Source organism: Mustela lutreola, chromosome 10 (assembly GCF_030435805.1).
Source record: "Mustela lutreola isolate mMusLut2 chromosome 10, mMusLut2.pri, whole genome shotgun sequence".
Taxonomy (NCBI): Eukaryota; Metazoa; Chordata; class Mammalia; order Carnivora; family Mustelidae; genus Mustela; species Mustela lutreola.
Window position 1 is genome coordinate 78,191,973 of NC_081299.1, and position 120,027 is coordinate 78,311,999.

General features: G+C 36.9%; 1 protein-coding gene across 4 annotated transcripts; it reads left to right on the top strand.

Annotated features, from left to right (window-relative positions):
• The first annotated feature begins 7,895 nt into the window (after positions 1-7,895).
• Positions 7,896-115,400, top strand: BTBD8 (BTB domain containing 8). Of its 4 annotated transcripts, XM_059136322.1 has the most exons (18): positions 7,896-8,212; positions 14,514-14,711; positions 33,625-33,860; positions 40,241-40,358; positions 66,087-66,176; positions 75,505-75,585; positions 76,825-76,921; positions 84,435-84,523; positions 84,963-85,065; positions 98,491-98,673; positions 99,344-99,481; positions 100,345-100,474; positions 102,894-102,955; positions 107,668-108,379; positions 108,638-108,722; positions 109,106-109,245; positions 110,928-113,255; positions 114,533-115,400. In XM_059136322.1, the coding sequence occupies exons 1-18, from the start codon at positions 8,064-8,066 to the stop codon at positions 115,000-115,002; spliced, it is 5,409 nt and encodes a 1,802-aa protein (XP_058992305.1). In that variant the 5' UTR covers positions 7,896-8,063; the 3' UTR covers positions 115,003-115,400. The 4 variants fall into 4 exon arrangements, with proteins under 4 accessions (XP_058992305.1, XP_058992306.1, XP_058992307.1 ...); XM_059136323.1 differs by lacking the exon at positions 14,514-14,711; XM_059136324.1 differs by lacking the exons at positions 7,896-8,212; positions 14,514-14,711; positions 40,241-40,358 and having other exon boundaries at positions 33,728-33,860.
• The last annotated feature ends 4,627 nt before the right edge of the window (positions 115,401-120,027 follow it).

Below are 120,027 nucleotides of genomic sequence, written 5' to 3' on the forward strand. Positions count from 1 at the left end.
TATAATACTAGGAATACCACTGAAATGATTATAAGTGATATGGCTGCCACTTAAAATTTTTTTCTAGATATATAAATGATTATTTAGAATGAGAAAAGAAATTACAAAAGACTACAATTTCTGGAAAGCTGATAATATTACAAACCTAAGTTATAAATTCTGAAAAATTCTACTTTGAGTCCCATTAAAGGGGAAATTTGTGTTTATAATTGCATATTCTGCATTATTAAGAATACTCCTTTCACTCTGACTACACACCAATGAGAACTGAAGCTTCTAATCTTATACCTTCTAACTACCTATATACTTCTAGCACCCTTTGTTGTAAGACATCTTCACATGTGATGTGATGTGACGTTGGGCCCTATCCCTTTATGTCACTCTGCAAGATGAATCAGCTAAGTATTCCTGGAAGCCATTCCTGCAAATAGGAAGCAATAACTTATGTAGATGTGGAAATGATTGCGAACCAATAAATATGCCTTGCTAACTCAAACTACTGTATCCTCAACTTATTTTCATTGTGGTCATATCCCAAAAATTGCCTATAGACACTCAGTGCCACAATATATGAGGGGACATTTGATTAAGAAGAAAGTCTTGGGGCACCTGGGTGGCTCAGTGGGTTAAAGCCTCTGCCTTTGGCTCAGGTCATGATTCCAGGGTCCTGGGATTGAGCCCTGCATAGGGCTATCTGCTCAGCAGGGAGCCTGCTTCCCTTCCTTTCTCTCTGCCTGCCTCTCTGCCTACTTGTGATCTCTCTCTGTCAAATAAATAAATAAAATGTTTAAAAAAAGAAGAAGAAAGTCTTGATCAAATGTGGTAAAATTTCCTACCTTTGCAAAATTAAAAAAAAACATACCCCAGAAGTACAAAAAGGAAACACATTTCTAGGGATTCCACTGGAGCCTTCTTGTACAAGGTGGAGGAGGTCCCTAAAGCTTAGGTTTCATTAGTTAGCTTCCTGGTATTCTGAGAAGAAAGGAAGAAGAGGTGAGGGGGAGGTGAGCAGAGGACGAAAACTTAAGGAAAGTGACAAAAAAATATTAAATATTGTTCTGAGATCATTTGCATGCATTTCTCACCTGAGAAAGGAGGTGGGTAAGTGACATTTTATAATCCTCACTGTCTTAGTTCAGGGTGCTATTACAAAAATACTATGGACTGGGTTATTTCTTATAGTTCTGGAAGCTGGGAAGTCTAAGATCAATGCACTAGCAAATTTGGTGTCTCATAAGAGCTTGCTTCCTAGTATGTAAATAGCTGTCTTCTCACTATATCATCTCATGGTGGAAAAGACAAGGAAATTCTCTGGGGTCTCTTTCATAAGGGAACTAACCCATTCATGGGGGTTCCATCCTCATGACCTGATCACCTCCCAAAGGCCCCACCTCCATATTCCATCACACTAGGTATTAGATTCTCACATATGAATTTTGGGAGGTCACAAATAGTCATTCTATTGTATCCACCCAACTTGATGTTTCTTTTTTTAAAATTTTGTTTTTATTTATTTAACACAGAGAGAGAGCACAAGCAGGGGGAGTGGCAGGCAGAAGGAGAGGGAGAAGCAGAGAGAGGGAGAAGCGGGTTCCCCACTGTACAAGGAGCCTGATGTGGGGCTCAATCCCAGGACGGTGGGATCATGACCTAAGCCCAAGGAAGATGCTTAACTGACTGAGTTACCTAGGTCCACCCTTCCCCCAACTTGATATTTCCATGATATTAATTCATAAAACCTTAAATTGAATATAATCTAATTGTTAGTTGTAATATTCATATTATGATGAAACTCTAATAACTTCCATAAGAATGTATAGGTAAGTAATTCTATTAATGTTAGGAACCAAGAGTTTTTCAGTGCAAGAAAAAAAGAACAGAGTTTAAAAACAAAGAATCTAAAAATCTCATAATATTAAATTTGAATCAGATATAGTATAAATTCAGCAATCTTTTTTCTTATAAAAACATGTATTGCTTAGGAACAACCCAGCACCCATTATGCTTAGAAAAATAACTCAATCAGAGAAAGACAACTATCATATCATCTCCCTGATATGAGGAAGTGGAGATGCAACGTGGGGGATTTGGGGGGTAGGCAAGGAATAAATGAAACAAGATAGGATTGGGAGAGAGACAAACCATAAAAGACTCTTAATCTCACAAGACAAACTGAGGGTTGCTGGGGGTAGGGGGGTAGGGAGAGGGTGGTGGGGATATGGACATTGGGGAAGGTATGTGCTATGGTGAGTGCTGTGAAGTGTAAACCTGGGTATTCACAGACCTGTATCACTGCGGCTAATACATTATATGTTAATTAAAAAAAAAGAAGAAGAAAGAAAGAACCCAGACCAATATTAATGAGCATAGTTAACACCCAGATTGTGAGCTCTATCTACCAGTACACACTAAAAGGAACTATAGCTATTTGGGAGAATAGCTGGGGTGGAAAATAAACAATGTATCTAGTATCTGGTTGTGCCAGAAAGCAAGGAAGATACCACAGATTAGAGAACGTGTCAAAGGGACACAAGAGCCAATACAAAGGAACTCCCATTGGTCAGATAAGGCAATTTGAGCATCAAAAAGAATAAATGCAATTGTCTTTGCATAAATAAAAATCAGTGAGTTCATGAACAAAAATGATAAACTGAACACATTGGAATTAATGAGGTTATCAACTCCTAACTTGGAAAAATGATAATTTAAATAAGAGAATTAAGTATTTATCCTGCCTTTGCAGTGTGAAACGTCTTTCTGGATATCCAGTATTTCTAACTGATGAAGGATGGTTCTTCTTTAAGGAACATTTAGAGCAAATTTCCAGCAAATGAATGATGCAATTATAAAATCATTTTGCACTCCCTAGTTGGCCCAAGCAAGAATTATCAACAGATAAAACTATTAGATGAAAATGTATGATTCATATTAGCAACATTGAGAGGAGGATAACCAAACATTATGTACCTCCTGATATGATACAAAATGAATTACCACTTGTGGGAAGCAGGATAATGCCTGTGCCCATCCTCCCAAAAGATGTCCATATCCTAATCCCAGAATTTGGGAATATGTTAGGTCACATGCCAAAGGGCAAAAGGGAATTAAGGTTGCACATGGAATTAAGTTCGCTAATTAGCTGACCTTAAAAGAGGGAGATTATCCTGGATTATCCAATTGTACAGAATGTAACCACAAGAGGCCTTAAAAGAGCAAAGACGAGGCACAAGAAGAGGTCAGAATGACGCAATGTAAGAAGGACTCAACCTGCTGTCTTGGAAGATGGCAGAAAGGAATTCAAGAGCCAAGGAATATGGGTAGCCTCTAGAATCCGCATAAAAGAAGGAAACATGGGGAATGCAGTCCTGCCCAAACCTTGATCTTAGCCCAGTCAGATCCATTTGGGGGTTCTAATCTACAAAACTGAAGGGAAAAAATTTGTTGTTTTTGAGCCACTAAATTTGTGGTAATGTGTTAAAGTAACAATAGAAAACTAATATTCCACCTAATATTCCATTTATTAAATATTTTTTTGTTAAGGAATTGAACTTCAATCTAATCAAGCCTCTGAAATCAACTTTTGCAGGAAATGTATGGTATAAATGAACATAGAAAGTGATACTATAAGGACACAAACAGTAAAATTTAAAATGTGGGATATTCTACAGCTCAGCTGGCCAGGCTTCTGCAACATCAATGGCATGAAGATAAAAATGGGAGAGGGAACTGCTCTAGATTAGAAGAGACTCAGGAGACTTAAGAACCAAATGCAACCTCTGAATCATTTGAAAATGGATTCAAACAAACCAACTATAAAGGATATTTTTAGGACAGTTGTGAAAATTTTACAATGGGTTACATAGTAAATAAATTATTGTTAATTTGTAAGGAATAATGTTAGAAGTTAGAAATCAGGGTGCCTGGGTGGCTCAGTTGGTTAAGCCGCTGCCTTCGGCTCAGGTCATGATCTCAGGGTCCTGGGATCAAGTCCCGCATTGGGCTCTCTGCTCAGCAGGGAGCCTGATTCCTTCTCTCTCTCTCTCTGCCTGCCTCTCTGCCTACTTGTGATCTCTCTCTGTTGAATAAATAAATAAAATCTTAAAAAAAAAAAAGAAGTTAGAAATCATCCAATTTTTTTTAGAGATGCATACTGAAGTATGTAGGAATAAAATTAAATAATGTCTGTGCTTTTACTTTCAAAATTTTTAGAAGGAAAGAAGGAAGGGAAGAAGGAAGGAAAGAAGAAAACATGAGAAAGGACCAAAAGAAGAGAAGGCACATATGCCCATTTTTGTAATGGGTATATTGGGGTTTATTGTATCTCTCTCTTTACTTATTTGTATATTTGAAATGTTTCAAATGAAAACATTTTTAAAAAAAGATTTTATTTATTTACTTGACAGAGAGAGAGAGATCACAAGTGGGCAGAGAGGCAGGCAGAGAGACAGGGGGAAGCAGGCTCCCCGCTGAGCAGAGAGCCCAATGCGGGGCTTGATCCTAGGACCCTGAGACCACGACCTGACCTGAATGCAGAGGGTTAACCCGCTGAGCCACCCAGGTGCCCCTCAAATGAAAACATTTTTAAAGAAGAAAAAATAATGCATCCAAAAAGTCACTTTTCTTTCATAAAATGGTAGTTCTTAGAAGAGGGTTTTATTTTTTTCTGGTTTTTTTTTTGTTTGTTTGTTTTTTGTTTTGCCTTCCTAAATTGATTTTCACACACACATGAGAACCATAGTTAAGGCCAACCCAACCCAAAATTATAGATTTTGCTGTCTACCTTCAAAGTTCCTGTTAGGGTACGGAGTCGACAACCCCTCAATTAGACAGAGAACACTCTCAATAATGCCAGTCACACAGCGAGGTTTATTTTCAGCTAGCTGCGGTCCAAGTATCCACCTGGCGCAGCAGGTTTCAACAAGGACCCCAAGTCCTGAAAGCCAAGGGTTTATATAGCACTTTCAAGGCACTTCTTCATAGCTACATACATATCTTGCACCCCACTTTGACAGTTTAACTTTGTTTAACCTTTTGCCACCCCGGCGTCACCCTGGAGCCATCCTGGCGGTTAAGTGAGATTTAGGTTTAGAAGAAATTTAACTTTATTTACATTTCCTTCTGCCTCATCCTCCTTCAGTTTTATGGTGCTACCTCAGGCCTTGAGGAACTGAGCCATTTGTCTCTGGAAACTGGGCCATTGAAGAGATAGCCCTTTTTGTTGTAAATCACTGGGACATTTGCAAACCAAGGGAGATTCCTGTCTTGCAGGATTGTGATCTCTGCATGTTAACTATTTGTTTTTCTTTAACCTTTTGTCCCTGTGGCACCACCACCTAACCGCCCTGGTGGTATATGATTAAGTTGTTTTTCCAGGTTTTAGCTACTTTCTCTTATCTCAAGTTACGTGTACAGTGTGGCCTGGTTAGGGACGCTCAGTAAAATGGCTTCCCAGCCTTCAGGATGGCCATTCTTATGCTAACCCACTCTTACAGTGCAAGGTGCCGGCTTTTGCTTTGCCAAGATGGCTGTACTTATGTCAGGGCTAGACTCGAGGTGGGTACAGCCTTGTTTTTCTTGGCCTCCACACCTGGAGCTCGTTTCTGGGACTTGTTTTTAAGTCCCTGGGGGAAGGGGAGCAGGGACAGCTTAAGGGTTAAACAACAAAGTTATTGTTTAAACTCAACGGAAACCTCTGGCTAAAATAAAAATATAAAATAGGTCCTTACAGTTCCCATTGTTGGTTCCTTAGGGTTCTCTTTTTTTCCTAAGGGTCTTTCAGGAAAAAAATCTGATCTCTTCACTCGCATTAAGGTATAACTGACTCCACAGCCTGAATTAATTAAAATAAAAATAGTGCTTTAGGTAAAAATTTTCTAATGGTTAAATGTGAAGTATCATTGACCAGATTTTTTTAAAATTTATTTTTAAGTATTTTGATTTTTAAAAGGGCACTTTTTCTTTAATTACTTCACATAGTCAATTGCCTAAGGTGTTTTAAGAGAATTAAATTATATGAACCAGAAACCATTCTGTCATCCATTCCCAACCAGTGAGTTAATAATAAACGCAATTGTGGATGGTAAAAATGCCTGTTACCTCAGCTGATAAAGGGGCATGGTAGAACTCTTGCAGGACTTTGAAGGGGAAGAGTTGGTTGCTAGTCAGCCTAAGTTTTAATACTTAGACCACCACTACACTGACTGTGGCCTTTGCCAAATCACCTATTTTCTCATACCTCAACTTCCTCACCTGCAGATTAGGCTCATATTAGTGCCTAGCTAAATGGTGGTTGTGAAGATTGAGTTAATGCATTTAAAGCAGGAGAGCAGTTCTTTCACCTAATAAAAGCACTCAATAAATATTAGGTATTATTATTTTTGACACTCCTATTTTCTACAGGAATAATTAAGAATCAGTTATCCAGTTATATTTTTCATTATTGATGTGTCTGAATATTTGAGAGGGGCATTATTTGGAGAAACAGCTACTTTCTGGCCAATCTTAAGGTACAAGGTCCATCTATTTTCCAAGTACTTAGTATTTAGAAGAGACTCAGGGGACATAAGAACCAAATGTAACCTCTGACTCGTCTAAAAACCGATTCAAATCAAATCAAATCAACCACAAAGGATACTTTGTGCGAAGCTTCTGAATGAAGCATAACTATTGAGCTTTCTTCCTTCCGAGGAGAGAAGTTAAAAAATACCAAAAGATTTTTAAATGATATCTAGTCCAGCTATTTCCTTCAGGCTGAAATGTTCGAAATTCGATAGCTCACCAATCCATTCACTTCCCCATTCAATTAAAGGCTCTATCCCATTCAGCCTTACCTCCTCCCTTCCTCATCATAAATATTACGTCTTTGTATGCAAAGCGTTAGAATACCAGCGGATAGTTCCTTCGTTCCTTCTTTCTTTCTTTCTTTTTTTTTTTTTTTAAACAACAGAGATTTACTCCTTCCCAGTTCTGGAGGCCAGAGGTACAAAACTAATTTCCATAGGCCAAAATCTAGGTGTGGACAGGGCTATCCTCCCTCTGGAGGCTCTAGCGGAAGATTTATTCTTTGTCTGTTTCAGTTTCTGGTGACTTCCGGCATTCTTCTGCTTGTGGTCACATTGCCTTTTCCCTTCTAGGTATAATCTCTTTCTGCTGCTTTCTTATAAGAACACTTGTGATTGCGGGGAACCTGCTTCCCACCCCCCCCCCCCCGCCTGCCTCTCTGCCTACTTGTGATCTGTCTTTCTGCCAAATAAATAAATAAAATCTTAAAAGAAAGAAAAAAAGAAAAAAAAAAAAAAAGGAACACTTGTGATTGCATTCAGGGGCTATAATCTAGGATAATATCCCTATCCCAAGGTCACAAGCTGTTATTTCTCGGTTGAAGTTCAAGAGCGGTTATAGGAGACACTCCCTGGATTAGAAAGCGACCGGGGGCTTTTAGACTGTACACACCCTTTTCAGGGGACTCAGGAGTGTTCTCACTCTTGCTGATTTTACTTAGTTCTTTCCCCGCTCCTCACATCCCCAGTTTTTCTTGCCTAAAGCAACAAAATAAGGGAGCGTGACTCGCCACCGTAAAGGGTCCTGTGAACCTATTTTTTCGTGGGGGGCGGGGGGAGCGCTGACATCCCAGGAAGACATAACGTGGAAAGGTTCGCAGGTTGATCTGAACTTGGTTCGCAATAAAACTATTAAATTGAGTGATTGGCACCACCTCCAACGCAAAGAGACCCAGGAAAAATAACCGGAGAGATTGGATACTCCCTAGACGTGGTTTGCTCCCAGGCAATGGGGGCGGGGTGCCTCCCGGCCTAAGTAAACAGAACTACTACGCCTGCGCACACCCTTCTGGGGTCACGTGTCGGCGCGAGCCTCCCAGATCGCCCCGCAGAGCTGCCCTGCTGCCGTAAGGGACCGTGTGCAACCGGGGAGGCGTCAACCTTTCTCTGAGGGGCGGATTCGGGTCGGACCTGAGCGTTGGGTCGGCAACGCCCCCTTCTTCCACAGCCGGCGATTGAGATCCCACACTGGGCCTGCGGGGTGCCGCGGTACCTTTGTAGGACATGGCCGGCTGTGGGGAGGGTAGCGCGGCGCCCATGGTACTTCTGGGGTCCCCTGGAGTTTGCAGTAAGGGGTTGCAAAGAAAGGGGCCCTGTGAGCGGCGCCGGCTGAAGGCGGTGGTGTCGGAGCAGCTCAGCCAGGATCTGCTCAGGTAGGAGGAGGCGGGAACTCTGGCTGCTTCAGTTCTTAAGGCATCTACCTCCGCCCCAGAAGCTGTGGCCCCTTCTCGGCCACTCCATCCCCCGCTCCTCCTTCTCCTCGCCTCAGGCTTTTGTGGGACGTCCACCAGTCTCCTCACTACAGAGCTGTTACCTCACCCTAAAAAACCCAATCCCGAGCACCTCGGAGATAACGTACCAGATTAAAAACGGAAACCAAAATTAGTATCATAGTTATATGCAGCCCCCAGTTTATGACAGAATAAGACGACTAGGCTTAGTTCTGTTTCTTTTGTTTGTTTGTTTGTTTTTTTGACAGAGAGAGATCACAAGTAGGCAGAGAGAAAGGGGAAGCAGGCTCACTGCTGAGCAGAGCCGGATGCGGGGCATAGATCCCAGGACCCTGGGATCATGACCTGAGCCGAAGGCAGAGGCTTTAACCCACTGAGCCACCCAGGCGCCCCTAGGCTTAGTTTTTGAAAGACACCTCACTAAGGTTGGAATGGATCCAGGCAGGTTTCATGGTACTGAAGAGTACACTTTAAAAAAAGAAGCTTAGTTTAAGAAAAACGGTAGGTATAAAAATGAATATTTACTTAGATTAAGGAAAAAATAGATTAGTGGAGTCTTGGAGGTCTTTTCTTCAGAATTTTCTTTAAACAGTTTACCAGAAATATTTACGTAGAAATATTTCCTGACTGCAAACTGGTTTCCCCTCTTCACCTAGAACACTCTACAGCTCCCAGCAACTTCCCCCTCCCATGAGGACACAAGCAAGTGGAGGAATGTTCTGAAGCTTAACTCAGGCTCTAGTGAATCCGGTTAATGACATCTCAGTCTATAAAGAAAATAAAGCCTAGAAGTATTCCCTAGCCAATTGCCATTTCCACCAAAACTGATTTTGTAAGCTTTATTGTGCATCAGAATCACCTGGAGGGCTTGTTAAAACTTAGATTTACTGGGTCCAAGACCATAATACTCATTCAGTTGGTCAGGAAGAGAGCCTTTGCATTTCTAACAAGGTCCCAGGTGATGCTGCTGCTGCTGCTGCTAGCTGCTGAGTCACACTTTGAGAACTACTAAACTACAGTAAACATAATTACCACTAATAACCAACAGTTGTGCAGCATTCTGCTTTTTTTTTTTTTTAAGTGCTTTCTATCCCCTACACTTAAGCTCCAGCAGCTATAAACTGTGCTTTCTATGTAGTAAAAAAAATTCCCTTTAATTTGGACTCATCTGCCAGAGATGCTGCTTTGTCTCCACCAGTGAGGGATTAATGAAAAATATGGAGAAATAAAACTGAAGTTGTTCTGTTTCTAGGGTGAATCTGTAAGAATGAGGCACTCCTTCTTTTCAGTGACTTTATTCTTTGGGTTGAATTGTAAGTGTTACGGTGTCAGGAATTTAAGGAAGATAAGATGTCTGATTTATATAAAGAAAATGAAATTCAGGTATAGTAGGTGAACTCATCTGAGCAGCAATTAAGGATAGGATCCTGAACTCCCAGGTTCCTATTACAAGCAAAAAAAAAGAAAGAAAAAGATGTAGCAGTTCTTTTTATTTTTTAACAAGAAAACTTCATATGTGTACCCAGCACCCTAATTCTTGTACCAAATTAATCTTTTTCAAACACAGAAATAAAATGGATTTATTCTGCAAATATTAATGAAGTATCTGGCTCCCACCATGTACCTAGATTTGTACTAGGTCCTGAAGAATCAAAGATTAATAAGACGTATCTTCGGTGTTGTGCTTACACTCCAGTAAGAGAGATAATAGTCAAACAAAAGTTATGGGGACTGGGGTGAGTTTAGGGAACATTTTTAGGGTGGTGTTTGATCTCTTGAGGATTGATTCCTAATTGATTAGGTAAAGATTAGGAAGGGAAAAGTCAGAGGATATCTCAACAAAGGAAATTGCTTTTATAAAAACACAGAGATTTGAAAGAGTTTGATATATTTTGGGAAAGCAAGTTGCATTAGATTCTTAAACATCAAGGAACAGAGACACCTCTGGGTGACCTGAGATAATAGAGTAGATGGAGAAGTGAGTAAAAAAACTGTTTCAGTGGTCAAAAAGCCAGATCTGTTGTAGAATTGGAAAGTTGCTTGGGATATAACAGCAATTATACAATAAGACCTCATTGAGAAGTACACCATTATTCAGGACAGTTGTAATAAAAATACCTAAACTTATTGCTCTTCTACTATTAGCTAGATGCTGGGTTGACTACCCTGTGAAGTAAGTCTTGGTATTATTTCCATTTAACAGATAAGGAAACTGAGTATTAGGCATGAAGTGATAAGAGTCCAAATAAAAACCTTGACATTCTGACTCCAAAAACGTTAAAATAACTTGCCCAAGGTCATACAACCAGAATATGAGCCTACTCAGTCTGTTTTCTCTGCAAAAGTTATACAAAGTGATCTTCTGGTAATTTATTTCCTTTATCTTTGCTTCTATCCTTACCCTTTCTTTTTCTTACTCTAGTTTGGATTTGTGCTGAAACTCTAATACAGTGTCATCACTTGGTTCCTGTTTATTATAGACCATCTCTGCTAGAGTTTACTTGTTTAACTACCACATTGGCTGATGGCTAACCTTGGCTCATTCCATTATTCATTCAGATGTCGTTAAGAGCATCAGAGTCATGTGCTACAAAGACAAGCCATATATGAATGATAAATGAATTTGGTAGCTTTTTGGGAGGGGATTGTGGGTATGGCCTGCAACCGAAGTGATAGCAGATGAGTGTGAATGGGTAAACTAAGACTAGATCGTGGAGGCCTTCTTTCTTTAGTGAAGGGTTTGGAATATATTGTGGAGGCAGTGGAGAGCCATTGGTGTTTTTAAAATAGAAAATTAACATTTAGTTCTTGAGTTGAGGGAAGAGAAATTAGAAACAAGGAAATTAGCTAGGAGATTTTGTAATAGTCAAGGGATACGTAAGGCAGTGGTGATGGAAAAAGGGGAAGGGATTCACATGTGCAAGTTGATGGGGTCGGTAACCAATTATATGTGGAGGTACAGGGGAAAGGAAACAAGCCAAGTCTTGGGGCATTTGAAAGGGAGGAGCATGGTGAATGTTGAGGAAGCCATATGCAGGAGACAATTGGAAATATGTCTGGAATTGAAAATGAAGGTTGGAATAGCAGATAGACAGTAAAGGTTGGTGGTATCATCAGCACCCAGTTGTTCAAGCCAAAAAAGAGAGGTTATTCCCTTCCATTCACCTACATTCAGTCACCACCTCCTGCCAATTTTATTACCAAAGTATATTTTAATTCTATTCCATAGTCTAAATCACTATTGATCTCTCCTGGCTCAAGCCAGCCTCAAGCCATCATTCATCTGTGTTGTGCATTAATTTTCTCATTCTCATTCTCATTTCCCTCTAATTCCTTGTCTACACAACTAATAGGTGATATTTTGGAAAATGAATTTGTCCATGTTTCTAATCATTTGGTGATTCGCCTTCAACTGTAAGATGGAATTAAACTCTTTGCCTCTTATTGGTCTTTATCCTAGCAGCTTCATCTGTCACTTCTTAGCTCCTCAATACTCTCTGCTGACCAGTCTGTAGCTTCATATTCACACATACCTTAGCAAGGAACGTGGAGCCAGGAACTAACTAACTATGACCTTGCCTTGCTGCCCTGACCAACTCTTATTTGATCTTTGAAATCTCATTTGGTTTTCTGGTCCTCTGTAAGGTCTTTTATGCCTGTCTCTGAAAAAATTTTACTTATATGTGTTATTGACTATTTTACAGTCTTTAATTTTCAGGCCTGTCTTCCATACTATTCAGTAAAATCCTTGAGTGCACATGTTTTAGTCATCAATCTGTACCCAGTGCTTGGTACCTTGAACATGCTTAATACATTTTTAGTGATAATCAGCAGTCCAAAATGCATTAGATTAGTGCAGCAGTGGGCTGAGAAATGAGATAGAAGCTGGACCTAGACATGAGTTGAGCTTTGATTCAACCTGCCCTTCTTCTAGACTTTACTATTAGATGAGCCAATAAACCCCCTTTAATATTTAAGCCAGTCTGAGTCGGATAATTCTGTTACTTATAACATACAAGATATTCTTGTAACTGATGTAAGTAGTATTATAAAATAAAAGACACTATATTTTCATGTTCACAATTTTTTAAACACATTAAATTTTTTTTATTTAACAAATACTCATGAGCATGTATTAAGAACCAGGCAGATTCCCTAGTGATGTTATATGGTTACCAGCTGCATTGCTTTCTTATTCACTTGGGGAAGAATGGAGGATGGAGAAAAGGTAGATGGGAGGAAGGAATAAATTGATGTGCAGTTTGACTTTTTATTAATGTTTGAGAAACCAGTACATTATTGCATAACTCTATTTTTTTCAAAAGATTATTTATTTATTTATTTGACAGGCAGAGAGGCAGGTAGAGAGAGAGAGAGAGGAGGTAGCAGGCTCCCCACTGAGCAGGGAGTCTGATGCAGGGCTCCATCCCAGGACCCTGAGATCATGACCTGAGCTGAAGGCAGAGGCTTTAACCCACTGAGCCACCCAGGTGCCCCCATTTTTACACAACTTTAAAAACTACTTAATAAAAATAATTTATTGATTAAAATATTGACTAAAATGGGGGCGCCTGGGTGGCTCAGTGAGGAGCCTCTGCCTTCTGCTTGGGTCATGGTCCCGGGGTCCTGGGATTGAGCCCCGCTTTGGGTTCTCTGCTCAGCGGGGAGCCTGCTTCCGCCTCTTTCTCTGCCTGCCTCTCTGCCTACTTGCAATCTGTCAAATAAATAAATAAAATCTTAAAAAAAAAATAAATAAAATATTGACTAAAATATTTCTGTTTGCTTATTGTTTCCAAGGTTCTGAAAGTTTTGTGCTCTGAAGCATTTGTTTTTTTAGTGTAAAATACAACAAAATTGAACAAGCAGATACTGAGCTCTGTATACTGCATATACAGTTTTTGCCTTTGGGAATTTATTGTCTAGTAGAGAGAAATACTTCAAAAAATAATGATGCAGTGACAGAAGGGCTGTATAGAGGTATGCACTAGTTGTGTTGGGATCAGAGAGGAAGGAGCCGTTAACTTGGTCTTGGAGGAGTAAGAGTGTCAGTGGCAACATTCTAAGCTTTCACTGTAATGGATATCTTTATCCATTAGTTCTACCTCCTATAGTGTACTGGTGTGATTGCCAGGTATACCCTGTGATACGGAAGTCCTCTGAGAATACATATCTTGCCCAGGATAATGATACAGTGATATGAAGTATTATTTAGTATTTAGAGAGTAGAAATCTATAGTTACCACAGTGACAAAAGATTATGACAGTTTGTATTATGATGCTGATTTCTGTTCTTCCATCACTTTACATGTAATCAGTGGGCTTTACCATAACCATGTGCATTAGTAAAGGGATTTGAATGGGTTACCCCATGAGCCCATCATTTTAATAATAGATTATAGCGTGATTTGTTCTATTTGTGTGAGGAAAAACCTGGAAAAGGGCTTAAATGTCACATTCTTGACGGCCAAGCCTGCATTTCAGACTTGATATTTAACAATAGTCAGAACAAAATGTACCAGTTTCTAATCTGTATTGTCTATTATACTCAGCTTGCTTGTGTTGTTGACATTTTACTTTTTTTGCTTCTTTAGTAAGATTTTTAAAAACTTACTCTTTTCAGCAGTCAGTAACCATATTTGTGTTCTTTTTCTGAAATAAAGCTAAAGTAGGTACATTTTAAAGGAAAATCAATATAAAAAGCAGAATATAAATTTTTTTATGATCAGAAGGAATTAAAAAAATTTTTTTGAAAAAATAGTCTTACTCTTATGAGTGGAGTTACCTTTGTTTTCACAATAAATTTTATTTATTTTTTTTAAAGATCTTTTTTATTTATTTGACGGACAGAGATCACTACGCAGAGAGGCAGGCTGGTGGGGGGGCGGTAAGCAGGCTCCCCGCTGAGCAGAGAGCCTGCTGTGGGGCTTGATTGCAGGACCCTGAGACCATGACCTGAGATGAAGGCAGAAGCTTAACCCACAGAGCCATCCAGGTGCCCCATTCACTATAAATTTTAGAAAATTAGATTCTAAGCCAGTATTAAGCAGTGTTCTTTGGAATGAACTGAGAACAAACTCATTTTCATATTAAGCTATTTTAATTTTGTGACTTACCTTTGTATTTTTAGTGTGTGCTATTTTGAAAAATTATCTTATAGAAATGGGTATATTATATATTTCTGAGTATCACTAATTAAATTCTGGTTCCTTTTTATTCATTACAGGCTCCTAAGGGAAGAAATCCATACAGATGTTACTTTCTCTGTAGGTAATACTTTGTTCAAAGCACACAAGGCAGTCCTTTTAGCAAGGGTTCCTGACTTCTATTTTCATACTGTTGGACAGACATCTGATAATTTAACAAATCATGAGTCTATTGCTGTGGAGAACTTTGAAGCTTCAGAATTTAGAACATTTTTACAGTAAGTGCTTTATCTTTTTTCTCTCATATTTAATTCTAATATATAACTCTTTATCTTTTCAACACATATGTATGTTTTTATTTCCTGTACTTTCATATCTGTTTTATAACCTAAAAAAATCCATTCATTTACATTCCAAATTATCTTTGTAATAGTAGAGGCTAAGTATGAGTATCAGAGTATTAAGGGCTCAGTATTGGGAAAGACTAAGTACTAGTTTGAGATTGAGCATGAAAGAGGAGAAATAGTGTATTCTCTAGTAATTTGAATGAATTGCTCTGTGCCAAGGTTTTTTGACAGTGGCACTATTGACATATTGGATTGTATAATTCTTTGTTGTGGGATCTGTGCTATGCTGTGCATTTTAGGATGTTTAGCAACATCCCTCTCCTCTAGCCCTTAGATGCCAGTATTCTTCCTGAGTTTCCCCACCCCCAAGTTGTGACAATCAATATGGCCACCAGATGTTGCCAAATGTCCTCTTGGGAGTAGAATTTAAAGATTTTATTTATTTATTTGACAGAGAGAGATCACAAGTAGGCAGAGAGGCAGGCAGAGAGAGAGAGGAGGAAGCAGGCTCCCTGCCAAACAGAGTCCGATGTGGGACTCGATCCCAGGACCCTGATATCATGACCTGAGCCAAAGGCAGAGGCTTAACCCACTGAGCCACCCAGGCGCCCCTGTGTGATTTAGTTTATTTTTCTTCTTTTTATGCTCTGACATGCTTGAATAATCTGACTTCTTTATTATTTCAGAGTTTCTTCAATAAAACTCATATATGCATAAATGGAAAATTATCTAACCTTGACTTACCCTGTGTATAAGAATAGTATGACATAATTTAAACAGATATTTTAAGTGCTATTCAAAAAATAATTCTCATTCCCCAGTATAGATCATCAGCTCATCATTGAGTTCTGACTATCAATTTTAAAATGTATACTTTTTTTTCCTAGTTTGTTGTGTAGTGACATTGTTCTAAGGACCAGGGTCTATAGTCAAGCCATGCCTACCACTTCTAACTGTGTGAATGTTGACTCATCACTTACTGTTAGCTTCCTTATCTGAAAAGTGGATATAATAACAGTGCTATTGTATCTCACAGTGTTATTGTGTGGGTTATGTGAGATGCTTATAAAGCACTTAGGACAGTGGGTTGGCATACAGTAAACACAGAATACATTTTATTTTATTTTACTTATTTATTTATTAAAGATTTTATTTATTTATTTGACAGAGAGAGAGATCACAAGCAGGCACCCACTGAGCAGTGAGCCCGATGCGAGGCTCCATCCCAGGACCCTAAGATCATGACCTGAGTCGAAAGCAGAGGCTTAACCCACTAGGCCACCCAGGAGCCCTGGAATACATTTTATTAAGTGTTATTTATAGTAGTAGGCCTATGGTAGGCTCTGTGAAATGATATATTTCTTGAGTGTATGTTTATTTTTATTTTATTTTCTTCTTTTTTAAAAATATTTTATTCTCAAGTAATGTCTACATCCGATGTGGGGCTCAAACAATCCCGAGATCAAGAATTGCATTCTCTGTTGAGCCAGCCAGGCACCCCTTGAGCGAATGCTTAGATGAAGATCCATAGGATATGTCAGATTTTTATATATCAGAGAAAGGAAGAAACTATATCAATGTTTTCTTTTATTTATTGTCATGAAAAGTAATAGAAAAAAAATTAAGAGATAGCATGGTAGAGTGGAGGAGGCACTGGATTTGGCAACCCGGCAGAGATCTGCCTTTGGGCTGTGTATTATCTTGTTTTATGATTTCTGTGAGCCTCAGTTTTCTCATATTTAGAACAAGGAGGTTGGAGTAGATGGCTTTGTGCTTCATAGCACTTCACAGCCTCTATTTTAAGCACTTAATCACATTTTGTTTTATATTAAGTTAGTCATGTATGTCTGTGGTTATGTAAGCTCTTTGAAATGAGATCATCTCATTGATGTGAATGTCCTCAGTGGTATCTCTTGTAGTGTCTTGCATAGAGAAAGTGCTTGTGACATACCCCTTCTTTTTTCTAGCAGAGTGTATTGAAATTTCATCTATATAAAGTATAAGAAGATTATAATGTAAAATATGGAGATTAATTTTTTCAGTGCAACTTCTGAAAAATAAATTTTTAAATTTTACTTATGAAATTCAGTTCTTTATTGCACATCTTTTTCTTTAGATAACCAAAAATTTTTTTGGAAATATTGTTATATTGCTACTTATTACAGAGTCCTTTGGTATTATGCACTTGAGTTAAAGTGGGAAATACAGTCTGTGAAAAATTGTTTTATATATAGCAGCATCATATATGATTCAAATGATTGGCAATGGGAAATAGTTCTTGCTTCATGACCTTGTGATTAAAATTCAAAAATTCAACTTAACATCATAAAAATCTGATTTTCTAAGAAGACATACCCTGTCGTAGTTGTCAGAGTGTATGTGTGTGTGTGTGTGTGTGTAAAGAAAAGAGGAAAGACCTTTTTTCTTTAAATCTTCAATTATTTATTCCACAGTCTTTTTTTTTTTTAAAGGAATCACCTTTAAATTTACAACTTAACATCAATTACTGGGGGATGCTAAGATAACTTGTCAGTAAGGTATAAACACATAGAACAGCACAGAGCAAAAGATTGTGTTTCCTCTGCAGCTTTTTCAGTTAATTGTTATTTTCTCTCACATTTCTTATACTAGCAGGGTTGGAAGTGGGTGGGATAGGTGTCTTGTTGTATTCACTGTATTTAAGTATATTTTCTTATTTTCTGTATCATTGATACTCTGGCATCTGGAGCCTCACTGACTGGGCAGAGACTGCTCCTCCTAGGGTTGGGTAATTCATGTGAGCATACCAGGTAATCCTAAATCCATTCTAACACCTTGTCTTTCTGATTCTTATACTCTACAAGGCAGTATTCCTTGCCCTAATCTTCCCAGGGCCAAGTACTAGGCAACTAAAGACCATCCTCTTAGCCCAGAGCATCCCCCACCTACTCCCAGCCCCAATTATTAAAACTGTCTATTATTAAGCTTCTTCAGCTGTTTACTTTGCCCCACTCACTCCTTTCCACAGAAAACATAATAAAGGCTTCTGCGTTGTGCTTAGCTCTCCCTCCTTCTTCTTCCAGATCAATCCTATTGCTTCCCCATGTGGCCATTCCTGATGTGGTGTACCTCTTTCCCCTTGGGGACTGTAAATTACAAACTGTTTTTTCAATGGCAATCATTTCTTAATCACTTGGCCTCAGCATACCTGAATAAAACTAATTCCCAGGTGCATTTTAAAACATTTAAAAACCAATTGCTGCCTTCAGATCTTTTTCCTCCATCTTCCTAAACTTCTTTGAATCTCATCTTGCCAGTCTATATCAGTAGCCAGTCATCTATAGCCCCTTAAGTCAGTCCTCCTCATTTTTTCTTTCTTTCTTACTTTTTAAAAAATATGTTAATTAAGTGATTTTTAATTTTAATTCTAGTATAGTTAATATACAGTATTGTATTAGTTTCAGGTGTACAATACACAGTGGTCATCATGATAAGTGTACTCTTAATCCCTTTCATCTGTGTCACCCATCCCCCCCACCTCCCCTCTGGTAGCCATCTGTTTGTTCTTTATAGTTAAGAGCCTGCTTTTTAGTTTCTCTTTTCTTCTTTGTTCATTTGTTTTGTTTCTTAAATCCCACAAATTAGTGAAATCATATGGTATTTGTCTTTCTCTGACTTACTTCCCTTAACATTATATCCTCTTGATCCACTCATGTTGTTGGAATTGGCAAGATTTCATTCTTTTTTATGACTCAGTAATATTTTTTGTGTATATGTACTACACCTTCTTTATCCATTCATCTCTTGATGGACACTTGGGTTGCTTCCATATGGTGGTTATTGTTAAAGGTTTTATTTATTTGACTCAGAGATAGAGAGTACAAGTAGGCAGAGCAGCAGGCAGAGGGAGAGGGAGAGGAAGAAGCAGGCTCTCCGCTGAGCAGGTAGCCCAATATGGGACTCGATCCCAGGACCCTGGGATCATGACCTGAGCTGAAGGCAACTGCTCAACTGAGCCACCCAGCCACCCCCATAACTTGATTATTGTAAATAATGCTGCAGTCAACATAGGGGTACATATAGTAATTTTTTTTCCAATAAGTGTTTTTGTATTCTTTGGATAAATACCCAGTAGTGGAATTACTGGATCATATAGTAATTCTATTTTTAACTTTTTGAGGAACCTCCATGCTGTTGTCTACAGTGACTGCACCAGTTTGCATTCCTACCAATAGTGTGTGAGAGTTCCACTTTCTCCACATCCTTGCCAGTGCTTGTTTCTTATCTTCTAGCCATTCTGAGAGGTGTGGGGTGATACCTCATCGTGGGTTTGATTTGCATTTCTCTGATAATGAGTGCGTTTGAACATCTTTTTATGTTTCTGTTGCCATCTGTCTGTATTGTTTGGAAAAATTCCTACTCAGGTCTTCTGCCCATTTTTTATTTTATTTTTTTTAAATTTTTTAAAAGATTTTTATTTATTTGTTAGAGAGAGAGATACAGAGCGCAAGCACAGGCAGACAGAGTGGCAGGCTAGAGGCAGAGGGAGAAGCAGGCTCCTTGCCGAGCAAGGAGCCCAATGTGGGACTCGATCCCAGGATGCTGGGATCATGACCTGAGCCGAAGGCAGCCGCTTAACCAACTGAGCCACCCAGGCGTCCCTCTTCTGCCCATTTTTAAATGAGATTATTTGGGGGTTTTTTGGTGTGGAGTTATATAAGTTCTTTATATATTTTGGATACTGACCCTTTATTGGTTATGTCATTTATAAATATCTTCTTCCATTCACTGGATTGTCTTAGTTTCACTGACTGCTTCCTTGACTGTGCAGAAGCTTTTTATTTTGATATAGTCCCAGTAGTTTATTATTGCTTTTATTTCCCTTGCTTCAGGAGACATATCTAGAAAAATGTTGATATGGTTGATGTCAGAGGTCTTACTGCCTGTACTCTTCTTTTCAAGGATTTTAATGGTTTCAGGTCTCTCATTTAAGTCCTTAACTCATGTCGAGTTTATTTATATGCATAGTGTGAGAAGGTGGTTGAGTTTCATTATTTTGCTTGTAATTTTCCCAGCACCATTTGTTGAAAAGAATTTTCCCCATTGGATATTCTTGCCTCCTTTATCGGAGATTGGTTTACCATATAATCGTGGGTTTATTTCTGGGTTCTCTATCCTGTGTCACTAATCTATACCTATATTTTTATGCCAGTACCATACTGTTTTGATTACTGTAGTTTTGTAGTGTATCTTGAAATCTGGGATTGTGGTATTTCCAGCTTTGTTTCTTTTTCAAGATTGTTTTGGCTATTCAGTGTCTTTTGTGGTTCCATACAAATTTTAAGGTTGTTTGTTCTAGTTCTGTGAAAAATGCTATTGGTATTTTGATAGGGATTGCATTACGTAGATTGTTTTGGGTGTTATAGACATTTTTTTTTTTAAAGATTTTATTTATTTATTTGTCAGAAAGAGAGAGAGTGAGAGCGAGCACAGGCAGACAGAGTGGAAAGCAGAGGCAGAAGCAGGCTCCCTGCAGAGCAAGGAGCCCGATGTGGGACTCGATCCCAGGACGCCGGGATCATGACCTGAGCCGAAGGCAGCTGCTTAACCAACTGAGCCACCCAGGCGTCCCTATTATAGACATTTTTTAAAAAGATTATTTATTTATTTATTTTAGAGAGGGCATGAGCAGGGGGAGGGGCAAAGAGAGAGGGGGAGGAAGAGGGAAAGAATACCAAGCAGACTCTGCGCTGAGTGTGGACCCCGATTCTGGGCTTGATCTCCCAACCCTGGGATCATGACCTGAGCTAAAATGAAGAGTTGGTTGCTTAACTGACTGAGCGAACCCAGGAGCCCCTAGCAGTATAGACATTTTAACAATAATTGTTCTTCCAATCCATGAGCATGGAATATATTTCCATTTCATTGTGTCATCTTCAGTTTCTCTCATCAATGTTTTATAGTTCTCAGAGTACAGGTCTTTCACCTCCTTGTTTAGTTTTATTCCTAAGTATCTTATTATTTTTGATGTGATTTTAAATGGGATTGTTTTTTAGTTTCTCTTTGTGTTGCTTCTTTATTAGTGTATAGAAATGCAATGGATTTTTTTATGTTGATTTTGAATCCTGCGACTTTAGTGAATTGATTTATTGGTTCTAGTAGTTTTTTGATGGAGTGTTTAGAATTTTCTGTATATAGTATCATGTCATCTGTCAATAGTGAAAGTTTTACTTCTTTACCAATTTGGAAGACTATCATTTCTTCTTTCTCTATGAATACTGTGGCTAAGACTTCTAATACTGTGTTGAATAAAAGTGGTAAGAGTAGACATCCTTGTCTTGTTTCTGATCTTAGTGGAAAGGCTCTCAGTTTTTTCCCACTGAGGAGGATGTTAGCTCTGGGTTTTTTGTATATGGCCTTTATTTTGTTGAGGTATGTTCCCTCTAAATCTACATTATTGAGGATTTTTTTTTTTTCGTGAGTGGATATTGTACTTTGTCAAGCACTTTTTCTGTATCTTTTGGGATGATCATATGGTTTTTATTATTTCTCTTGTTGATGTGGTGTATCACATTGATTGTGTTGTGGATATTGAATCCTGGAAATAAATCCTACTTGATCATGGTGAGTGATTTTTTTTAATGGATTGTTGGATTTGATTTGCTAATACTTTGCTAAGGATTTTTGCATCTATATTCATCAGACGTATTGACCTGTAGTTTTCTTTTCTTTTTTTTAAGGTATCTGGTATTACTATCAGGGTAATGCTGGGCTTATGGAATAATTTGGAAGCTGTCTTTCCTTTTTTTTTGAGAAGAATAGTTTTTTTTTTTTTTTTTTTTTTTTGACAGAGAGAGAGAGAGAGAGAAAGCAAGCACAAGCAGTGCAAGTAGGAAAGGGAGAAGCAGACTCCCTGCTGAGGGAGCCCAGGACACTGAGATCAGGATCTGAGCCAAAGGCAGACACTTAATGGACTGAGCCACTTAGGTGCTGGAGAAGAATAGGTATTAACTCTTCTTTAAATGTTTGTTGGAATTCACCTGTGAAGCTGTCTGGTCTTAGACTTTTGTTTGTTGGGAGTTTTTTTTTTTTTTTTTTTTTTTTAATTACTGATTTAATTTCATTGCTGGTGATTGGCCTGTTCAAATTTTCTATTTCTCCTGATTCAGTTTTGGGTGGTTATATATTTCTAGGAATTCATATATGTCTTCTAGGTTATCTGGTTTATTGGCATATGATTTTTCATAATATTCTCTTATAATCCTTTGTGTTTCTGTGGTGTTATTATTTCTCCTCTTTCTTTGTTTATGTTTATGTTCTCGCGCTCTCTCCTTTTTTAGGAGTTTAGATTAAAGTTTATTAATTTTGTTGAGCTTTTCAAAGTATCATCTCCTGGTTTCATTGATACATTCTATTGTTTTTTGGTTTCTATTTCACTTATTTCTGCTCTAATCTTTATTTCTTTCCTTCTGGCTTTGTTTTGTTTTGTTTTTCTAGCTCCCTTTGGTGTTACATTAAGTTGTTTATTTGAAATTTTTACTGTTTTTGAAGTAGGCCTAAATTGCTGCAGTGTTGACCCTTAGGGCTTTTTTGCTACATCCCAAAGATTTTGAACCATTGTTGTTTTCATTTTCTTTGTCTCCATGTATTTGTTTTCCCTCTTTGATTTCTGGGTTAACCCATTCATTGTTTTGTAACATGTTATTTAACCTCCATGTATGTGTGTTCTTTTCAGATTTTTTTCTTATGGTTGATTGTTAGTTTCATAGCATTGTGATTAGAAAAGATTTATGGCATGGCTTTGATCTTTTTAAGTTTGTTGAGATTTGTTATGTGACCTAACATGTGATCTGTACTGGAGAGTGCTGTGTTTGCATTTGAAGAGAATTTGTAGGGGTGCCTCAGTGGGTTAAAGCCTTTGCCTTCAGCTCAGGCTCTAGGATCAAGGTCCTGAGATTGGGCCCCACGTCGAGCTCTCTGCTTGGTGGGGAGCCTGCTTCCTCCTCTCTCTCTCTCTCTCTGCCTACTTGTGATCTCTGTTAAAAAAAAAAAAAATCTTTGAAGAAAATTTGGATTCTCCAGTTTTAGGATGGAATGTTCTGATTATATCCGTTAGATCCATCTGGTTCCATGTTTCTTTGTGGATTCTGTTTGGATCATCTGCCCATTGATGTTAAGTGGAGTATTGAAGTTCTTTGTTATTATCGTATTACTATTGGTTACTTCCTTTATGTTTATTATTAACTGTGTTATATATTTGGGTGCTCCCATTTTGGGTGCATAAATATGTGCAATTATTTTATATCTGCTTGTTGGATTGTTCCCTTTATGATTACATAGTGTCCTTCTCTGTCTCTTTGTTTTGAAGTCTATTTTGTCCAATATAAGTATTGCTCCTGTGGCTTTCTTTTCACTACCATTTGCATGATGATTGCTTTTCCCTTAATTTCAATCTGCATGTGTCTTTAGTGTGAAATGAGTCTCTTGTAGGCAGCATATAGATGGTTCCTGCTTTTTTTTTTTTTTTTTTTTTTTTTAATATTTTTTTTTTTTTTTTTTAAGATTTTATTTATTTATTTGACACAGAGAGAACACAAGTAGGCAGAGAGGCAGGCAGAGAGAGAGAGAGGAGGAAGCAGGCTCCCTGCTGAGCAGAGAGCCCGATACGGGACTCGATCCCAGGACCCTGAGATCATGACCTGAGCCGAAGGCAGCGGCTTAACCACTGAGCCACCCAGGTGCCCCGGTTCCTGCTTTTTTATCTATTCTGTCACCCTGTGTCTTCTGATTGGAGCATTTAATGCATTTTCATTCTATGTAACTATTGAAAGGTATGGACTTATTGCCATTTTGCTACTTCTAATGGTTGTTTTTGTAGTTCTTCTCTTCCTTTCTTACTCTCTTCTCTTACAGTTTACTGGCTTTCTTTAGCGATATACTTGAATTCCTTTCTCTTTATTTTTTGATATCTATTACTGGTTTTAGTTTGTGATTATCATTAGGTTTATGTATGTTATCTTACACAGATAGCAGTCCATATTACATTGATGGTTCCTTAAGTTTGAAAACATTCTTAACTCCTCTCCCCCCAGCCCTGCCACATTTTAGGTATATGGTGCCATATTTTACATCCTTCTATTTTAGGAATCATTGACTGATTTTAGTAGATAAACTTAATTTTACTGCTTTTGTATTCTGGATTTTTTTTTTTTAACAGCTATTTGTGGTCATTTCTTTCCACTGAAGGAGTTCCCTTTAAAATTCTGGTTTAGTGGTGATGAATTCCTTTAACATTTGTTTGTCTGGGAACTCTTGATCTCTTCTTCATTTGTCAATGATAGCCTTGGTAGATAGAGTATTCTTGGCTGCAGATTTTTTTCCTTTCAGCACGTTGAATATATCATGCCATTTTCTTCTGGTTTGCAAAGTTTCTGCTGAAAAGTTTCTAGCCTTACTGGGTTTTCCCTTGTATGTTACTGTTTTCTTTTCTATTTCTGCTTTTAAAATTCTTTATAACCACTTTTCACCATTTTAATAACTGTGTGTCTTGGTGTGGACCTCCATGGGTTGATTTTATTGGGTACTGTCTTTGCCTCCTGGATCTTTATTTCTGTTTCCTTCCCTAGATTCAGTAAGTTTTCAGGCATTATTTTTCAGATAAATTTTCTGCTCCCTTTTCTGTCTCTTCTTTTTGGATCCCTGTAATGCAAATGTTATTATATTTGGTGTTGTCACAGCAAATGTTACTATATTTGGTGGTGTTGCAGGGTTCCTGTAGTCTGTTTTGATTCTTTTATTACTATTTTTCTCTCTCCTTTTTAGCTGGATTGCTTTCCATTACTCTGGCCTCCAAGTCGCTCATCCATTTTTTTGCTTCCTCTAGTCTGCTATTTATTCTCTCTAGTGTATTTTTAATTTCAGTTACTGAGTTCTTCTGTGATTGGTTCTTTTCCATATTTACTCTGTCTTTGTTAAGTGTCTCACTGAGGTTCTCCACTCTTTCCTCAAGTCCAGTGAGTATCTTCATGACAATTACTGTAAATTCTCTATCAGACATATTAATCTCCATTTTGTTTAGGTGTCCTGCTGTGATTTTGTCCGGTTCTTTCATGTGTACATACTCTCCTGTCTCCTCATTTTATCTAACTCTCTGTATCTGTTTCTATGTGTTAGGAAAGTCAGCTTCTCTTCTCCTCATGAAAGTAGTGGTCTTATAAAGAAGAGGTTTTATAATGCTCTATTGTGCTGTGTCTCCTGTTCACCAGAGCCTGGCTCTTCAGAGATATCTTTTATATGTGGTGAATGTACCCTAGTGTTGTTGCTGAACCACATTTACCTTCAGTCTAGTTGTCTGCAATGGCTCTCTTTGCTTGTTGTGAGCAGGATTTGGTCCCTTTGTTGTTAGTGGGCCTGTCTGGGGCTTCCTTGGGCTTAACTGAGTCAGACCAGCCATTTGCCAGAGATGCAATTGCATGGAACCACAGGGGTTTCCCCCGTGTTGTCTCCTGAGAAGCTTTCATTGGTGGGTGGGCCTGGAGTGAAACCGGATGTCTGTCCCCAGCCCACTGCTAGGGCTGCATTTAGGATTTGTGTGTGTTGTTAATTTCCCGTCTCCTAGGGCAGGAGTCACATTGAAGTGTTGATGGCTTCTGTCAGTGGCTTGCACACTGCCAGAATTATGGCACTGCTTTGGATGGGCTTCAGCCAAGAATGTATTCAATGGGGCAGGTCTGCATCAGATTAAGGGATGGGTGTGAGTAGGTCTGTGTCAGTCAGTTGTGGGTCGGGTTCTGCAGCCCCTAGGGAAAAGTCCTGCCAAGGCTGTGATGCAGAGGCATTTCTGCAGGAGAATAAGGGTGTGGAGCATGCTTTAGCGTATACATGGAGAGTGTACATGCTCTGCTTATTCCCGCAGGTGCCTTTGTATCTAGGCATTAGTGTTGGGAAGGGAAATGGTCCTGAGCAGCTGTTTGTTCTTGGAGAAGTTCCCTAATATCCCTGCTTCTCCAGCACACACTCTTGAGATTAGTAAATAAATCCCCTTCCCATATACCTTAGATACACAAGCTCCTGCTTTTATGCTGTATTTCTCCTGGCTGTTTGTTGTGCTCGCTCTTTAAAGAAGGGGGCTTCTGGCTATCCCAGAGCTCTGCCTACTGATTTTTTAAGGTTCCAGATGTTAAGCCCCACTGATTGTTAAGTACATATGGAAACCAAAGCCAAATGTAATGGGGATCATCTTTCCCATGTGGCTACCCCATGGCCAGTGTCTGATCCTCTTCACACTCATGGCGTCCCTCTCTCCCACAGTCCCGAGGGCTGTTGGCTCCTAACAGCATCTTTGCCCTTCCTGCCCTTTTTGATGGGCCTCTTCTGTACATCTAGCTGTGGAGAGTCTGTTCTACCAGTCTTCACTTTGTTTCCTAGGTTATTACACAGATGTGGGTGTTATCTAATTGTATCCATGGGAGGCATGTGCTCAGTTGCTCTTGAATGAACTCTTGGTAATTAAAATTGCAATGTAGGTCATGTTTCCAATACCATGGCCTCTTGGTTCCTTTAATTCTTGTCTTCCAGTAATCTTGTTCTCTATGCTACCTCACTACCATGTCAAATCCTAAATCGTGTCATTATCAATAACGGCAATCCTCCATAATCTTGATCCCAGACATTTCAACTTCTAACTTGTACTTCCCATTTCTCTACCTCACTCTTTTAAAACTCCCAAATCTAATAACTTACTGATACTCATCAGGACCTGCAATGACTCTTACCACAGTTTTATTGTCTTTGATCCTCTTATGTCCTTATTTCTATCCTTACTTAGTTTAAATATTTTTATCTGTCATTATATCACTTCCTTTACATACAGCTTCTTTTCCCTTGTCCCCTCTGAATTTATCTTATATGCACAGCAAAGCCCCAACCTTAAATCCATTCCCGCATTCACACAATTAAATGGCAGGAGAAAAACACGTGTTATTTGATCTCACTTTATTTTATTTTTTTTTTAATTTTTAATTTTTTAAATATCTTTTTAGTGTAACAGAATTCATTGTTTATGCACCACACCCAGTGCTCCATGCAATAAATACATGCCCTCCATAATACTCACCACCAGGCTCACCTAACCTCCCAACCGCTGCCCCTTCAGAACCCTCAGATTGTTTTTCAGAGTCCATAGTCTCTCATGGTTCATCTCCCCCTCCAATTTCCCTCAACTCCCTTCTCTTCTCCATCTCCCCATGTCCTCTGTGTTATTTCTTGTGTTCCACAAATAAGTGAAACCATATGATAATTGACCCTCTCTGCTTGACTTACTTCACTCAGCATAATCTCTTCCAGTCCCATCCATGTTGATAAAAAAGTTGGGTATTCATCCTTTCTGATGGAGGCATAATACTCCATACTGTATATGGACCACATCTTCCTTATCCATTCATCCGTTGAAGGGCATCTTGGTTCTTTCCACAGTTTGGTGACTGTGGCCATTGCTGCTATGAACATTGGGGTACAGATGGCCCTTCTTTTAACTACATCTGTATCTTTAGGATAAATACCCAGTAGTGCAATTGCAGGGTCATGGGGAAGCTCTGCTTTTAATTTCTTAAGGAATCTCCACACTGTTCTCCAAATTGGCTGCACGAACTTGCATTCCCACCAACAGTGTAAGAGGGTTCCCTGTCTCCATATTCTCTCCAGCACTTGTTGTTAACTGTCTTGCTGATCTTGGCCATTCTAACAGGTGTAAGGTGGTATCTCAATGTGGTTTTGATTTGAATCTCCCTGATGGCTAGTGATGATGAACATTTTTTCATGTGTCTGATAGCCATTTGTATGTCTTCATTGGAGAAGTGTCTGTTCATATCTTCTGCCCATTTTTTGACATGATTATCTGTTCTGTGTGTGTTGAGTTTGAGAAGTTCTTTATAGATCCTGGATATCAGCCTTTTGTCTGTACTGTCATTTGCAGATATCTTCTCCCATTCTGTGGGTCGCCTCTTTGTTTTATTGACTATTTCCTTTGCTGTGCAGAAGCTTTTAATCTTGATGAAGTCCCAAAGGTTCATTTTCACTTTTGTTTCCTTTGCCTTTGGAGACTTATCTTGAAAGAAGTTGTTGTGGCTATCGAAGAGGTAACTGCCTATGTTCTCTCTCTGTGATTCTGATGGATTCCTGTCTCCTGTTTTCGTGGCCAAATATTTCATTGTATGATGGATAGAGAATCATCATGGCCATCCTCAGGTTTGATGATTTGTTAGGTGTCTAAGACTTAGCATATAGTCATATTCTGGGCTGTGATTTACTACAAAAAAAAAAATAAATAAAGAGAAAAGGCATGTGAAGTGAAGTCCATAGGAAACTAGGCGCAAACTTCCAAGGGTCTTTTCCAGTGGAGTCACACAGGACATGCTTCATTCTCCTAGTAATGAGTTATGACAACACTTTTGAAATGTTGCCAACCAGGGGAGCTCAGGTTGGGGGAACCAGGTGGTGGATATTAGAGAGAACACGGATTACATGGAGCACTGGGTGTGGTGCAAAAATAATGAATACTGTTATGCTGAAAATAGAAAATAAATAAATAAATAAATAAATAAATAAAGTTATTCTGTAAACTCAAAAAAATAGAAAAAGAAAATAATAAAAAGCTCAGTGCCCAGGGTTTTTACCAGGTGCTTGTCATGTAGGCACCATGTGTCTATTGTGCATCCATATTCCAGACCCCTGGAAGGAAAGCAGGTGTTAAGCATAAACCATATTATTTGTATAACTCTTTGTATAAATAGTTTAGGTACAATGAGCCATACTTGTCATTTATAGAATGTCAGGAACACTTCCGAAATCATTTTCCCAGATACCAGCCAAGGGCCAACCTTATAATTAAGTCTTTTAAAAGATAGTAGTCAGGGCTGCTATGTTAAATCTTCTGTGCATATGGATATACCATATTTTGTTTATCCATTCATCAGCTGATAGACATTTGGGTTGTTGACTTTTTGGCAGTTATGGATCATTCTACTGTGAACATTGATGTACTGATTTTTATGGGAACATATGTTTTCCTTTTCCTTGTCTTATATACCTAGAAATGAAATTTCTGGGTCATGTGGTAAACTTTTGAGGAAATGTCAGACTCTTTCTAAAAAGGGTGTACCATTTTACATTCCTACAAGCATGTATGAGGATTCCAGTTGCTCTACATTCTTGACAACACTTGTTATTATCTGTCATTTTGATTATAGTCACCATAGTGGGTGTGAATTGATATCTCATTGTGATTTTGATTTGTATTTCTCTGATGGCTATTGATGTTGAATATCTTTTTATGTGCATATTGGCTATTATATATCTTCTTTGGTAAACTCTATTCACATTCTTTGCCCATTTTAAGTTGGGTCATTTGTCTTTATATTATTAAATTGTTTATATTTTTAAATTCTTTATATATTTGATATTCTGTACATAGTCTCTATATATGAATTTTATTCTGGGGCACTTAGGAGGCTCAGTGGGTTAAGAGTCTGCCTTTGGCTCAGGTCATGATCACAGGGTCCTGGGATTGAGCCCTGCATTAGGCTCCCTGCTCCATGGGGAGTCTGCTTCTCTCTCTACCCTGACCCTGCTCATGTTCTCTCTTGTGTATCTGCATGCGCTTTCTGTCTCTCTCTCAAATAAATAAAATCATTTTTAAAAAAGAATTTTGTGGGCACCTGGGTGGCTCAGGTCATGATTTCAGAGTCCTGGGATCGAGTCCCGCATCGGACTCTCTGCTTGGCAGGGTGCCTGTTTCCTCCTCTCTCTCTCTGCCTGCCTCTCTGCCTACTTGTGCTTTCTTTCTGTCAAATAAATAAATAAAATCTTAAAAAAAAAGAATTTTGTTCTATGTAAAATGATTTTAAAATTCTTTATATGTTCTAGATATAAGTTTTTTTATCAGGTATGTAATTTGCAAGCAGTTTCTCCCATTCTGTGAGTTGTCTTTTAACTTTATTCATAGTGTCTTTGAAAGTACAAAAGTTTATAATTTCTATGATTTTAACTTTCTTTCTTTCTTTTTTTTTTTTTTTGTTACTTGTACTTTTGGTGTTATGTGTAAAAAACCATTGCCTAATCCAAGGTAATGAAGATTTATATTCATGTATACTTTTTTAGTTCTTACATTTAGATCTTTCACCTATACTGAATTAATTTTTGTATGTATTATGAGGCTAGTATCCAGCTTTGTTCTTTTGTATTTGGATATCCAGTTGTCTCAGCATCGTCTTTTGAAGAGACTGTTCTTTTCCTGTTGGATTGTCTGGACACCTGTAAAGGAAAAACATTACTGTGTGTTTACTTTTAATACTCTACTCATAGAATAACTCACTTCTGTCCCTTCTGGTTACCAAATGTGTGGGAGTTTTCCTCCATACCAAGTAATTCTCTGAGGTTCTTCAGATACCAGCTGGGTGTTCTACCCATTTAATTCAATTCTGACACTACCTGGAGATATTATTAGATCCCACAGGTTAAGGGTTCAGTCCCATAAGACTGCCCCAAACCCTTTTCAGATGCCAGTTGCAAGTCCAGGGTATTCCCTGTGCTTTTGCCCAAAAGCTGTGAGTTGAATGTTCCCATGACTCCTTTCTCAGGTTCAGTTAATTTGTTAGAACACAGATTTCACAGAACTCAGGAAAAGATTTTACTTACTAGATTGCTGATTTACTTACAAGGGTGTAACTTAAGGACAGACAGCCAGATTGTGGGGGAGGGTGCCCCGGTTGGTCAGTTGATTGGGCAACTGCCTTCAACTCAGGTCATGATCCTGGAGTCCTGGAATCAAGTACTATGTCAGGCTCCCCGCTCAGTGGGTCATCTGCTTCTCCCTCTTACCTCAGCCCTCGCACACTCTCTTTCTCTTATTCTCTCTCTCTCTCTCTCTCAAATAAATAAAATCTTAAAAACAAAAACAAAAACAGCCAGATGGAAGAGATGGAAAGGGTGAGTATGTGGAGAGGGGTGTGGAGCTCCCACGCACTTTCTGGGTACACCACTCTCCCAGCTCCTCCATGTGTTCCCCAACCAGAGGTTCACTGAATCCCATCCTTTAGTGTTTTTATGGAGGCTTTATTACATAGGCATGGTGGATGAAATCATTGGCCATTGATAATTAATTCAAACTCTTGCCAACCAGCCCCTGTCCTTGGGAACTTTCCAGATGTCATCTAGCTCATTAATGTAAACTCTGCTGTGGTTCAAAGGGCTTGTTATGGATAAGAAAAGCCATCCATTCCGCTTCTAGCCCTCTGGTGCTATTTCAGGAACTGGGAACAAAGCTAAGTATTCTAGCAAAAATGTCTCTATAACTCTTGCATGGGAAATTACAAGGGTTTTAGGAGATATGTGCCATGAACAATGGACAAAGACCAAATATATATTTCATGTTATAAACCACAGTATCACAACACTGTTGTCCAATGCCTGTTTATGTAGTTGTAGACACTTAGTTCTCTTCCACTAATCTATGTTTATCCCCGTGCCAGTACCACATAGTACAGATGACTGTAGATTTGTAGGAAGCTTAGAATTTGGGAAGTGTGAATCCTCCATCTTTGTTCTTTGTCAAGGTTGTTTTGACTACTCTGGGTGCCTTGCATTTTAGTTTGAATTTGAGGACTGACTTTTTGGTTTCTGCAGCAAAGTAGTTGAGTTTTGATAGATACTGCATTGAATCAAATCTGTAGAGCAATTCAGAGAGTATTGCTATCTTAACCCTCTTAAATCATCTAAGATGTGTTTGCCTTTATAAAATTGCTTTCAGCTTTGTTTTTTATAGCTTTGAATATACAAGTCTTAAGCTTTTTAAAAAAAATTATTTATTTATTTGATTGACAGAGATCACAAGTAGGCAGATAGGCCAGGGGTGGGGGGCGCGGGAGAGCAGGCTCCCTGCTGAACAGAGAGCCCGATGGAGGGCTCGATTCCAGGACCCTGGGATCACGACTTGAGCCAAACGCAGAGGCTTTAACCCACTGAGCCACCCAGGTGCCCCAAGTCTTACACTTTTTGTGAAATATATTCTTAAGTATTTTATTTTTTGATGTTATTGTAAATAGTACTATTTTCTAATCTTGTTTTAGACTGCTGATTTCTAGTATTTAGAAATACAGTTGATTTTTGCATATTGATCCTGTATCCTGCAACCTTGTAGAACTTGTGTAACAAATAGGTTTTGGGTTGGATTTCCAGGGATTTCTATATACGAGTTTGTTACTTATAAATAGAGATAGCTTCGCTTATTCCTTTCCAGTCCAGATGCCTTTTATTTCTGTTTCTTGCCTAATCCCCGGCTAGAGCCTCCAGTTAAACGTTGAATAAAAGTAATGAGAATAGGCAGGCATCCTTTCTGATCTTAAAAGGAAAGTTTTCTATCTTGTACCATTAAATATGATGTAAGCTGTGGGTTTTTCATAGATGTTCTTTATCAGGTTGAGGGCATTCCTTCTATTCCAAGTTTGTTGAGTGTTTCTTCCTGACAGGTTGTTGGATTTTGTTAAATTCTTTTTCTGCATCTATTGAGGTGATCGTATATTTTTTCTCCTGTTGATATGCTGACTTAGTCCTGCTAAGAGAACTAAACTGACAAGGTTTTATGATGTCTTTGGGCTGCTCTAAAAAAAAAATACTACAGACTGGGTGGCTTATAAACAACATTTATTTCTCACAGTTCTGAGGGTGGAAGTCCAAGACCAGAGTGCCAGCATGGTAGGTTTTGATGAAGACCCTGTTCAGGGCTGTAGATGCTGACTTCTCACTGTGTCCTCACATGGTGGAAGGAGGTGAGAGATCTTTTTGGAGTCTCTTTTATAAGGGCACTAATCCCATTTGTGAGGGCTTCACCTAAGTTACCTCTCAAAGGCCTCACCTCCTACCAAATATCACATTGGGCATTAGGTTTCAACATACAAATTTTGAGGTTCTACAGACATGCAGACAATAGCATGTGATGTATAACATTGATTTTCGTTTGTTTAGCTACCCTTGAATTCCTGAGATAAAACCCAGTTGGTCATGGTTTATAATTCTTTTTACATGTTGCTAGATTCAGTTTGCTGTTACTTTGCTAAGGAGTTTTTTCATCTATATTAATAAGGAATATTAGTCCATGGTTTTCTTTTCTTTTGGTGTCTTTATTTGCTTTTGTATCAGAATAATAATGGCCTCAGAATGAGTTAGGAAGTGTTCCTGCTTTCTGTTTTTTGGAAAAGTTTGTGAAGGATTGGTGTTATTTCTTTAAGCATTTGGAAGGTTCACCAGTGAAGCCTCCTGGTCCTGGATTTATTTTGGGGGAAGTTTTTGACTGCTAATTCAGATAGTTCTGCTCAGATAGTCTTTCTCCTTAAGTCAGGTTTGGTAGTGTGTGTCTTTCTAGGAATTGTCCATTTTATCTAGGTTATCTAGTTTGATGGCCTTGTATATATTCCTTTCTAACATTAAAATATTTCATAGATTACTTTTAAAATGCTCTGCTATTTGAGATATTTTTCCAGTTACTTCATATACAAATGGTTTTAAAATTATGTAGTTGAGGTGTGCCTGGGTGACTCAGTGGGTTAATCCTCTGCCTTCGGCTCAGGTCATGATCTCAGGGTCCTGGGATCGAGCCCTCCATCGGGCTCTCTGTTCAGCAGAGAGCCTGCTTCCCCCTCTTTCTCTGCCTCCCTCTCTGCCTACTTGTGATCTTTCTCTCTGTGTCAAATAAGTAAATAAAATCTTAAAAAAATAAAATTATGTAGTTGTATTATATGGAAGCGGAGCTTGGGAAACTAGCTTTGAAGAATCACCACCATTATTTTCATTAATATTTTACCTTTTCTTTTAGGATTGTATATTCATCAAATAGAAACCTAAAAAACTTTGAAGAAGAAATTCTTAGGAAAAAGATAGTAGAGAGGAGAGTACCAGAAAAGAAACATGACTTCAGTTGTGAAAAGTATACTGATAATGATGGAAGATCATCTGTAGAGTTCTTAGATAAAAAGTCATCTCCTTGTTCTCTTCTGAAGCATGCAGTTCCTGAGGATATCAGTGATGGAGAGGACAATTTAATTTCCACTGGTAAGGCAGTTTTTTGGTGGATTTTTATAAAATTTTAATGCCATGAAAGTAACTATATTCTGATACAATTGGAGAAGAACATACTTCAAAAATCAATTCTACTGATTTCTTTTTTATAGGTTAACGAAATAAAAGTAAATGAAAGTAAATGTAATAAAACTAAGTGAAAGTAAGTTTTTTATGGGTAAGTGAAAGTAATACTATAGCCAACTCCTAGTTTTCCCAAATAATTGGAGATAGGGTTATTATGAATAAATTCACAATTCTCCTCTTAAGCCTCCACATGTCATCATCATCCTTATTCTAGTCCACACCAATAAAAACTTTAGCAGACTATAGATTCAGTTCTGTTATAACACAATATATGTATTACTTAAAAACAACATGCAGTAGAAAGACAACTATCATATGATCTCCCTGATATGAGGAAGTGGTGATGCAACATGGGGGGTTAAGGGGATAGGAGAAGAATAAATGAAACAAGATGGGATTGGGAGGGAGACAAACCATAAGTGACTCTTAATCTCACAAAACAAACTGAGGGTTGCTGGGGGGAGAGGGGTTGGGAGAAAGGGGGTGGGGTTATGGACATTGGGGAGGGTATGTGCTATGGTGAGTGCAGTGAAGTATGTAAACCTGGTGATTCACAGACCTGTACCCCTGGGGATAAAAATATATGTTTATAAAAAATTAAAAAATTAAAAAAAAACCAACATGCAGCATAAAAACCACCATTATTTTTTGTCATGACACAAAAAAATTACTGACAATTTTGTTGTGATACATTTTAAAAATAAGAATCTAATAAAAATGGTCTGATTTTACCCATTGAGTTGCTAAGAAATACATAAATACTACAATAAATATGGTAGTTGACCTTGAAAAGAACTCGAATTTGCTTGTTGAAGATAGTGTCAGAAGGGTTGCAGCAGCTGGTGCAACCACTCTGGAAAACAGCATGGAGGTTCCTCAAAAAGTTGAAAATAGAGCTATCCTATGACCCAGCAATCACACTACTGGGTATTTACCCTAAAGATACAAATGGAGTGATCTGAAGGGGCACATGCACCTGAATGCTTATAGCAGCAGTGTCCACAATAGCCAAACTATGGAAAGAACCTAGATGTCCATGAACAGGTGAATGGATAAGGAAGAGGTGGTATATATATATGATGGAATACTATGCAGCCATCAAAAGAAATGAAATTTTGCCATTTGCGACGACACGGATGGAATTAGAGGGTATTATGCTTAGCGAAATAAGTCAATCAGAGAAAGACAATTATCATATGATCTCCCTGATATGAGGAAGTTGAGATGCAACATGTGCTGTTTGGCAGGTAGGAAAAGAATAAATGAAACGAGATGGGATTGGGAGGGAGACAAACCATAAGAGACTCTTAATTTCACAAAATAAACTGAGGGTTGCTGGAGATGTGGGGAAGGGAGACGGTGGTGGGGTTATGGACATTGGGGAAGGTCTGTGCTATGGTGAGTGCTGTGAAGTGTATAAACCTGGCGATTCACAGACCTGTACCCCTGGGGCTAATAATACATTATATGTATTATGTATTTTAAAAAAAAGAAGGGTTGCAGCTTGTGAACTGTTGTGAATTGGCAGAAGGAGGATGTTAAGGACACAGGAATAAATATAGATATAAGTATAGATGATATAGATAGAGATACAGTAGTAGTAGATATTCTAGCAGGAGACTCAAGATCTCTGGTTTATTTATTATTTATAGAGCATCATAGTACAAGTTCCCAACCCACAGTCCCCACAAAGTTCTGTGGTGAGGGCCTGAAGTTACCCTGCATGTGAAGTGGTAATGCACCAATAAGAGAGGAATACTGAAATTAGGAGATTTTCATAGGCTACTGGCAGATCTGATAGAAATAGAGAGAGGGAAATAGGGTGGGAGGGAGGGGGTCTTTACGTTGGAATGTAAATAAATCTTCCTTGGTAAAGGGAGAGGAAGGTAGCTTCAACACCCTGGAGTACAGAGAAATGGTTTTGAGGGGAAGAAAATCTGTAAGTCTTTCTGGAACCTCACAGTATTTCTAGCCTCCAAGCATGTGTGTTCTTTTTCATTCTTAATCCAAGTTTTCCAATTCTCTGCCCAGAAACTATGCTCTGCCTCATACAGAAACACAAAAATTTTCATAGAAAATGGTCTCTTAACAGTTGGTTATGTAAAATGAGATGGAAATTTATAACACCAGATATGGAGGATTTAGGTTATAACATGCAGTTAACCGAGGTATCTGGTAGATGTTTAAGATGTTTGTGTATGTTTTATTTATTCTTACATGGCTCCATTCAGCTGGGTGTAGTTTTTTGCAGCAACCTATTGTTTCTTGTGAATAAGCTGCAAGGAAGTGAAATGCACATAAGCAGATGAAAATTTCACATCATGTTCAGATTGTTCCCTAAAATATCAATTGTGTTAGATCAAACTGATATTTTCAAAACAAGCATTGTAGCACAATTGAATGTATATGAAAGTATCTGTTAACTAAAAGATTTTATTACTGATATTTAGTACAACAATAATAATAATAACCAAACTGATTTAAACTGATTTAATAACTAAACTGATTTAGAATCCTTGTTGTATGTGTGTTAACATCTAACTATGGTGAGTGTGTCTCTTCTAGGCTTTGAGGTAGATACAGTCATATAGTCTATCTCATTTAACTCAGACAACTCTGAGAAATAAGTGGCTGTAGGCTGAGTTTTTTTTTTTTAAGATTTTATTTATTTATTTGACAGAGAACACAAGTAGCAGAGAGGCAGGCAGAGAGAGAGAGAAGCAGGGTCTGCACTGAGCAGACAGCCCGATGCGGTGCTCCATCCCAGGGTCCTGGGATCATGAGGCCGAAGGCAGAGGCTTTAACCCGCTGAGCCACCCAGGTGCCCCTGTAGGCTGATTTTTATAGATGAGAACTCTAAGGAGGGTATAAGGGACTTTCTCAAGGCCACACAGATATAGCAGTTGGCCAAGCTGATATTTAGTATTCATTTTTCCTGTCTCTTGTCTAGAGTTCTGCCACAGCCCCACAGCAGCCCATTAAAAGTGGCCAAACACGTTGCAGATGTAAGTGAAAAGACCTCATTTACCCCTCAACTCCTTGTTTTTTAACTACTTTCTCCTTTCCCCTATGGAAGACCCACATGTTTACCAATTTAAGCAGACACTTACTGTCCGGATTTTACTACCTTCTTTTCAAGCTTTCCTACTGTCAATGTCACCTTCCTTGAAATTCCCCTGTGTTCTATGGCCCTCTGTTCTCTTGATTTTCCTTCCTGGCCATTCCTCTGTCTCCTTCACTGGCACATTATCTTTCTACCCCTTAATTAATTGGTTTTCTCCTCTTTTTCTGAGTTTCGGATCCAACCACTGACTAGACATATCTGTCTAAATATACCTTTAATATCTCAAAATTTAATCTATCCCAGACTGACTTAATCATCTGCTTCCCATCCTAATCTGTTCTTAAGTGCTCTGTGATGTGAATTTTATCTCTTATTCTACTCAGTTATTCTTTTATCCTTTATTATATTCATGACCATATCTATTGATTTGTCTCGTTAGCATTTTGTTAAGTTCATTTATTTATTTAAATAATCTCTATACCTAACATTTGGCTTGAACTCAAACCTGAAGATCAAGAGTCTCATGCTTCTTGCACTGAGCTAGCCAGGTGCTCCTTTCTTAAATATTTTAAATACTTCTCTGCTTTTTTAAAGATTGTATTTATTTGTTTGACAGAGAGAGTGAGTGTGTGTGAGAGGGAACACAAGCAGGGAGGGTGGAAGAGGGAGAAGCAGGCTCCCCACTGAGTAGGGAGCCTGATGTGGGTCTCGATCCCAGGACCCTGGGATCATGACGTGAGCCAAAGGCAGTTGCTTAACAACTAAGCCAATACTTTTCTCCTTTATCCTCCTGCCATTTCTTGATTTCAGGTCTTTGCAATTTTTCTTGAGCATTTGCCCCCCAGCTAGTTGCCAGGCCTCTCATTGTACCACTCTCCATTTATACTGTGTAGAACAATATTTGTTAACTGCAGATGTGATCATAGCACTCCCCTTATTAAAATTCTTTCTTTATTTCCCATAGCCTTAATATAAATTCCAGGTTCTTCCCCTTGACATAAGGGAATTGTGTACTGGCTCTTACCTGGAATTCTGCTGCTGATTTTCTTCACAACCCTCTCCCACCCCTTGAGCTCTAGTCTTACTGAATTATTTGGTATTTCCCTCAAAGAACTGTATTTTCTCGCCTCTATGCTCTTGCACTTCTTATTTGTTCCTAGAATGCCATTCTAATTATTACATATATATTTTTTAAAGACTTTATTTTTATGTAATCTCTACACCCAGCATGAGGCTTGAAATCACAACCCCAAGATCAAGAGTCACATGCTCTGCTAACTGAGCCAGCCAGGTGCCCCTAATTATCACATTTTTAAATGGAATATTGACTTTGCATTAGGTTTTGAATGCTTAAGAGTGAACAAAACAGATAAGTGTTGGTGTCCTGCAGTCTAGGAGGAGATACAGTCAGATGGATTAGCCCAGAGTGTGATGAGGACACAGATAAGGTACATTTTACTTGGACCTAGTTAGCATTCAGACAAAGCCATATGAAGGGAGTGATGTCAGGGGGAAAAAAAGCAGGAGTTAAACGGCAAAAATAATTTAAGGCAGAAGTATTCCAGACAAAGAAGACTAGAGGCAGAGAAAGCTCAGGCAAATAGCAAATTTTGAAGGCTGGAAATAGTTTGTTGTGGGACTGGGGTGGAACAGGGGACAAGAATGGTCAAAGTGAGAGATGACCCTGGATATATAAGCAGAAGCCAGATCATTGAAAGCCTTGTATAAAGGATGACCTTATTTCTTATTGTCCAAATTGGGATACTTTTGAAAGAGTGAAAAGTGCAGAGTTATTATTGTGGCCAATAATTATTCTGGGGCAATAGGCATTAACTGGGAGCGTCCCAGGCAAACCATCTTGAGACATGTGGTCATCTTATAAGCCATTTTGGAGAGTTTAGAGGGTACTATTTGGCAGGCTTATGGAGTATGAGCAGAACAAGATTAGGGTAGAGTGGAACGATGACTTCAACCTGAGGACCATTGAGGTTGGAGTTTCTCTAATTTTTATTTTTTTCCATTGCAAATGTGTGTTTTCCACCACACCAACTAATTCACCAATACCAGTTGGGTGTACAGCAATTCAGTTCTGACACTAAGGGTTATCCTGTCATGTGAGGTAATAGTCATGGGCACAATTTTCACCCTGTCAGTATGCCTTGGAGAACTATGGCCGCCCCCCTCCAGGGTGGAGAGCTCGGGTTGGTCCCCAACCACCTGCATAGTGAGGAGCTGGATGTTGTGTGGCCTGGTAAGCCATTATAAGACCTTGGCTTTTACTAAGTAAAAAAATGGAGAGGGCCATATGGCTTTGAACTGAGATGGATCATGATTGTATTGCATTTTTAAAACATGCCTCTGTGGGGCTTAAAAGTGGTAGATGTGTTGGGAAGTTAATGCGGAGATCTAGATGAGAGGTGATGGTAGCTTGGACTGGGGTGGTAGCCATGGAGATACTGAGTCCTAGTTGGATTCTGGATCTCTTTTGATATTAGAGCCAATGATGACATTGTGGTTTATAAATATATAAATTTATAAATGTGTAAATTTGGTAGGTGGGAATTTGTCCCAAGTGATGGATTCTCAGCAGATGTACTAACTAAAGTTTCTGGACTGACAAAGCTATGATATACAGTATAGTAATTTTTTTAATATGAACATGTTTTATATTTTACTCTTCACTTTCTAAATGGTGAATCTTTTGAAGTAGAGATACTTTTAAAAGTATTTATTTTCTTAATTTTTCTATACTGTATGTAGTACTAAACTCATAGTAAGTGCTCCATAAATCCCATTGCTTTTAGTTGAATATCTGTTGGTTCAAATGTCATTTTCACCAAAAAGTTATGAACAAGAATAAAAAGGAATTAGGTAATGAAAAAGGGTATCAAAATTGGAAAATTTTCTAGTTTCCTGTGTCTGATATTCATGAAGTGGCTTCAGTTTTAGTATATAATCTTGTAATAATATTAACTATATATAGCTGCAAATCTATGTTAAAAGGTTTATTTATATTTAAATTAAGTTGAAATTTATATTTCAAAGCAAGATATAAATGATTTTAATGTTGTTTTATCTTGAATTTACCAGTTAAATATTGTAGTTATAATTGTTCTCTCTTAAGTAGCTAATCAAGATAACTATATGGAAAAACCTTTAGTTAATATTAAAACACAAGTTTTTTGGATATTTATAATAAAGAAACCATTTATCTCTTTTAAAGATAATTATGACTTGGATCCTGCATCTGAATTAGGAGAAGATTTATTGAAACTTTACGTGAAACACTGTTGCCCAGATATTGATATTTATGTTGATGGAAAAAGTTTTAAAGCTCACAGGTAAATAGGCATGTGATTTGGTGTCTTGGTTGTGAAAATGAAGTTTATATGGGTGGTTGTCTCTTCCTAGCACAGTGGTTTTCAACCTGATTCACAAAAATCACAGGGGTTTCATGGTGATGCCTTAGCAGACCTGTGACAGGGGAAGAGGATTGACATCAGGCAGGGTTTTCTGCCTGCAGGTTCACCCAGGCTCCCATGTGTGCATGCTTCAGTTAGAGTAGATCTATGCTTTGTATTGGACTTGAACCTAAGGTTTCATTAGAAGAAGATATTCTGTTGCCCAAAATAGGTTTGAAAGCCACTGTCACAGAAAATATAATTAAATGCAATTTTTAATTTCCAGGCATTATAGTGCTGAAAATGATTATTTCTACATGAATGACATGTATTTTCTCTGGATGCATTTGGGCTCAAAGTCTTTGATTCAGAATAGATATTCTTATGAATAGCATTGATTAGAAGGCTTAATATTTCAATGTACTTTTTAAAAACCATTATTATGCTTTAGAATTGGGTTGCTTAGACATTCTAGTCTTTTAGATTTCAAATTAAAGCCTACTCTTTTTTGCAAGTAACTAAAATCTGTTTAAAAGAAGAAAAATTTTTAATAAATACAGATTTTCTTTTGGAACTCAAGGGAAAGAAGTACAGCTGGACTTCACAATGGATAAGAAATAGAACCAGAAGACTGAGGAACCCAGTATTTTTCCTCCCTCTTTTTGTGTTTCAAATAGAATGTCTATAAGTTTTTCTGGTGCTCCAGAAAAGGAAGAACCAGGTTATTTGCAATGGCAAGAACCAATCTTCTAGGTTCAAGGGTACATAGTCTTAATGAAATTAGTGGGTTTAGATGACAGGAATCTACCATGCCAACAGTAGTGATGTTTATGCTTTCAAAAATCATATTGGCTTTGCCAGTTAATTGACAGCAGTACATTGCTAAACTCTAGGATTACCAGTTTCAGTCAGACTATTTACTACTCAGAATTTGAGCTTTTCTCTTGGGAACATGTATTTTGTAATTGTAAGTACACACATACGCATATTTTTCTAATTTTTATGAAATCTCCATTACATATAGTAAAATATAGGGTATAATACTGATCTATTAATGTATTTTCCATATTGTGGATATGTATTTCCTAAATTGTGTGTGTGTGTGTTTACTTCTTTGATTCTTTTTTTTTTTTTTTTTTTTTTTTGGAGAGTGGAGCAATGCAATTTTATTTTAAAAAATTAATTTTAATTTTATTTTGTGTTCAGGTTTTTCTTGAAACCACAGGGGCATTGTACCAAAGTTTTACTTATAGATCCCTATAGATCCTGAGGACTGTATATCCTCAAACAGTGTCTATATTTGGTCTCTCTGTGTGCTACCTGAGAGTGGACTATGTTTTAGGAGCTGGATCTAGAATATTAGGTTTGTATTCCAGGAGAGCTCTTGCTTACATTTCAGGTTTATTTTGTTCACCTAGCTATAAAAAATAAGTGTATATTAACTAAAAGGCAATTTCCTGAGCATATGTTCCAAGAAGATCTGGCTTAAGTTTTTCTACTTTGTTAGTACACTTATATGAGTTACAATGGCAGAATCTAAATCTCAAGATTAAACTTCATAGTCCAAACTTGAATAAATCTATGTTTAGTACATAATATTATTATTATTATTTTTAAAGATTTTATTTATTTGACAGAGAGAGATCACAAGTAGGCAGAGAGGCAGGCAGAGAGAGAGAGGAGGAAGCAGGCTCCCTGCTGAGAAGAGAGCCGGATGCGGGACTCGATCCCAGCACCCTGAGATCATGACCCGAGCCGAAGGCAGCGGCTTAACCCACTGAGCCACCCAGGCACCCCAGTACATAATATTATTATACAGTTTAAGGAAAATTATGTTAGTAGTTCAGAAGACACACATTCATGTCATGTAGTTTAAAGCCCAACATCAGAACATTCTGAATTACTTCTTGTTCTAAATGATCAGTGTCAACACTTACCCTAGTGATGTAGCTAAAAATCCATTTGTGATATGACTGTTGTAATTTTTGAATTATATGTACTCATATGTTGAAAGATCAGTACAAGTACTCATAAATACCAGAATTTATGATCAGAATTACATTCACATTAGGGTTGTATTTTATAGCCCATTTAGTTTGTATTTACACTAGAGAAGGGCCTAGGTAATGAGGTAGTTTCTTCTTGAGTCCCTGTCTTTCATGCTCTCTCTTCATAAACATACCTGATACCTGGTTCCTCCAAGATTATCTCTCCAGTTGACTGTTATTCTGTCCAGTCTTTATCTTGATCCCCAGCCCTTAATATGCTACAATACGGTCTGATGCCAGTTACTTCCTTGTGGTGGCACAATTAAGCCAAAGAAGTTACTGTATAACAGAGTGTGGTTAAGAGTGTATGAACTGTGTGTGGAGCCTTTCTGTCTGGGTTTGAATTCTAACCCTACCATCTTTCAGCTCTGTGAATTTGGGGAAATCATTTAACCATTCTCTGCTTTAACATCCTCATCAAACATGGGTATTTTCAAGGTACTCATCTCATGGGGTGATTATGAGGATTAAATTACTTTAAAGGACTATGTAGGTGTTTGCTACCATCATCCAGGCAATAGCTCTTTGATAACAAGCTTTTGTGTAGATGGTAGAAACAACCTGTATGCACTTATGTGGGGTAAGCAGAGAAATAATGGTTTGAATCGCTTGCATTTCCCCCCAATCCAAGGATGGGACAGCAGTTTACCTCCAGGAAAAGTCACATTTACTTTACTCTTCTCCATCTACCCAGGCCTTTTCCCCTCTGAAGCATATTCTTCACTCTTCCCACATACTTGTCCTTCTTTATCTCCAATACTTGTGCTCAAAGGAGAAATGAGGAGAGCTCTTTTTATTTGAGAGAGTGAGGGTTAAAATAAAAAGAGAACCCCTTAGAGTTCATTGATCCTGTTAGTAATGTTACTCCTTTTCTGAGTATTGCTTCCTGAGACACTATTATGCATTGCACTCTTTTGTAGACCTCTGTAACATTACTTTCCTGCCTGAATTGCTCTCAATCACCGGATGAATACCATCTGGATATTGTACATTTCTGTTTTCTTTTATTTCGTCCTTTCATCTTCAGCCTACCCCTAAGTTTGTACGTGATGCACTCTATTGCAGAGCTCCCATTTTATGGCATTATTATTGTAGTGTTTCCCTGAGAGAAATTGAATCTGTTACATTTTTAAGATGTCTGTTTGTGGCACTTCCATGTTCCAATATTAAGATTTTCTTGGGCTGCTTTATTGAAAAAGCATGGCAGTGATTCCTGATTTTAGCTTTTGACAATCTGATAGCCTTTCCAAAATACCTTTTCATTTCAGTGTGTGATATCATACCATTAGGCTTTCATTCGTTGAGTTAAAGTGTTCAATTCCCCCTTTAAAATACAGGTTTTTTCTGAATATTTAGCAAATTGGCAGTCAGTCAGGAGGTCAGTGTTCTAGTTTGTGCCATAGTATTAATCAGTTACATGTTCAGCTGAAAGCTTTCTCAGAAGTGTATAGTTTAGTAATTCAGAAGTCAGTCTTTCTGAGTTTAGATTCTGACTCCACTATTTATGGAATGGTTGAGAAGTTGCTTGATGTCTTCAAGTCTCAATTTCTTTATCTATGAAAATAATAATAGTAGTTATAGCATATGGTGGCTGTGAGGATTGAATCAGTTAATACAAAACACAATAGCTGACATGCTGTAAGCTTTCAGTAAACGTTAGTTGCTATAAATATGTATTAGGTATCTGGAAGGAGACACACTGTTGCCTATTGTACCTGACCTTGTAGTTCAGGTTGGCAAACTATGGCTCAAATCTGGTTACTACCCTCTTTTTATATAAAACAACAAAAAACAAGCATATGCAACAGTAACCTGTAAAGCTTGATATTTATTATCTGTCCCTTTACCTTTTTCTATAAAGTAAGTTTATAGAAAAATTTACTATCTTACTCAGATTACCAGGAAGCCTTTAATGAAATGAAAATAAAATTCCAAATTACCATGCAATAGAGTGAGTCACTAACATCTTAATATTAATTACTTTGTTAGTGATCAGTAGTCATCCCTGTCCACTTGTGAGATTTGATGTGGTAATAACAGAGGGAAAAGAGATAAAATTCCTTGGTGCCGCAGGCCTTTGAGGGATGCTGCAGTGGGGAACCAAAGCTAAAGGCTCTGGGTGCCTGAAAGGAGACAAACCACCTGCAGTAGTGGTTCCTTAACTGAACCTGATTAAAACTGCTCTTTAGATATTCTCTGTAGAACATGCTAACAGCATAGTAGGCAGAACTGTCAAGGCTTAGGAGGCCCTTCTCTAGTGTAAATACAATTTTCCATTCCTGTCATTGAATTTGTGTCTTCCAAGAGTGACTTGGGTTATTCCCAAACCTACGTAATGCCATTTTTTAAAAAAAGATTTTATTTATTTATTTGTCATAGAGAGAGAAGTGAGAGCAAGCACAGGCAGACATAGTGGCAGGCAGAGGCAGAGGGAGAAGCAGGCTCCCCGCCAAGCAAGGAGCCCAATGTGGGACTCGATCCCAGGATGCTGGGATCATGACCTGAGCCGAAGGCAGCCGCCCAACCAACTGAGCCACCCAGGCGTCCCTGTAATGCCATTTTAACTTATTTTCACAGCATAACTTAATGAAAGATCAAATAAGGGGTGCCTGGGTGGCTCAGTGGGTTAAGCCTCTGCCTTCGGCTTAGGTCATGATCTCAGTATCCTGGGATCGAGCCCCGCATCCGGCTCTCTGCTCAGCAAGGAGCCTGCTTCCCCCTCTCTCTCTGCCTGTCTCTCTGCCTACTTGTGATCTCTCTCTCTCTCTGTTAAATAAATAAATAAAATCTTAAAACAAAAAGATCAAATAAACCAGTGATGCAAGAAATATGAAAGAGTTATGTGGGGCACCTGGGTAGCACATTCAGTTAAGTGTCTGACTCTTTGTTTTGGCTCGGATCATGATCTCAGGGTCGTGGGATCGAGCCCAAGTCAGGCTTTGCATTCAGCATGGAGTCTCCTTGAGACACTCTCTCTCCCTCTCATGTTGTCTCCCTCTAAAGTAAGTAAATAACTCTTTAAAAAAATTATTTTTAAAAATTTATCATTCCAGTGAATGATAAAGTGAATGGGAAGATCTAATAAAAAAGTAGCACTTTAAAAATTGCTATTGAATTTGGTGTAGATGAGCAATATAAAAGTTTGAGAGGAAGTTATAGAAATTTAAAATGATTCTGTACTTAAGTTTCTTCAAAAAAGTTTTAGATTTCATTCTTCATTTTAGAAAAATTTAAATTAGAAATTGTAAGTATATATACATATATATCTATATCTTTTATGAGAAATAATGTGAGCTTACTGACTAGTAAGTAGTCAGTAAGCTCACATTATAAAAGGGATTGGCTTTACGGTGAAAGGTTTGTGAATGAATGCATATGTCTTTTTTTTTAATAATTGGCAGGTGTTTTATTAAGATAAAGTTTTTGGAAGTGAGAGAGACATTCTAACTGGTCTTTAAGTATATTTGTCAGTGATTGGTTGGCTGCAAGAAAGCAAGCAAATGGTTTGAAAAATTTCAAAAGAGAGAGAATTGTTTAGTGTTGGGGTAGAGAGGTTTTGTTTTTTTTTTTAAAGATTTTATTTATTTATTTGACAGAGAGAGATCACAAGCAGGCAGAGAGGCAGGCAGAGAGAGAGGAGGAAGCAGGACCCCTGCTGAGCAGAGAGCCCGATGCAGGCCTCCATCCCAGGACCCTGAGATCATGACCTGAGCAGAAGGCAGCGGCTTAACCCACTGAGCCACCCAGGCACCCGAGAGGTTTTTTTTTTTTTTTTGATATTGCTAATTTCCTGCAAGAAGTTTAGGGTCATTATCAAGTGAATATGGGTGGTATTCTCCCCATAAAGAGTATATAGAACTTTCTTAGCATACTTCTACCTATATAATTTGGAATTTCTGGAGTTGTTTTAATGCTCAGTAAAGTGACGTTTTTTTAACTGAAGTATAGTTGACATATAATATTATATTAGTTTCAGGTACATAAACCGTGATTTGACAACTTACACAGTATGCAGTGCTCACCACAGAAAGTGTAGTAACCACTGTCCCCATACATGGTTATTACAGTATTACTGACTGTATTTCCTATGCTGTACTTCTCCATATTTACTTTTAAGTTATTATAAAATGATTATGATATGCACAAATAATTTTTAAAATTCTCTCAATTTTTTTTATTAACAAAAAACTATCATTTCTAAATAGTGCATTCATTACACTTTATAAATAATTTTTTAACTTAGAAAAGATAATCTTATGAAAGTATAATCAGTGGATGTCAAAGTGGGTGTCTTAAAAAAAAGTTCTTTGTTTTTTTAAAGATTATGTTCTGTAAGATGTTTGCGAAGAAGTGCAGTGGGTGACAGTGACAACTCTAAAAACTCTGGATTCACTACCCTGGGTTTAATCTTTATTTAGTTATATAGAACTAAAAGTTTAGAAAGTATTCTTGGAGCTAGAGTACTTAAAGAAAAAAAAAAAAAAAACAGTCCTAGTAAAAAAAGTCCTTCTTTATAGCTTCTCTGAGTAATCCAGGCCATTATTCTGCCTGGAGTAGTGAATCTAGTTCAGCGAACATCAGGAAGTATTAAATAGCAAGCAATGTACTAAAGCAAGAGCAAGGGGGAAATTAGGGCATCTTGACACAGCCAGAAGCAGCCTTGTCAGTTGAGATTAAATTTAATCAGAAGGTGGAAATGGTTTTTGGTGTGTTGGAAAATGAAAAATCTGGCAAAGATATTTAATACAGAGGGCCATTTACAGCACCTTTATTTTTTTAATGTAGGCTCCACACCCAGTGTCGAGCCCAATGTGGAGCTTAAACTCACCACCCTGAGATCAAGACCTGAGCTGAGATCAAGAGTCAGATGCTTAACCGACTGAGCCACCCAGGCGCCCCTTACAGCATTATTTTTCAAACTGAGGCCTGTATCCTAATTGAGTAGGAATGTTTTCTGAGTTTCTGTCCGAATGACAGGGCAATTGTTTAAGTCTCATATGCTTTTAATCTTACTTAAATGGAAATAGCATGCTGTGTTAGTGCAGATCTTCAGAGAAGCAGACATGAGGATGGGGGTTAGACTAGTAAGATATTTAATAGGGTAAATGCATGTGAGAGAACATGGAAAGGAATCCAGAGGCGACTGAAGGAGCTGTCAAACTGCAGTGTTGATTTGACCATGATGGAAGGAGAAAGGGAAAGAAGGAAGCTTGAGTAGTAGCTTCTTAGGCTGCCGTGAGGGAAGTCAGCAGACTATTAGAAAGTTCCCAGGCGAAAGTCACCCATCAGAAAAGGCCCTGTCTCTCTGAAATAGACCTGCCTATTGTCACTGATGTGCTCAGTCACTGGCAGGGAACAGCCTATGAGAAAGTGGCCTTGGGACCCATATGGTACTGAATGCAGAGTGCTCTGCTGGGGCCATTAGTCACTTAGGCAGTCAAAGATCAGAGACTGCCATACATGTTAAGTCGTGACATGCTATATATTTACACAGGCATACCTCCTTCTATTGCATTTGGCTTTATTGTGCTTTGTAGATAGTATGGGTTTTTTGTTGTGGTTTTGTTTTTTATAAATTGAAGGTTTGTGGCAACCCTGCAGCAAACAAGTCCATTAGTGCCACTTTCCAACTGCATTTGCTGACTTCATGTCTCCGTGTCACATTTTGATAATTTTTGCAGTATTTCAGTTTTTCTCATTATTTTATTTGTTGTGGTGATCTGTGATCAGTGATTTTTGATGTTATTATAATTGTGTTGGGGTGCACAAACTGCACCCATATAACATGGCCAACTTAATTGATACATGTTATGTTTGTTCTGACTTCTCTCCCAATCAGCCATTCCCTAGTCTTTCTCCCTCTCCTCAGGCCTCCCTATTGCATAAGGCACAACAGTATTGAAATTAGGCCAATTAGTAACACTACATTGGGCTCTAAGTATTCAAGTGAAGGGAAAAGTTGGACATCTCACTTTAAATCAAAAGCTAGAAAAAATTAAGTTTAGTGAGAAAGGCATGCTGAAAGCCAAACCAGGCTGAAAGCTCAAACCAGTCATCACATTACCTTAAGCCAAAGCTTAATTCAGAGCAAGGCCCTAACTTTCTTTAATTCTGTGACAACTAAAAGTGGTGAGAAAGCTGCAGAGGAAAATTTTGAAGCTAGTGGATGTTGGTTCATGAGGCTGAAGGAAAGAAATTGCCTTCAATACATGAAAGTGCAAGGTGAAATACACAGTGCTGATGTAGAAGCTGTAGCAAGTTATACAGAAGATCTAGCTAAGATAATTCAGGAAGGTGGCTACACTAAACCACAGATTTTCATAGATTTTAGTCTGTCAGAAGAAGATACAATCATATTGCAAATGACATATCTGTTGAAGGGTTAATATCCAAAATCTATAAAGAACATGTCAAATTTAACTCCCCCAAACCAAATAATCCAGTTAAGAAATGGGCAGAAGATATGAATTGGCATTTTTCCAAAGACATACGGATGGCTGACAGATACATAAAAAGATGCTCCGGGCACATGGGTGGCTCAGTGGGTTAAAGCCTCTGCCTTCGGCTCAGGTCATGATCCCAGAGCCCTGGGATCGAGCCCCGCATTGGGCTCTCTGCTCAGCAGGGAGCCTGCTTCCTCCTCTCTCTCTGCCTGCCTCTTTGCCTGCTTGTGATCTCTGCCTGTCAAATGAATACATAAAATCTTAAAAAAAAAAAAAGATGCTCAACATAACTCATCATCAGGGAAATACAGATTTACAATGTATACTACAATGAGATACCAACTCATACCTGTCAGAATGGCTAAGATTTAATAGTACAGGAAACAGCAGATGTTGGTGAAGATGCAGAAAAGGGGAACCCTCTTACAGTGTTGGTCAAAATGCAAACTATTGCAGCCACTCTATACTGATATATATATATATATATATATATATATATATATATGTATATGTATATACAGTATCTCTATACTGTCTATACTGTTCCTCAATAAGTTAAAAATAGTACTGTGCTACAGTTCAGCAATTGCACTACTAGGTATTTACCCAAAGGATACAAAAGTACAGATTTGAAGGGGTACATGTACCCTACTGTTTATGGCAGCATTATCAGCAATAGCCAAATTATGGAAAGAGCCCAAATGTCCATTGACTCATGGTAAAGAAGATGTGGTATATATATACCCAATGAAATATTACCCAGCCACCAGAAAGAATGACAGCTTGCCATTTACAATGACAGAGATGGAGCTAGAGTATTGTGCTCAGTGAGAGAAGTCCGAGAAAGACAAATAACCATATGATTTCACTCATATGTGGAATTTAGGAAGCGAAACAGGTGAACATGGGGGGGATGGGAAGAGAGGTAAACCAGAAAACAGGTTCTTCTTAATTATAGAGAACAAACTGAGGATTATTAGAGGGGAGGTAGGTGGAAGATGGGTTAAATGAATGATGGCTATTAAGGAGGGCATTTGTGATGAGCACTGGGTTTTATGCGTAAGTGATCCCTAAATTCTGCTGAAACTAATATTATACTATATGTTAACTAGTTGGAATTTTAAATAAGAATTTGAGACTAAAAAAAATTAAAAAGATGCAGGTTAACTTAGGACTTTCTTGGCTAGAGAGGAGAAGTCATGAATGGCTTCAAAGCTTCAAAGAATAGAATGACTCTTGTTGATAGAGTATCTCTCTTCAGGAAAAAAAAAAAAAAAAAAAAAAAACAGGTTTCTTTTAAAATATTGCTACTCGGGACGCCTGGGTGGCTCAGTTGGTTAAGCAGCTGCCTTCGGCTCAGGTCATGATCCCGGCGTCCTGGGATCGAGTCCCACATCAGGCTCCTTGCTCAGCAGGGAGCCTGCTCTTCCCTCTGCCTCTGCCTGCCACTCTGTCTGCCTGTGCTCGCTCTCTCCCCCCCTCTCTCTCTGATAAATAAATAAAATCTTTAAAAAAAACATATTGCTACTCATTGACAATGCACCTGATCACCCAGGAACTCTGCTGGAGATGTACAACCAGATTAATGTTGTTTTCATGCCTGCTAGCACAACATGCCTCCCTCTCCCCACGCCCCACACCTCCACTCCTGTGCACTTACTTGCTCTCTTTTAACAAAAAAAATGCTTTGTCTGCTAATTCCATCATCTCTTTCATTTCTGGGTATGCTTCTTTTGACTGCTTTTTATCCTGTTTATAGTTAAAATTTGCTACTTCTACATACCTAGAAGTTTTTTTTTTATTACATTCTGAATGTTATGTTGTTGAGTGTTTTAATTTTGTTGTCTACCTTTTTTTTTTTTTTTTAAGATTTTTATTTATTTGACAGACAGACCACAAGTAGGCAGAGAGGCAGGCAGAAAGAGAGAGGAGGATGAGGCAGGCTCCCTGCTGAGCAGAGAGCCCGATGTGAGGCTCGATCCCAGGACCCTGGGATCAGGACCTGAGCCGAAGGCAGAGGCTTTAACCACTGAGCCACCCAGGCGCCCCTGTTGTCTACCTTTAAAAAGAGTGTTGAAGTATGTCTTAGCAGGTGATCCATGATCCTTCTATGATCCTTGATCCATCTATGATCAAGGAGTCATTTTAACTTTCAAGTCTTATTATGTATGAAATTATTATAGGGGTGCCTGGGTGGCTCAGTCGGTTGAGCATCTGCCTTAAGCTCAGGTCATGATCCCAGGAGCCTGGGATCAAGCCCCACATCAGGCTCCCTGCTCAGCAGGGAGCCTGCTTCTCCCTGTCCCTCTGCCTGTAGCTCCCCCTGCTTGAGTTCGCGCGCATGCTCTCTCTGTCAAATAAATAAATAAAAACTTTTTTAAATTAATAAAAGAAATTATTATATAGTACATTAAATATAATATATATAATATATATTATTATATAAGGCTGTAGTTGCCATAGATAGTGATTCCTCTGATGGATGGGTAAAGTCCATTGAAGACCTCTGGAAAGGATTCACCATTCTAGATGCTGTTAAGAACATTAGTGATTCACAGGAAAAGGTAAAAATATCAATTGTTGCAGCAGACTTCATTGTCTTATTTTAGGAAATTGCCACAACCAACCTAACCATCAGGACCCACCACCCTGACCAGTAAGCAGCCATTAATATCAAGGCAAGACCCTCCACCAGCAAAAAATGTTACAACTCACTGAAAGCTCAGATGAAAACATTTTTTAGCATTAAAGTGTATATATTGTTTAGACCTAGTAGCATTTGTATTTTATATATGTATATTATAGATAATAAACACACTATTAATTGTCATAATATATACTTAACAGACTGCAGTATCATGTAAACATAACTTTTATATGCATTAGGAAACCAAAAAATTCTAACAGTCTGCTGATTTCCCTCAGAACTGCGCTGTAGCCTAGGAAGCTCCTTCCCAAGCTTTTTGCTTTTATTATGGTGGTCTGTAACTGAACCCTTTATACCTCCTATGTATGCCTATATATCTTTATCATTAGGCATAATCAGAGAAAGTAAATAGATAGAAGGATAAAATTCTAATAGCATTCATTCTTCATTAAGAATTCTTAAGCATTGATTATATACCAGGTACTATGTTTTATGCTGAGATTGAGATTTGCGTTCAAGTACATATGGATCTTCGTGAATGTTCCATATGTACTTGAAAAGAATGTGTCTTCTGCTTTACTGGGGTGGATGGATCTTAGAGATGTCAAATAGGCTGATAGTGTTGTTGAAGTCTTGCATATCCTTAACTGACTTTGTCTACTTGCTCTGTTTGTTACTGAGAAGAAGATTTCTAAGTGTAATCATGATTTTCCTGTTTCTCCCTTCAGTTCTCTTAGTTTTTGCTGCATGTTTTATGAAGCTCTATTTTTTAATTGAGGCATAGTTGACATTATATTAGCTTCAGGTGTATAACATAATGATTCAGTATTTGTATATATTACAAAATGATTGCTACAATAATTCTACTTAGATTTCTTATGGTTACTGTTTGTTTATGTGATGTATCTTTTCCCATCCTTTTACTTTTAAACTCTCTGTATCTTTATATTTAAAATGCCTTAAAATTTTTTATAGACAGCACATGTCTTACTGGTCTCATAATTTCCTTTTAATTGGATAATTTACACCATTTACTGTAATGTTGTTATGTTGGGGTTTGAGCCTACCATTTACTATTTTTTTCTTTGTTGTCTTTTTCTTTTTTTCTTCCTTTCTAATGTATTAATTGAATTTTAAAAAAATTTAAATTACAGTTTATTTCCACTGTTGGCATATTAGCCATATTGTGTCTGTGTATTATCTTTATTAGTGGTTGCTCTAGTATTTATAATATGTATTGTTACCTTATCATTTATGTTCAGTTAATATTATACATCTTCACATATAACATTAGGACCTTTTCCCCCTCTTCTTCTTTATGCTATGGCAGCCATACATTTCACTTCTGTATATATTCTAAACCCTACTATAAATTGTAATTATTTTTTAAAATAATTATCTTTTCTGTAATTTTATTTGTTTATTTGCTTATCTAAAAGATTTTATTTATTTATCTATTTTAGAGAGAGAGAAAATGCAAGTGAGGGGAGGGGCAGAGGGAGAAGGAGAGAAACTCAAGCAGTCTCCATGCTGGGCCTAGAGCTGATCTCACAATTGAGATTATGACCTGAGCTGAAATCAAGAATCTGATGCTTAACTGACTGAGCCAGCTGCCCCTAGGTAATTTTGTTTTAATGAGGAAATTTAAATTTATCCCCATACTACCATCTCTTGCACTTTCAGTCTTGTTAGTCTAGGTTTCTGTTAAAATTTTCCTTAGGTTTGAAGAACTTTGTTTAAATTTCTTGTAATACAGGTCAACTTGTTAATGACATTTCTTGGCTTTTGTCTAGAAAAGGTCTTCATTTAGACTTCATTTTTGAAAGATATTTTTGCTGGATTTAGAATTATAAATTGGAAATTTTTTATTTTTTCTAGGGCTTTACAGATGTAATTTTATTGTATTGTCTCTTACAAGAAGTCTGTGATCATGCCTAGTTTTGCTTATCAATGTCATGTGCCTTTTTTCCCTGACTGCTTTAAAAGCTTTTTTCCCTTATAATTAGTCTTTAGCAATTTCATTATAGTTTTCAGCAATTTCATTATGATATACCTTGTGCTTTTCTTTATGTTTATCCTGCTTATGATTTATTGAGCTTCTTGGATCTTCGGGTTTATGGTTTTTGTGAAATTCGGAAAATTTACAAAAATCATTCTTTCAGATTGTCTTACAATCCCCTTCTTTCTCTCCTTACACATGGGACTCCAATTATATGTATGTTAGTTCCATAGCTCACTTAAGCTTTTTTTTTTTTTTTTAAAGTTTCTTCTTTCTCTTTCTATGTTTTATTTGGACAGTTTGTGTTGTTATGTACAGAGGTACATTAATATTTTCTATTTTAGTTTTAACTTGAATTTCCTCATTCAGATATTGTGCATTTCTGCTATAAAGTTGCTCTTTTTCCATAAATGTTTCTTTTTTTCTCTTTATTATGTTCCTTATTAATAAAATCCTTGAGCATATCTATGATAGCTTTTTAAAATGCTTTATCCAGGGACATCTGGATGACTAAGTTGATTAAGTGTTTGACTCTTTGTTTCAGCTCTGGTTGTGATCTCAGAGTTGTGAGATCAAGCCCCTTGTCAGGCTCAATGCTGGGTGTGGAGTCTGCTTAGGATTCTCTCTCTTCCTTTCCCTTCCCTCCTCCCCACTCATGCATACTTATTCACTCTCTTTCTCTTCAAAAAATAAATAAATTAAGTGCTTTGTTTGCTAATTCCATCATCTCTTTCATTTCTGGGTCTGCTTCTCTTGACTGCTTTTTCTCCTGGTTATAGTTAATATTTGCTACTTTTTTTACATACCTAGAATTTTTTACTACATATGAAACATTATATTATATTGTTAGACTGTTTGAATTTTGTTGTGTGTCTTCAAAAAGTGTGGAAGTATGTTTTAACAGGTAATTTAGTTATTGTAGATCAGCTTAATCTTTATGAGACTTGTTTTTAAATTTTGTTGAAGTAGATCTAGAGTTACCTTTTCTCTAAATGCTGTATAGCTACTGGGATTGACTCTTTTGGGAGCTTTCCTTAGTGCTCCAGTTATTCAATTCTGGCTAGAAGGAACTTGAATGTCAACCAGCTCCCTGGCCTTTATTCTTCACCTGGTTTCATGGATCTTTACCCTGTGCGTGTGTAGATAATATTCAGACAAAACTAAGTCCTCTAATTTCTGGAGCTCTTTTTTCTTATAACTCCTGCTTCCATAGTACTACGCCCCATAGATTCCAGCTGACTCATCCTTCTGAAGCTCCTATATTAGTCTTCTCAACTCAGTAAGACAACCAGGCTCCCTCTGTGTTTGTAATCCCTGTGCCATGACCTAGAAATTGTTTCTAGAAAGAAAAAGCATCATAACTGTAAGGCGTATCTCTCTGGTTTTCCTTCTCTTAAGGATCAGTCCTGTACTGCCTTTCTCCCCCCAGTGTCAAATTTTATTCTTTTATTCACTATTCTCCTTGTTAATATAGAAAAGTTATCTTTCAAAAGTAGAAGAATCCCTAGTTTTTTTCTTAATATACTTTATTTCTTAGAACAATTTTAAATTTACAGAAAAACTGGGAAGAGTACAGAGAATTTTCATATGCCTCTACACTCATTTCCCATATTGTTAACATCTTATATATACATTTAGAATAGTACATTTGTTACAATTAATGAACCAATATTGGGACATTATTATTAACTAAAAGTTAATAGTTTATTCAGAATTCTTTAGTTTTTGCCTAGTGTCCTTTATTCCCCCCAGGGTCCCATCTAGGATGCCAAATTATATTTAGTGGTCATGGGATGCCTGGGTGGCTCAGTTGGTTAAGCAGCTGCCTTCGGCTCAGGTCATGATCCCAGCGTCCTGGGTTCGAGTCCCACATCGGGCTCCTTGCTCAGCAGGGAGCCTGCTTCTCCCTCTGCCTCTGCCTGCCATTCTGTCTGCCTGTGCTCGCTCTCTCCCCCTCTCTCTCTGATAAATAAATTAAAAAAAAATCTTAAAAAAATATATATATATTTAGTGGTCATGTCTCCTTAGGCTGCTCTTGGCTCTAACAGTTCATAGACTTCGCTTGTTTCTGGGCAAGTATTTTGTAATCATTTGTAATCATTATGACTTACCTCTGTTTATGTTAACCTTGATCATCTAGTTACAGTAGTTTTTAAAAAATTTTTGCACTGTAAAGTTATTCTCATCACCATCCCCAAAGTTACTTCCAACCCATCTCCCATTTGCACACTGTACTCTCTGGAAAGAAGTAACTGTACATAGCCCACACTTAAGGAATGAGAGTTATGGCTCATCTACTTGAGGGAATAGTCTATCTAAATTATTTGGAATTCTTTTGCACAAGAAATTTTCCTCTTTCTCCCCTTTTATTTATTTAATCATTTCTATATATCAGTATGGATTAATACTTATTTTGTACTTTGGCTTATTTATTTTGTTGCTGAAATTGTTACAGCTTTAGCTATAGGACCTCTTTCAATTTGTTTTTGTGTCCCTTTGACATCTCCCCCCAACATCATTGTGTGTATGTGCATGTCTATGTGTGTGTAGTAGTTCCTTATTTTTTGGACAATAAAAATGCTCTAAGCTCATATGTCCTAGAACCAACCATTTCTCTAATGAACCCTGGTTCTTTTATTCTGATGGTATTAGAAAATAGTATCTGGGTACTGGGTGTGCTTGTTTGCTGATTCTTTTAGGTCTCTCAATGTATGTATGTATACTAATTTGCATATATGCACATAGCTATAAATATTTCTATATGAATTAATCTTTTAAAAAAAGGTTTTATTTCTTTATTTGACAGAGAACATGAGCACACAAGCAAGGTGAAAGAGGCTCCCTACTGATCAGGGAGCCCAATGAGGGCTTGATCCCAGTACCCTGAGATCATGACCTGAGCCAAAGGCAGATGTTTAACCAACTGAGCCGCCCAGGTGCCCCCTAAGTCCATCTTTGTATTAAGCTAAATATAAATTATATTGATGTCTCCAGCACTAATCTGCCATCACACAGATCATCCTAGTCTACTCTTACTCATCTTAATCTTCTGTAGCAGTAACAAACTTGGCTTTCATCATCCAATATGTAGAAGCTAATTCTTCAGTTCCAGTATTCCTGTATAATGGTTTCAGAATTGTTAATTCCTACTTCATGGGAAATAACTTCACCAATTGGAGTACAGTGTTCCTTTGTCTTTATTCTTATAGTCTATACTCATTTCCAAAGTTATTTAGGTCAGGACCTTTCTTTTCTACTCCCTTCAGTGAGGTTATTTCATATATTTATATGCAGTTAGATTCTTCTGTCACAGTCTACATTTCACCCTAGGGTCCCCTGACCACCTCTCGAGTGTTTTTTTTTTTTTTTTTAAAGATTTTATTTATTTATTTATTTGACAGAGAGTAATCACAAGTAGATGGAGAGGCAGGCAGAGAGAGAGAGAGGGAAGCAGGCTCCCTGCCAAGCAGAGAGCCCAATGCGGGACTCGATCCCAGGACCCTGAGATCATGACCTGAGCCGAAGGCAGCGGCCTAACCCACTGAGCCACCCAGGCGCCCTCAAGTGTTTTTGTTTTAATTTATGTACATTAAGGTTCATTTGTGCTGTAAAGATCTATAGGTTGTATAAATGCATATTGTGTTACACCTACCATTACAGTATTATACAGAATAGTTTCAACTAAAATTTCCCTGTGTTTGATGCCCTATCCAAATTTCTGGTAATTTTTTAAAAAAATTATTTATTCGACAGAGAGAGAGATCACAAGTGGACAGAGACGCAGGTAGAGAGAGAGGGGGAAGCAGCTCCCCACTAAGCAGAGAGTCCAATGTGGGGCCCGATCCCAGGACCCTGGGATCATAACCTGAGCCAAAGGCAGAGGCTTTAACCCACTGAGCCATCCAGGTGCCCCTCTGGTAATTTTTAAAACTGTGTTCACAGTTTTAACTTTTCCAGAATGTCATATAATACAAACAGCATTAACCTTTTCAGACTGGTTTCGTTTGCTTAGTAATACGCATTTAAGATTCATCCGTGTTTTTGTGTAGTTTCAGACCTAATTCCTTTATTATCACTGAGTAATATTCTGTTGTTAAGAATATATCACAGTTTAGTGATTCACCTATTGAGGGACATTATGGTTGTCTTAGACTTGGTGATTATGAATAAAGTTGTAGACATTTGTTTGCAAGTTTTTGTATGGCCATAATTTTCACATCAGATGGTTGAATACCCAGGAGTGTGATTGTCAGATCATATATGGTAAGATTATGTTGAACTTGGTAAGAAACTGCCAAACTATCTTTCAAAGTGCCCATACCACTTGCATTTCTTTCTTTCTTTCTATTTATTTGAGAGAGAGAGAGAGAGAGAGAGAGAGATAGAAAGCATACCCAAGAGTGGGGGGTCAAGGAGGGGCAGAGGAAGAGAGAAAGAGAACCTTAAGCAGGCTCCATGTCCAGTAGGGGCTGATTTGGGGCTTGATCTCATGACCCTGAAATCATGACCTGAGCCAAAATCAAGAATTGGTCACTTAATCAACTGAGCCACTGAGGCACCCCCAACTTGAATTTCTACTGGCAGTAGTGAGAGTTTCTTTTGGTCCTCATCTTCATCAGGAAATGATTTTGTCTATTTTTTTGGAATTCAGTCATTTTGTGTATTGGTATCTCATTTTACTTTTTTTTTTAAACTTTTTTAAAAATTTTAAGTAGGTTCCATGCCCCAAATGGGGCTTGAACTCACAACCCTGAGATGAAGAGTCAACATGCTCTACTGACCAAGCTAGCCAGGTGCCCTCATTTTACTTTTTTCCTAATGACAGAGGATCTTGAGGATATTTCACATGATTATTTGCCATCTGTATATCATTGGGAGCTTTTTTTTTTTTCCAGATCTTTTGCTCATTTTAAAGTAGGTCGTTTGTTGTCAAATGTTGAATTTTAGGAATTCTTTTATATTTTGGATGGAAGTCCTTCATCTGAAATGTGATTTGCCACTACTTCCTCCCTGAGACTTGTCTTTTCATTCTCTTAACAGTGTCATTTACAGAGCAAGTTTTAAATTTTTTGTTGAGTTAAAGTTGACATACTTTGTTTCAAAGGTGTTCAACATTATCATTCGATATTTGTATACATAGTGAAGTGATCACCAAATCTAGTTATCATCCATCATCATACAAAGTTATAAAAAAATTTTTTTCCCTTGTGGTGAAAACTTAAGATTTACTTTTTGGGCAGCTTTCAAATATACAATAAAATATTACTGATTGTAGTTGCCCTGCTAAAGTTTTTAATTTCTTTTTCCATTAGGTTCTACTTTTTTAAAAAATTAACATATAATGTATTATTTCTTTCAGGGGTACAGGTCTGTGAATCATCAGTCGTACACAATTCACAGCACTCACCATAGCACATACCCTCCCCAATGTCCATCACCCAGCTACTCTGTCTCTCTCCTCACAGCAGCCCTCAGTTAAGTTTTTAATTTTAATAAAATTGAACTTAATGGTTTTTTCTTTTTCTTTTTTCTTTCTTTCTTTATTTTTCTTTTTATTTTCTTTCTTTTTTTTGTACTTTAATATTGTATCTAAATTCATCACCAAACCCAAGATCCTATGTCTTCTTCTGAAAGTTTAGGGTTTTGTATTTTATATTTAGACCTCTGGTGAATTTTGAGTTAACTTTTGTGTGAGTAAAAGGTCTGTGTCTAGGTTTACTTTTTTGTATGTGGATGTCCAATTGTTCTGGAACCATTTCTTAAAAAGACTGCCCTTTCTCCATTAAATTGCCATGGTGCTTTTGTCAAAACTCAGTTTTAACCATATTAGTGTAGATCTGTTTCTGGCCTCTGATCTATGTGTCTTTTCTTTCAACAGTACATGATGTCATGAGTACTGTTAACTATATAGTTTCTTTTGAAATCAGGTAGTTGGAATCCTCCAACTTTGTTCTTCCTTTCCAGTTTTTATTGGCTATTTTTGCTTTTTTGCCTTTCCATATAAATTTTATTTAATTAATTTTTTTAAAAGATTTTTTTATTTATTTGTTTGACAGAGAGAGATCACAAGTAGCAGAGAGGCAGGCAGAGAGAGAGAGAGGAGGAAGCAGGCTCCCCACCGAGCAGAGAGCCCAATGCGGGGCTCCATCCCGGGACCCTGAAATCATGACCTGAACCAAAGGCAGCGGCTTAACCCACTGAGCCACCCAGGCGCCCTATTTATTTAATTTTTTAAAAAGATTTTATTTATTTGCGATAGAGTGAGAATGAGCAAGAGTGAGAGAGAGAGTGCACACAAGGTGGGAGGAGAAGCAGAGGGGGTGGGAGAAGCAGTCTTTCTACTAAGCAGGGAGCCCCACATGGATCTCCATCCCAGGACCCTGGGATCATTTCCTAAGCCAAGCAGACACTTCACTGACTGAGTCACTCCAGGAGCCCCTCTAATATAAATTTTCTACTTTTTTTTTTTAAGATTTTACTTATTTATTTGACAGAGATTACAAGTAGGCAGAGAGGCAGACAGAGATTGACAAGGAAGCAGGCACCTTGCTGAGCAGAGAGCCCGATGTGGGGCTTGATCCCAAGACCCTGGAATCATGACCCGAGCCGAAGGCACATGATTTAGCCCACTGAGCCACCCAGGCGCCCCTAATATAAATTTTAGAATCACTTTGTCAATATCTATAGAATAGCTTTCTGAGATTTTGATTGGAATTGCCTAAATTTTTAAAGTCATAAATTGGTGAATTTTGTCAAATGCTTTTTTGCATCTATTTTAATGATCACACTTTTTCTCCTTTATTTTGTTAATATGCTAGATTACGTCACTTGAATCTGAAATGTTAAAGCAATCTTGCATTCCTATAATATTTCAACTTGATTATGATATTTTATTCAATGTATTTATTGCTGGATTCAGCTTGCTAATATTTTGTTGAATATATTTTCATCTATATTTCTGAGACAAGTTGACCCATGATTTTCCTTTTTTGTATTGTTCTTGTTAGGTTTAGGTCTCAGGATTATGTTGGCTTCATAAAATGAGTTGAAAAGTATTTTTTCTTTTTTTTCTATTTTATTTTTAATAAAAATTTATTTGAGGATGATTGATTTTATATCTTCTTAAATGTTTATTTGACTTCACTGGGGAAGTCATCTTGGCCTGTAATTTTCTTTCTTAAGTAGATTTTATTTTTATTCTTTTCTTACAGTTAAGTTTATTATATTTAGAATTCATTAGAATTATATAATAGAATTATATAATAGAGACCCCGAATCACTAAGGAAATGTTGAAAAACAAAAATAAAACTGGCGCATCACGTTACCTGATTTCAAGCTTTACTACAAAGCTGTGATCACCAAGACAGCATGGTACTGGCATAAAAACAGACACATAGACCAGTGGAACAGAGTAGAAAGCCCAGATATAGACCCTCAACTCTATGGTCAAATAATCTTCGACAAAATATACAGGAAAAAATATACAGTGGAAAAAAGACAGTCTCTTCAATAAATGGGCTGGGAAAACTGGACAGCTAAATGTAGAAGAATGAAACTCGACCATTCTCTTACACAAAGATAAACTCAAAATGGATAGAATTCACATATAATCAAATTCAGACAGTTAAAAGTCCAATTTGATGAGTTTTTTTTAATTTTTAAAAATTATAAAATTTTATTTCCACTGTAGTTATCATACAGTGTTATATTAGTTTCAGGTGTACAATATAGTGATTCAACAGTTCTGTGCATTACTCAGTGCTCATCATGGTAAGTTGTGCTGTTAATCCCCTTCACCTACTTAAGTCATCCTCCTTCCTTCCTCCCCTCTGGCAGCATCTGTTTGTTCTCTATAGTTAATAGTGTGCTTTTTGGTTTGTGTCCTTTTTTCCCCTTTGTTTTGTTTCTTAAATTCCACATATGAGTGGAATCATACAGTATTTGTCTTTCTCTAGCTGGCTTATTTGACTTAGCATTAACACTGTCTACCGCCATCCATGTTGTTGCAAATGGTAAGATGTCATTCCCATTAAATAATATATATACCTCTTCTTTATCCATTAATCTATCAGTGAAAACTTGGGTTGCTTCCTTCAATCTGGCCATTGTAGAAAATACTGCTTTAAACATTGGGGTGCTTGAGTCCCTTTGAATTAGCATTTCTGTATTCCTGGGTAAATATCTACTAGAGTAATTGCTGGATTGTAGGGTAGCTCTATTTTTAACTTTTTGAGCACCCTCCATATTGTTTTCCACAGTGGTTGTACCAGCTTGTGTTCCCAGCAACAGTGCATGAGGTTCTTTTTCTGCATATCCTCACTGACACTTGTTGTTTCTCATTTTTTTTTTTTTTTAGTTCTTCCGACAGATGTGAGGTGATATGTCACTGTGGTTTTGATTTATATTTCCCTGCTAATGGGTGCTATTGAGCATGTTATCATGTGTCTGTTGGTTATCTGGACATCTTCTTTGTAGAAATGTCTGTTCATGTCTTCTGTTCATTTTTAACTTGGATTGTTTGCTTTTTTTTTGGTGTTGAATTGTGTAAATTCTTTATGTATTTTGGATACTCTTTGTTAGATATGTTATTTGCAATTATCTTCTATTTCTTAGGTTGTCTTTTAGTTTTGGTGGTTGTTTCCTTTGCTGTGTGGAATTTTTTCATCTTCATGTAGTCCCAGTAGTTTATTTTTGCTTTTGTTTCTCTTGCCTCAGGAGACATAGCTATAAAAATGTAGCTATGGCCTAGGTCAGAGTATTTAACTGACTGCTCTCTTCTAGGACTCTTAGGGTTTCACTCCTCTTTTTGCTAGGATTTCCAGGTCTCAGTTTTAAGTCCTTAATCCATTTTGAGTTAATTTTTTTAATATGATGTGATAAAGTGGTCCAGTTTCATTCTTTTGCTTGTAGCTGTCCCTTTTCCCAACACCATTTTTTTGAAGAGACTTTTTTCCCATTGTATATTCTTGTCTCCCTTGTTGAAAATTAATCCTTGTCCAGATTAATCATGGGTTTATTTCTAGGTTCTCTATTCTGTTCTGTTGATCTATTTGTCTATTTTTTCCAGCACTATACTCTTTTGATTACTACAGCTTTGTAGTATATCTTGAAATCTGAGATTGTGATACCTTCAGTTTTATTCTTTTTTAGAATTGCTTTGTCTAATGGTCTTTTGTAGTTTCATATGCATTTAAGATTATTTGTTTGAATTTAGTGAAAAATGCTGTTGGTATTTTGATAGGGATTGCATTAAATCTGTAGATTGCTTTGGGTAGTATAGGCATTTTAAGATTTTTTATTTTTAATTTAATTTATTTATTTGACAGGGAGAGACAGTGAGAGAGGGAACACAGCAGGGGAAGTGGGAGAGGAAGAAGCACACTCTCCGCTGAGCAGGGATCCTGATGTGGGGCTCGATCCCATGCCTCAGGATTATGACCTGAGCCGAAGACAGATGCCTAACAACTGAGCCACCCAGGCACCCCTAGACATTTTAACAATATTTGTCCATCCTATCCATGAGCATGGAGAATCTTTCCATTTTTTGGTGTTGTCTTCAGTTTCTGTTTTCAGTGTTTTATAGTTTTCAGAGTACAGTTCTTTCACCTCTTTGGTTAGGTTTATTCCTAGGTATCTTTTACTGTTTTTACTACAATTATAAATGGGATTTTTTTTCTTGTTTCTCTTTCTGATACTTCATTAGTAGTGTATAGAAATGCAGTGGATTTCTATATAATGATTATATGTCCTGTGACCTTACTGAATTCATTTATCAGTTCTAATGGAAATTTGGTGGAGTCTTTAGGGTTTGCTATATATAGTATGTCAACTGCAAATAGTGACAGTTTTACTTATTCCTCATTAATATGGATGCCTTTTATTTCTTTTTCTTGTCCAATTGCTGTCACTAGGACTTTCAGTACTATGTTTAATAAAAGTGGTGAGAGTGGACATCCTTGTCATGTTCCTGACCTTAGGGGAAAGCTCTCTCACCATTGAGTATGAAGATGGCTGTGTGTTTTTTATGTGTGGCCCTTACGTTGAGGTATGTTCCCTCTAAACCTACTCTCTTGAGGATTTTTATCATGAATGGATGGTGTACTTTGTCAAATGCTTTTTTAGCATCTATTGAAATGATTATATGGATTTTATCCCACTTGTGTTGATGTGATGTATTGCTTTGATTGATTTGCAGTTACTGAATCACCCTTGCATTTGCATCTCCCACTTGATCCGTAGTGAGTGATTGTTGGATCTGGTTTACTAATATTTTGTTAAGGATTTTTGCATCTGTGTTCATAAGAGATATTGGCAGTTGCCTCAGTGGAAAAAGTTACCTAAAATACTTGGGTCAGGGACACTTCGGTGGCTCAGTTGGTAAGCGTATACTTTCGGCTTAGGTCCTGGGATCAAGCCCCACATAGGGCTCCCTGCTCAACAGGAAGCCTGCTTCTCCCTTTCCCACTCCCCCTGTTTGTGTTCCCTTTCTCACCGTGCCTCCCTCTCTCAAATAAATAAAATCTTAAAAAAAAATACTTGGGGGGCGCCTGGGTGGCTCAGTCGGTTGAGTGTCTGCCTTCGGCTCAGGTCATGATCTCAGGGTCCTGGGATCAAACTCCACATTGGGCTCTCTGCTCAGCAGGGAGCCTGCTTCCCCCCCTCTCTGCCTGCCTCTCTGCCTCCTTGTGATCTCTCTCTCTCTCTAATAAATAAATAATTTTCAAAAAAAAAAAACCTTGGATCTGCTCTTTTGTTTTCTCTCTTATAATTTGTCTCAAAATCTACCATGATGGTATCTTTCTGATGCTTTCAAATCATTCTTGCTTTCTTAAAAAAATTTCTATATATATTATGTATATATATATTTATATGTATTTCCCATTTTTCCCCAGCTGTTTTCAGGAGTATTGATCTGAGACAACCTAGTAAACCATTGCCAGAAGCATATTTTTCTTCTCCTTCTAGCTCTCCATTCTTCCATACCATTCTCCACTAGAATATAACATTGTTCTGTGTATCTCCTTTAGTGCTATATTCCTAGCACTTATAATAGTGCCTAGCACTATTATACATACTTGTTGAATTAAAGAATGAATGGACATTTTATGTGAGAAGGTAGAATGAAATTCAAAAGAAAGTATCTTTTTTATTATTTCTCTCATCTAAGATACTGCTTTTCTTTAGCACAATTGGGTAAATTCTGAACTTGAACTCAGGACCTTTATGGTTCTAGTGCCTTTCTTATTAATACTCCCTTAAAATGTTAAATAACATCTTTTGTTCTTTATTTCTCCATTTGCAAATAATTTATTACTCTTGCTCATGAATACAGTTTCAATCATTATTAAAGGTAAAGAGCTTTAAGAGGAAAAAATAAAAAAGATAAAAAGGACATTGGAATTAATGTTCTAATTAAATAACCAAAATATTTAGGTATATGAGGGTGCCTGGGTGGCTTAATTGATTGTGTCCAACTCTTGATTTCAGCTCAGGTCATGATCTCAGGCTTGTGAGATAAAGCCCCATGTCAGGTTCCCTGCTGGGTGTGGAACCTCTTAAAATTCTCTGTCTTCCAACTCCTTCTCCTTTCCCTCCACCTCTCCACCCCACTCATGCATGTGCTCTCTCTCTAAAAAACAAAACAAAACAAAATTTAGGTATAAATATCAGTTTATATTTTTTATTATTATAATCCTAACAGTAAATACAAACAAGACAAATAGATTATTATGTTTAAAGAGTTAAGATTTAGAGTTTCAGAGGAGCCCTCCTACACTGTTGGTGGGAATGTAAGCTGGTGCAGCCACTCTGGAAAACAGCATGGAGGTTCCTCAAGAAGTTGAAAATTGAGCTGCGCTATGGCCCAGCAATTGCACTACTCAGTATTTACCCTAAAGATACAAATGGAGTGATCCAAAAGGGTACGTGCACACAAATGTTTATAGCAGCAATGTCCACAATAGCCAAACTATGGAAAGAACCTAGATGTCCATCAACTGATGAATGGATAAAGAAGAGGCGGGATATATATACAATGGAATACTCAGCAGCCATCAAAAAGCCGAAATCTTGCCATTTGCAATGACGTGGATGGAACTAGAGGATATTGTGCTAAGCGAAATAAGTCAATCAGAGGAGGATAATTATCATGTGATCTCTCTGATATGAGGCATTTGAGAGATAGGGTGAGGGGCCATGGTGGGTAGGGAGGGAAAAAATGAAACAAGATGGGACCAGGGAGGGAGACAAACTGTAGGAGACTCTTAATCTCAGAAAATAAACTGAGGGTTGCTCGGGGGTGGGGGGAGATAGGGTGACTGGGTTATGGACATTGGGGAGGGTGTGTGCTATAGTGAGTGTTGTGAATTGTGTAAGACTGATGAGTCACAGACCTGTATCCCTGAAACAAATAATACATTATATGTTAATAAAAAATAAGTTTTTTGAAAAGATGTAGAGTTTCATAAAAATTATATTTTGCATAGTACATAAATGTTTACCTGTGTTTTTTCCCCTCCCCTTCCTTTTAGAGCCATTTTAAGTGCCAGATCTAGTTATTTTGCTGCAATGCTGAGTGGCTGTTGGGCTGAAAGCTCCCAAGAGTACATAACTCTTCAAGGGTAAGCATAATTCTTACAAGGCAGCTTGCCTACAAATAATACTTCATACAAAGCACTTTTTATGAATCTGATTTCCCCATGTGTTCAATGAAATGTTTCTCATGTTGTAAAATTAATCAAAGTACATCTTCTGAAAATGAGAGTTAGTATGAAACATTTAGCAATAGAGATAATGTGTCAGTCTTCTCAGGCTCTTATAACAAAATACTACTACTAGGTGGCTTAAATAACAAAAATTTATTTTCTCACAATTTGGCAAGATCAGAGTGCCAGCAAGGTTTGTGTCTTGTGAGAGCTCTTACTAGGGTTGCAGACCGCTGGTTCTTTGTATGAGCTTAATGACTGGCCTTTCCTTAGTGCATGGGTGCATGAGGAGATGAAAAGAAGCGAGAGGGAGAAAGAGAGAGCTCTCTGGTGTATCTTATATAAGGACCCTGATTTTATTTTATTTTTAATGTTTTAAAAAGATTTTATTTATTTATTTGACAGAGAGAGACACAGCAAGAGAGGGAACACAAGGAGTAGGAATGGGAGAGGGAGAAGGAGGCTTCCTGCTGAGCAGGGAGCCTGATGTGGGGCTCCATCCCAGGATCCTGGGATCATGACCTGAGCTGAAGGCAGATGCTTAACAACTGAGCCACCCAGGTGTCCCTAATTTTTTTTAATACTTTATTTATTTATTTATTTATTTGACTGCACAAGCAGGTGGGGCAGCAGGCAGAGGGAGAGGGAAAAGCAGGCTCTCTGCTGAACAGGAAGCCTGATGTAGGGCTCCATCTTAGGATCTTGGGATCATTATCTGAGCCAAAGGCAAACACTTCACGGACAGCCACATAAGTGCCCCAAGAACACTAATTTTAGTACATTAGGGAGGGCCCCACCCTATTACCTCAGTCAACCTTAATTCCTTATAAGCTGCATTTCTAAATATAGCCACGTTGGAGAATTAGGCCTCAGTATATAAATTTGAATGGGTGGGGCTGTAAATATTCAGTCTACAAAAGGTAGTTTCTTTACTTTTCTTTTATTTTCTTTTTTCTTTTTTAAAGAATAACTTGGATAGGTGTGGATTTCATTGACCTACCATGAGGCAATGGTGAACCTGCACAATGGTGGGGTTTATATAAACTGCCAAGATAGTTATGAAAGATAAACTAGTACCTTAAATGGTAAGAAGGAACCTTTTTTGGTCACAGATGATCTCTGTGAGATTTTGTAGTATGGGGGAGGGCTTTCTCAGTAGGAAAATTGCCTGGGAGTTCTGAGGGAAACTCTCAGCTCCGCATCTTAGCCAGAGGTTTGGGTGTAGAATAGTGATAGTGGCAATTCCATGACAATGGATGCATGGAAAGTATTGATAAAGTCTTACCATTTATTTGTCACCCTGGCCTATGATCTGGATTCTTGGTTGCAGAACATATATCCAAATGCTTATCATTTTATAAAAGATGGAGTCTTGAAATATTATTTATAAGAATATATAATATGTTTTTATTTTGTCCTTTTTTCATATTTTATTCATTTAGTAGAAATCAAACACATGCAAAAGGACCCAACCCCATTTTCTTCATACTAGGGCCCTTTGAAGATTGTGTTTTAATTATACTACTATAGTTTCAATATGCATATCTAAATGTATTTTGCAACCTGTCTTTTGGATGTAATTTCACCAGCTGCCACCATTAGTGATTTCAATTATGTATCCATGGAATTATGTGGATGCCCTTATTACAGTGTGTTTTTTAAAGAAAAAAAAAGACTAGTGAAATAAAGAGACAATAATGGATGACGTAAAATTGCATATAATCACCAACTTTTTACTTGATATTGCTACTAAAAGGAACTTCCTCTCTAACTAATTTGTCCTCCAGCCACATATGACAGATTTGTTTTTCTTTTGTTTTTCTTTCCCTCGCTACTACAGCATTAAAACATTACATGAATTGCTTTGGTGATGTTAAAAAAAAATAATATTTACTCTAAGTAACCCTGTTTCCCTATTTTTCCATGGGCTGCTCTTTTTTTAAAATTTACTTAAACAAATTTTAATTGAGAAGTAATTGATATTTAACATGTATTCGTTTCAGGTATACAACATAATGATTTGATTTATGTATATATTACAACACATATTTTTCATATGAGAATTTTTAAAATGTACTCTCTTAGCAACTTTCATATACATAACATAGTATTGTTAACTATAGTTACCATGCTATAAATTATATCCCTAGGATTTATTTGTCATAACTAGAAATTTATACCTCTTGAACACCTTTACCTTTTGCCCACCCTCCTACCCCCTGCCTTTGGCAACCAGGTGGTTTCTGATTATGGAATATTTTATATGCCAACCTAAAGAGTTTATTATCCTGTGGGCAAAAGGAATGTATAGATGGAGCAGTGAAATTTTATCATCACTATTGAAAAACAATCTGAAATGTATATATCCTACTGTTAAGATCTCTTTTTTTATGATGAATTTAAAATATCCACTGAATATAGAAAGAATAGTACTAGTAGAGGCCAGAGTCTACACTGGTATAATTTTGGAAACTTGTCCAGGGACTGTGTTTCACAGTTTTTAGACATTATTTTAAAGAACTGTCGATCCACTCTCATTAGAACTAAATTGAATAGGAATTTAAATAAAGAGATAACTAATTTGACTCAAAAATGCAACTTTTGACATTTGTTAAAAAAATCACATGATTCTGTGTAGTGAGATGAAAGTCAAAAGAAGGATATGATTATAGGATCTTAATTCTACAGCAAGGGAAAGTAATTTAGAGAAAGCACATGTCTAATTTTTTTTCTGGAAGAAATCTTAGTCCCTTATAGGTTTAGTGACATCTTCTACTATCTGATGCCTATTATGTAACTCTTTCTTCCTTTCTCCAAATAGATTCTGTCCTCAGCAGTAATAATACCTTATAGTAACACCATGTATTTTCTGGGCTTCTTCTACATTTACTATGCCCTTTAATTTTTAGAATCAGTCTTTGAGAAAGCAGGTGTATTCATATATTGCAGATGAATAAAAACAAGATCAGTTAAATTAAATATCTTCCTGGAGTCGCCTCCTAAATAAGTGCTCATGCTGAATATAAATCACATGGTTTTTGATACTTAATTCAGTGTCCATTCCACCACAGTCACTGGAGAATTTAGAACTTTCCCACTGGCATGGGAACTCTTGAGTTAGTGCAGACTACTCTTCTGCTCCACTGTTTATATCAGTGATTTTCAAACCTTATCCTATAGGACCCTAAAGTTCTTGGCAGGTATGTTAGGGAACATGTGGCATGGGATTGGGATCTCAGGGGAAATGTGTATGTGAAGGGGCACTCCTTCAACCTTAGCTGCTCCACTTTTATCTGTTTTATATTGTTTAAGATGACCTTGGAGTTAAGCTGAGGAATAAAAGCAGTCCCTAATCAGCCCTCATGAGAGATCAGATTAAACAGTCAAAACCCAACAGCCTTTTGAAGGTGAAGCCTACTTACGAGGTCCATAGACAAGAACGAAGTAATACCATCAACTAGTGGTCTCCATTACCTTACATGTAATTTTCCATCCTTGATAATGATGGATATGATGGATAAATATCTCCTCTTATAATCTGGCTTGACTACCACTGACCAACTTTAGTAGCTTGCTCAAGGGAAAGCCAAATGTAAGTAGCTAAACTTGTTTTAGTTGAGCAGTTGGCTCTTGGTTTCGGTCAAGTCATAATCTCAGTGGGTATGAGATCGAGCCCCTCATCAGGCTTCGTACTCAGAGGGGAGTCTGCTTGAAGGATTCTTTCTCTTCCTCTCTTTCTGCCCCTCCCTCCAACTCCTGCGCGCACACACACACACAGTCTCTGTCTCTGTCCAAAATAAATAAATAAAGCTTGAAAAAAAAATCACAACTTTTTGGACTTTTTATATATATTTTTAAAAGATTTTATTTATTTATTTGACAGAGAAATCACAAGTAGGCAGAGAGAGAGAGAGAGGGAAGCAGGGTAGGCAGAGAGAGAGAGGGGGGAGCAGGCTTCCTGCTGAGGAGAGATCTCGATGCGGTACTTGATCTCAGGACCCTGAGATCATGACCTGAGCCGAAAGCAGCAGCTTTCGCAGGCGCCCCAGGAATTTTTATATTATACTAAAGTAACCTACAAAATAGTTCTTACTTCACATTAGCTTATACTGTAAACTTGAGTGGATGTTTCCATGGGTAATGTAGTATAGTAGAAAGATCATGGACTTTGGTGTCATTATAGACAGTCCAACATCAGTCCTAACTTGTTACATTAGTTTAGGGACATTGCTTGCCTTACCTGAGTTTCCTAAGGTTATTGAAAGGATTAAACAAGATAGTACTTGGTATGTAGTATATAATGTTTACTAATACTTGTCTTTTCTTCTTCCCTAGATTAGATTATTCTCATTTTCTGGCGAGAAAAGGGTTCAAGTAAGGGCCATTATCAATACCAGGACAGCAGTGCCTGCTTTGCTTGATCAGCAGCCCTTTTTGGAACTGTGCCATTGTTATATTGCAATGTATGCAGGATGTTTTTTGCAGTAGATTAGAATGAATTCCTATCTTTCCTTACAGAAAAGAATCATAGTGTTTTTAATGAATTGGTAACTCATAGACATAATGCACATGATATTTTTCAAGAGGGACGGCCTTCAATAAATTGAGATAGGAATAGCAGAGTCCCTAATCCTAGTTCTACCTATGCCATGGTTTTGGGAGGTAAAAGGAAATCCTCCAGTTTTGGTGGAAGAGGGGGAAATTTTCCACATCCTGCACTGGAAATTGAACCACAGCCAATATAACTAACTCCACGTGTTTACATCTTATGTAAATAGAAGTCTTTCAGTGGTGGCTTGGGGCTTTGGAGCAAAAATTTAGATTTTCTCAACTCCCTTGGAGATTCCTGGGATTGCACTGAATTTTCAGGATGATCTTCTAAAATATAAACTAGATGGATTTCTCTTCTGACCAAAATTGTTCAGTGCCTCCTCATCACAGTTAAAATCAAACCCAAATCTTTAGCACAGCCTGTAAGATCCTATATGATCTGGCTCCTCGGTTTTTTTCCATACTGTCCCACCAAAAGTTAACTATAGCCCAAATCTCCAGTTACCCCCTTTTATGTTATCTTATTGTGTTATTTTCATGGCACTTTTCACTATTAAAATTGTCTTCTTTATATCTTTGTTTATGTATTTACTCTCCATGTCCTCCCTCTAAAATGTAAGCTGCTTATAGCCTTAAGGTCTAGAATAGAGCCTGTCATTCAATAAATTTTGAATGTGAATGAAGTTACTTATGAGTGAGTCCTTATATTACTTTAGCCCACACACAAAGAATCCTTAAACTTTAGGAAGCACTAATGAAGCACAGAGATTTTAGCAGATGAGGTACATGTTTATTCTCTGGTCTTAGAGCTCTAATAGATTTTTCTCCTTGAGTCTATGCAATGTTTTTATATCCTAAAAGCTTTTATTCTGAGAAGGACAGCATTTTAAACAGTAAACATTTAAATTTTGATAGTGCTTTCAGTCTTTCCATTTAAACTGTAGGCTTTTGAAGTGATTTGTTGTTTTTCTAGGCCAGTTGATTATGTCATTATAAATACTTTTAGTAAAAATGCAAATGACTTAAAACAATGTAATGAGAATGCAGCTTAGTAAAACATCTGTAAAGCTGCAGGAAAATGGTTTCTTGTCATTTTTATAACTATCATATATATTGATATATAAGCTCAAATATGAGGGGGTTTGCAATTTATTTTAACAAAACTACTTTTGTTTTTATTTAGTCAGTGTTATCTTTTACTTAAATATGTCAAGTCTTGAAAGAAACTGTTATTTAAACATAAATGATCAGTTCTCACTAACAATAAGAATGGCCCTTGAGGGCGCCTGGGTGGCTCAGTGGTTTAAGCCGCTGCCTTCGGCTCAGGTCATGATCTCAGGGTCCTGGGATCGAGTCCCGCATCGGGCTCTCTGCTCAGCAGGGAGCCTGCTTCCCTCTCTCTATGCCTGCCTCTCCATCTACTTGTGATTTCTCTCTGTCAAATAAATAAATAAAATCTTAAATAAAAAAAAAAAAAAAGAATGGCCCTTGAAATTTTGAGGAGAGGTGCATGGAATAGTATAAATTCTAGTAATTATGCTAGTGTTCTGGATTAACAGACTACAGTTAATGTGGCATAATTATTCTGAGACCAAATTTTCTCATATCCATAATATAAAAATGAGAATATGTAGAGATTTAACTTTTTTCCTAAGTATTAAAGATGTGGAGTTTCTTAAACAGCAGAAACCAGTACTTAGCCATTGTAGAAGACAGTAAATTTGCATAAAATTAATTGAAAAATACTTGTGTATTTTCAATGCAATGTTCCTCTGAAGGGTTAGGAAGATGCCCTAAGTGCCTTAATAAGCCATTCATTAAACATTCTTCAAACATTTACTGAGCATATGTTATATAAAGACAATAGAATCAGACACTTTTCTGAGTCCTTCCCTGTGGAACTTTATTTTTTTTCTTCTTGCCTGCCTTCTTTCTTTCCTTTAGCAGATATTAGATAAAATTCTTTAAAAACTGTAGGAGGGCGCCTGGGTGGCTCAGTGAGTTAAAGCCTCTGCCTTCGGCTCAGGTCATGATCCCAGGGTCCTGGGATTGAGTCCCGCATCGGGCTTTCTCCTCACCAAGGAGCCTGCTTCCCTTCCTCTCTCTCTCTGCCTGCCTCTCTGCCTACTTATGATCTCTGTCTGTCAAATAAATAAATAAAAACCTTAAAAAAAAAAACCACACACACACACAAAAATCCTGTAGGAATCTTATCAGCACGGTTCCCACTGATTCCACTGCATAGCTCCTATATTGTGTGAGTGAAGAAAATTCTTCTCATTCTGGGGGGTATTGAATGAATGCTGACATTCAGCTGCTACTAGAAATGCAAGGATGAATCTAAGATACAGCCTACCCTAACAGAACTTAGTCTAGAAGGAGAAACAAACGTGTAAACAAAAATATTACAAGTCAGTTTGATAAATGATAATGGAAATGTATAGTGTAGTGTACTGCTTTAGAGCCTACACTTTAGAGTCAGTCAGCCTGGACTTATAGTGTATCACTAGCCTTTTGGCTATGGGCAAGTTACTTAATTTCAGTTTTTCATTATAATAAATAATAATATATGTTGTTAGTTATTATGTTGATAAAATGAGCAAATGGCATTCAAAATACTTACTAGCTCAGTAACTGGCTCATAAGTGCTCAATGAATGTTAGTTATTACTGTTTACCATTCAGCGATTTTTTTTTTGCTTTGGGGACATTGAAGAAACATTCAGAGATAAAAAGCCACATGTCTAGTATCTAAAAGATGAAATAAGTAGAGAGGGAGAGCATTTTAAACAGTGAACAGTTGTACTAAGGCATAGATGTATAAGGAATTATAAGTAGTTCAGGTATAGGAAATGATAAATATGTTCATTTATCTTGGAACAGTTGCTAGAGAGGGAGAACTAGAGGTCAGATGATAAAAAGAACACTATATACCAAGCTAAGGAATTTGGACTTTTTTCCTATGGGCTGTGGAGAATTGTGGAAGGGTTTTCAGTCTAATACTAGTATGGGAAATGGGATATGAAAGGATTATTTCAGGTAGGAAACCCCCATGAGAGAGAACATATAATCATAGTACAGATGAGAGAAAATAAGAGGCTAACCCAGAGTAGTTCGAAGAGAAATAGAAGAGGCTGATTTGAAGAATTTTTGAAGGTATAAGTGGTGGGATATAATGAAGGAAGGAATTAAGAAGAATCTCAGACTCTAGGTTTATAGTTTATAATCTAGATGGTATTAGAGTTGAGGTGGGTGAATAATATGCTTTATTCCTGTTCAAAATAATATGCGAGAGCTAGCAGATGAAGTAAGAAAGCATTTCTGTTATTATTTTTAAAAGATTTTATTTATTTAATTTAGAGAAAATGTGTGTGCAATCAGGGGCGGGGCAGAGGGAGAAAGAGCGGGAAAGAATCTCAAGCCGACTTCCCACTGAGCAGAGAGTCCTATGAGGGCTCCATCTCATGACTCTGAGATCATGACCTAAAGCCAAAATCAAGGGTCAATACTTAACTGAGCCAGTCAGGTGCCCTAAATTTCCTTTATTACTGATAAAAACTGTTAAAGCAGTAAAATGTGTGTTAATGCAAGAACCAAAATTTACTTGCTTACTATGTCCCTTCTATGACAACCCACCTGAAAGTAAGTCTGACATTTGTTGTAGATGCACTTCTTCCCAATCACTTCTTCATACTTGTTCAGCAGAGAAGAAGGAAAAAGGAAATCCAGTTACCTCTCATCTTGAGCTCCTCCTGACCAATGACCAGTGATTGTTGCCCATGAACCAGATAATTCAGTCCCCTTGGCACAGAGGCAGAGGGTGAGACAAGATGCAAGAAGCCCTATAACAGTACTATGAAAAAAATGGGAATAGCAGAAAGGAGACTGAATCTGGGGTACTGGGGGAGGTGGGAAAGAGGAAGGAGGCCATGAATTCAGTTTGAGATCCAGTAGTTAGTAGGACATAAAAATTATCACTCCAGGCTACTTCTTGTCATGTCTTTACTTTTCACCTATGTAACAGGGATTTTGGTCAAACTAGAGCAGCTGGATAGGTATTACAAATTCAGAAATCTGTACAGCATAACAAGAATCTTTCTAGTGGATAGAGTTGTTTATCTGGGGCTTTAAGAAGACCAGAGGCCATTTGCCAGTGATGCTGAGGAGAGGATTTTCTAATGAGTGAGAGATTGTATTGTGACTTCTCAGATCCCTTCTAACTCTAAAAGTTTGTTACAGGGACACCTGGGTGGCTCAGTTGGTTAAGTGTCTGCCTTCAGCTCGGATCACGAGTCTTGGGATTGAGACCCTTTCTGGGCTCCCTGCTCAGTAGGGAGCCTGCTCTCCCTCTCCCTCTGCTGTTCTCCCTGCTTGTGTTCTCTCGCTTTCTCTGTCAAATAAATAAATAAATAATAAATAAAAGTTCATTACAGAAGATGCTCAACAGGTACCAGTGATTTAATAACATATTAATAACATTGTGTAACATATAAAAATCTATAGCTGCTTTTATACTTCATTTTAGATTAATGGAATAACTGCATGGATATTATTTGAAGAATATATTCTTCAGGTAAAAGTGAGATTAAAACTTTATCTTGACTAAAATTTTATGAGAAAATAGAATATATCATTGATATCAGTTAAACTTTAATTATTTCTGGATTTGAATTAAGTTTTCTTTTATTTTTTAGTATAAACCATGTAGAAATGACTGTTATGATGCATTTTATATATGGAGGAACTTTGGACTTTCCAAACAAAGCTAATGTTGGGTATGTATTATTTTTTAGTGATTTTAAATATAAAAGTTTTAATACTTTGTGGTTTCTGCTTTGTTGAGCTATGTTGTAAAGTATCAGTGAAGTAAAAGCTTCACATTTATTATTTTGCCGTATCTTGTGTGTTGGGAATATCTAAAAACAGTAGATCACCTTATTTAGAAGAAAAAGATGATCTAGCAATTCATAGTTAGAAGACTAAGAAAAGTATTTGACTCTTATTTTGTTCAAAAATGCTTGTATTTGTTTTGGAAAATAGAAATAGGTTTTTATAAAGTAAAATCGAATCTTTATCAAATTTTGAACATTTATCTTACCACTTTATTTTTAGATTTTAGGATTACTCTGTTAAGCAGCAAAAGAAAAGGAAAAAGAAAAATCTTAAAATTACTTCAAGAATATAGGTATCCTGAAGGACAACAATGGTTGTGGAGCTCTTCAGTGATATGCCATCTAAATTGCTAAAATCATTCTGGAAAGTGAAATATACCTTGCTCTTCTAATTTTTTTGATGTCCTCTTCTTTTATTGCTGTACGAATATCAAACAAATGAAAGCTGCTCCTTTAATTTAAATTTTCATTGGTTCCTTTAATTACAAACTGAATAAATATAATTTTGGAGGGAAAGTGTCATGAGTCACAGGGATTAAGTACTGAAGTTTTCCCCCCTGGAAACCTATATGAAATTTTATAATGCTCTCAAGGCTTGTCGGTTTCCTAAATACCTAAAGGAAGTGTGGTACTGGGAAATAAACTTGCCAAATGAAAGAAGCAGTGGAAACTATGAGTCATTGGATACTGTTTCTAATCTCAGAGTCATTGATAGGGATTTTCATTATAATAAGCATCAATTAATTACCCTTCTCCCAAGTAAGGTTTTATTATACAAATTTGTTGTAACTTTAGAGTTTTGTAACTTTTACAGCCTTCGAAGCAGCTTCCTGAACTTTGATATATGTGGCATTGAAAATATGAGGGGATTTTGATTGAAACATCTCCAAATTTACTTCTTGTTATTCTCCACTAACCAAGTCATGTGACAGTGCTTTCAATTTTGACCTGTGTCCTTTTTATTACCCATAAAGGATATTTATTATATAGCAGAGGGAGTTAGAGTTAAAATAATTCAGATTATTATTTTTTCTAAACAGACTATATATTATCAGGAAATTATTGTGTGTTATTTCTTGGTTTTTAAATTGGAGAATTAACATGTATCTATTTTTATTTTAGTCAGATACTCAATATGGCTGATATGTATGGACTAGAAGGACTAAAAGAAGTAGCAATCTATATTTTAAGAAGAGATTACTGTAATTTCTTTCAGAAGGTAATTATTGAGTCTCAGAAATCTTTTACCCAATGCTTAAAGTCACCCATTATTACCTACTGGATTTTTAACTCTGGTAGTGAATAGTGCTTTCAGTCTTAAAATATTAAGTCAGTTTAATTTATGGGAACTCTTGTTGAGAAACAGCTTGTATAGTATGTTTGCCAAAAACCAGAAATTAATTCAGATTATTTAGCTAAAATAAAATTCACATGCGTTTACCAAGATGACATACAAGCATCCTTTATAATTTAAAGGTAGAATATACACTTGGCACTCAATCAGGGTTTGGAATTAAGAGAAGACAGTCAAGGACCAAAGTTACCTTCTCCATTTATCAAACACATTTATCAGAAGTGTTTCACTGATCCTTTCCCCTGAAAGTACACTGTTCCTTCCTCTGACTTCTCTTTATAGCATGTACTTGGGGTGGAATATAATTCTCTCAGTCTCCCCAGGTAGAATATGAACACTAACTTTAACTTTAGTTTATGCAAACATAAATTTATTGTCTAAAGAAGGATCTCATACTATGCATTTGTACAGATGTCATTTTGTACATTATTCTTAGATTCTCCATTGTTTTAATTTACTCTGTGACTGATAGGTTATTTTTTATTTTCTAATTTATGCTCTTTTACATTTTCTAAATTTTCTACAATGGTCATGTATTACTTTTTAAAATATTTTATTTATTTGAGAATGGAAGAGAGAGAGAGACAGAGCATGAGCAGTGGGGGAGGGACAGACGGAGAGGGAGAAGTAAGTTCCCTACTGGGCAAGGAGCCTGATGTGGCCTTGATCCTAGGACCCTGGGATCATGTCCTGAGCTGAAGGCAGACGCTTAACTGACTGGAGTCACCCAGGCACCCCCATATATTACTTTTATAATCAACAGAAAAAACCTTTTTTTTTTTAAGATTATTTATTTATTTATTTGGCAGAGATCCTAAGTAGGCAGAGAGGCAGGCAGAGAGAGAGGGGGAAGCAGCTCCCTGCTGAGCAGAGAGTCCGATGCAGGGCTCGATCCCAGGACCCTGAGATCATGACCTGAGCTGAAAGCAGAAGTTTAACCCACTGAGCCACCCAGGCGCCCCCAGAAAAACAAATCTTAAAAGAATTGTTTTACATTAACATTTCCTTCTTTTTCTTTTTTAATTTTTTAAGATTTTATTTATTTGTATGAAAGAGAGAGACACAGTAAGAGAGGGAACACAAGCAAGAGAAGTAGGAGAGGAGAAGTAGGGTTCCCGCAGAGCAGAGAGCCCGATGCAGGGCTCAATCCCAGGACTCTGGTTTCATGACCTGAGCTGAAAGAAGATGCTTAATGACTGAGCCACCCAGGTGCCCCTCAACATTTCCTTCTTACCGGGTACTTGAGACCACAGTATGCATTGTATGAATTGTAATTAGGTAATTTTAATAATTTGAATGATATTTAAATTTAGATTTTTGTGTTAGGTAGGACTTTGCCTACCTCTGTATAAGTTGTAACTGAGGAACCACTCCATGAATAGTTGCATATAGCACCACCTCCACTACCACTCACTCAGAGTTTACAGAGAAACAGTTATAAACTCCTCAGCTACCTTTAATCAGTCATTCACTCCAGTTGTTACAAGTAAGGGAACTAGAAGAAGAAGAGTGGTCTGTGGTGTCCTCAGCTTTGTAGAAGGTGAAGGATTAAGGATTTGATGAAAGATTTTCCTTCTCATTCATCTGCTTCCCCCATCTTCCCAGCCAAATTAAAGTTAGGAGGGAGATACAAACATATCCTGAATAAAGATTAAAGATAGAGGGTATCTGCAGTGAGGAGATAGGTATTACCCTCAGATGGACATATACCACATGTATAAAATCAACCCACTCTGGAGTTTCCATTTAAGAATAAAAGAAAATGGGGCACCTGTGTGGCTCATCTGCCTTCAGCTCAGGTCGTGATCCCAGGGTCCTAAGACCAAGCCCCACGTCAGGCTCTCTGCTCAGCGGGGAGTCTGCTTCTCCCTCTCTCTCTGCTTCCTTCTATCTTTCTCTCTCTCTATCAAATGAACAAATAAAATCTTTAAAAAAAAAAGTTTAGTAAAGAAAAAGAATAAAATGGTAAGAGATTTCTTGGAGTCTGGAATATGGCTGAGAAACCAGTGAGAGTATACTCAAATGTGGGGATTTCTAAAGGGAGAAGTCAGTACTAGCTTGGTTATTAGGGACAATTCCTATTACCATATATAGAAGAGAGTATGGGGCATCTGCTCTACATCCCAGTTAACATGGTAGATAGGGAAGGAAGAGGACCTTAGTGGTTCTGTGAAGATTAGAGGATGCTGGTATAGGGTCAAATGATGCTGTGTCCCACCTAGGGAAGCACTGTGCATCATGAACCACTAGAAGAATCTTTATCCACTGAGAAGCTAGAGTGAAGTCGACTCCTAAAAGAGTCATCAGCAAAGTCCATCAATATCTTAATTAGAGCAAACTCAGTGACATCAGCCTACTGCAGTGTTGTGTCTGGTTAGTTATATGGTCATACATAGCCCTCTTCAATAAGAGTTAGACCCATAAAATGGAGGAGAAGGAGAACAGACCATTCTCTCTATTCCCTATTCCAGATCTCCCCACCTGTGAATGTAGTAAGTGATGGGGGAGAGAAAGATGTAAGGTAAAATATAAGATAGGTGTTTAAACAGTATTGTGCTGAATTCCAGTACCAAAAATAACCAGAAAATACTAGAATTTGTCCATAATATCATTAAGGGATGGGAAAAAAAGGGAATTTGACATAGCATAGTTGCCAGCACTACTTAGGAAAAAAGTTTTATCTTAATATCTCTGAGCTGAGATTCCTCAATAAACCAGTTACATATAACATTTTAAAAATAATCTCTTCTAGGGATATCCTTTGGACCATTGCCTCTAGTTTTTAATATGTTTATGAGTATGTATAGGTTATTATAGACGTTCCATTATTCTGTCTTCCAGGTCATTGATTGGTTCTTCTGCTTCCTCTAGTATTTATTCCATCTACTGTATTTTTAGTTTCAGTTGTTTAGTTCTTCATGTCTGATTTTTTGTTTTGTTTTGTTTTGTTTTTTCTCTTTGTCGAGGGTCTCAGTGAAGTCCTCCATTCTTTTTCAAGTCCAGCAAGTGTCTTTATGGCCATTACTTTAAATTCTCTTTCAGGCATATTACTTATCTCCATTTTGTTTAGCTCACTTGCTGTGATTTTGTTTTGTTCTTTCATTTGGGACATATTCCTCTGTGTCCTCATTTTGTCTAATTCTCTGAATATATTTTTATGTCTAAGTCAGCTTTATCTCCTGCCCTTGAAAATAGTAGGGTTATGAAAAAGAGGTCTGGTGTCTGACAGTGAAGTGTTCCTTGTTCACTAGAACCTGGTGCTTCAGGGGTGTCTCCTATGTGTGTTGCATGTGCCCGGCTGATGTGGCTGAGCCACTGTTGCCTTCAGTCCAGTTGTCTGAAATGGCTCTCTGCCTGTTGTGGGCAGGGGGTGGTCCCTGTGTTTTTAATGGGCCTCTTTGGGGCTGCCTTGGGCTTGAGTTAAGTCAGACCACATACATGTCAGAGATGCAGTAGCACCAAACTGCAGGGTACTTTCCCTGTGCCCTGAGAAGCTTTCGCTTTTGGGCAGGTCCTGCAATCAGACGTGGTGTCTGTACCCAGTCCACTGCTAGAGCCACATTTGGACTGTTGTGTGTAGTTATTTTTCCTTCTCCCCAAAGTGGAATCACTTTGGAGAACTGCCCCTTTCAGGGGCAAGTCTGCCCCTTGCAGACTGCCAGGCTTACTGGATCACTTTGGATGGGCTCCATTCAAGGGTGTATTGAAGGGGATAGGGCCACAGGAGAAATCAGGGGCAGGGGTGGTATAGTAGCAAGTTTGTACAGGTCTGCTATAAGAGGAGACTTGGAGGAAGGCCTAGTTGAAGAGGATGTGTCTGCAGGAGACCACCAGGGCAGGGTGAACTCTTAACAAATAACAGTAATTCACTTAGTTTTTAAAACACAAAAGGCATATTTGTTGAGATTAAAACAAGAAAGTGAAATTTTATTTTTTTAATTTTTTTTAAAAGATTTTATTTATTTATTTGACAGACAGAGATCACAAGTAGGCAGAGAGGCAGGCAGAGAGAGAGGAAGGGAAGCAGGCTCCCTGCTGAGCAGAGAGCCTGAGGTGGGGCTCAATCCCAGAACCCTGAGATCATGACCTGAGCCAAAGGCAGGGGCTTTAATCCACTAAGCCACCCAGGTGCCCAAAGAAAGTGAAATTTTAAAAAGATTGTCAGTCTACTTTGTTGAAAACTTATTTCACTTTATTTTGCTTCTTTTAATATCATCTATATTGTGGTAACAGACATTTGAGACAGTAATTTTTTATTTTATCACTTGATCTTTAAACTTTTTGCTTTATATATTGTTTACAATATATGTTTATGAATATACAAATACAATTTTTTAACTTCTAGAACTCAATTATGTAGTTTCTTGGCGGTGACTTAAATATAGTAAGCCTATTATAACACACTCTGCGGTAATACAAATTTGGGTATAAAGTAATGGGTAACTGGCCCTGGAACTAGTAACAAGCTTTAGTTATTTCATTAACTTCACAATTTTACCTTTTACACAATTAAAATTTTTGGACTTAATTTATAGAACTACAGTTAGCTTTATATTATATAATTTTTGCCACCTCTTTTTTTTTTTTTTTAAAGATTTATTTATTTACTTTACGAATAGCAAGAGAGAGCACACCGGTGTGCAAGTAAGTGGGGGGGAGGCGCAGAGGGAGAGACTCTTCATCAGACTTCTCGCAGAGTGTAGAGCCTCAGTTGGGGCTCAATCCCATGATCCATAAGATCATAACTTGAGCCAAAACCAAGAGTCAGACATTTAACTGACTGAGCCAACCAGGTGCTCCTTGCCTCCTCTTTAAAAACACATTTTAGGTAGTAATTTAAACATATGTTTTGGGGCGCCTGGGTGGCTCAGTTGGTTAAGCAACTGCCTTTGGCTCAGGTCACGGTCCCAGAGTCTTGGGATCGAGTCCCGCATCGGGCTCCCAGCTCCCTGGGGAGTCTGCTTATCCCTCTGACCTTCTTGACTCTCATGTTCTCTCTCACTGTCTCTTTCTCAAATAAATAAATAAAATCTTTAAAAAAAAAATTTAAAAAAAATAAACATATGTCTTCCCAAATTCTGCAAGCAGATTTTGAAAATAACTAAAGGCCAATCATCCTGTTACAGAATACTTGGGAATTAGCATTTTTATATAAGTAAAATTCTCAGAGAGCTGAAGTTAACCTCTTAAGCCAATGGTCTGTGAACTTTTTCTGTAAAAGGCCAGATAGCAAATATTGTAGGCTCTGTGGGCCATATGTTCCCTATCACAGCTACTCAGCTCTGCTGTTGTGGAGCAAAAACAACTATACACAATATGTAAATGAACATCATAGCAATGTTCAAATAAAATTTTATTCACGAAAACAGTGGTGGGCTTGATTGGCCCACAAGTATAGTTTGCTAGTCTCTGCTTTAAGCAGCAAGTTACTTTTTTTTTTTAAATTTTATTTATTTATTTGAGAGAGAGGGAGAGAGCACAAGCAGTAGGGAGGGGCAGAGGCAGAGGGAGAAGCAGGGTCTCTGTGGAGCAGGGAGGCTGACACCAGGCTGGATTCTAGGACCCTGGGATAATGACCTAAGCTGAAGGCAGACACTTAAGGGACTGAGCCATCTACACACCCCAAGTTACTTTGTATCTTAATATTTTTAATGGGAATTTTTCTTAAGTTATACATCAGTTAATGGACAGCACATTATCAAAGATAATCTAAATAAAATTAGATTGCTGGGCTTTTTTTTTTTTTTAAAGATTTTATTTATTTATTTATTTGACAGAGAGAGAGATCACAAGCAGAGAGAGAGAGAGGAGGAAGCAGGCTCCCCACTGAGTAGAGAGCCCGATGCGGGGCTCGATCCCAGGACTCTGAGATCATGACCTGAGCTGAAGGCAGCGTCCTAACCCACTGAGCCACCCAGGCGCCCTAGATTGCTGGACTTTTAACTCTTGTTTTACTTTTACAGTTTATTTAGACTGGGTGTTTTTATATTTATACCAGTAATTTCTTCCCTGAGTTTGATACTATTATCTGAAGTCGTTCAGAAAACCAAAGTATTTAACTTGATAGAATTATCACTGTATAATCTGTATACTGACAGCCATTTCTAATTTTAGAATAATCCAGAGTACCTCCAGTTATCTCAGAGGGACTAACCAAGTTGTTAATATGCAAGACAAAATATTTACATTCAGTTTACTAAACACCAATATGATATTTTAGGAGAAGCATATTAGAAACTCAAATTAATAGCAATTCATAATTTTGAAAGTTGTAAATCACTGACCTTATTAGAAATGCTGAATGCGATTCTAAAGAAGCTATTGCTGTTCTCTGAGAGCAGATCTTCAGAGGGACACATTTAGAGACCATATACATAAATTGATCAGTGATCTTTATTAAGTGTTTAAGCCTCACATTACAACAAATGAATGTGTAAAAAGAGAAGTTGAACTCTATTCACCCTAATCAGCAATAGATGTCTTAGGAAATAATCCAAAGCCTGAAAATAAATGATACGGGCAATATGTAGCACAGAGGCTTAACACCAAGAGCAGTGACTTGTCACTATTTATATCTATATTTTATTTCTTTTAATTCCTTATTTATGTATATGAGCTTTTAAAACTATGTTACATAATTATGATCTAATTCTCTCGTTTTGTCTGAGGTCAGTGTAGGACCTCCCATTGCACACGTACTAAAGTATATTTATACTTTAGGAAGCAGATTAGACCATATGGTTGCATTGCAATGTGATGTTCTAGAAATTATTACATCATTTTATTTTAAAAAATTAAGCTAAATGTAAGCAAAATAAGGCAGAGAAAGACAAATACCATACGATTTCACTCACGTGGAATTTAAGAAACAAAATAGATGAATACAGGGGAAGGGAAGGAAAAATAAGACAAAAACAGAGAGGGAGACAAACCATAAGAGACTCTAAACTCCAGGAAAGAAACTGAGGGTTGCTGGAGGAGAGGTTGGTGGGGGGATGGGGTAACTGAGTGGTAGGCTTTAAGGAGGGCATGTGATTTGATAAGCACTGTGTATTATATGCAACTAATGAATCACTAAATTCTACCTCTGAAACTAATAACACAGTATATGTTAATTAAATTGAATTTAAGTAAAAGTTAAATGAAGCTAAATTAAATTAGAATTAAATGTGTGCATTCTGACAGCTGAGAGAGCTCAAATGCTATTCTATAAGACTAAAGGTTGTTAGTGATACTCAAATATAATAGAACAGACTTTTGAATTACACATATTTATTCTGAAGTTTAGGTGTATAAATCAGATCATCTTTATGAACCAAATGCTTTTAGCCTCTGTAAATTGAAAAAGAATACCTTTGGTGTTTTCTATCAATTTTAGCCTGTTCCCAGAAGGTTGGCGTCTGTATTAGAGTGCCTGATTATTGCTCATACAGTTGGAGTGGACAGTCTTTTTGCTGACTGCATGAAGTAAGTGATTTGAGGTAGTGTTGATATTATTAATGTAGGGATTTTGTTCTTCCATTCTTCTAATTTTCTGGGAAATTTTGGAACTGGCCTATTTTCTTGGGCACATTGTATGTAGCTTAAGGCTTAACTAGTTGTAACAATTGTGAGAAGTATTGACTTAGATATTACTCAAGATGCTTGGGATCAATTTTGCTTCATTCAAACCATGATTATATTAAAATCCATGCACATCACTTAGAGTGGATTTAAAATATGTGTTTACAGAAAAGGGAGATAATTAAGTCCATCAGAGAACTCACAAAATTAACTATAGAGATTACTCATCACATATATATGTACAACTTGCATCATTGAAAATAAAAGTATTATTTGAGTATTATAATTAGAAATATTCTCATTTCTCTAACTTGGGATTCTTTGATTTTTTTTTTTTTAACAGGTGGATTGTAAAGCATTTTGCAAGGTTTTGGTCTGAGAGAAGTTTTGCAAATGTACCTCCTGAGATTCAGAAAAGTTGTCTTACTATGTTGATTCAGTCTTTAGTGAGTATAACCTGAATATCCTTGTTTGTGTTTGTCATCAAAAAATTTATTTGATTTTGTATAGGTTCTGGGAATGTTTTAAATATAAATGTGGCATTATATTATAAAAGCAGGATGAGAGAACCAATTCCAGATAACCCAGAACCAGTTGAGAACCTGTCCTTGAGATTCTGTTCCCCTGTAACAGATTCATTAGTTCGGGTTCAGAGATGCAGAACCACTAGAAAGTATATTTTGGTTCATGAACAAAAGAGTGGTGCCACAGATGGAGGTTATGCATTGGTATCAACAACATGGATTTCCATTCACTAAAGTGGATTTGAATAAAATGCTGAAACTTTTCTATGGCAACATTTCCCAAGAGGACCAGCTCTTAACTTAGTGGCCAGTTAATTACATTGGACCATGTCATCATGGGAAAGGCAGTGCTGTGTTCTCAATGAAGTAGACATTTGCTCTGCATATAGATTTGCCTTCCTTGCCCACCAGTGTTTCAGCTGAAATCACTATCCGTGGACTTATGGAATGCCTTTTTCACAATCATGGTATTTCACACAGCATCGCTTGTGACTAATGAACTCATTTCACAGGAAATCAAGTCTGTCAGTGAGCCCATGCTCATGATTTCACCAGTCTTTCCATGTTTACTATCATGCTCAAATAGCTGGCTTGATAAATACCAGTTATGACCAAGTTACCAGTTACAGAAATGAGTGCTATAGTAGTGATACTATAAATACCCATTTCCCTTTTTGATGTGAATATTTATTTATATTAACCACTCTTTGTATATACTTTTTCCACTGTCTCATATCTCTACCATCTAAGCCATGTTAATAATAGTGAATTTTATATCTCTGTATTGAAGTTACAGGATACCAAAGGGGGGAGTATGAATCAATATGGAAAACAAGATCATCCAAAGACAAAAAAGGGACTTTGTATCCTCTTATTGGGAAAGGGTTAGCATGTTTGTTGTATACAGGAGAGTTATACCATGTTAGGCAAAAACGTAACTTTGTTATTATCTCCATTTGGGAATTAAGTATTGTTTAAAGAGAAGTAAGTATATGGGTGCCAAGCTGACAAAGGACAGTCTATAATGGTTTTGTAACATTGTCAGGTTGGCTAGGATAAGCTGTGCTTCCCAGAATTTCCCTCTTTGAATGTTTCCAGTTGAAGTGGCCACACGAGACAATTTGTCGTGAGATTTAGAGGATAAAAGTGAAGGAGCAGCCTTTTTTTTTTTTTTTTTTAACACTGGGACTGTTGGGGCAAGCACTTTATTTCATATATGTTGCTTGTTTACTGGCTCACCTAGTTGGCATGAAATAGCAGACAAGCTGCAACTGCTCCACTTGCCCTGTGTCTTTTTTTGGCTGCTCTTACCCCTATGCAAAGGATATGGTTAGCTCCATGATGAAGGGCACCAGCATCTCCTCCTGGAGGACACCCATTTTATCCACGTTGGAGGCAGTGAGAACTGAAATGAGTTCATCCTACTGGGTTGTAGTTTGCGCTCTTGGAGTCAGCTTGTTCTTGCTGTCCTATACTTTATATTTGTCCTTCCTTCTAAGCCACCTTCCCTGTGATCTTCAAACTACATCATCACATGCAAAGACTGTTTAACCAGCTCCCATGATTGCCTATGGTAGAATCCCTGTAACAAGTTCCCATGTATATGTAATTACCTCCTAGTGGTTCTCTTTCTTTGATTGAACCCTGAATGATATATCAGACCAGGTGACATGGAAGATGCATCTAAACATAACCAGGAAAATAAGTGTAGGCCATCAGCTGGTGAGATACCACTGCAAAAAATAAATCTAAATCTATATTTCTGCTAATGAAGAATTGTGTCATTTTGTTGCTTAATATTTTGTATTAGTTTCTTTGATCAGTGAATAGTTACTCTCTGTTCACGAAGGCAAACAAATGGCCCAGCTATAATTCAATTTACTAGAGGTACAAACATCATTTACTACTATTACTGTTATTATTGTTGTTATTGTTTAGTAGGTTTTTTAGATCTTTACAGTTGAAAAAATAATTTGAATTTTTAAAATTTTATATAAGACAGGTATTCTTATCTCTATTTCGCATATGAGAAAAGAGAATCAGAGAACTAAGTGCTTTATTCAAGTTCACAGTGTCAGTAAATGACATAGCAAATCTTAAAACTAGTTGCTGCCATTCTAAAAATAATATGCTAGGTACTCACTGTGGGTAAATTTTTTTTTTTTTTAAGAAGTATGGACCTTGACTTCATCATTTCACAAACTGATGGAAGAAATGGTATTTAACTAAGTAAAATACAAGTTAGTCTCTGATGAGTACTAACATTAAGTTCCATGTCAAAACATAGCATCCACTCTTGATAAAAACACTCTGCAAAGGAGGGATAACTAGAATATACTTCAACATCATAAAGGCCATATTATGAAAGACCCACAATTATTATTATTCTCAATGGGGAAAAATATGGTCTATGGTCAGGAATAAGACAAGGATTCCACTCTCACCATAGTACTGGAAGTCTTAGCCTCAGTGATCAGAAAACAAAAAGAAATAAAAGGCATCCAAATCAGCAAGGAAGAAGTCAGACTTTGGCTATTTGTAGACAATGCGATACTCTATGTAGAAAACCCCAAAGATTCCACAAAAAAAATGCTAGAAATAATACATGAATTCAGCAAAATCACAGGATATAAAATCAATGTGCAGAAATCTGTTGCATCTGTACACCAATAATGAAGCAGCAGAAAAAGAAATCAGGGACTTGGTCCCATTTGCAATTGCACCAAAAACAGTAAGATACCTAGGAATAAACCTAACTGAAGAGGTTAAAAGACCTTGTACTCTATAAACTCTAGAATACTTATGAAAGAAATTAAAGGACATCAAGAAAGGGAAAAACATTCCATGCTCATGGATTGGAAGAACAATTGGGAAAAAATGTCTCTATTACTCAAACAATCTACACATTTAATGCAAACCCTATAAAAATGTCACCAGTATTTTTCACAGAGCTAGAACAATCCCAAAATTTGTATGGAACCACAAAAGATCCTAAATAGCCAAAGTAATTTTGAAAAAGAAAAGCAAAACTGGAAGCACCACAATTCCAGATCAAGCTATATTACAAAGCTATAAGAATCAAGACATATGGTACTGGCACAAAAACAGATAAATAGATCAATGGAACACAATAGAGAACCCAGAAATCAACCCACAGCTATATGGTCAACTATTATTCAGCAAAGCAGGCAAGAATATTCAATGGAAAAAAGAAAATGTCTTCAACAGATAGTGTTGGGAAAACTGGATGCAGAAGAATGAAACTGGACCATTTTCTTAGACCATTCACAAAAATAAATTCAAAATGGATGAAAGACTTAAATGTGAGACAGGAAACCATCAAAATCCTAAAGGACAACACAGGCAGCAACCTGTTTGACCTCAGCCATAGCAACTTCTTACTAGACACCTCTCTGGAGGCAAGGAAAACAAAAGCAAAAATGAACTATGGGGACTTCATTAAGATAAAATGCTTCTGCACAGCAAAGGAAACGGTCAACAAAATAAAAGGTGACCTACAGAATGGGAGAAGATATTTGCAAATATCTTAACAGATAAAGGGCTAGTACCCCAAATCTGTAGATAACTTATCAAACTCAACACCCAAAAAATAAACAATCTAGAAAAGAAATAGGCAAAAGATATGAACAGATATTTTTCCAAAGAAAACATACAGATGGCTAACAGACATGTGAAAAGATGCTCAACATCACTCATCATCAGGGAAATACAAATTAAAACCAGGATGAGATACCACCTCACATCTGTCAGAATCACTAAAATTAACCACACAGGAAACAACAGTGTTAGGATTTGGAGAAAGGGGAACTCTCTCATACTATTGGTGGGAATGCAGAACAGTGTAGCCACTCTGGAAAATAGTATGGAGCTTCCTCAAAAATGTAAACAGGAACTACTTTATGTACCAACAATTGCACTACTAGCTATTTACCCCAAAAAATAAAAAATACTGATTCAAAGGGGCACATGCACCCTGATGTTTATGGCAGCTTTGTCAACAATAGCCAAATTATGGAAACAACCCAAATGCCCATCCACTGAGGAACAGATAAAGAAGATGTGGTGTACATATACACAGTGGAATATTAGCCATCAAAAAGAATGGAAGCTTGCCATTTACAATGACACAGATTGAGTTGAAGGGTATTGTACTAAGGAAAATAAGTTAGAGAAGGACAAATACCCTATGATTTCCCTCATGTGGAATTTAAGAAACAAAACAAGAACACATGGGAGAAAAAAAAAGAGGTAAACCATAAGAGACTTCTTAAGATTAAGACCGAGAACAAATGGAAGGTTGATGGAGGGACGAGGGTTGGGGGCGGACTAGGTGGGTGATGGATATTAAGGAGGGCACTTGATATGAAGAGCTCTGGGTGTTGTACGTAAGTGATAAATCACTGAATTCTACTCCTGAAACAGAATTTATGGACACCTGGGTGGCTCAGTCAGTTAAGTGGCTGCCTTTGGCTCAGGCTGTGATCCCAGAGTCCTACATCAGGCTTCTTACTCAGCAGGAAGCCTGCTTCTTCCTCTACCTCTGTGTGCCATTCCCCTACTTGTGCTCTTTCTCTGACAAATGAATAAATAAAATCTTAAAAATAAATAAATAAATAGAATTTAAATAAAAATTTGAAAAGAAGAAAAGTTCCATGTCAGTCTAGTTTACACTGGTAGCCCCAGCCTTAGAGCAGTGCCTGGCACATATTAGGCAACTCACTGTATATTATCAGATAGGTAAATAAATGAATGGATAAGGATAAGATAGAATTCAGGTATGTACTGGAATCACAGAGGTTTAAGTGATTAGAGGGATGAGAGCAGTAATTTGAGATGAAGGATAATTTCCAAATAAAATAGGTACATTAGGATATTCCTAACAACTTTAAAAATGTATCAGAGACCTGGAGACAGGCAATTCCAATATTCTGCTGTAACTGGAATGAGAAGAGATAAGTCTGGGGCGAGGCTAAGGCCAGATTTGGGAGGGATCTTAACTGAATGTCTTGTTAAAAAGTCCGTTTTTTTTATAAGTGGTAAGTATGTGAATTTAATTGTAGAATAAGCCCTTTATGTACTACGCCTCTACCTCTGTTATAATATTTTATTTTAATTTTATAACCCTAATCAGATTCTTAGAAGCATTGTGAATGTTCTTTTTTTTCCTTTCAAGAGAGATGAACAGGTGAACATCAGAACAGCGAAACATCCAGTAGCCTTTGGTATTCTGATAATTATAATGAAAATTTGAAATTATGTCTTTCCTTGTGAATAGTCAAGCTTTAAGAAACATTAACTTAATATAGTCTTCATATATTTTTCCAAGATATTATTTATTTATTTGACAGAGAGGGAGAGATCACAAGTAGGCAGAGAGGCAGGCAGAGAGAGAGGGAGAAGCAGGCTCCCCACTGAGCAGAGAGCCCAATGCAGGGCTTGATCCCAGGACCCTGAAATCATGACCTGGGCCGAAGGCAGAGGCTTAAACCACTGAGCCACCCAGGTGCCCCCTTCATATTTTATTATGTAAATAAAATATTCTTAGTTTTTGATTTTAAAAATAGGGTATTTAAAATAGTCCTGAGAAAACTGGACAACTACATGCAAAAGAATGAAACTGGACCATTTTCTAACACTATATACAAAAACAAACTCAAGATGGATTAAGGACCTGAATATGGAACCTGAAACCATAAAAATCTTAGAGGCAGTAGTATGTCTGACATGGTCATGGCAACATTTTTCTAGATAGGTCTCCTCAGGCAAGGAAAACAAACACAAAAATAAATTATTGGGACTACATCAAAATAAAAAGGTTTTGCACAGTGAAGGAAAGCATCAACAAATAAAAAGCAACCTACCAAATGGGAGAAGATATTTGCAGATGATATAGCCAATAAGAGATTAATATCCATAATATATGAAGAACTTACACAGCTCAACACCAAAAACCAAACAGTCCAATTAAAAAATGGGCAGAAGAGCTGAATAGACATTTTTCCAAAGCAGATATACAGATGGCCAACATACATGAAAAGATGCTTAGCATCACTAATCATCAGGGAAATGCAAATCAAAACCATAATGAGATATCATTTCACACCAGGCAGAATGACTAGTTATCAAAAAGATAAGAAATAACAAGTGTTGGTGAGGATATGGAGAAAAGGGAGCCCTCATAAACTATTGGTGGGAATGCAAACTGGTACAAGCTCTGTGGAAGACGGTATGAAGTTTCTTCAACAAATTAAAAATAGAAATACCATGTGGCCCAGTAACTGCACTAGTGGATATTTACCCAAAGAAAATGAGAAAACTGGTTCAAAAAGATAAATGCACCTCACTGTTTATTGCTACATTATATACAATAGCCAAGATATGGAAGCAATCTAAGTGTCCACTGATAGAGAAGATATACATACACATACACAAATACACACAGAGGAATATTATGCAGCCATAAAAAGGGACGAGATCCTACCATTTGTGACAACATGAATGGACCCAGAGGGTATTATGCTAAGTGAAATAAGTCAGACTGAGGGAAAAAAAACACCATATAATTACACTTATATTTTGAAACTAAAAAACCAAATGAAAAAAACAAAAAGCAGAACCAGACCTATAAATACAAACAAAATGGGGTTGCCAGAAGGAAGGGGTGGGAGGATGGACAAAATGGGTAAAAGGTAGATACAACCTTCCAGTTATGGAACAAGTAATCACATAGAGAGAATAATCTGTCGTACTGTATTAGCATTGCTTGGTGACAGATGGGAGCTACACTTTTGGTGAGCAAACTATAACGTATAGAGAAGTTGAATCAGTATGTTGTACACGTGAAAGTAATGTGTGTCAACTATACTCATATTTAATACTATTAATTTTTTTCAAATTAAAATTTAAAATAAGTTATCCAAAAAGTGAAAGAGCAGGCGGTCTTGTTAGTCTTCTTTTTTTTTTTTTTAATTTTTTATTTTTGATAAACATATATTTTTATCCCCAGGGGTACAGGTCTGTGAATCACCAGGTTTACACACTTCACAGCACTCACCAAATCACATACCCTCCCCAATGTCCATAATCCCACCCCCTTCTCCCAAACCCCCTGCCCCCGGCAACCCTCAGTTTGTTTTGTGAGATTAAGAGTCACTTATGGTTTGTCTCCCTCCCAATCCCATCTTGTTTCATTTATTCTTCTTCTACCCACTTAAGCCTCCATGTTGTATCACCACTTCCTCATATCAGGGAGATCATATGATAGTTGTCTTTCTCTGCTTGACTTATTTCGCTAAGCATGATACGCTCTAGTTCCATCCACGTTGTTGCAAATGGCAAGATTTCATTTCTTTTGATGGCTGCATAGTATTCCATTGTGTATATATACCACATCTTCTTGATCCATTCATCTGTTGATGGACATCTAGGTTCTTTCCATAGTTTGGCTATTGTGGACATTGCTGCTATAAACATTCGGGTGCATGTGCCCCTTTGGATCACTACATTTGTATCTTTAGGGTAAATACCCAATAGTGCAATTGCTGGGTCATAGGGCAGTTCTATTTTCAACATTTTGAGGAACCTCCATGCTGTTTTCCAGAGTGGCTGCACCAGCTTGCATTCCCACCAACAGTGTAGGAGGGTTCCCCTTTCTCCGCATCCTCGCCAGCATCTGTCATTTCCTGACTTGTTGATTTTAGCCATTCTGACTGGTGTGAGGTGATATCTCATTGTGGTTTTGATTTGTATTTCCCTGATGCCGAGTGATATGGAGCACTTTTTCATGTGTCTGTTCGCCATCTGGATGTCTTCTTTGCAGAAATGTCTGTTCATGTCCTCTGCCCATTTCTTGATTGGATTATTTATTTTTTGGGTGTTGAGTTTGCTAAGTTCTTTATAGATTCTGGACACTAGTCCTTTATCCGATATGTTGTTTGCAAATATCTTCTCCCATTCTGTCAGTTGTCTTTTGATTTTGTTAACTGTTTCCTTTGCTGTGCAAAGCTTTTGATCTTGATGAAATCCCAGTAGTTCATTTTTTCCCTTGCTTCCCTTGCCTTTTGCGTTGTTCCTAGGAAGATGTTGCTGCGGCAGAGGTCGAAGAGGTTGCTGCCCGTGTTCTCCTCAAGGATTTTGATGGATTCCTTTCGTACATTGAGGTCCTTCATCCATTTTGAGTCTATTTTTGTGTGTGGTGTAAGGGAATGGTCCAATTTCATTTTTCTGCAGTTAGTCTTCTTTAGTTCTAATTCAGGTCAGTTGCAGGTGCCATGATGGGTGCTTTACTCCATAGGTGACTTACATCAGTCACCTCCATTGGTGACATGCCCTACACTGTCATATACCAAGGGAGATAAGAAAATGCTGCATTGAACTATATTTGGAGGGTTTTGTTTGTTTTTTATTAATGTGAGGGCAGTTCACTAAGATGTGACTGCTCCCTTCTCCCATGTACAACCACTGTTTTGGGGAAGAAGGGAAAGCAGGGAGGAGGCATGGGTATATGAGAGAAAGGTGTTAGAAAAGTTATGATTTTATAATGTGTAATTACTTGAACTATCTCACAATAAGATTGAATTTTTCTTTGTCAAAATATTTTGTTTAAACCCCTTAAAAAGCAAATTATGAAAAGTTTTTAAATTGGGGAAAATTAAAACAAAAGTAGGTATGGGTATGGTCACTAGGGTAAATCAAAGTTGTGTATATTATGCAGTTAGTCCTAAGGCTAAAGGATAGCTAAAGACCTATTTAACACAGTATCATAAGAATTGGGAAATAAGATGAGTCATTTTTTTGTTTGTTTAATATATGGTATTAAGACAATGAGGAAGCTAGCTAGAAAATTTTAAGTTGAATCTATACCTCACATCCTAGTATGCCAGGGATATATTCCAAATAGATCAAAGGTTCGAATGTGGGGGAAAAAGCCATTAAAATACTACAGTAAACCCTAGGAGAATTATAACCTAGGCAGGGGAGTGGGGATATAAAATTCAGAAGCCTTAAAAAATTCTGATTACATAAAGATGCAAAATTTCTGTGTAGTAAAAATGACGATAAGCAAACTGAAAGACAAATGACAGTTCATATCATACTACTTATTCTAATTTTCCTAATACAGAGGATTTTAAAAAATAGTACAGAATTAGTTCACAAATAAAATATAAACACTTCTTAATTTGGTGAATAAATCAACTTCATTTAAGAGAAATGTACATGGAAATTACAGTATCAAACCATTTTCTGACTTTTAGAATAAAAATTAGCACAACTTTTGCTGTTTTTCAAACTTTTTTGACTGTGACTGAGAGTAGAATTTCTTTTTACTCTGTAACCCAGTATACTCACACATACAAAACTGAAACAAGTTTCACAAAAGAATACTTACCATTATTACATGATGTACTGATATTTCCTATTTTTCACTTTTCTTTCTTTTTTGTTTTGTTTTCTAATGCTGACTGTAAGCCATTAAAAATATTTCTCTAGGTTGCCAGGAGAGAAATCTACAGTTTGGAAAACAGTTCTCCATTGAATATATATTGGCAATGGTTAGGATACTTCTGGTGCCCCACCTCATATCCTCTTGGCCTGTGTAATAACTCTAGCCCATTGCTGCAGGATCTACCTGCATATGCGTATAGTCCGACAGCACTTTCCCTCAGCCACATCACACGTATTTCTCACTTTCTGGCCTAAGTCCTCACTATCACTCAACACAGTGTACCTACAACTCAGTAATTCTGACACCTATGCAAACCTGGAAGTAGAAGGATGTTAACACCCCAGGGAATAAGCCTTGATTAATGGGAGGTGGAGCCAGTGGTCAAACATTACCTGTTTTGTCCCTAGGGCAGTCCCCAGCAAGACTGAGCCCCAGTTGCCAATAATAGTGAATGCTGTATCAGTGTGTGTCAAACTTTAATATATACACAAAACACTTCAGGATCTTGATTACATGTAGATTCTAATTCAGTAAGTCAGAGGTGGAGCCTGAGATTCTGTTGTGTTTAATGAGCTCCAGGTGATTCAGATGGTGTGGCTCACACTGAGTTGTAAGGACCTAGAAAACATATCCTTCCATTGACTTTCCCTCCTTCCCTGTTTCACTCCCCTAATACCTCAGATTCTCTTGAGATCATTTCCCAAAATGAACTATCTGCATACAAGCCTGTTTCTCAGGCTTAGGGGTTAGGCAGAACCCAGGCTAAGACAAGTAGTAATGATCCATTAATTCTGTTTCTAGGAATTCATCCTATAGAAATGTTCCCATATGTATAAAATAATTTTATTTACAAGATCTTTCATTACAACATTATAACAGCAAAAAAATGGAAATAATATAAATATAAGTAGAGGGTTGGTTGAGTGACTTACTGTACTGTGGGCTATTATACAGCTGTTATAACAATAACAAGGCTCTTTATATTCAGATAAGAAAAATATTTAAGATGTATGCTAAGCATAAAGGGTGAGGATAGAGTGTCATTCATACTAATGCCTCCTCCATGAGAGTAAAATAAAGACAATATGACATATATTTCTTGTGTGTGTATGTATGAAATAACTCTGGAAAGATACAGAAATTAAATAATATTGATTGGGAGGAGGGAAAATGCATGGCTTGGAGACAGGAAAGGGAAGGAGACTTTTCTTAATACTGCCCTTTATATTTTGTTAAGTTTGGAGCATGTGTTAATTATTGGATTAAAATTTTTTGTGTTTGGTCTAGAAATGTATTAATTTTCTTCTCAGCCTTCTTTGAATGCTAACACTTGAATGTTACATATTCAGATCAGTATTGGAATAAGATCACTTACCACCTATGTTATCATTTATGTCCATATTTAGTTTTCCAACAGGTTCCAACATAAATTATCACTAAACTTTATATCTGTATTTTTTAAAAAATTGCCCTTGGAACACTGAAAAAAAATTAAATTATTATCATAACACATAACATTATGTATAGTAAGCACTTGGTAGCTACCTGCCAAGTTTATCTGAATACCCTGCATTTGGCTTCACCACCAGAACAGTGCCTACGGTAGAGCAAATTGCCTAAAAGCACAGTTATTCAGGATATCACCAGAGGAGGGAAGGGTGATGGTACTAAAAAATAAAAATAAAAAAATTATAGCAATGTATGATATTTTTACTCTAATAAAGCAAGGGAAATATATAATACATTTTAAAAGAATTCTTAGGAAAAAAATAATTATTGGTAAGTGGGTAAAATGTTAAAAGTTTTGTTGTTCAAGTAGGGGGTATTATGCTAAGTGAAGTAAGTAAATCAGAGAAAAACATTTATCATATGATGTCGCTGATACATGGAATTTGAGAAACAAGTCAGAGAATCATGGGGGAGGAGAGGAAAAAAGGAAATGGAATGAAACCAGAGAGACAAACCATTAAGAGACTCTTAATCTCAGGAAACAAACTGAGGGGAGGCGAGGCGGGTGGGAGGAATGGGTTGAGTGATGGACACTGGGAAGGGTAATGGCTATAGTGAGTGCTGTGAATTGTGAAAGACTGATGAATCACAGACCTGTACCCCTGAAACAAATAACACATGATACGTTAATTTTTAAAAAAAAGATAAAAAATGTTTTGCTGTTTAAGGATTAAACTTAATTCACTTTAGGAATTCACATAAAGACTCTCACCTCCTAGTGATGCTAAAAAAATGAACAAATATTTGAGGGTCTGCTATGACCCAATTCTGTAGTAGGCCCTGGGGATATAGTGGTGAGCCAAAACAGACAAGGTTTCACGCTCAGTAAACATAAAGCCTACTGAGAGACAGATATGAATCAAGGAGTTGTGTTCATGATCAAATAATTACAAACGAGTCAGGTACTCTAGAGAAAAGGGACAGGTTTATATATAAAAGGAATCTGATATGGGGCTAGAAATCAGGGAAGATAGAGTTTGAGTTGAGATCTGAAGCATACAAAGGATGTGCAAAGTTTACATCATGCAGCCTTTGTTAAGAATTTCATTCTGTGGCTTCCAGATATTTATCAGCTATTGTTCTGTAACAGACTACTACAAAACTAAGTGACTTAAAATTACAGTTTATTATTTCTCATAATTTGGTGGATTAAGTGGGTGATTCTTTCACTGATTCTTCTGAGTTCCTTCCCACTCTGTGTGGTCTTTCTTAACCCAACTTCTTCATGGGTTTGCGATACCAGAATTTCAAGAGCATAAAGAAAGAAGCTGCAGGGCTTCTTCAGTCCTTGACTCTGGAACTTGCACAGTATCACTACTTCTGTAAGCAGGTGAAAAGGCCAGTCTAAATTCAAGGGATGAGTAAATAAATTCCACCTCTCGATGGATAGAGCTACAAAGAATTTGAGGCCATGTTTTACAATCTATTATAATCTATTGGGTAACTATATGTACTCATTAGTTATTTACTAAGCATTGTTTTAAGAACTAGAAATCAAATATGAACAAGATACAGTAATGTATGTATGTTGCTATTTTTTTCCTTTTCCTTGGAGCACATGGTATTTGTAAATTATCATTCTATCTTCCACAGGGATCACTATTCATGAATATTTTTTTTCCCGTGGCATAAAAATGAATCATCAATAAATGAATAAAATATAAAGAGTCTTACCTAATTAGGAGGGGGAAAAAAATCACTGGAGACTATAAGTAATTTTTAACCTTTCTAAATTTATAATAAACTACATGTATTTTGTAGTTAGAAAAGAATTAAGGTTATGTCAGTGTAGCTGTACAGTTATGAATGATATCTATAAGCACAAAAACTAATCCAGTAGTGAAGATCTCAGGTCAAGTTTTTCTCTGTAGTTATATTATACCTCTGTTCTCAGGTTTGTTTTAGTGATCTTTTAGAGGTGGTTTGTTCCCAGCTCAAAGTTTGCCCTTTTGAATATTTCTTTGTTTCTTTTTTTTTTTTTTAAGATTTTATTTATTTATTTGACAGACAGAGATCACAAGTAGGCAGAGAGGCAGGCAGAGAGAGCGAGCGAGAGGAGGAAGCAGGCTCCCTGCTGAGCAGAGAGCCCTATGCAGGGCTCGATCCCAGGACCCTGGGATCATGACCGGAGCCGAAGGCAGAGGCTTTAACCTACTGAGCCACCCAGGCCCCCCTCTTTTGGATATTTCTGAATGAATGAATAAATAAATATTATAAGTAATGACAAAGACATTAGCTACCTGGAATTTTGTTTTTTGTTTTTTTTGTTTTTGCAGAAAACATCATAAGAAAACGAAGGTATTTTATTTGCTTAGAAAGTTATATTATGAATAGTAATCTAACATTTTTTCCAATTTTTTTAAAATTGTAAGAATGATAAGAATGCTGCTTTTATTCTGATGGAAAGTGACAGGCTAATCATCAGTTTACCCAGAGTGAAGTGGACAGAAGTAGCACTGACTATGGCATCTCAGCTACAAGAAGAATGTATTGCCTTTATTATAGAAAACTTCTCCAAGATCATTCAAAGTGAAAATTTTGCTCTTCTCTTACAGGTACTATGTCTAAAATTATATCCTATATTTAGCCCCATCTTTGTGTTCTGATTACTGTTATGTAAGAGTTTTTAAACGCAGGTTGCCTTTGATTAAATTAGTGTGACTTAAATAAATTCCATAGCAGATGGCATGCTTGCATAGGATTTAGAGCAATGATGGACAGGATTTTTGGCTCACAAGATAATGAAGGCAGGAGGGGACGGGTTTGAATGCACTGGCAAGGCATAATGTAACTCTGGCCAGCAGTAACCCTCAATCAGCATAAGCCATATTTTAGAAACCAGTCATAAAGATACTGTTTTGTCAGTAATACAGTTATGATCAATGCAAAATTCTTGGTCTTATTGGGGACCCACTTGTTCTAAATGTAGTTATTGAATAAAGAACTTTGATTATTTATTTCTAGTTCTGTTTTTAGGACTATTTTGGCTTCTAGGGACAGTGTATGTGTTGTGTGCAGATATTTTTTTTAAAGGAAAGGGATTTTTATAATAAGTTATTGTTATCATAATTATGTAATTATAATAATTATTAACAGAGAAAATAAGTTTTCTGGTTGACTTCATATGGGCAGTTATGATGAATGGTCTGTTGTTAAGCCAGACTCTCACATTTCTTACACATTTCACATGTATTCCTATTAAATATAAATTTCTATGTTTTGTAGTCGCAAGCAATGAGCAGCACAGCTGATCTATTGGACAAAATTTTAAAAGCAATTGAAGAAAACATTACCACTGAGAATAGTTGCTCTCTTCTTATGGCTCTGGACATGTTACTGAACTCTGACAGTACAAAGGAAATGGTATTAGTGATGAAATTCATTTAAATGATATAATATTTGAATTGTTTTAAGATTTTAAAATATATGGACATCTTAAATGTTTCATGGTTCATTGAAACTAGATAATGGAGATTGGTTATTATCCCTACTTTCGTGTCTATTTGGAATTTTTCATAAAATAAAAATTTTTTAATTCCATTTACCTCTAAATAGACTTACTGTAAAAGTTCAGAATTTGGCAGTTTGACTCACTAATTCTAAACATAGTATGGTACTTAATATTAATTGGTATAGCATAACTCTAGTATTTCTCCTGTGTCGCTGTATTAAATTTCCTAAAATTAGAACGTATAGAAAAATTTAAATAATTTTAATCATCTTTTTTTATTTTATATTATTAATCCCTTTTTACCCTCAGAAAATCATATTTAAAATTGGATGGATTAGGAAAAAGCAAAATTAAAATAATACTTATTTTAAAATCTACTTAATCAATATTAGTAAGCTTATTGCAAATTATTGACAGTTTTTATTTGTTCAACAAGAATGATAAAAAATTTCATCGTATTTATTACTATTATATAGAGTATTTGACCTTGTAATGTCATAGTTGATTTGAAAAGGCTGTAGAAGATATTTATGTAAAGGCTATTGGTGATTTAAAATAATGTTTGTTGAAAGGATAAGGTTTAGCTTCATGTTTACTATAAAATTCTGTTTTTGACGAGTAAGCCTTCATAAATAACATATACCCGATGATTTTAAAAATCTAAGTGATGACATCATTGATCTAGCTTAGGAGTAAGTAGATTCGGAAAGGAATAATGACTGGTTGCTATGACAATGTGGCTCTCACCAGCTGCTGATTTGTTGCTTGAACACAGGGTTTTACGTGCAAGATCCAGGCTCTGCGTGATAAGCTGTGGATCTTCCTGGTTCGGTCTTTCTATGCTGTTCGTCACACAGAAAGCTGGAAGCTGATGAGCACAGATGATCAACAGAAAATCCAAGCAGGTATATTAGCCGTGAGATTTTTTATTCTTATTTTATGATCTCTGTGATAAGAGACCTTTTGAGGGGATGCTAATAAGTGGTAGGATTAACATTGTTTGCTTCTGTTCAATAATAGCTTGCTATTTGAAACTCATGATAGTATGTTTAGGCAGTTTTAATAAATCATGCTTGACTGTTCTTGGAAAATGACTCATTTCCTTTATATATGTATTTATCAGTTTTTAATCCTACTCTATAGTAGCAGCAATGTTCCAACCAAATTTGCTTAAAAGCGTTTTTATAAAGAGGTTAAAAGTATAGGAAAATGTAATTCACGTAGAACATATTACCAAACATACTTTCTCTTCCTTTTTAAATATATTTTGCCTAAAGCTTTTCCATCTTTTGCATAATGTATCATTTCTTGTGGTTTTGTCTAAACTAGATGGCTTTATTTCACAATTGATTGGTTCAGTGATACGATTTGTGCTATTGCAGAATGTCCCTCAGGAGCCGCACAGTGCTCTCTGACATTTAATAGGTACCATTTAAAACATTAGCATTAAACAAAAGATGTGTATTGCTCAGAATGTATGTTTATTTCAAAAATATTAAGATAAAAATGTTGAGGGTGTGGAACTAAAAATGGCTTCATGACTATTTTTGGGTTAAAGCAGGTGCCTTAAAAAAATATTTGCAGATTCAGCAAGTATACTTTTAAAAACATTTTAAGAGACTATATTTTAGAAAGTGAACATTTTTTACTATAAAACACAAAAGCCATAGGTGATATATTCTTGATAGTACATAGATATGTTAAATTCTTTAATGGAATAGTCAGAATATGCTTTGCTCTGGCTTGCATTATGAACATAACATGATTGTGTAGCTGGATGTGAGCTGAGGAGCACTTTTTCAAAGAAATTCCAACAAAATAATAAAAGAACAAAATCATCAAACAATGAAAATCAAGGTCTTCAGGAATTTGAGATTTTTTCCTTGTGAATATATCTGTACTGATTTTTGGATGACGGTTAATTTTTACTACAAAATCTATTCAATGTGAAGAAATAAGATCGGCATTGCATGAGTAGGTGTCATTCAGCTCTCTTCTGATTGGTAGTAAACTTTGTTTTTCTTCATTTTAGAGGATTTCATAGTTAGGTTGTGCCTTAAACAATATTTTTTATCTTTATTATATAAAGTGCTAATTACAAATACATATATACACACACATGTAAAACAAAATGTATTGGTAATTGTACTAATTGTCAAAAAGAACTTTTTAATCTATCCCATCAGTGTAATAATATCTTTTTTCTAATCTTTAGTATGTTGAATTATAATGAGTCCTGACTTATGGATAGTTACTGCATTGGGAAACCTCAGATAAAGGAGTGATTCTAGATTGTCTTTGTTACAGCATTTCTTACATTCTGATTGAGTTACTCACCTTTGGGAGAAATCTTATATTAACTTCTTTTTATATAGGACTGTGCAAAGTCATTTGCTCACTATTAATCAGTCCTTATAATGCCATTTCTAGGATCCTGCTTTGTGTTATAGCATAGATCCTATAGGATACAAATAGAAGATGCAGTGGAAGTGTTACATATAATTTATTTTTCATCGGCTGTTTTAGTAAATATTAAATGGTTTTTTGAGATTGTATTTTTCCAAACTATGGTTTATATAGTTTGAAATATAACCCTCAAAAAAAAGAACTATATTAGCTGAACTGTATTTATAGCTCTCATCCCATTATTTCTTTATATTTTCCTGACGTCATTCAAATTCTTATTTGAAGAGAATAAAAACATGAGTTCTCCAATAATTGCTATATAAACCTGATGTAGAAAGTGAATTCTTATGTAATTCTGAAAAGGACGGTTTGAGGATTGTTTCTTGTTTTATTTTCAACAGAACCTAATTTTTTTCTCTTTTCTTTCCTTCTTCCTCATGATATCTCTGCAAAAGCAGGAAATATTTGTAGTTAATTTCAGCAAAGTATTTTTACATTTTTTAGGATAGGATATGAGAAGGTTCTCATATTTAATGGTTTATAAAATATTACATTTGCCACAATCTGTAATTTTTTGAATTTAGAAAACTAAATGAAACCGATTATCTCTAAAATTTCACAGCTTGAGAAAATTCTGCTTTTTTGTAAATTTATGAATCCTCATGAGATTTTACATTTCTTACTTATTAATTTTAATTATGTAAAATCCATAGACACCAGAAAATAAGATTGAAAATGGGGTTCTTTAAAAAAAAGTTCTAAAATATAATGGAATTCCTTGCGTGTACTAGGTTGCTTTTAACCTTTCTTAAGTTACTTCCATTAAAACATAACCTTTTTCTGCTAGCGTACTGTTTTCCCTCTACTTTTATGGTAATGATAGTATTTCCTATAAAAATAAATTGTTTCTTTCTACAGCTGCATTTGACAAAGGTGATGATCGAAGACTTGGCAAGAAGCCTGTATTCAGTAGTTCTCAGGTAAACTTTTAAAATTTCATGGGTCTGAATGAAAAAGGATGCTAAGTAATTTAAATTTTATTTTGTTTCAGTGATTATTTAAATGTATTCATTAAAGCCATTTCTTAATGAAAATAATTTTGAGTCTTTCTTCAATCAAGCTATAAATGTTTAAATGATGTGAATTTTTAATATCCAGCTGGCATAGGAAGTGAAATATTCTGCCTTTTTTATTTCCTTGAAAACCTTTTTGGCAACTAACATATTGAAGCTATTCCAACAGATCAGTAGTTGTCTAAAATTCTAGACCTAATTCAATGTCTAATTTTCTAATTAACCTACTTCTTAAAGAAGATTTTAGTTGTCCCAGTTTTCTCAATACTAAGATTTTAATTCACATAATACATTTTTGGTGTGAAAAAGGCAATTCATACCAAGAGTATAGTTAGTTGTGTTTTACTTTTAAAAGTTACTTGTTATATTTATATGAAGTATATGAAGTAGTCAAACTCAGAAAAACAGGAAGGAGAATAGCGGTTGCCAGGGGCTAAAGGTATAAGGAAAAGGGCAGTTTTTCAGCAGGTATAGAATTTCCGTTTTACAAGACGAGAAAGTTCTAGAGATTTGTTGCACAAGGTCTATATAGTTAACATTATTGTACTTCCCACTTAAAAATGGTTAAGATGGTAACTTTAGTCATTTTTTTTTTTTTTTACCACTTCCCACACACAAATGACTTGGTATATTTGTTACAATCTGAGCCAATTTCTTCTGCTAAGCATGGAACACTTAGACTCCCCGCTGACCATTCTTAGGTATATGGTACAGTACCATATACTCTTAGGACATTTTTCTAAGAAAATACTCTTAGGACATTTTTCTCTATGTACTGATTCCCTCTGTGTTATCCTCAGTGGTTTTTTTGTTGTTGTTGTTATTGTTGTTTGTTTTTTGTGTTTTTTTAGGCTTCCCAAGAATTATTTTATCTGCCTTTCTTTCTGCTTTTCTACTCACTGTTATCAGCCAAGCTTGTCCTCTTTTCTTGCCTTAACAGCAAAAGAGAACAGTCTCATTGTTCTTCTTCCCCTCCTGACATTCAGGTGGCCTGGGGGTTTATACTGTTAACCATGGTGGGAAGAAAATAGGGTAATATTGTAATACTGTTTCCCTGAGAAAGGCAGAATACTGACAGGGGTGCTGGACTTGGGATAATAAGAGTTAAAATCTTTTTTTTTTTTTTTTTAAAGATTTTATTTATTTATTTGACAGAGAGAAATCACAAGTAGATGGAGAGGCAGGCAGAGAGAGAGAGGGAAGCAGGCTCTCCACTGAGCAGAGAGCCCGATGCGGGACTCGATCCCAGGACTCCGAGATCATGACCTGAGCCGAAGGCAGCGGCTTAACCCACTGAGCCACCCAGGCGCCCAATAAGAGTTAAAATCTTGACTTCACTTTTTCTTTCTTTTCTTTTCTTCTTTTTTTTAATCCTTAGCTAGATTTTTACTGGTTTTGTGAGGGAGTGAAATGGAAAAGGTGTGGTCTCTATGAGGCCAGAAGACTGAGCACAGGATACAGGTTTCCTGGGGGGGTCTTTTAGCTCCATTCTTTATCTTCTAAGGTGTTTTTTCCTACTGGGAAAAAACAGGGGCGGGAAGTGTGTGTGAGTGTGGGAGGAAGCCTCTTCAGCCAAGTGCAGGGATTGCAGCACTGCCGACCAGCACAGCTGCCAAGACAGTGCAGCCTTGATTTCGAGTTTGTTATCTCTGCCATCTGTGAGCTAGCTATCTCTAAAATGGACTAATAAAACCTAGCAGAATTCTTGGGGAAATTAAGTGAAATAATTTATGTGCAATTATTTGGTACATAGTAAGTGCTCAATAAGTATGGAATGAATAGATGTGTTTTACGAGATGAGATGAAGTGGGAGAAAGATAGTGAGATAAGACAGAGAGAAAGGTTAAAGAAGAGTGCTGGTACTAGAATACTTAAGGTAATGTCTGGGACTTGTTTCAAAATAAAAGGGAAATTTATTATCCGAGTAAATGTTTTAAAATAAAAAAAAATAAAAATACAAGGGAAGTTAATATATGAAACAAAATTGGCCAAGAGCTGATTGCTGTTAAAGCTGGGCAATGGGTACCGGGGGTTCATTATACTAGTCTATCTTCTTTTGATTATGTGTAAATTTTACTACAATAAAAAGTTAAACAAAAACCAACAAACAGAAGGAATCATACTGGAACCAAAAGGGTGTCTAAGGGGAATTCTCTAGAGGATAGCTCTCTTTTCTCATTTTTCTCATTAGCATGTGGTCTCATTTTTGTCGGTAGCAGGCATCTTCCCACCTGGCCATTTGTATATAAGAAATATATGTAAACTTCACAGATGTAAGTTAGAGAATGCCTAGATATATGTGTATACATTGAATCCTCATCATGCTATACTATGTTAATATAAAGTTTCTAAAGGAGTATGGTTACCGCATATACTACATAGATCTCACCCATAGCATGATGCTTTAAAAGAGATAGATTCAGGGCGCCTGGGTGGCTCAGTGGGTTAAGCCTTGCCTTCGGCTCAGGTCATGATATCAGGGTCCTGGGGTGGAGCCCTGCATCAGGCTTTCTGCTCAGCAGGGTGCCTGCTTCCCCATCTCTCTGCCTGCTGCTCTGCCTACTTGTGATCTCTCTCTCTGTGTCAAATAAATAAATAAAATTTTTAAAAAATAAAAGAGTTCGATTCAAGGATTTGGTAGATTAAGTAGGATCAATTTTAAGGGTGAGAAGAAGTCTAAAATCAGAAGTCTGCCTGGTTTTAGGTATTAAAAATAGAGAAAGGATTTTTTAAAAAGATTTTATTTATTTATTTGACAGGCAGAGATCACAAGTAGGCAGAAAAGCAGTCAGAGAAAGACAGATTGGGAAGCAGGCTCCCCGTTGAGCAGAGAGCCCGATGCAGGACTTGATCCCAGGATCCTGAGATCATGACCTGAGCCAAAGGCAGAGGCTTAACCCACTGAGCCACACAGGCACCCCTTTTTTTTGTTGTTGTTTTGTTTTGAGCTAAGATTTGATCAAGAAAACAAAAAATGAGGACCAAACCTATTTGAACTTTTATAAATATTACATAGAATCCTGGAACACTGCACTACCAGTCTCTACCCTCTAGAAATAAATAATATGAAGCCCAGAGAGGTTAATAACTTCTTAACTATCCTAAGTCAATAAAGCTACGACAACCCAATGATTCCTTTATTAGGACTCTACCTCTCTTTTCCCTAAACTCAGACAGGTTATTTATTACTTTGTGTGTGTGTGTATTCCCACCCCCATATATGTTACCTTAGACAGATTTTTAATGTAAATGGAGGTTTTCTATATTCAGAAATATTAGCCCTTGATTTGTATATCAATATATTCTCAGGTTTGAAAACATGTGTCACATTTTCTTGAGTATCCAGTATGTTATGGGCACAGTATTAAGGGATACAAAGATGAAGACAGCATAGGCTCCTCCTTAGACCTTTGCAGTCTCATACAGCTTTTCAAAGAGGGGGCATATTTCATAAAGAGTGGCAATATAATCTTAAAATTTTATTCTGCACTTCCCAGCACTTTTTAAAATGTTGCTGTTCCCTTGTATAGCAAGGTTGATTATAACCAAAATGATACAGGCGCATTGTCTTCAGTGTCTTAACTGTTCTTCTCTTTTCCTCTTTTTTACCTACTTCACCTGTTTCTAGGATCCTTTTTCCTCCACTTTCTCCATATTGCTAGTGTTGTGTTACTATTTTGTTTCTTCCAAAAGCCAAACTTTTCAGATGTACTGTCTGTCTTGTTTCCCAGAGGCTTGCAGCCCAAGAGCCCACCCCCAAGGATTAAATCTTTAGTGATAAAATTTCAGACATTTGGGATAGGATTGAAGAGACAGTTTTTGGTGAAAATCTTTATAATGTACCTCAAATTATACCATATAAATGACTGCCTGCTTAAAGCAGTAAATCATGAGCTCAACTCCCACTGCCATCCCTACAAGCATGTGACCTTGGTAAATCACATATCAGCTTTAATCCCCAGTTTCTTGTTTATGAAATAGAGATAGCAACAGGAGCTCTCTCATAGGAGTGTTATGAATATTAAGTGGGATAATGCGTGAAAAGGGTTTTAGCACAGAACCTGGGAGTGGGCCTCAAAAAACATTGGACATTGTTATCATTGACCCAAGCCATCCTGACACCTTTAGGTGTTAATCTCTACCGTAATTTCACAAAGCTAAATAGTATGCCTTTTTAAAATAATATTGTCTTTTAATTTTTTATGCTGTATTTCAGATTCAATTAAGGTAATGTGACCAAAGACACATTCAAGTGATCAAAGATGATTCAAATTTTTTTTTTTTTTTTAAGATTTTATTTGTCAGAGAGAGAGAGGGAGAGAGATAGAGCACAGGCAGACAGAATGGCGGGCAGAGGCAAAGGGAGAAGCAGGCTCCCTGCTGAGCAAGGAGCCTGATGCGGGACTCGATCCCAGGACGCTGGGATCATGACCTGAACCGAAGGCAGCCGCTTAACCAACTGAGCCACCCAGGCATCCCAAGATGATTCAAATTTTGAGTGGCCCTATATTGTAATGTGATCTTTACTTTCTCCTCTTTGAAAAGCTGCTTATTGAAACAAAGTATTGTAAGTCAAGTACTTCCATCAAGTTATAAAGAATTTTTTTTCTTCTTTATAGCAAAGGAGACAAGTTTCTGACTCTGGTGTTATAAAAATCAAATCTTGGAGAGGAAATATCAAGAAGGATTGTTGGAGTTATCCCTCTACTAAGCAAAAGATGAAATCTGATGGATTAGTAGCATCTGGTCATTCATCAAGTACTAATAGAAATACTATAAATAAAACTTTGAAACATGATGATTTAAAGGAAAAGAGTGGTACAAAAACAGCATCTAAGGTTACAAAAGAACTTAAAACTGGGGGAAAGAATGTTTCTGGAAAGCCCAAAGCTGTAATAAAGTCCCAAACAGAAAACAGTGATAATGCTAAGTCAGCAAACAAGTCGCCTAGACAAGCTGTGGAAAGGTGTGCAGCAGCGTCAGCAAATGGACAGAAAAACTCATTAAATGAGAAAGGAGTGAGAAATCAGGAAGGGCACATTACAGGTGCCAGGCCCAAGGTACTCACTGGAAACTTAAATGTGCAAGCCAAAGCAAAGCCTTTGAAGAAAGTGACAGGAAAAGATTCTCCGTGCCTCAGTATCGCAGGAGCTTCCAGCAGATCGACCAATTCAAGTATGGAATTTCTGATTTCCACTGAATGTCTGGATGAACCAAAAGAAAATGGATCTGTAGGAGAAGAGAAGCCTTCTGGTGATAAACTGACCTTTTGTGACTCTCCAGGACAGAGAGTGAAAAACAGTGTGGAAAGTATCAAAACTTCTACTGTAGGTGGGTTTTAGTACTCTCACTTTTAATAGCTCCTGACAGTTAAAGTTCCCAGAAAAAAAATGATTCTGTAGTTGGATGTTTATTTAGTTTCAAATTCCAAAAAACATTTATTTACATGTGTTCATGCAAACTGAGAGAAAATATACTTCTTCCCACATTAATGTTTATTTTTAGATATAGTGTCTGGCCAGTGAATTTATGCATGGCTTTTACATATTCAACGTTCTGTTTCATGATGGACTTTTTCTTAATTTACAGTGGTAAAATCTCGACCTGCTTCAAAAGTTACCAATGGAACTTCAAATAAAAAAGGCATTCAAGAAGAAACTAGTATAAATAACAAGTAAGTCTTCATTCACTATTTTACATGTACATTAGCTTTCTCTGCAAGTTAATTATGCGCTAACTTCTAGCTAAATATTTTTAAAACATCTTTTCTTCTTTGTTAGGGAATGTATTTATTTACACAATATTTTAAAACTTTATTAAAAGAAGATAGTGTATGAAAAATTATATATTACATTTGTGACACTTGATACGTATTGCTTTGTCATACTTGACCTGCAGGTTTACAAATTTAAAGACCTATGAACATAAGATTTTTCAATTTTTAGAAAAAAAAAAGATAATTTTTAATTTATTTGAGAAAAAATATATTTTGTAATATGAGTCTTAAAATGTCATGTGTTGCTGAGTGCAGTACTGACTGCAAATCATTTTTCTTAGTGTGCTAAAGAAGGTCACTAACAAAGGATATAGTGATCCAGTACCACAGGCAATTTTAAAGAAAAAAGGAAATGGCAGTGGATGTGCTACAGCCCAACAGAGGACAAAAAATGCCGCATCTAATCTTGCTAAAACTCAAGGTAAAGCTGATATAGTCCTGGGTATTACTTCTGTGTTTAAATTGAATAAGCAGAACTCTGATGTGGAACTTTAGCAACAAATAAGAATATAACAGGGTTTCACTCGTTTTACATTTGTGTCACACTATAGAGATAAGACTTTACCCTTTTACTTTTAGATAAGTATTTTTTAAAAAGATTTATTTGAAAGAGCGTGGGAGCCAGCACGTAGGGGGAGGGTCAGAGGAAGAGTCCCAAACAGGCTCTGGAGGGCAGAGCTGTGGAGGAAGCAGGCAGATGGATCTCAGGGTCCTGAGATCATGACCTGAGCCTAAGCCAAAACCAAGAATGAAACCCAGGCGCCCCTATATAAGGATTTTGGTATTTCAGGGTGTGGGTTTGGTTTTTATTGTCTTTTATGAGAAATAATTAAGGGAGTCAATAATTTATCTGTATTTTTAGTCCTTTTATAGATTATGCCTAGGTTTCTTCAGTTTCATTGATATCTATAGGAATTCCACGTGCAAAACCAGCACTAATATTAGAGCCTTTTAAAAAGTAATGGTACAGGGAGCCTGGGTGGCTCAGTGGGTTAAGCCGCTGCCTTCAGCTCAGGTCATGATCTCAGGATCCTGGGATCGAGTCCCGCATCGGGCTCTCTGCTCAGCAGGGAGCCTGCTTCCTCCTCTCTCTCTCTCTACCTGCCTCTCTGCCTACTTGTGATCTCTCTCTCTGTCAAATAAATGAATAAAATCTTTAAAAAAAAAAGAAAAGTAATGGTACAGTCTTGAGCACTGTGACATGTAGGGAAGAATTTTCCCTCTGTGCTGTGCCTGTTTTGCCATGTTCTAAGAGAGAAAAGCATACTGATCAGATTGCATAATGACATGCAGATGACATAACAACTGATTTTAAAATTAATTTGCTTTATGTATTAAGCATTCACATAAGTGTGAGCAGTTTGTAAAAACCTAAAAATAATTTTGAGTTAGATAATTAATGCTGAAAGTGAATTTTAAAATAAGCTAGAGAAAAATTATCCAAGTTTTAGTAATAAATATTAACATTTACAGAGGTTTGGCAATTCTGTTTCATAGTTTTAATTATCATCTCTAGGACTCAACCAGTGTAAACAAATAGATGCTCAAAATTAATCCTTGCCCTCCAATTAGCATTTTTAGTTTCCACTGTACATCTAAGTTGTCAGTCCAAATGATCTACAATAATAATGGTCTTGTTATGAAAAATAAATTAGTTTTGTTCATGTTTGACAGGAAAATAACCACAGTAATTTCAACATTTCTATTTTATATTTAGTTTGATGCTCCTTTTAGCTGTGTGGAACAGTCTTTTTCTCCAAAAAACTTCAAAGGGAAGACCCTTCCTGCTCTTTTGATATAAGAAAATCAGATTTTTCCACCCTCATATATTTATGCAAATCTAATTCTGGTGTAAGGATCAACACTCTTGAGGAAAAAAGATCCTATTTAAATAATTTTACTAAGATGCTACAGTAGTCCCCTATATTTGTGATAAAAATTTTTTTATTTTATCATGTTCCTGACACCTAATCTTCCATAGTCCATGTCACAGGTACATAATTTCTTGTTTATTTTATTTCTTCTAATGTAATTGAAAAACAAATACTGCATTTCATTCACAAATTGGAAAGTACTTTACATTTTTAAATTTTCTTTTCTTAGGATCTCAAGGAGAGTCACCAAATTCAGTAAAATCTTCATTATCTTCAAAGAAGTCTGATGAAAATGTGACAAAATTGGACCACAATACAGCTGCAGATAAACAAACACCTAAGAGAAAACCTGTTAAGCAAGGACACACATCTTTGCCTAAGGTTAATGCAAAAATAGCGGCAATGCCTAAAAACTTAACAAATCAGTCTAAAAAAAGTGAAAATTTGAGGAATAAAGAGTCAAAACAGAAAACACTTCCTGGACAGGTTATATTGCATACTCAGCCTTCTTCTCAAAGACCTTCAAAAAGTGAAATATGTGTTGTCCAAAAAAGTAAGCTTCATGATGTACATGATAATAATAATAAGGATGATATTTCTGAACAGAAGCTTCATGAACCTCTAATTAATGTCACATCAGAAATCAACGGTAGAGAAGCATTCCAGTCATCATGCAAACCTGACCCACAAAAGCCATTAAACAATCAAGGAAAAGAGAAGTTAGTATTAGAATGCCAAAGTATTTCAAATCTGGATAAATCAATAAAACATGAACTAGAATCAAAACGGATTTGTTCAGATAAAAGTGAAACAAAATTTTCCAGCAAAGAATCAGATCAATACAACACAGCTAAAATACATTGTCTTTCTGATAGGAGTGATAACGTAGATCCAAAATTTTACAGCACCACTGTCCTAAAATCCATGATTTCAAATCACAGTGAAAACTCCTTGAACTCTAATCCTGCTTGTGATTTAGATTCAGCAAATGCAGAGCAAATCCATCCAGTATCAGATAGGGAGAAGCAAGGAGGGAAACAAGTTATAAACAAAAAATTAAGCACTAAATGTGTCCAAGATGTTCTACCATGTGTTGCTGAAAGGACAAATGGTACTTTAAATTCTGTCCAAGATAACAGAAAATCTAAAATTCATGTAGAAGAACAGAAAATTCCTAGTTACTTGTCTGATGACTCTGCTATGAGTGAAATCAAACATGCTACAGCAGACTCAGATATTTCTTCCAGCTGTGTTTTGGAACAAATATCGGGAAAAAATTCTCCTAAAGATATGGAAACAACAGAAACTCCGGAGAGCCATGAAACTCCAGAAATTCCCTTTATGAGCCACTGGAATTTGAGTACCAGTGGTCTGCATCAGAGAGAAAGCCCTGAATCTGACACTGGCAGCGCTACCACATCCTCTGATGACATAAAGCCCAGATCTGAAGACTATGATGCTGGAGGGTCTCAGGATGATGATGGGTCAAATGACAGAGGTATTTCTAAATGTGGCACTATGCTGTGCCATGATTTTCTTGGAAGAAGTAGCAGTGATACCAGTACTCCTGAAGAATTAAAAATATATGATAGTAACTTAAGAATTGAGGTGAAAATGAAGAAGCAAAGTAGTAATGATCTTTTCCAAGTTAATTCAACAAGTGATGATGAGATTCCTAGGAAACGGCCAGAAATTTGGTCTCGATCTACAGTAGTTCACCCTAGGGAAAAAGAAAATATTCGACGTGGCAGTGTCCAGTTTGCACAAGAACTAGATCAAGTTTCTTCCTCAGCAGATGAAACAGAAGATGAAAGATCTGAAGCTGAAAATGTTGGAGAAAATTTGTGTACATCTAACTCAGTTCCTCAGCAGTTTCAGGGAATAATTAATTTGGCTTTTGAAGATGCAACAGAAAATGAAAGCCACGAGTTTTCTGCAACTAAAAAATTCAAAAGATCAGTCTTACTTTCAGTAGATGAATGTGAAGAACTAGGATCTGATGAAGGGGAAGCCCATACTCCCTTTCAGCCTTCTGTAGATTCTCTTTCACCTTCTGATGTTTTTGATGGCATTTCTCATGAACATCATGGAAGGACTTGCTATTCCAGGTACACACAAGGAAGTGAAGGTAGTATTTTAGAATGTAAACAAGATAAAGGCAACAGTGTTTATAAAAACGAAAGCTCTCTCTTGGGTCCCAGTAGCATTGACCCATCAAGAAAAGATAAACAGAGTGCTTCAGCCACAGGAAAAAAGTTCACAGTAGATGTCCTGTTCAAAGGAGGCAGACAGCTTCTTCCAGAAGATAAAATAAACAGTGGAAGCAAGGTAGATAATGACTTTCAGCAACGCAGCAAACTCTCAGATAATGATATAAAATCTCAAGAAAGACCATGTCATTTGGAGCTTCATCAAAGAGAACCCAATTCTGACATACCAAAGAACAGCTCTACAAAATTTCTGGACTCCTGTCGGAGTCAACTTCTGCCTCAGGAAGGTCAAGTGAAAGAGAATCATTCTACAGCTACCAAAAAAGCTAATATTGCTTTATCTGCAGGTAATGTACAGAAATAGAAATGCTAAATCCGTAAGAAAATGAGTGTATAGATTTTAAAGTTGTAAGTAGCCCCAAATGTTATATTTTAGTTAGAATAATTAAGCAACAGATACAAATTTCAAATGAAAACTTAAATTTCTTAATAATATGAAAACTATCTAGTTAATCTTTATTGTTCACTTAAAATCCTAGTGCAGAGTTAAGATCTAGCAAAATTTTGGTAATTATTAGAGGTAATCTATTAAGAGATTTTACTTGAAATAATAAAGAGAAAAACTTAGTTTGCTATTACTTATTTATGTCTAATTTAACATAGAATTCTTGACTATTAGAAATTTTATTATACAATTGGATATGATTTATGGACTATGCTAGTATATATCTAAGAGGGCTGTGCAATAACTAAAATAATATAACTAAAAGCACTGAACTATTTTAACTAGATTAATTATTATAATTTATATGCATTTTACAGAGATTAAGACTTTGAGGATCACTATAATTCTAAAATTTTCAAGTAAAAAGATAAATTTCCTAAAAGAGATTATATTTAGAAGTAATGATAATATATGAAAAAAGCCCAGGCTTATTTCATATGTATAGATGATTTCCTGTCTAATTGTTTTGTGTGTTTGTCTTCCTTATTAAAATAATTTGAACTACATTTAAAATATTTAAAATATGCAATAGTGACTGACTGCATAGCTATTGTATATCAGAACTAAGAAAGACACTGATCAATAGCCCTTGTTCAGCAAAATCACAACAGTAGGGAGCTCTTTAAAGTTGTATTTTTTGTTTGTCCTTGCTTGCATCCTCTTTTGCATGTGCAATATACAAATAAGGCTTTAGATAAAATGTATTTATTACCCTTTTGGAACTGACTTAACTTAAAAATCACCATAAAATAACCATGTCTTTTTTTCTCTTTTAAGTTCATATTATAGTGAATTAGATACATGTGCGCATTCTATGTTTATGTTTAAATAATTTTTGTTTTCTGTATCACACATTTTAAAATTAAAGTATGGAGAATTACTGTTAGTTGCCTATGTTGATTTTGCTGCTAAACATCCTTTGGTGTTTTTGTTTTTTTTTTAATATAGAAAAAGAAATGCCTCAATAATCTTGTCAATTTTGTATAAGTGTTATTTTTTCCATTCTGTTTTTTTTTTTTGGACTATAACTGTTACATTGTTTTAGTATTGTTCTACAAAACTCTGAGGGGTACCAACATGAGCAATTTTTACATTGTGTAGTATTATGAATTATTTCAGGAAACATAGATGATTGTGACACACTGGCACAAACCTACATGTATGACCATCGGCCTTCAAAAACCCTCTCTCCAATATATGAGATGGATGTAATAGAAGCATTTGAGCAGAAAATGGAATCAGAAACACATGTTACAGACATGGATTTTGAAGATGATCAGCACTTTGCAGAACAAGATTGGACACTATTGAAGCAACTGCTCTCTGAACAGGATTCAAACTTAAATATTACGAATTCTGTTCCTGAAGACTTAAATTTAGCACAGTATCTAATCAAGCAGACACTACTTTTAGCACGAGACAGCTCAAAACCTCAGGGTAAAGCACATGTTGACACTTTGAACAGATGGAGTGAACTAACCTCTCCCCTTGATGATTCCTCAGCAAGCATCACCATGGCTAGTTTTTCCTCTAAAGACTGTTCACCCCAAGGGGAATGGACAATTCTGGAACTGGAAACTCAGCATTAAGAGTATTAACACTTTGGAAAATTTTGAACTCTGCCACCACTTTATTTTTTGATGCTTATATTATATCCAAATAATTGCATTAGCCAGAGATAGACTGTCCTTAATATTGAGGGAGTCTTTCCAATTTGTTGAGGTAAACATAATTTGTTTATTAATATATCATATGTAGAAAAAAGTGTTTTTCTAAAATTTTTGAGCATGTTTTATTAATTATTAGAGGAATTAGTAGACTTACAAAGAAACCCTACAGTTTTCCTTTCCTAACTGATCATTAGTTCACTTGTTTATAATTCAAGGATTTAAAATGTGAATGCACAAGTAGATCAGTTCCTTTACTTTTTGCTCTGCATATGATAACAGTAATTTAACAATAAAAAAACTTGCTGTGCTTGTGTCAATTTATGTATAGTTAATCAGTGAGTAACATTCAAACTCAGGTTGGTGTGATTGAGCCTGATAACTGAATATTAGAAGAAACTTTCACTTTCCTAACAGTGCAGGTCCAGGAAATTGTGAAGTAAATGCACTTCAAATTTCAATCACTTTGCTACTAAAACAGAGAAATGGAATCCTTTATAACTATCTTTTTTGGGACATATCCAAGGAGAGGCATATGCCCTTGTCCATTTGTTTCACCTATACAGACTTAAGAGTTAGTTAATTGCTCTTCATTTTCCATCCCATATTAGAGATGATGTTTTGGAACTATTCCAGCAATAAGCCTGCACTAAATATTAATTTTAAAATGGGTACATGAGTCATTTGAGTAAGTTAAACTGTGTGTGTATGTGCACACACATGCATATATGTTTGCTTTCTCCATGTGTCTGTATAATCTGGTTCCTTATTTCCTGGATCACATTGTCTTTCAGTCTATAATTTTGGTAGCAAGACAAAGATAAAAATCTCTTCTACAAAATGGTACTGGAGAGCGAACGCTTGGATACTTACTTCATTATGTGGACATTGCTCTTAGGATGATAAAATTTAGTAGAATTAGCCTCTCTCAAAGATATGTAACTAACATAATTTCTCTAAAATATGTCAAAGAAACCTTTTGGTTTAGAATTCCTTTTCTAAAATAACGGTTTTCACAGGGCACCTGCATGGCTCAGTCGTTGGGGGTCTGCCTTTGCCTAGGTCATGATCCAAGGGCCCTGGGATCAAGTCCTGCATCAGACTCCCGCTCGGCAGGAAGCCTGCTTCTCCCTCTTATATTCCCCCTGCTTATGTTCCCTCTCTTGCTGTCTCTCTCTCTCTCTCTGTCAAATAAATAAATAAATAAACAAACAAACAAAATAATGGTTTTCAACAAATTAACAGAAGAGTGAATCTGTATTTTGAATAGCTACAATCACATTAATGCGCAATCATTTATTTTTATATAATAACAATTATATTTTAGCCACTAATCTGTTACACCATAAATTTGCCAAGCGTCTTTTGTTTTGTTTTGTTTTTTTACTATATATTCTTTTGTTGTTGTTTATTTTTTTTTTTTTTTGACAGAGCGAACACAGCGGGCTGAGTAGCAGGTAGAGGGAGGGGGAGAAGCAGGTGCCCTGCTGAGCAAGGAACCAGTTGTGGGTCTTGATTCCAGGACCCTGGGATCATGCCCTGAGCCAAAAGCAGTTGTTTAACCAACTGAGCCACCCAGGCACCCCAAAGCCAAGCCTTTTTAAACTAGAAGCTCTGTAGGGGGAACTCATTCATTCGGTCAAGAAACAGGCATTTGTTCTACGCACAGAGGTACAAAGATAAATAAGGTTTGATTCCTGTTCTCCACTCAAAAAAAGGAGTGTTCAGTTTCTAGTGAGGGGGGAAACCATGTAAGAGGTTAAAATATAGCATTGTAAGAACATTGTATTTTCAAGCCAGGTGGGAATTTAGAGATTAATCTAATCCCTTCAAATTTCAAAGAATTCCGAAGCCCATAGGATTTTCAAGATTGTCGAAGGTCCCACAACTAATTCGTGGACTACAACCTAATATTTCTTTTTTTTTTTTTAAAGATTTTATTTATTTATTTGACAGACAGAGATCACAAGTAGGCAGAGAAGCAGGCAGAGGGAGAGGAGGAAGCAGGCTCCCTGCTGAGCAGAGAGCCCGATGTGGGGCTCGATCCCAGGACCCTGGGATCATGACCTGAGCCAAAGGCAGAGGCTTTAACCCACTGAGCCACCCAGGCGCCCCTACAACCTAATATTTCTTAATTTTAATATGATGTTATTTCTACCACACAACATGCTCATTTGATTTTTATCATAAAGCTTGAGAGCAAGTATATTTATAGGTGATTTATGATATAAAGAAGTAATGTATGATAGTCAGAAAGAGTGCAAATTCCCAAGACATTGTGTTATTTCCTTTTTTCCAAATGTGAAATTGTTTTATTTGTTCTTTTTAATAAATAGCTCAGAAATTTGATGCTTTATAAATGAGACTTCTTTCCCAGTTCTAAGGTCTTAAAAACTTTGTTCTTCAACTACTAGACATTCAAAAGCCATTCAGTTTCATGTTACATCTGCAAATTAGGTAATAGAGAAGGCATTTTGCTTAAGTAGTGACCTCTTAGGTAATTTCAGGACATGTGTGTTTTCATATGCTTTTTATGCATCAGCCAGCCTGTTTGCTGTGGGATTCTTCAGGCTAGTACTTCATGATTTAACAAATACAAAGGGAAAAATAATTGCTAACATTTATTTAGCTCCTATTATATGCTAGACACTGTGCTAAGTGCTTTAAATATACACTAACATTAATTCTCATAATAATTAATATGAGAATCGTCTTCTTATCATCTTTATTTTACACATGAGGAAACTGATAATAGAGTCCTTACCCTGGATTAGCTACCCTAGTGGAAGAAACTAAAAGAGAAATGACACACTATACTCTTGTTTGGTAAGATAACAGTTGTATATGGTCAGAGATGTGTGAGCCCAGAAGGAGAAGCTACAAACAGCTTCTCAGGAAGAGAAGATTAGAGAAAGCTTCTTAGAGTAACTAATATTCTGTGACTCCTTCAGAATTTCTATAAAGGTCTTAATGGCTGCAGTCTAGTTGGAAGTGTAGGCCAGGGGACTTAGCTTGAAGAATACTTGTATAAAAAGTACTTTGGTTTTACTTTGATTCTATGTTATAGATAAATAAAAATAGAAATGTCCTTAAAAGATGCTTTTATACATAGTTTATATGAAGTTACAAAACGTCCAATTGCCCATACCAAGAAAAAAATCCTATTTTTATTTTGATTTGGCTTGCTTTGGAGGACTGATAAAGATTTTGAAAACAATCTAAAACCCCTTTATAACACCTCTTGGAGCAACCAAGTAACCAGATGCTGGCTTTCAAGGATGAGTAAGAATTTGCTTGGTGATAGGGCATACTAGACACAACAGTGTGTTAAAGAATGGTAACGGATGTGTATTGAGGATGAGGAGGAAGAATTATAGGAGATAGAGCTAAAGACGAGAACTGGAGTTGGATTCTTAAAATTGGGAAATAATATGCTATAGTGTTTAAATAGTCAAAATCCTGGATTAAGTGAGAATTGTGTCTCTTTCCACTGTGCATCCCTTTAACTCTCAATAGACAAGCTTTCCTTGTTTGGAGGAAATAGCCACCTACAATCAAAATGGGTAGTCATCAGAGTTGGTTTTTTAAGTAATTAGGTAACAAAACTAGATGTGTTTCAGAAAAATAACTCAGCTCTAGTGAAGATGGCCTGGTTTGAAGAAGCACCCAAGTCTCAGGATGCAATTAAAATAGTTTTGACAACCTTAGAAATGAGAAATGAAGGAGGATCTGGTAACAGAGATACCAGATAGACTGAGATTACTGAATTTGGTGATAATTAGATGGTGGGAGACGATTAAAAGGAACTTTATAATCACTATCATTCAGGGGCACCTGGGTGACTCGGTTAAGCGTCTGCCTTCGGCTCAGGTCATGTCCTGGGACTGATCCCAGCATGGGGCTTCCTACTCAGTGGGGAGCTTGCTTTCCCTCTCCTTTTGCCCCTCCCCTCCAGCTCATGCTCTCTCTCAAATAAAAATCATTTTTAAAAAATTATGAAATTCTAATGTGTTATAACATAGCTCTATATAAAGTATAATCAGTGCCTAAAGGAGAGGGAAATGATGGGATGTTACTTGGATGGGTTCCCTTATTATTGTAGGAGTTCACAAGACAAAAGCGGCATACTCTTGGCAGAAAGAGTTTAGAGGCAGTGGGGAATTCTGGTTGTTCCATATGGCTGAAGAGAAGGGAACAGATGGTAAGGCAAGGGATAAAGTTGGATGGGGATGTAGAGTCCAGGGAGTAACACAATCTGATTTGCATCTTATTTTCATTATTTTTTTAAGGAGGCTCCATGCTGGGCCCAGTGGATCTTGAACTCAAAACTGTGAGATCAAGTCCTGAGCTGAGATCAAGAGTCACTTAACTGACTGAGCTACCCTGGTGCTCTAGATGTACATTTTAGAAAGATCACTCTGGGGGCTTCTAGGTTGCTCAGTTGTTGAGCGACTGACTCTTTGTTTCACCTCAGGTCATGGTCTCAGGGTCTTGAGATCAAGACTGGAGGGGCCCCATGCTCAGTGGGGAGTCTGCTTAGAATTCTCTCTCTCCCTCTGCCCACCCCGCCCCCCATTCATCCTGTCTCTTGTTCTCTTTCTCTCTCTCTCCCCTCTCAAATAAGTGAATCCTTTTTTTTTTTTTAATTTATTTATTTGTTAGAGAGCAAGAAAGAGAGAGTGAGCACAGGGAGACAGAGTGGTAGGCAGAGGCAGAGGGAGAAGCAGGCTCCCTGCCGAGCAAGGAGCCCAATGTGGGACTCGATCCCAGGATACTGGGATCATGACCTGAGCCGAAGGCAGCGGCTTAACCAACTGAGCCACCCAGGTGTCCCTCAAATAAATAAATCTTAAAGAAAAAGAGATCATTCTGGAAACAGGGTGACAAGGCGGGGAGATCAGTGATGAGTAGTTCAGTAACCAAGGCCTTGGATGAGAGCAGTAGCTG

Coding starts and splice junctions, on each gene's coding strand:
- BTBD8 (XM_059136322.1), top strand. CDS start 8,064: ATGGCCGGCTGTGGGGAGGGTAGCGCGGCGCCCATGGTACTTCTGGGG. Junction 84,524..84,962: donor CTTTTTGCTGACTGCATGAA/GTAAGTGATTTG, acceptor TTTTTTTAACAG/GTGGATTGTAAAGCATTTTG. Junction 98,674..99,343: donor ATTTTGCTCTTCTCTTACAG/GTACTATGTCTA, acceptor TATGTTTTGTAG/TCGCAAGCAATGAGCAGCAC.